Below are 144,179 nucleotides of genomic sequence, written 5' to 3'. Positions count from 1 at the left end.
AGCAGAGTGTTATAGAGTGGCGCATTGTAGAGTGTAGTGGGGTTGGCTGTAGGTAAGTACAGTTTAATAGCATACTGTGGAGTGGTGTAGAGTGGATTGTTCTAAAGTGGAGTGGTGTACATTAGACTAGCATACAGTATAACGGCACAGAGAGGAGTGGCAGATAGTGGATTATTGTACATTGAAGTGGTGTAGAGTGGAACAATGTTGGGCTTACTGGCATAAAGTGTAGTACTGAGTGGAGAAGAGTTGAGTGGTGTATAGTGGAGCGGTGTGGAGTAAAGTGACTTACAGTGAAATAGTGTACAGTGCAGTGGAGTGGTGTAGAGAGTAATATCATTCAGTGGAGTCTTCTAGAATGTAGTAGCGTAGAGTGGAGTGGTTTGCAGTAGAAAAGCATACAGTGGAGTGGCGTATCATTGAGTGTGGCAGAGTGTAATTGTGTTCAGTGGGGTAGCGTAGAGTGCAGTGGCATAGAGTGGAACAGGTTACAGCAGAGTGAGGTGCAGTGTATTGGCATACAATATAATAGCATTGAGTGGAGTGGAGTAGAGTGTAATAGTGTACAGTGAAGCATTGTAGAGTGGACTGTCATACAGTGAAGTGGCATACAGTGCAGTAGCATACAGTGGAGTGGTCTATAGTGTGGTGTCATACAGTGGAGTGTGGTAGAGTGTACTGACATACAGTGGAATAGTGTAGAGCAGAGTGGCATAGAGTGGAGTGGTGATGAGGAGAATAACGTAGAATGGTGTCGCCTGCAGTGGTGTAGAATACAGTGGAGTAAAGTGGAGTGAGGTACAGGGTAGTGACAGTCAGTCAGTCAAAATACTCTTTATTCGATTTTTGTTAAAATCATAAAAGGACAATATACAAATACAATTTAAAACATCAATTGATCTGATTACTAAATTTCAACATGTTAATTTCATTTCACCAAAAAAAGTTACAAAAGTTAAAAATTATTACAATTGTTAAAAATTCTCTGTTTAAAACCAAGTTTGGATTAAAATAAGGCTTTCTTAGGTAATCTTTTCTTCCTTGATCTGAATGCAGCTGTTAAATAACATGCAACACTGAACATAGTGTGGGTATCTGCCATCATTTGAAGGAAAATTAAAGCTGGCCTTATTTGAGTAAAACCAACGGCCTTTTAAGACAGGAAGTAGATATTTTACCCTCTCCCTACTGTAGAATCCACAGAAAAATATGAAGTGGAGGGAGTCTTGTACTGAGAATTGATCACAGCCACAGGGTGGTCCATCTTCGCGTTTTGACCACACAGGGAAATTTCCTAATGAATAATGAATTAAGTTCATCCTGAATTTTGTAAGTAGGAGTCTATGGAGTGGATTAGTCACTATTTTTAAATACGGTTCCAAGGAGGGAGTGGTTGTTAAAACTATGTGCGCCCTTACCATAGGTTTCCTCAGTTCCGACTCTTCTCTTTCCATGCATGCCCTCTCCAGGAATGCCTGCTTGACCCATCCAATATCCTCCCTTCTGATGTTAATTGGGTCATTAAAGAGTTCCGGTCTCCCCAGCATATAAAAAGTAGATTTAATATATTTCAGCCAGGGGATTCTCATGGCATTTTCCCTTGAGATAACATCTTTAAGAATGGCATGATTTAGCATTAGCTCGGGGTTCAGCCAAGTTTTAGTCCAGAAAAGAAGCGGGCTAGTTTTAATTTATCAACAATGTGAGGCAGGCCCATTTCTTCATGGATCGAGAAGGTGGGTGTGGAGTTTGGAACGGATAGAATATTCCTAATGATACCATTTTCCACCCTCTGTATTTTTACCAAGTCTGCATATCCCCATATAGCGGACCCGTACATAGCAATTGGGACGCACTTGCTGTTATATATTTTAATCACTGCCTCCATTGGTTTAGCTCCTAGTCTTTTTGTGAAGGCCAATAGAGCTGAGGATGAGCGTGCTAGGCTAAGACTCTTTGCTTTAATTTGGGGAACCCAGGACCCTCTTTGGTCAAAGAGGACCCCCAAATATGGAAAAACTGGTACCCTAGAGAGGATCTCACCTTTACAGATAAAGGATTTTTTATGCAACATGTTTAGTTTACGTCCTATGATCATGGTATGGGACTTAGAGACATTAATTTTCAAATCTAAGTTCTCCATGAAGGAGCCAAAACGGTCCAGAAGGGCCTGTAGGCCGATACCGGTTCGTGCAATTAGAACGGCGTTGTCCGCGTATAGGAGGGCTGCTATCTGTTCTCCTCCTACACGCGGTACGTCAGCCATTCCTGCTTCAAGGTATTTCCCCAGCCCATTTATATAGATGGTAAAGAGAAGGGGGGCCAGGATGCAACCCTGGCGCACCCCCTTCTCAGATTTAAAGCTGTCCGTACACCTTCCATCCCTAGTGGCTCTTATTTTGGCGTTGAGGTCCTGATGTAACTTAGCAATAAAAGCCACCAGGCATTCTTCTATACCTATCTCAAGAAGGAGAGTCCATAGCTTACTCCTGTTCACCAGGTCGAAGGCCGAGGAGAGGTCCATAAAAGCCAAATATACTGACCCCTCCCCGGCCACCGTATACCTGGAAACCAGGAGGTGAAGATTGGAACATTGTTCCAGCGTCCCTCTGTTTTCACGAAAACCATATTGAATATTTGAGAGCCCCCCATGCTGTTCTAAATTTTCCCTTAGTTTAACCAATAAAACTCTACCTAAGATTTTAAAGGTAGAGTCAATAAGAGAAATCGGGCGGTAATACCCTGGGTCCTCCCGGGGTCCCTTCTTGAAAATGGGTACAATAATAGATGTTGCCCATGTTTCAGGATGAGTTCCTTTATTTGTTACTCTGAACACTCTGGCCAGTACTTTGCTCCAAAGTGTTGGGCAATATTTAAAAAAGTCCGCCGGCACTCCATCAGGGCCAGGTGCCTTGTTTTTTGTGGATTCCATTATGGCTTTATAAACCTCCTCTTCCGTAAACTCTACTGTGGCTAACCGGTGGTCCACCTCAGTAATACCTGTCGTTTCAGATCGGTTGCCTCCATATATATTACTAAAATGCTGTACCCATTTCTCGTCAGGAAGTACACAATCTGTAACCAGATTGTTGTCCCCCGAAAAGAAAGAGTGATTAATGATGTCCCAAAATTGTTTGCTGTTCTTAAGGACGTCTACATTAAGAAGATCATTCCAAGCATTATTTTTAATCTCGTTTTTCCTTGCCTTTACGTTTGCCTTGTAGGCCCGCCTCAAGTTTGAAATTAGTTCTTTATCTCTGTCCTTAGCCTTAAGGGCCAGTTTCAGATCTCTATGAGACCTTGAACATTTGTTATCAAACCATTTATGAGGCTTTGTAGGGTACTGTGGTAAAGGTTTTGTGAGATCCCTGGAGGTTTGTGCACAGATGAAGTTAAAAGCTGTAATAATTTGGTGATTCGAAGTAGTTTGATCCAAACAAATTTCTAGTGGTCCCTCAATTTTGGGGAGTAAAGTGTCCATAAACTTTTCCTCCACAACCATGCCCCATTTGAGCCGTCTGCCCTGGTCACTGGGCACCGCCATGGTACAAACCCGGGATTGGCCCACTTGTTTGCGCCATAAGTCACTCCAGTGTATCTCAATTGACAGAGGGTTATGATCGCTATGGGGTGAGACAGTTACTTTATAGTCTCTCACCTTTAGGGTAAGGCCTAGGGAAATGAATATATAGTCAATTATCGACCCATTAATTGAGCCTTTGAAAGTCAGTACCATCTCGTTTGTTACAGATTTATATGGTTCATACATATTGAAACTAGCAAGCAATAAATCAAGTGCCTCCCCTGTTTTGGTATGTTCAAAATGAGGGATGTCAGCTCCATTTGGGGCCTCTGCATCACCTGAGTGACACAGTAATTTACATTTATGGCTATTGAAGTCGCCCATTAAAAAAATTTCAAAAGGAATATGTGTATTTTGACTGTAGTTATTTATAAAATTCTCCAAATAATTCACATGGTCAGTTTCAGTTTGTCCTCCCCAGGCATTATAGAAATTAATTACAAGTATAATGCAACCTGGTGAAACTGTCCATTCTATAACCAAGATATTTGGGGAACCTGAGTTCAGCTGATTAAAAGTCCCTATTAAATCTAGAGAAAAAAGTATAATAAGCCCCCCTTTCGCTCTCCCCGCATTACTAGAGCTTGCTGGTGTTATGAAGCTTAAGAAACCATCTAAAAAGAAGGTTGGTGAGGTGTCCCAAGTTTCTTGAAGAGCTATCACCTTGTGTTTAGAGATATATTTTACCCATGTTGGGTCTGTTATTTTAGCTCTCACTCCTGCAACATTCCAGGTCAGGAATGTACATGGGGGTGGAGCCACCATCTCAGAGTTTACTTTTATTGGTGTCGCTAAAGGGGCTGATAGTCATTTGTATTCAGGTCAGTTAAGGGATTGAAGCGGTTTACCAGGTCCATAGTTGGGCCTGTGTTATAATGTGTAGGTGTGTTTAGTCTCGCTTTCCTGGTTACTGTTTGCCACCCCTTTCCCCTCTGGCTCTATGTTGGTGGGGGCATTCATATATGAGTTGAAACGGGTCTGGGGGGGATAGAAGAATCCTAAGGGAACCGCCCTAAGACTATCATTCTCCCCTATATCCGAACCATCCCAAAACAAACTAGTCGGGCAATGAGCATTATTAAAATTTATCACCACACAATCGCCTTTCACATTTTTGGCTCGCTTTCCCACCCACCCCACCCTTCTCGCCACAATAATACTGGAAGATGTATTAGAATCACCGCTACTAGATTCATCACACCATTTTTTTGCTTTTCCTATGAGTGTGGCAGTGGATTCCACCACGCCTTTCCTTAACGGGGGCACCCCTATAAATACGGCTACAAAAGGTACTACCGCTGGGGGCAAATTTAGATGGATCTTACTTTCTAAATAGATAGGCTCCCGTGGTAATGGGGGGACCTCCTGTGGGGTGGTGGATATAAGTGGCTGGGGTTCTTGTGGCCCTGCACTGTCTAATGCCGTGGACTCATTAGTAGGCACTAATAATGGTGACGGTGTCTGCTGTATACTTTGGCATTCTGGGCCCATTTTATTACCCTTAGACATACTATCAAATTTTCTCACTAAATCGTCTATCAGGACACATTTTTTTAGCAAACCTTCGAGGCATGTGTTCATAGTGTCAACTATGTCCTTCGCAATACCCACTAAAAAGGGTTCAATTCATTCCTCAAAGAGAGCCTCAAGAAGGTCCTTCAAAGTCTCCTCCATCCCATTTCTGGGTTGTGGGTATCCCTCGCCCTTCTTTCTCTTTTTCGATGATGGTTTTGAATTACCAGGTGAGTCCAAAGGCACTATGGGTAGCAAAGTTTGGGATGCGCAGGCTTGGGGTAAGGTAGAAACAGTAGCAGTAGTGGGTTTCATAATAATGACATCAGGCTCTAGGGGGATAACTTGCACTGGGGTTAGTGCCGTTGTGGAGGGAGACTTAGCTAATAAGCCCAGTTCTTGCTGTGCTGTGGCAATTTCTTTATTTAAAGCCCCAACCGCGGAGGTAAGATAGGACATGATGGAGTCAGATTGTTTGGCAACTTTTGCCTTCTTCCCCCCATCATCTGTGGTGGCTCCATTTTTGCGCTTACCCATTTTTGCAGGAAATGTACGGTGGGTGGCCCAGCCCTGCCTGGTCCTGCCGTGGACTGCCGTAGACTGTCCCGCCCTTGTCCCGGGCTTCTCCCGGCACCGCCCGCGCGCGTCCCGCGTGGCGGGATAAGCACTGTTGTTTTGTAGCGCCTCCGGGCGCTGTTGTGCGTGTCACAAGTGCGCCGCCGGGGCACCTGGGGATTGTGGTCCGCTAGCCGTTGCCCTCACGGCGCGGTGGCGGCCCCTCCTGGAAAATGGCCTGGCGATGGTCCCTGCAGCGCTGGCGATGGTCCCTGCAGCACTGGAAGCCGTTTCCCTCACGGCACAGTACAGGGTAGTGGCTTACAGTGAGATATCATAGACTGGAGTGGCATAGAGGGAAGTGGTTATCCACTTATTTTTATTTAGGTATAACGCCATCTGTCATCATGGCTGAATAGATGCAGGACTTTCCGTTTGTCATATTAGAACTTCTATCTAGTCTAAAGAAGAAAGATTTAAATCTATGCTTCCCTCTGATCCTGGGGACACACACTTCATGTTGCATTCTAACTAATATGATTGTTACACCTTGTCTGGATAAGTTCAAGAGGATTACCCTTGATTGGAAACACTAATTGGAATCCCCAATACACCCCAGGTGGGAATACATAGTTCCATCTGTTAGGGACATTCTTCCACTAAAGTGTAAAGTTGCACATTCCTATAACATTACTTTTTTGGCTATAGGCTCCCTATATGTTTTTCCGTTGCTTGCATGGCCTTTGCCACCACCCATATAGTATGTTCAGTGCCCTGATGATGGTGACATGACAAATCCTGATGATTTGATTGAATGAAACGTGGGTTGGAGCAACTGTCTGGCTGTATTTTTTATTTAAACTTTTTTTATAGATCTATATTGATGATATGTACTAAATATTACAAATACAAACATATACTGTATCTATTTTGTTGAATGTTAATCACCATCTGGAATATATATAAATGTTGAATGTATGACGTTACAACGCATACATTTACAATGCATGCCTTTACAACGCAGTTTTTACTTCGCAACATTCTTTATAACACATTCTTTTACTTAGCATGTTTACATCGCATTTTCAGAAACTACCTTTACAACGCATTCCATTACATCGCATTATACCTTTACAACGCATACCATTACAATGCATACCATTACATTGCATTTAAGTGAAGTATTGGATAGTATAGGGGTAATAATTACTATTCTAACTCCAGTGAGTGCAACAGTAGGGTAAGTGTTGGATAGTGTAGGGGTAAAAATTACTATTCTAACTCCAGTGAGTGCAACAGTAGGGTAAGTGTTGGATAGTGTAAGGGTACTAGGAGTTGTAATGGTATGTGTTGTAATGACTAGCGATGTAATCCCTGCATTGTAGTGACACGCATTGTAATGACATGCGTTGTAGTGACATGCAATGTAATGGCTGTGTTGTAATGACATGCGATGTAAAGGATGTTGCGATGTCGGATAGATAACATATTTTTGAATATGTCTGATTCATGATAGTGATTATTCTAGAATTATTCCTATATATATGTAAGTAGAGGAGCACTGTTTCTTACGCTTTTTTAATTGTCTTTTCCCCCTGGTGTTGTTTTCTCCAAATAATAGTCTACAGGAGCCCTCTTTTGTCTAGTATAGAGTGGAGTGGTGTACAGTGGAGTTGTGTTTAGTGGGAGTGTTGTAGAGTGGAATACTGTAGAATGGAGTGTTATAGACTGGACTGGGGTAGAGTGTAGTGGGGAAGACTGTTGTGATGTACAGTGTTGTAGCATACTATGGAATGGAGTAGAGTCAAGTGTTGTAGAGTCGAGTGCAGTGCAGTGGAAAAGCATACCCTGTAGGGTCATTGAGAGGAGTGTCATAGAGTAAAGTGGAGTACAGTGGATTGATGTAGAGTGGAGTGGTGTACAGTAAAAAAAGCATATAGTGCCATGGTATACATTAAAGTGGCGTACAGTGGAGTAGGGTAGAGTGGAAGGGCTTTTAGTGGGGTGGCGTAGACTGGAGTGTAATAGAATGCAGTGTTGCAGAAGGTAATAGTGTACAGTGGAGTGGTGTGCAGTGGAATGGTGTACAGTGAAATGGTAGAGAGAATAGTGTAGTAGAGTGGAGTGGCATACAGTGGATTAGAGTAGAGTGGAGTGGCTAGAGTGCAATAGAGTAGAGTGCAGTGGTGTAAGGTTGAGTGTGGTATTGAAACAGACATAGTGGTAGAGTGTGTGAACAGATGTAGATGTAATATAGCAGAAATAAACATTATGAGATGTAAATGGTAATTGTTGGTAGTATGTGTGGATAGTGTAAGTAGCGTTACAGTTATATGTTTTAAAATACTTTGTTATATATTGTGCTGCAGTATACCGCAGTACGTTTGCTGTATACCATGAAATATGCATTTGAGAAGGCAGTATGTGATTTGCTATAGGCTGTGTTTACCAAAGGTAAAGTCAGCCATTACGTTTTTAGCCAGTTTGGCTATGTTCTGCGTTTTGTTGCATTCTGGGTTAGGGTCTTAGATTTTGGTAAGTAGTAGGTTTTGTTGTTGTTCCATGCCTATTGCCACTTTCATAAAATGGTAATAGGTAGAGATATGTATAAATAATCTACTATATATTTTCGCAGCAGTTAAGGGATGACTGTTCATTCTTTTTACAATTATTTTAATTAGTGTGGTAGTTTGTAGGTAGACATTTTTGTGCATAAATGAATCTTAAAAATAAAAAAGACACTTTAGTCCAGTGTATATGTAAAATGTGTTTTATTTACATAGACTTTTTTTATTTTGTAGCACTTATAAATATAAAAAATTGTTTTAAGTATTGTGGTGCTCTCTAAGCAGTATCATGGTACTCTCTACATTTTAAACATTTTTTTTAGAAACCTATAAATATTTTGCCTTACCTATTACCACTTTAGTAACGTGGTAATAGATAGGGGAAAAATATAAAACTTAATACCTATATCTGAAGGTGTAACGCAGAACACACCTAAAGTGTACCTCATACAACATGGCTGCCTTTGAGTTTTGGAAAGGCAGTCATTAGCCAATCACATAATGACTTGTCAAAGCTATGCACTGCAATACTTCCAAGAAATGCTATTAAATTTCACGAAAGTACAGAGACCACAGATATCACTAAGTTAAAATGCCTTATAACTTACAAAAATACTTACTCTACTTACCTGTATTATCCAAAAGGTCCATATGCGCACCATAATGTGTAATCCTGCCAAATTTCATGGAAATCTGTCCAGCCGTTTTTGCACTACGTGAGATACAAATGTCTATGAAAAATGCATTTGTGGAAAAATATGTTTTACGACCCCCCCCCCCATTAATTTTTGCACCTCTTCAACCATTCAGAAAATGCTAAAGGTCTGAAATGTTTTGTGGTGATTCGTCAAATGGGAGTAAAGCTATTAATGATGGAAAGCCTGAGGAATTCCTGTCTTTGGTAGCCCTAACTACAGAGTGGCAGTCTCTACTCTGTAATATATAATATATTACAGATTAGCAGTAAGAACTCTGTCGTGGATAATATATATATTTATATATATAATGAGGGATTTTTTTTAGTGTAGGTGCTTCCCACCTAAGGAATTCTCTCCCATTTCAGAAACACATATTTTGTCCTTTAATGTGCTAAAAATCCCAACCTTTATTTTCACCACTTAACCTGGTTTTCAACAAAAAAAGCCACTGAAAAGCTCCAAACACGTCCCTCCAAACAATGTGTGTACTGTGTCTGCCACTGTCCTGAAGGTTATTCCTTCATTCTGTTCTATTTCTATTATTAATAACCCATGTACAGCCCAGTGATACCACCCACATCAATCTCACCGCCCCAGAAATCCCACAAATAAGCCAATGAAGAAGCCCTCCACTGAACCCCTTACCAGAGTAGCCGAAATTAAAATGAGCACCCAGGTGAGGACAAGCGCCTTGGAGAGGTCTTTCATCTTGTTGTTGCTGGTTGTAGAGCTTGCAGGGACAGCAGAGGTGAAAGGTAGGGTTCTTGGGAGGATGTGACAGCAAACGCTCTCACTGCAGTCCAGCTTCCAATATTTATCCCTGCCGCTTTATTGCTTCATTAAGACAAGAGTTCAATGAACATTAGGAACGTCGGTGCGCTTGCCAGAAGTTGTACTGAACAAAGATAGTAGCGATAAGAGAATTCCTCTCATCCCAGCCCCTGCAGCTTGCCAAGTAAACACTCCCAATCAGTCTGCTGTGAAACAATCTGTACGCTCAAATCCATACACAGAACTACTGTAACTCCTTTTTTTCATAATATATTTTTATTGGTATTTTCACAATGCAGAGATATAAAAGGAACACTGTCACACTCAACATACAGACAGTTAAATATGTCACTTCATACCACGCTTAAGCTGTTCCTAAGCACTGTGAATAACACATTTTACTTTAAAAGGTGTGCATTTAAGGGGTGTCTAATCATTATTAGTACTGCAGCCTCCATTGTGTTTTCATTCAGAGTTAAAACCAGGGCCTATCGAAATAAGTGATTCTTCAGCCTTGGTATTTGCCGCACAATAAATACATTTGTATATTGGCCACATAATATACCCTCTGCTGCATAATCTACAGCTTTTAACAAAAACAAAAAAAAATCTAGGTCAAACAAATCAATGTGTTACTAACAACATGTGTTGCTGCACGGTGGAATGCCCTTAGCAGTGTTCGCCTTTCGACTATTTAATGCAGTCTTTGGATGTTAAACTGTTTTCTATCCCAGTTCGACCGGGCCCTACTCTCAGGGTCTTTACTTAAGTCTACCTTCTTGGAATGGTTGGTAGCCGCCCAGTCAATTCCCAAGCTCAAGAGCAAGCACTAATTACTCGGTGCAAAGTGTTATACCTGGGATTCTTCCCCTGTGTGCTGCCCAATTTCTAGAATCACATTAATTTGTCATTATTGGCCCAATTTCTAGAATCACATTAATTTGTCATTATTGGCGTATCTGCACATATGACCTTAACACTGCAGCTGATCAGAAATAGACACCCAGCCCTTCTTTCGCCATCTATGGTCAGTATGTGTGGCCTACCTGACCATGGGACCTAGGAAAGCAGAAGTTATTGAGGTCAGCTTTATCTGCGTTAGTTTTTTTAAATATAGGTTTACACCTGAGCCGCTTTTAGGCAGTCTGGGATCGTTCCTTGTGATAGAGAACGCGCTTTCTTTTGGGGGCACAGCTTACCGCCGTGAGGGAAAGGGCCTGAGCCCTTTGATCTTCCACCCCTCGCCGTGAGGCAAACGGCACGCTACATCATCCTTGCCACAGCCGTGAGGGAAACGGCCATTCGGGGACCAGAACTACATCCCCCAGCATCCCCTGGCAGCGCTGAGAGGTGACGTCAGCGTCTGCGCCGGGGATTCCCTTCATTAGCGCTCCAGCCCCACGCAACGCGGGACACGCTTTCTTTTGGGGGCACCGCTTACCGCCGTGATGGAAACGGCCTGAGCCCTTTGATCTTCCACCCCTCGCCGTGAGGCAAACGGCACGCTACATCATCCTTGCCACAGTCGTGAGGGAAACGGCCATTCGGGGACCAGAACTACATCCCCCAGCATTCCCTGGCAGCGCTGAGAGGTGACGTCAGCGTCTGCACCGGGGATCCCCTTTATTAGCGCTCCAGCCCCACGCAACGCGGGACGCGCGTGGGCATTCGCTGGGCGAAGCCCGGGCAAAGGGCAGGCCGTCTGGGGCCGAAGGAGGACGGGCTGGACCACCCCTCTTGATTTCCACCCCAAGGTACTGTGTTTCCACCTTTTGCTCTTTGACTCGTGCCAAAATTATATACATTTTGGGGAAGAGGAAAATCGCGGAGGTTGCTAACACTATTCCCAGGACTGGAAAAAAATCTAGAAAAATGAAGACAATTCCCCCAAAGATATCAATATCTCATGCAGGGAGAAATTGTGTGATGGACCGGATCGACGACCTGATTGAGAAATGCGAGGAACTTTTGACTGTGAAACCCCCCCTAAGTGGGAAGAACTATGGGGATGGAGGCAAGATCGAAAGTAATTATGGGAAAGGGGCTAGGAGGAGTGTACCTGTAATTCCTTAAATGTTCTTGAGTAAACCCAAATGCGGGCGGTAGTCCTAATTTTCCAGCTATTGAAGGAGGGAACATATGTAAAAACTCGGGTATAGAGCTAGCTCAGAAACCCACCCCCTTGACTACCAGTTTGCCTAAATCACCCGTCTTTCTGTGCAAAAGCAAATTTGCAGTTTTGGCGCAAATAGACAACTGTGAATCTAATTCTGTTCTAGAAGCTCCCCCAGGAGGTATCTCCCGAGGTGTGGATGAATTACAGTTGCAAGCTATCCCAGGCATTCTTGCACAAATAGAGGAAGCTACTGATCCACTATCCCTAGTAGTTAAACAGCTGTGTAAATTAATTGAGGCTATGCAAGTTAAACTAGACAAACTTGTTGATGTAGTAACCCATGGCATGGTAGGCCTGGTTTCGGCCTCCAGCTTGTCTTGTGTAGCCATTACAAAAGGCTGTGGAGGAAATAGAACCCAGGCAAGCAAAATTGTAAACAGTAACACCTATTCCCCTGGTAAGCAAAGCTCTCCAGCTCTCCCAAAAACTACATATAGTAAGGTGAATAAAAAAGCGAAGGGTATATCACAAACACATCATGAATCTGCCCACGGTCCAAGGCAAACATTTCCAATCGTGGGGGGAAATCATCAAAGGAAGAAGGGTGGCGGCTCTATACCAAAGGGTGTTTTTATTAACCAACAGAGTGCCGCTAGCCTCCCCAAGAATGGAGTAGACATGTTGAGACGGGGTACCCTCGATCCTAATCCCAATCTGAACTCAAAAAACACATCTGCGGTCTATTTGATTAATGTCCCCAAATTGAGCCCTGGAAAGGCCCTGGAATCCAATTAATCTTTAACCAATAAAGCAATCCATTGGATAAGACACGTTCGGGGCTGTAGATCTGTAATCAGGGACGATATCCTTTGTTCTAAGCGGCTCTCACCTCCCGGGGACTTAGCCGACTGTGTCGAGCTATCATTTAAGAACACCAAGTTGGCAGAAAATCGAATCCACTTAGAGTTCAGGAGTTGTTCCCCCGATTATTCTAGAATTCAGATGAGATCCTCTCTCCGACAGAAATGGCAAATGCACTTTGAAAATCAACCAAGAGGGAACATAGTGGGAAGTTCCGGGTTGGACTGTAATGACTGACTACTGAACGAAGCAGTCCATCCGGGTGGTCCAGATGGCTTGGCTAGGGAAAAGTCACCTCAGCCTGAAGTAATGATCTTGGGTCCCCCTTTAATACCAACATCTCTGAATACTCCTGTGACACTTGAGACGCCGCCTTACCTGCCGTGAGGGGAACGGCCAACCTGCTTTGCTCTCTGCCCCTGCTCACCGCCAGCTTTTCAGCAGAACCACGCCGTGAGGGAAACGGCCAGCGCTTGCAACCTCCAGCGCCCATACCGCCATCCACCGCCATCCACCCGGTGCAGCAGCAGCTGGGGAACTACATCACCCAGCTGCCCCGGGGGTGGACGCGGCGGGTGTGACGGCGGCCACGCGCCAGGAGGCGCCTTATTAGCAGGGAGCGCCGAAGCGCTCGTGTGACACTTGAGACGCCGCCTTACCTGCCGTGAGGGGAACGGCCAACCTGCTTTGCTCTCTGCCCCTGCTCACCGCCAGCTTTTCAGCAGAACCACGCCGTGAGGGAAACGGCCAGCGCTTGCAACCTCCAGCGCCCATACCGCCATCCACCGCCATCCACCCGGTGCAGCAGCAGCTGGGGAACTACATCACCCAGCTGCCCCGGGGGTGGACGCGGCGGGTGTGACGGCGGCCACGCGCCAGGAGGCGCCTTATTAGCAGGGAGCGCCGAAGCGCTCGTGTGACACTTGAGACGCCGCCTTACCTGCCGTGAGGGGAACGGCCAACCTGCTTTGCTCTCTGCCCCTGCTCACCGCCAGCTTTTCAGCAGAACCACGCCGTGAGGGAAACGGCCAGCGCTTGCAACCTCCAGCGCCCATACCGCCATCCACCGCCATCCACCCGGTGCAGCAGCAGCTGGGGAACTACATCACCCAGCTGCCCCGGGGGTGGACGCGGCGGGTGTGACGGCGGCCACGCGCCAGGAGGCGCCTTATTAGCAGGGAACGCCTCTCGCACCCGCGAGTCGCGCGCGGGAGAAGCCCGGGACAAGGGCCTATTTAGACATAGGCTTAGTGACTTACACCGTGCATCCAGCTCATCGTCTGTCAGGTAACCCGCTTATTTATAGTTACTTTGTGCTTCCAAGTCATCTGCACACATGCCTGGTTTGCCTGGGAAAAAGCTAACGCCTGCTACCAACACCATGGAGAACTATCTAGTACAGGTTGTTGCACAAATAAATAGTAACAGAAGGTCCTCTCTAGGCATGGAGTCTTCCACACAATCTCCACTAGTAGATACAGAAACTGATGATCCTTTTAATTTAACAAACACTAGTCTCTCTGGAGTGGCACAAGCTCCTTCACAGGATACAGTTAATATTCAACCAAGTGGCATAGTGGTCAGCACCGAAGATAACAGTGATAGCAACGTTCTGACACTGAGTCCCATGATTTGTGAGCATATCACCCCTTCCATTGTCCCAATTCCAGCGCCAAGGATTGTAGGGGTAAAAAGAAAAGCCACACAAAAACGCCCGGGGCTGAGGTCAGCTAAAAATAGAATTGCAACCCCCCCAAGGAAAACTTCTTGTGTGGAGGAGGACGATCTCTTGGGGGAAACATATGAAACCTTCTCTACTATTCTACTTAATAAATTTTGCAGTCTGATGGACACAAAAATTAAAGGTATTGTCAAACCACTGTTAAGCAAAATTGATAAGTTATCCGCTGAAGTTACTAAACTGGAAGGTCTCCTTGGTAAAACGTTGGGCGAAGTTGGGAAACTCCCAGAGGTCATTACATCAAATGTACACCCTATGGTTAATGACATCTTGGCAAATAAATTGCCACCAACCTTTATTCCTAACCCCCCACTGGTTTCTTTGACGACTCTTCCGGAAAATAGTTCTGATGTTGCACCCCCCGCCCTCTCTATTGCTGACTCAAACACAGCGAAAAGGTCATTTGAACTGGTGGTGGAAGCCTCGCCATTAGTACTTGTTTTGGCAAACGTACCCCCTCTGGGTGCCGGTGAAGCGGAATCAACAGCATCGCTTATGAATAAATCACTATCTTGGCTTACCAACAACATGGCCATATCTTCGTGGGGGAAACAGCAACTGGCTGAGGAATTGGTAAATGCAAGAAGAGTGGAGTGGATTGGGAATAGAGAAAAAAAGTTTAAGGGCGACTGCGTTGTGCTCAATCTTTCACATCCAGACGCATTACCAAATATTTTGCCTAACATTTTCCCGCCGCAGAGACGCTCCACTTCTATTGTTCCACTGACTCTTGACTTTTTCTACCCTCGAAAAGACAGAGGCCCCAATCCAAGCACCTTAAGAACAAAATGGAACATTGTAACCAAAAGGGCTAGTAAGAATCATGGTCCCGTTGAGTGGGGTCTAGGCTTAGAAAACAGATTCTCTGCTCTTTCCAATCTTGATGCTTGTGATTGACAAATAACCAACTGTATGCCTCAGCTGCAAATATCGCCGATGCTGTGTACAACAGGGGGGCAGAATGAAGCTATTGGCTCCTCAAATGAGCTACGTTTCCCTGATGCTTTAGTAGGATTAACAAATCCAACAGCGGATGCTAATGTCATTTTTGATGCAAGTACGAATAGGCCTGCTCCTAGCCCTGATTTTTGTGGGGTGGGTGCTCTTGGAAATCTATTATCTTGGAATATAGCTGGACTATGCTCTAAGATGGCTTGTGGAGAGTGGTTTGAATTCATTCGCAAGTATGATGTTTGTATTTTCCAAGAAACTTGGGCCTGTGATCCTGTTTATGCATTGGGCTATCTGAACTACTATGTACCGGCCACTAAAGGTCCCAAGGGGAGACCAATGGGTGGTCTCACCATATGGGTCCATCAGTCCCTAAAAATTCTGGTAAAAAACATAGAGCTAAATCATAAAGACATCCAGCTCATTCGACTATTGAGGGATTCTTCCACCCCCATTGACATTTACAACCTATATGTTAGAGGGGGAAATGTTGGTAAATCCACGGTTTTAGCCTCACTGTACAGTTACTTAGATATCTATTCCTCTGGGAACAATATCATACTGGCTGGTGACTTAAACCGCACTTTTGAACCCCTTGATACAGGTGAGGCTTTTTTAGGTGCAGAAGAAGATACTATATGGGAAATCCCTGCACTTGAACTAACCCCTATAACTCGTTGGTCGGAGGATATTTTAAGCTTGAATGCTATGTGCCTTGAACATAGCTTAAGGGCTCTGAATGGTCGTACCAAGGCAGACAGAGTAGCAGCCATGACCTTTGACAATGGAAGATCTAAGAGTCGTATTGACTATGTGATATGTTGTATGGCCCTATGGTCATCTATTGTTGATATGGAGGTCAAGGAAAGGCTCGAGAGTGACCACAATCCTCTTTGCGTCCTCCACAAGTGGTGGCAGTCTGATGCGCTTGTCCCTAGTATTGCTATCGATCCTTTGCCCCCGTCGTTGGTACCTTCTAATGATCTCCGCAGGCTCAAGTGGACTAGTGTCAAAACAGATGCGCTGGTTATGGAAAAAATAAACATGGCAACTGACAAGGCTATCTTGGCCCTCGAGGGTGAAACTGGGCATCTTTCCAGTGTAAACCATGCCACTAAGGTACATGAAGCTCTTTTCACAGAAATTAGAGGCCATTTCTTGAAACCTGCAAACAAAAAGAAGCACGCCCACAGACCTGCACGTTGGTACAATCATGAATGTAGGCTGGCAAGAACCTCTTTGGGTGATGCAATTAAGAATAAGAACCTAGAGGTAATTAGATCAGCCAGGAAACATTATAAACAATGTATAATAAAAGCAAAAAAAGATTGGGATGAGGCTCACTGGAACAATCTAAAAAATGCTAGTGATCGTAAAGACTCCAGGTTATTCTGGCATATAGTTAAATGGGGACATGATAGGATAGATGAAGCATGCACTAATAACGTCCCCCAGGACGCCTGGGTAAAGTTCTTTAGCGAGCAGTATGCCTCTAGAGATCAAGCAATGGATAGAAGGTGTACGTATGGCCTAAACAGTGGGGATGACGTTTTCACTAAGAATGAAATACTCACTGCCTTAAAAACTGTCCATGGTGGGCGGGCCCCTGGTATTGACGGGGTGCCGGCAGATGTCTTCCTGAGTGATACTGATAAATGGTGCAGATACATACTCTTGTTGATGAATCTGATAATAAGAGGGGTGGATATCCCAGTGAGTTGGAGGGGTGCTGAAATTATTCCTATATATAAAAAAGGAGACCGGGCACAGCCGGGAAACTATCGCCCCATTAGTTTAATAGACACCATCCAGAAAATAGTGGGACGAGTAGTTGTCAACAGGTTGCTGGATTGGGTTGATGATCATAATATCTTATCCCCCTTTCAGGCTGGATTCCGTAGAGCAACCAGCACTGTAGATCAAGTCTTCCGCTTTCGCCTAATACAGTGGAAGACCGTGGTGCTAGGGAGAGGCAGCCTGTACGCAGCTTTTGTTGATTTGCGGGCTGCCTTCGACCTGGTACCGAGGGCGAAGCTGTGGGAAGTGCTTGAGACTTTAGGGGTTCCGGGAGATCTGTTGATTTTAATTATGCGATTGCACGAGGGCAACTACGCCAAAATTAGATGGGGAGGATACGGGAACAACACTGCCGAATTTCCTGTTGAGCGTGGGGTTCGGCAGGGATGTTCAATGGCCCCAACCCTGTTTACCCTCTTTATCAATGGTATTGTTTCCCGCATGCAATCTCAGTCTGTGGACGCACCTTCTCTCGCTGGGGAGAAGGTCCCCATTTTAATGTTTGCCGACGATACTTTAATTTTATCGAAAACGCCCAGAGGTTTACAAAAAGCATTGGCAATATTTGATGGGTTTTGCGCTGACCATGGTCTTGAGGTAAATGCAAATAAGACAAAACTCATGGCTTTTAACCCTCACAGAAATTTTAAATCGAATATTACCATGAGTGGTCGTACCTTAGAAGTTGTAAATTCCTTCACTTACTTGGGGATCATGATCTCCAACGACAATAAGTGGCAGCAACACCTTAACATTGCCACATTAAGGCACAAGCAGCTATCTGGGGCAATAATCAAGGAGCAAAAGAAGTCATTGTTTAAACCAATCAAATCACCATTGATAATCTACGAGGCAAAAGCTATTGCCTCTGCCCTGTATGGTGCGGAGCTATGGGGGTACGAAAACCTCCATGATCTCCAACTATCTGAAAATAAATTTCTGAGGTCACTGACGGGTACCCCACAGAGCAGCCCACTATTACCCCTACGTTATGAGTTAGGTAGAAGAGAGCTCATGGAAAAGGCCAAACTGCGCCCGATATTATACTGGCGTAGACTTTGGACCACACCAGAACTCTCGCATTATGCGCAGGGGTTTTCTGATGTTATTAAGGCTGATCTCTATAACAAAATCAGGTGGTTTAAAACATTAAAGACTGAATTACTCAATCTAGGACTTCAGGCCTTATGGACAGATCCTGCAGGGGCTCTATTTCCCTCCAAAAAAGTGTTAAAGGACATTTATTGGGAACATGTAGCTAATAGTAGCTTACTTAATAACAACAGTGGGACTATGACCTCTGGATACTTAGAGACTAAAACGTTCCCCACTTATGAAATGTACTGGGACTACATAACGAACCCCTTGGACAGGAAATTGCTATTTCAAATGAGGGTAGGCTCGCTCCCACTCTGTAACTTAACAGCCAAATGGAAATCAGGGGGAGCTGTAGTATGCCCTGTCTGCGGGGTTGGTAAAGAAACACTAGGTCATTTCCTGTTCTGTTGCCCAGTATATGCTGCGCCAAGGCAAGCTTGGTTGGCTCCCATGTGCAGGAATTTAGGCACAAAAAGTAGCATGGTGGCATTGCGTATAGTAAAATCTACCACTGAAGAATGGATCAATATTGCAATTGCAAAGTACCTGGGATGGGCGTGGGTTTTAAGGATGAGACTGCTGGCATGTTAAATATTGCCAGTAGTCACTCAGAGACTGCTAGACATTTGTCTATTCTCTGTAATTATTTACGAGTCAGAGACTGCTAAACTAATGTTTATTCTCTGTAAATTTTATCTGACCAAAGTTTGCTAGACATTTCGTCTATTCTTTGTTTATGAAATTTGTCGTCGGCTTAAAACTGATTTTTTAATGTAATGAATTGCTTTTTTTTTAACGTATAATTTTCTGGGATGATTAACATTGTTATTATGACCACTCTCCCCTGGTCTATATTTATCGACGGATATGTTTCTCTGCACCTGTATATACGATGTTCCACTGCTTTTAATCTTGTATAAATATGTATGTGCTTGTTCGATTGTTCATGTAAATTTAATGGTTTTTTAATTGTATGTATGTTTGTCTGCTTTTATGAGTAAAAACTCGAATAAAGCATTTTGAAACGAAACGAAACGAATACTCCTGTAGATTCGATTAATTCTACCTTAGATATGAATATTAGTCTAAATCCAAGTACTAGTCTTCCATCTGGGCCTGGGAAATCCTGTTCAATCTTATCCTGGAATGTGGCCGGCCTGAAACCTAAAGTAGAATCTCCAGAATGGGCCTCATTTATCAATCAACATGAAATATGTTTATTTCAAGAAACCTGGTTGTTAGAACCACTCCATTTCCCAGGGTAGCTGAATTATAGCGTTCATGCAGAAAAGGGGGGAAGAGGACGTCCATCAGGTGGCCTAGCGATATGGGTTAGCCAGGATCTTGATGCTATTATTAAGCCCCTTCCCTCCAACCATAGGGACATCCAGATTCTCACTCTCAAGTTTAGAATGGAAAATCAGTTCATATCTATGACTTGTATGCACGAAGTACGGGGGTAGGAATTCAGAAGTTTTAGTCCGCCTGGATGAATGTTTGGAATGTTATTCTCAGCATTCAAACATTATCCTAGGTGGTGATTTTAATACGACTTTTGAGCCCTTGTTGGGTGTGGACTGGAATGTCATGGACGAGGAAGATAGGGAGTGAGGTGTTCCGAAGCTTGATTTAGACCCATTTAAAAGGTGGACTGAATTCTCAATCCAGTTAAATTCATTCTGTTTGAACAGAGGGTTGAGAGCAACCAATGGCAGGGCCCAGCATGACAAGCTAGGGGCCACTACCTTCAGGAGTGGCCCTCGTGTAAGCAGAATCAACTATATCCTGATTAGTTTGGGACTATGGAAACATCTGGTGGGTATGTCGATAGTGGAAAGGGTTGAGAGTGATCACAACCCACTATGTATGTCCTTGACCTATTGGGAGCTACCTATCGATGCTAGGGCCGAGGGACAAGACTCACCTATTGATATAGATATTTCCAATGACATGTGCCATGTCCGATGGGCCAAAGTCGTCGAGTGCCAAGAGCACACAGATTTTATATCAAACAAGATATTACAAGCTACGTATGATTTGGGAAAGCAAGCCAGTGAAGGGAATTCAGTTCTAGCTTTAGAGAGGAGTACAAAGATTCATGAATCCTTTTTATAGACTTAAGAAGCCTTTTTGTAAAGCCATGCAAGTCAGACAATACTCGTGCCAGTCACACTCCACGCTGGTATAACGGAGAGTGTCGGCAGGCTAGACAGGACTTAGGCAGAGCAATAAAAAGTGAATCAAGTAGAAATGTACGGCTTGCCAGGGTGGCATATAAGATTGTAGTTTTTAAACCAAGCGTGCATGGGACGAACAAAGGTGGCAAGATCTGAAAGAAGCAGGTGCCCAAAAAGACCCAAGATGATTTTGGAATGTTCTCAACTGGGGTAGTGAGGGTAATCCTGATAAACCACAAAATTGGGTTGCACAAGATGAATGGGTGGCTTATTTTAAATCCCAAAATGCCAAGGGTGAGGATCAAAGTGCAGTCACTGAGGTTCTGCATCTATCTTTTACGGAAGATGCATTTAACCTAGATGACGTGCTTACTGCCCTAAACCTAGTTGTCCCAGGTAGAGCTCCAGGTATAGATGGAGTTCCTGTTGACATATTTTTGCACAACAAGGATCTTTGGGGCAGGTACATACTCCTGCTAGCAAATGCAATAGCTAGATGAGCCCCTATACCCCATTCTTGGAATGGGGCTGAGATCATACCCGTATTCAAAAAGGGGGATAAATCTCTACCCGGTAACTACCGTCCAATCAGCTTGATTGACACTATGCAAAAAGTCTTAGGTAGGCTAATTTTAAACAAGATTTTAGAGTGGGAACAGGATCAGAACATCCTATGCCATCTCCAGGCAGGATTTAGAGCCTCGATCAGCACAGTCAACCAAGTGCTTCATTTCGCTATGCTGTACTGGAAGACTGTGCTAATAGGTAGGGCTAGTCTATATGCTGCCTTTATTGATCTTAGGGCAGCATTTGATCTTGTCCCTCGCCCTACCTTGTGGCGCGTCCTTAAAGACATGGGAATGCCAAGCCCCCTACTTGCCCTAATTATTAGGTTACAGAAGCAGAATTTTGCTCAGATTAGATGGGGGCGCCCAGGTAATGTTACCTCCCAGTTTCCTGTCGAAAGAGGGGTTAGGCAAGGCTGTGTCCTTGCCCCAACCCTATTTTCCATGTATATGAATGACGTGGCAAAAATGTTGATAGAATCGAATATCGATGCCCCTATCGATGCCCCTTCCCTTGCAAGTGCAAAAATTCCCATTTTAATGTTTGCCGACGATTGCCTGATTGTTGCAAAAACCCCGAGTGGATTGCAAAAGGCGTTAGGAATCTTTGAAAACTTTTGTTCCTCAGAGGGTTGGAAGTGAATGTTTTAAAGTCAAAATGTATGTGTTTTAACGAACCAAAATCTTGCAAGGGGACTGTAATTATGAATAAATTGCCACTCCAGAAGGTCCAAGCCTTTGAATATCTGGATGTTTGCATCCAACATGACCTTTCCTGGAAGCAACAGCCTGAGCTGGTGTTCTGACCGACTTTTCCGGCCCTCCTTTGAGGGAGAATGATTGAAGGTGACTCCAGCCTATTACCCTTCTAGTGCAGGGATTAGAACTATAAACAGGGCCTATTCATAAGGCACAGTAATGCACCTTCGTACCCTTTTCCTTAGATCAGGGCTTATAAACTTAAGCTAGGGGATAGATTCATTAGTATTAGTGATAATCCATCCTTTTGCAAGAGTGTTAGTATACCTTCTATGGAGTTATGCTTATTACGGGCCTTGTAGGCCTCAAACGGGAGAGACTCCATCTTGCTTTCTGCCCCGGCAGCTTGAGATGCTTCTAGGTCAAGTGTAATGTTTTAGTTTCGAAGTGTTGTTCGCTTGGAGAGAACCGGCTCAGGCTGGCCCTTATCGAAAGACTGTATTTTTCTCCATTCCGAAGACACAACATCAGGCTGGCCAGCTGGGAACGTGTCTTTGGTACGGGGAGGTACAAGAATCTGGTGGGCGGCAGGTTACTGGCCGTAACTTTCCATGAAAGGACAAGCTTCCATATTAGCGAAAGTGTTAGGCTGTGAGTCAGTCAGTCTGTAGGCGGCAGCTAGCCGTTAGCATCAATGCCATTAATTATTTCCAGGCAGACGGTCGCCATTTTGAAGTCCGAGAAAGATCATGAAGCTGATACTCTCTGAGAAAGATTGAATGAGAAGGAGAAGTAGCGCAGAGCGAGTGGAGACAAGGAGAGACAGCAGCTAATAAAGAGGAAGGTTCCAGTGACTTGGAGGAAAGTAGAGACGACAGAGCATAGCAGTGCAGACGTGTACTCGTGACTGCTGAGGTGTGATTCCGAGACGAGCCAAGGCACAGACGAGAAGGGAACCTAGATGACTGTTGAATCCCGACTTCGTGCTCACAAGGTGACCTCTGTCCTATAATGTGCACATTCTAACCTTTCACTTTTCTTTGCAGGATATATGTTATAGTATAGTGCTGTGTTTATAATTATTGTAGTAAAATACCCCAGTTCTTAGTGAACCAATATGTGCCTTGTATTCTTGTTCAATCAGGGTAACCTGGTCTTCTAGTCAGACATCGTTTTCATGAACGGATGTAAACCCCGGTCAGGTAAGAGGTGACTGAATAATGAGGGAGAGAGGGACCATTTGATGCTGAGAGCAGAAGGTACATGATTCAATTCGGCAAGCTGTGCTGATTCCTGTTATTGTAGTATCATCCCGAGTAGCCAATGAGAGATTCCTTCCAAAGGTATTCATAGGAGAGTGATCGTCGTTGGTAAGCAGCGTTAATGAGAGCACCAGGTGGGAGACTGGTGTGTAGATCCGCCGGATTGCGGATCGGGTTGTAAGTAAGCAAGCACTGGGAGGGATACCAGTGTCTAGGTCCGCCGGATTGTGGACCGGATAAAAAGAGAGCACTGGGGCTGCAGCTCAGTGTGTATGGCACGCCGGATTGCGTGTTGAGTGAGCACTGATGGTGATCAGTGTGTAATGGTACATAATCAGAACTGCCCCAGGGTAGATTAGTCTGGGCTTAGGTGGCCGTGAGACTAGCTGGTATGAATGGGATATTGTAGAAAACCTATGCATGTGTATTGCTATTTTCCCCATCCTTAGGTACGAGATGTACATACATATACATATACCTATTGTAAATACGTTCCAAGGAGGGAGGTGATTACGTTCCGACTGGGTTGGAGGGGCTCTCAGGAGCTGATCCCATCTGGTTCGAGAATCCGGTCGTTACAGCTGGCAACTCTTAAACACCGCCAGCTTGCTGGAGCTTTGAGCCGGGAACACTCCAGATCCCTTACTAAGTCAATAGCTCCGGCCTTAACAGTGTATAATGGCAAAGTTGTCAGTTCCACATTATATGGGGTGGAGATCTGGGGGTTTGAGAACCTAATGAAGTTGTCATACTCTGAAAACCGGTTCTTAAGAAATCTTACTAAGTTACCCCAGAGCACGCCAATGTGTCCTTTGTTTTACGACCTGGGCTAAGCCAAATTGGATTAATTGCTTCTTTGCGCCCAGTTTTATACTGGCGGCGGTTATGGTTAACACCCGAATTGAAAGTATTTTCTAGTGGGCTTATGGATGTAATCAAGAGCAACACTTTTCACAAGATCAAGTGGTTATGTAAGATTGGCGAGGTATTAATGAACTTGGGCCTGAATGAAATGTGGGAAGACACTGTAAATGCAAGGTTTCCTCCTAAAAAAGTTTTTAAAAGACTGTACTCGGAGGCAGTTGCTTCGAAAGTCTATAGGAATTCTGCTCCAATTTCATTGACTGGTACCTTCCTGACTCTTAAAGACGAGGTCGGTCTTGAAGATTTCTGGGATGTTATTACAAAACCTCTAGACCGAAAGCTTTATTTCCAACTCGGAATCGAAAGTCTAACAGTTAGAGTGTTTACTAATCGCTGGTCTAGTGGGGGCAAGGTCGCCTGTCCCGGTTGCCTGGCCCCTAGGGAAACTGTTGACCATCTACTATTTGTTTGCCCTGTGTATGCAGCACCCCGTAGGACATGGTTAACTCCCATGAGTAAATTACTGGGTACTAGAAGTGGGATGGTGGCTGCCAGAATAATTTGTACATGTACTAACCAAATTGTGTTTATAGCTGTGGCAAAGTTTCTAGGGTGGGATTGGGCTATAAGAAGTAAACTGTTAAAGGGGCAACCCCTCCCCACAGGCCAATCAATACATTTACGTACCCCATGTATGCACTTTAGTACCCTGAGGTTACATGTATTTATATTGAGAGTATTTTTTTGTGATATTGTAATTTTACCTTATTTATTGTTTTATTCCTCAATGTATTGTATTGTACTAGATTGTTTTATGACAACCGTCGAATAAAGCTTGTTTGACTGGCTGACTGACTGGCATTTACAATCCTTGTCCAGGGGGGGATTAGTAAATTCTTGATTTCTTTAAAAATGGCCGTGAGCAACGGGTCACTGAATTGGTAGATGGGTTGATATGCTGAAGAATCTTGTTGATGTCTTATTCCCTGAATGGGGTAAAGGTGCCCCATGACGCATTGTTCTTAGTGTTCAGGTTGATAGGTTTGCACTTTTCTAAGAGGTCAAGGGGTGGTGCGGACCCGGAGGATGGCAGGAGAGCCTTCTTACAGGTGAGATCGATGGTGATGAGTTTTGATTTCTCAATGAAGAAAGCAGCAAGTTTGTCGCATGAGGGTGAGCTACCTCCAGAGTCAGAGAGGTTTGGACATACCACTGATTGCTGTTTGACCAATTTGAAAAGTTTCTCTGGGCGGTTAGTAGCTTGGTTTTCCAAATTGCAACAGGGAAGCTACTAGTTTCCACGCCACCAGTTATCATTTAGGCTGTCTGCAAACTTACAACTCAGTACTTAAAATATATATAGAAATCATTTGAAAATTTTTTTTTTTCAATCTTTCGAACTATTGAAATGTGGTACCTCTAACCCAATTAATGTATCAACAAAAGGCAAGTAAATGGAGGTTTTTATTTTAGATATTTTACTTTATTAGCTCTTTCTGTTGTGGAATGAAAATCAGAAAATGTGAGTTCTTATCCCTAACTGGAAATGATGCTTGTAACTTGGGCTAGTAGATTGTTGTTAAAAAATTAGAGATATGCATTGTATAAAAATGCTAATTTTCTATGCAAAAAAGAAACCAGATTTCAGATTCAATGACATTTGGGATTGGAAGAAAAGTTTTTACATATAACCATGCTGTACATCCACGGATGAGCAAGGCAAGGGGGCATGATCGGTTTGTTCTGGGACAACCTGGCAGACAGAAGAGTTTGAGTTAGTGGTTCTATGGCATTTGTGGCCTCAAATTAAACAGTTGATTAGTATGTTACATCATGTGTAGCATGTACACAAGCTAAAGCATACATAGACATTTTGAATTGTCTACGGCTAGCTCCATCTTCCCAACTGAATCAAAGCATACAATATATATAGGTTTCTCTGCTTCGTTCTAGTAAACAAGAATGCTGGTGGTATTTAACGTGTTTTTCAATTTTGTTACATTGTGGATCTTGAACATATTTCCTCATGCCCTCAAATTCCCCACTAATTTATGTATCCCTTCTGTAGCCCTAACTGTCATTTGATTTCTGAACTTTCAATCTCACCATCCCCCTCCATCCATCAGCCTAAACCAGGCTCCCTTTCTATGCCCTACCTAAATGCCAGGTCACATTACAGGTTGAGAGGGTCTACCTCAGACTCCAATATCCCTCTAATTGCCAAGAAGGTGCTAATTATATATTTGATGGTGTCTTGTGCCTTTGTGCTGGGCGTATCCCTCAAACCATAGCAAGATATCAACACCCCTTGTGAATTATATTGCATTTGATTTGAAAATCAATACAGTCACAAATAAGTTTGGATTTTTTCCAGGTGTGAGGCTGATAATGGATGGTGAGAATTTAACTTTGAGGTACTTCAACCGAAGAGATTAAACTTGTTTCACATTAATTTACGACTAATTCTCCTTCAATTTTGTCTCAGTGGATTAGGGAAATTATTTTATATTTGTCCTGGATGAATGTTTCAATTTAAGGGTTGACTGCATCACCAAGCCAGGTTTAAAACATGTTTAAGATATAAATTCCAGTGTCCAATCAAAAGTCATGAATAAGGAAAGACATTCCTCCAGACTGACCTGGCATTTAACAAGAACAATAATTGGAGCCCAGAGACCACCGACATGATGAGGCTCCCTGCTACCGGAGGAGCATGGCTAACCCAAGTGCACATCCACTTTCGGTGATCCCAGCTGTCCTGCACCTAAGGAAGAAGAAGAGAAGCAGAAAAGATAACTTTACCAATATTAACTGTCATCCTATTTTGTAGAAATAAACAGACTCTGTATCTTCAGTCTGGTGTCTCACGTGTCCTATATCCCGCTCTTACAACAGATGGCAGGTAGAGAGATCCAAGCTTAGAACTGATGCGTTTCTCGGTCCAGCCATCACCAAGACCTTAGTTTAGAGCACCATACTGTTCTTTTTAAGGCTCCAAGTACAGGACGCTAGCTAATTGAGAGCGGTGATCTGCTCCCATATTGGCTTCCCCTGCCAGATTTGAAATGTTAGTATTATCTTCGAGTGCTCCCAGTAGAAGACTCATGATTTGTTGGCAGAACTAGTCAATAGACATAGAGTACCGACACACATCCTAAAAAGTCCGGGACTATCACTTGGTCCCAGAAAATTATCAAATGTTGTTGATTCCCAGTAATGTAAACACAGTCTCACCTTCTACGGATGTAACACTTCACATCTGCAAACATTTGGGTCAGTGGTAGTCTTTGATGGCTTCTGGGCATGATGGCATGATGGCCTCTCACCATTTATCTTAGTCGGAAATATTTTATTGTCACAGGACACAGAGGTACCCAAAGGGAAGAACACGTAGGTGCCATGCTGAAGGATCTGTGGCATGTTAGAAAAAAGGATATTGACTGATTTAGCATAAGCACTTACTTTGTGTTGCAGCTTTTTTTAAGCCATTTATTGTCTAATATATTCCACAAAAATGGTAATTTGTGAAATTAATCTCATTATCTGAGAATGTCTTTCTTCATTCCTCTCTCTATAAGTGTTAGAGTGTAACACATAAGGCGATTGAAATGTCACAAATACGTATACTGGAAACATGGAAATGTCACACATACGCAAACTGAAAACTTGACAGCTATGACGGTGGCTTAACCATGGGCAGGCCTTGGCCTCAGTGAAAGCACTGTGTCCTTTGAAAAGCCAACAAAAAATCACACGCAGTCAAGTTAGTCAAGACAGGGCTATATTTCTATTTTCCTTTTCGAAAGTGTCTCTCTATTTTTTAAAGTTTGAGGCAGATGCATGATGCTACAAGCATGCTTTCAACTGGTTCCAACTGTTTAAAAAAAATCAAAAACAAGATTTAAACTGTACTAGTCTGTAGAAAGAGGGTTTTTGTGTGGAAATGATGGTCCTTGAACGAAGGTTTGGTTTGAAGACCTTTATTAGGTTTTAAGCATGGAGTAGGAAAAACCCACAACCGCTCATTCTGGTGTTCTGCTGCAACTGTCAAACTCACAGACGCACCAGAGCTCCAGAACGATCGGCATACACAAATGACAACAGCGCCTGGGAACAGGCGCGCGACAGACAACTTGTCCTTAAAGGAATAAGGGCAATTTGTCACCACAACATAGTCTTATAACATTGAATACAGCTCTCAAGCCCTCTTTAAAAAGACCCCTCGAATATTTCTTACGTGACCAATCAAGAAGTCAGAATTTGCTTAAAAATACAAGTGTTAACCCTCCCTCGCAGGCAGCGTGGGGCAGACCCCTGAGCCTTTTCATTTAGAATTGCTTATGAAAATTATATATATATCATTTTGAATACCTTTCTCCAGTCGACCATGACCATATTTCCCTGGGACGCGCTCCGTGTACGTGCCTTTTGATATTACATTCCGGCATACCTACGGAAAAGCACTCGTCTGTCAAGGATTTTATCTGGACTTCATCTACGTACTCATGTGTCGCCTGGGCAGTGTTACATATAGTGCACCCCAAATGCGAAGTCATTTAAAACATCAATGAGATAAAACAATAATATAGAGGACGATGAAATCACTAGGCTGCCCTTTTGGCTTTAGTTGACATTTTTGATGACTCATCATGGACGAGGATCATATTTTAAAATTCATCATTTCTTACACCTGCTGAAAAACATGGCTTCTAGCCCTACATTTTTAGTGAGACTTCTGCTGCGCAGCCATTGCCTGAACGATGTGTCGGTGGTACTATTGTGACATCAGCAGTTTACACAGGCAAATCTTGCAAATTTATTTGAGTGAAATATCTTCAGTTCACGTTCTTGCTTTCAGCATGCGCTGGAAGCGAGGGGGGCAAAGGAATGTGTAGGAAGCAGGAAGACATGTAGAAGTGGCTGCAGACCGGAACGCGATGGAGAACCCAAGTGGAAGTTTGGAAGGTAGATAAAGAGCTCAGTGGTAACATTGCTTGTCAGTGTTGTAACAAAAGTGATACCCCGCCCCTCCTCCACCTTTCTCGCAGATTGTAATGAGGGGTCGGAGTCTCCAGTATTTCACACAGTTTCATGGACTTTGGAATGTGGGCCCCCGGAAGTGCCCATACCCTCTCAACCCCCCCCCCCCCCCCCCCCCCCCTTGGGGCCCACTCTGCGCTGCAGTGACCTGTGTTACGCCCCGACTGCTCGGGGAAAACACCGGTCTCTGCTCGTAAACCTTCACTACAAACAAAATACCGAACAACTTGCACAATCTAAGGTTTCTGCTGCGCAACAAATGACCCAAAACATAACCGCCAGGTGAACCCTGGGCACCCATGTTTGCAATCAGGCTAACCTGCCTATGGAGTGCAGTCTGCAATAGTCCAGTCCGCACACATGCCTCCTGCCCAGACCTCTGTCTGATAAGAAGGGACACACACACCTGTACAAGATATATGTTCACTCACTATCTACCTATCTACTCCACAAGTGCACAATATCCTGCTGAACACTCGTTTTTATAATTAGTCATACACACCTTCGCATTTATGTTAACTGGCACCTGTAAAGCATGCATTAGCCACGTAAAATGGAAGCCGACCATGCATTTGTTTGTAGAGTGAGTTTTGCCGTGCAGTAAACTTGTATGGGATGTGTGAGGTTCTGATACACACAGTGGCAGCATAAGGAACCAAGGAGAGAGGGGGGCACGGGCATGCACACGGAGAATGGATGGGGGAGAGGAGGTGGCTAAGGGCAGTAATCAGTGGGGGAATTAGAAGTGCCGGTACTCACTAATTAAACTGGGTAGGTATTTAGGAGCGTGTCTAGGGGCGTGTCTGGGGGTGTGTCTGCGAGTAAGGAATTCAATAATAGCCATATATGTAAGCTTTAATGCGAATGCTCTGTTTGTCATGTAAAGCGCTTAAATGCCCATGGGCCAAATTCGCGCAAAATCAAACTGCCTCCTTACATAAGAGGTACAAAAGGGGGTGGTGATGGACGGAGCATCTGAATCAATTAAACACTCAAACCCAGTCAAAAGATCTGGGTTAAATCCATCACTGTTCATTAGCCCACTCTGCCACCCCAGTTCAGACATGGCTATATGCAAATCAGTCTGACCCTGTGCCTCATGGGAACAGTCCAGCCCGAACTGCCAAGCCATGTCTTCCCTGGACCGGAAACAAGCTTCTGAGGACCGGTTTCTGGCAACCCAGCTGTCTTCATCCCGGCTTGCTGGAATCCAGTGGCAAAGTGAGCAAGGGACTCACGTCTGAGCATACCCTGCCACACTGATGGCGGCCAAAAGCGGTACAAAAGGGGGTGGTGATGGACGGAGCATCTGAATCAATCAAACACTCAAACCCAGTCAAAAGATCTGGGTTAAACCCATCACCGTTCTTTAGCCCACTATGCCACCCCAGTTCAGACATGGCTATATGCAAATCAGTCTGACCCTGTGCCTCATGGAAACAGTCCAGCCCGAACTGCCAAGCCATGTCTTCCCTGGACCGGAAACAAGCTTCCGATGACCGGTTTCTGGCATTCCAGCCGTCTTCAGCCCGGCTTGCTTGAATCCAGTGGCAAGGTGAGCAAGGGACTCACGTCTGAGCATACCCTGCCACACTAATGGCGGCCAAAAGCGGTAAAAAAGGGGGTGGTGATGGACGGAGCATCTGAATCAATCAAACACTCAAACCCAGTCAAAAGATCTGGGTTAAATCCATCACCGTTCTTTAGCCCACTCTGCCACCCCAGTTCAGACATGGCTATATGCAAATCAGTCTGACCCTGTGCCTCATGGGTACAGTCCAGCCCGAAACTTACAAGCCATGTCTTCCCTGGACCGGAAACAAGCTTCCGAGGGGTTAAGGGAACAGGAACCAGGGACAACTCCCTGGTTAAGGGAGTTGTCCAGAACCACAGGATGATAAGCGGACGTCGGGATTCGACCCTGGTTCTTCAGTTCTCCTCTCGGCACCTCTGACCATATCATCATTTTTGGTGCGATGCCAATGAGAACCAGAGGCGCAACTAGAGTTAAATTTCAGGGGCAAATTCTTCCAGCAATAGGCAGCAGTGGAGATGCAGGGGCTCTAAGAAGGGGTGAGAAACAACAAAGACTCATTATAAAGCAATTGGTCTATTAAAGACCTGTGAAGTACTTGGGTGCGGCTGTGTGCAGCCCAGGAAGCTGTCTCATCCTGGGCTGCCACACACCAGGGGGTGGTTCTGAAGCCCTTTGATCCCAATGGGCTTGGGTGCCTGATGAGAACCTAACACTGCAGGAGCACCCCAGCACAGAAATACACAGGCTGTTGCCAACCAGAGCAGCACATCAACACGCACCACCTGTTGCACGTACCCGTACTTCAGGGCCTGAGCCCTACTGCTTCATGGAGTACTGGTACTCTCCTTGCCCGATAATAAGTTCCGGTACTCAGGGGGAGAAAACTGAGAAGTGCTGGAACTCAGTACCGGTGGGTATCGGTCCATTTAAAGCACTGGCCGTCATACTGGGCAGTAGCAGTACTGGGGCAGAAGAAATACAATGGACCAGGAAGGGGGGAGGGAGGGAGCAGGGCACACACACACAGAATGGACGGCCAGTGGGGAAGGGGGAGGGGCATAGGCAAAGGCAGCAACAGAGGGCAACTGTAGCTCAGGGGTAGTGGTAGTACAACATACCAGCGAGGGGAGCATGCAGACAGAGAACAGGGTCCCAGGGGGAAGTGTGAGGGGCAGCAATGGAAGGTGTCGCGCCTTCCCCCAATTACCACAGGAGCCTGGAGTAGGGTACAACACGTCTTTATTATTACGTGCCTACTCGCAACTAACTTCTTTCCTGCCACTTCCTTTTCCTCTCCACGCCCCTTCCTGTCTTGCCTGTCCTGTCGCAGACAGGGGTTAGGCAATGACGATATGACACCTCCCCCTTTTGTACAAAGTCTTACTGCTTCTTAGATATCTTCAATGAGGCGCACTGGCCGTCTGGTCTGTCACCTGGGGCGGGCAAGCTGTTCTGGTGTCATGGCTCGGCGGCGCATGACGTTATCTTGTCTTGCTGGACTGGGATGGTTTTGGTCACTGCTTCCACTTCGGCTTTCTGAGTCAGTGGTGGACTCCCAATGCTGACTTTCATTTCGCCTGTGAAAGTTACATTTCTTGAAGTGTGAAATATTTTGAGTTATCCGTTTGTGGTCAGCCTCTGCCGTGATCATAGTTCCTTTCCGGCTGCTAACCTTCAGAGGGTGAGCGAGGTAGCGGCTGTCCGCTTTTGTTCTTCGGTCGCGTCGAACCATCACCCAGTCTCCCTCTTAGATGTCAGCGTGTCTCGCGCGTCTGCGCTGATCAGCATATGTCTTCATTTGTAGCTTTCTGTCATAGTCTATTTTGACCAATGTCTCATGATCGATGTTTGTAGCTTGAGGTTGAAGTGCACTGTCCAGAGTGGGCAGTCGAGTGCGAGGGACTCTTCCCAGCATCAGAGTAGCCGGGCATTGATTAGTAGTGTTGTGGGGCGTGGTGCGGTATGCCCTCAGCACTTCATTCAGAGCTTGCTGGATGTCTTGATGAGCCAGTTCCACTTGTTGCACTGCTTTCTTCAAAGTCCCCATAAAGCGTTCCACCATGCCGTTGGCTTGGGGCCATAGGGGTGTGATCTTTTGATGTTTAAAGTTAAGGTGTTTTGCGAATTCTGCGAATTTGTGGCCATTGAACGGTGGTCCATTGTCCGACTTGACTCGCAATGGAATGCCCCATGCTGCAAAAGTTTCATCGAGGACTGGAATCACTGCAGTTGCTTTGGTGGATGATATCAGGTGTGCGAACGGAAACCGGGAGTACTCGTCCATAATGACGACAATGTATTGGCTTGATTTCAGAGGGCCGAAGAAATCAACAGCAACCTGCTGCCATACTCCTGGTAATTCTGACATTTGTAAAGGAGCCGGTGGTTCGCCGCAGCTTACCAACTGACATGAGACACAGTCTTTGAGTGTGGCCTCTACCATCTGATCAAGTGTCGGAGACCAGACACGTTCTCGTAGGGCCTTTTTCGTGGCACTTATCCCTCTGTGACCTTCATGAGCGAGGTTAATCACTCCTTGCCTTAGTCTTTGAGGAATGACAATCCTCCCCCCTCTCAGGATCAAACCGTCTTCACTGATAGACAGTTCTTCATGGATGTGTTTGAACACAGTTAGTTCCTGAGACCTCTGGCCAGAGTCCTGAGACATATCTTTCACGTGTCGCCATGAGTTGTTGCGTATGCGATCCGTGACGTCTTGAATGACTGGATCCTGGGCAGATGCTTCTTGGATCGCCGCTAGGGGAACTGTGGGCGGACACGCCGTGTCGATGACAAAGTGGATATATTCTTCAGCCAATGAGCACTCCTCACTGGTAGTTGTCTGAGGGTGTTGGGACATGTAGTCTGCCAGATTTTCCGACTTCCCTGGCTTGTGGACAATAGTATATATGTAATCCTGGAGTCATAGTGCCCATCATTCAATGAGCGGAGGCATCTTGGCTTTGGGATTACCAAAGATGGTGACAAGTGCTTAGTGGTCTGTGATGATGGTAAAGTGTTTGCCATATACGAAGAGGTGGAAATGTTCGCAGGCCCACACCACCGCAAGACTCTCCTTCTCCATTTGCGAGTATCGTTTCTCAGTGCTGGTAAGACTGCGACTGGCATAAGCGATGATGTGGCGTTGTTCTGAGTCTTCCTGGTACTGCGCCAGGTTGGCGCCGAGGCCCACCGGGCTGGCGTCATCGTTAATTTCAGTTCGTTTCTTTGCATCAAAATAAGCCAGGTTGATGGCAGAGCTAACAGCGTGTTTGATTTTGCGGAATGAGTAGTCACAGGCATCTGTCCATGCAAAAGGTTGACCCTGACGAGTGAGCTCTCTGAGAGGGTGGCTGATGGTGGCCAAATCCTGGATATATCGTGCACAATAGCTTGCCATTCCGAGGAAGGAACCGAGGTCGCTGACGTCTCGCGGTGTTGGTGTGTCCGCGAGGGCAGATACTTTGTCTGGATCCGGTTTCATGCCGTCTTTGGAAAAGATGTGGCCATAAAATTTCAGGGTCAACCTGTGAAACTCACATTTTTCTGCGTTCAAAGTTAAATTTGCATTCAGTAGTGCGTGGCATACTCTGTCTAAAGCCGTGTCGTGTTCGGTCTGATCTTTTCCGAATACTAACAGATCATCGCTGTAGTTGAATGCGTTGGGGATCCTTTGGATCACTCATCTGATAGCTTCTTGAAAGATTTCGGCAGCTGATGAAATGCCAAAGTTCAAGCGCTTGTAACGGAAAAGTCCTTGATAGGTTGTAAAGGTAGTGATGTAGCGTGACTTGTCATGGAGCTCTAGCTGATGGTACCCCTTATTGAGGTCGAGTGTCGAGAATACCGTGGCTCCGTTAAGGCAAGCGATCATATCACTAATGTGTGGTCCAGGGTGGCGCTCTCTCTCAATAGCCACATTAGGTGCACGCATGTCCACACACAGGCGCACTTTGTTGTCTTGTCCCTTTTTTGGTACGACCACTACGAGCGACACCCATGGAGTTGGTCCTGAAGTGCGCTCAATGATGTCAGTCTTTAGCAGATCTTGGAGTTCGTCATCGGCAGCTTGCTGTAAGTGGAACGGTACCTTTCTGTGCTGTTGCGCCACTGGAGTCACACGCTCATCAATATGTAGTTTCACCTTGAATTGGTTTAACTTCCCTAGCCCCTTGAAGAGGTTTGTAAACTTTGCGACAATGTCCGGGGCATCTTCAGTCATGTAGAGGAGTTCCACGAGCTTCAGCCTTTCAGCTGTCGGCAGGCTGAGCAGACAGTCGGCCACGTCTGAGCCTTCGACAACGTGGATATAGGCTGGGATTTGTCGGTCTTTGTATGACAAGGTCGTGCTGAAACGGCTTAGGCATGGCAGTGGCTTCCTTCCACGTGAATATTCGGACAGCTGCAGGTTCTTGTTTAGGTCGGGGTTTCATGCTCTGGTATTCCAGTGCGCAGATGTAGTTTAGGGAGGCTCCCGAGTCTAGGAAAAACTTCGCCGGGTGTTCTCCTATCCGGATGTCTAGCTTCGGATATCTCTTCAGTCGGTCCGGGTCTGATACCATACAGATGTATTCGTTACTGTCTTGTGACACAGGCGTGCGTGACGACGACTCGCTGGATGTTGACTTCTGTGATCGTTATGTGCTCACAGACCGGACACTCGACCGGGAAGAACTAGAGGAGCGTTCTTCTCTCCCCTTCACTACACGGGCGTGATGCTGTGTGGTGGTTCGAGTTTTGGATGACCTTCGCCCCGAGCGTTGAGTCTGACAGACGACTTCGAAGTGATTTTCCCTGCCGCAGCGGTGGCATCTCTGACCAATAGGCTGGCCATTGTCCTGAATGGGGGTAGTCCTGGCCCTCATCTGTAACACGCGGGTGCGGTTTTGCTGAACTTGGTGTTTCGCGATTCATGCCGTGACGACAGCCTCCGGGAAGACGTAAAATATGTTGGCTTACTCGTTTTGTGGTGATCGGTCCAGTGTTTCTTTTCCTTGTGCACTTGCATTCTGAATGCTTGCTCCTTCCTTTCAGTCTTATTGGTCTCCATCTTCTTTGCGTGATCTTCCGCCTGGTTGTTAATTTGTGTAATTTCCTCAATTTCTTCAAGGGTATAGTGCTTCTTCAGCAGTCGCCGACGTAGTGACTCGGAATGGCAGCCTTCAATTATGCGGAGCCGCAACGCATCCTCAGTGTTGAAGTTGTCGGATGCGCAATGGCGAGCTAGCCGTCTGATGCGCACGATGAAATCGCACATGCGCTCATCTCTCTCTTGAGTGGCTAGGTTGAATGTTGACCGTTCGTAGTCCAAGTTGCGTTTGTGTAGAAATCTTCGGGCGAGGGCTCCCTTGACATCATCGTATGGGGCGGTGGCCGCATTAGGCAGTTCCTTAATGATCTGTGCGATGTCTTTCCCCACCATGTTCCGCAGGGCTATTAACTTCTGCTTGGGGTCTTGTACCAGAGACCCAGTCATGTAGTCTTCAAAGTTCCCGGCCCAGCTCTTCGACTTAGGTCCCATGCTGTTGCTGGACGTCAGCTCCAGGGGGTCCGGTGGCCACAGGTACGGTACTCCCATGAGTGCCTGAGGGGCTGGTGCTAGCAGTGGTGAGTTGCCTGGGGCTGCCGGTGCTTCTCCTGAGGCACCCTGTCAAGCTGGTAACCAACATTTCTGCTTGTTGGTTCACTCGGCTGGCTGCTGCTGTTTAAATCAGTGATTTCGGTTTCTCCAGTGTCCACTGAGCAGTTTCTGTATGTTATTTTAGTGACGCCTGACTTTAAAATGACAGACACCAAAATTCCAATGGGTGTCTATGGGCAGCGCCTGACCTTAAGATGGCCGCCGCTCGGGACACGTGACTTCATGTAAGTCTGCCCTTGCAATCTTAAATGTCTCTTGTTTAGTCTTTGTGATCGCCAAACTCACCTGCCAAGTCTTTGCATTAAGCCTTCAGGCCTTTGGGACTCACCCTTGTACAGCCGATCGTGGCAGTCTGTCCCCAGGCGCTCTCTGGCTTCTGTGCAGCTTTCGCGCTGTTTTCTTTATTTCCAGCCATTTCATCCTAATTAGGGACGCTCCGGGTTGCCCTCCAACCGTGCAGGCAGATTTGCGGTCACTGGTCGTTGTGTTCTGGGGCAGCATTCAGGCGCGGCGTGTGGAGCATTCCGTTTTCGCGCTCTTCACACGCTGCTCCGACACAGGCTGCAGGCTCTCTGTTCTTTGGCCGTTCACGGACGGCGGGGTCTTAGGCAATGCGGGCTTCAGTACTTATCCCACCCTCGTCGCCAGTGTCGCGCCTTACCCCAATTACCACAGGAGCCTGGAGTAGGGCACAACACGTCTTTAATATTACGTGCCTACTTGCAACTAACTTCTTTCCTGCCACTTCCTTTTCCTCCCCACGCCCCTTCCTGTCTTGCCTGTCCTGTCGCAGACAGGGGTCAGGCAATGAGGATATGACAGAAGGCAGCAGCAGGACAACAAACCAGGGAATGAGAACCAGGGGACAAAGGGAAGCGGGAGGGGCAACAATGGCTCAGGGCAGTGGCAATACAACAGACAAGGGATGGAGGAAGTAGGAGCACTGACAAGGAGACGAGGGGGATGGAGCAGCAGTGATGGGCAGTGGCAGCAAAACAGAGCAGGGCAGGAGGGGCCGGGACACAAACATGGAGAAAGGGGGGCAGTGAGGAAAGGAGGGGCAGAAAGAGCAACAGAGAACAGTGGCAAGCAGTTGGGTCAGTCGCAGCATAAAGGACCAGGAAGGGAAGGGGCAGGAGCGCACACACAGAGAACATGAGGGGGCGGGGTGAGGACAGAGGCCTTGGCAATGGAAGCACAATGAACCAGGGAGAAAGAGGACAGGGGCACACACACACCAAGAACAAGGAGGCAGGGTAGAGGGGTGCAAGGACAGCAGCGCAGGGCAGTGGCAGCAAAACAATCATGAAGGGACAGGGCAGGGGCGCACACTTGGAGGATAGGGAAAAGAGGAGAGGTGCAGCAACAGAAGGAAGTGGCAGCAAAGGGTCTGTGCCAGCACAACAGACAAGGAGAGAGGGGGCAGGGGCATTCACACAGAAAACAGAGGCTAGGGGGCAGCAGGGGCAGGGCAATAACTGGGCAGTGGCAGAAAAGTGGCAGAATAACAGAACAGAGAGAGAGACAATCAGGGAACACACATAAAGAATGGTGGACAGAAGGTAAGGTGGCAGGGGTAGAAAGCTGAACATGATGGGCAGGGTGGGGTGGGTTACACACCGGCAGGGCCATGACTAGGCCAACCTCCCGATGCACATGGCTGAAGGCAGTGCACAATGGGGACATTGGCTAAATTTGATTTTAAAAAGCCCAGACATTCACTGGAAAAAAGCAATGTTAAAGAGACGTTATAGTTAAGTATGGTAATATCATCCTTTCTTACTTTACAACAGTCCCCAGAAATTCAATGAAAAAAAGGTTAAAGTGATTTTATAATTAAGTGTTAAAGTGAGTTTCAAACCAAATAACACTGAAATTACTAACTCTAACTTGCACCATTGCCATGCACTGCTTAGGGCGCTCATATTACATCACTCATGACTTGTTAAATGACATAATAGATGACATCCCTGATGACGTCTCAAATGACATCCTGACATCACTGATTTTTGGATGGTGTTTAGTATGTATTATAAATGTATTTGGAAATCCATGTTTGTGAGCAACTTGAAAACTTAATAAAGTCTGTCTAAAAAATGAAAATATCATGACATCACTGATGACATCATCCAAGCTACTACTCCTCAAATTAGTCCATAAACCACAGGATTGTTTTAGAAAACAGAGTAGGCTGTAAACTGCCCACAACACAGCATAGATTGATTTCATGTACATGTATATGAATGCATGTACGAAATGGAAATAATGTGGTACTGGAAACATCTCTGATTCAGTATGGTTAAACGTAGATGGTTCACAGTTTAACTACCTGTAACATTTTAAGTGCAAACACTACTTCATTTAAACAAGGCAGAGACTGAGCGGTACAGTGTAAGTTGCCGGCCTATGTTCAAATAGGATGCAACTTAAATCAAAGTCCTGTTGACAAAAGATGTGATAAAAACTGAAGCCACTTGTTACAATATAATATTTATGCGTGGATTTTGGTGCATGTGCTGCCATTAAAAAGTTCTCATGTAGTGCTATTGACAATATCAACAAAGACTGATCATTTATAAGGTGGTAATATTTATTTCCAGCAGTACAGTGAATATTTGAAAACATTATACATTGTTGAAGAATATATAATGTATGGGTGAATCTATCACAAATGGTTCAAGTTGCAGTATGTTTGTATGGTTTAGTCTAGTGGTGTATGCCATTCAGCCCATTCAGAAATATGTGTATTTTTAGAACCTTTAGAAGGTTGTGCATGTCACCAGACAATCTACTTTAAATATGTGAGCCAAATAAAGATAAGGTAGGTGTGGATTTTCTTGAAAATATTGGGGCATATTACCAACAACTAGCGATAATTTTTGTCTCTAACTTGTTTAGAGACAAAAATTATCGCCGCACATCGGCGATTTTTATCGCAGATAAACCTTGCTATTAGCAAGGTTTATCGCAAATGCGATAAAAAACGGCCGAAATGCATGAATATCGCTGAAAAGTCAGCGATATTCATGCATTATCGAGCAAATGCTCTTAGCCATGTTATCCACCTCCCATTGGATAACATGGCTAAGAACTGCTCAGGGCAGGTGTTAGCTTTTGGAGATATTCGCGCTTAGCGCGAATATCTCCAAAAGTTGGTAATAGGAGATAGCGATGTTAGGGACTGTTTCCAGTCGCTAACATCTTGGCACGCCCACTTTGCATCTCATTAGTGATAAATATCACTGACATGCAAAGCGGGGCCCAAGTTGGTCGCTATCTCCTATTAGCTGTCACTAACTGGTGTTAGGGACAGCTTGGTAATAGGGAGATAATTTTATCTCCGCTTTCTTGGCTTTTAAAGCCAAAAAAGCGGAGATAAACCCCCTTGATAATATGCCCCATTGTTATTACTTATTACGCTTTAGCCTTTATTGAGCTAAGTGGTAGAGAGATTCTGATGTAGTTGATTTCTTATGTTGGTGCTGAAGACATAACTTATTGGGGCATATTCTCAAGGATTTATCGCCGAGTTAACAGCACTTTATCACAGCCAAAGTGGTGATAAAACTATCACCCCATTCACAAGCTGGTGATAACAGGCCATATCACCAGTTTACCTGCTATAGCAGCCGCAAAAAACATCGCCAAAGATGAGCCCGGCAACTATCGCTAATGAGATACAGAATAGGTGTTCCCGTGCCAAAAAGCTGCAACAACACCACTCCGCAACATTCTCAAGGACCAGCCAGATCGGCGATAAGATCATAAAACAGGCGATAAGGCGCGTTGGCAGCAGGAAATTAACACCTGCTCTGACCTGGTGTAAAGTCAGATGACAGGCTGCACCAGAAAATGGGGCCCAGCCCAGAGCCACAGCTGAAGACAAACAGAAGCCATGGAGCTACTGATTATGCAGCTCGGAGCCCTAACTTGGCCACAACACCCACCGCCACCACCCCCAGGCCCGCCACCACCCCTGCCCCCCCCCCAGACCACCACAGAGGCTGGGCAGACACAGAAAGCGGATCTTCAGACAACACACCAGCCTCACAGACTTAACCCCAGAGTATGTCATTGCCCACTACAGGCTCAAAAGGACAACCATCCTCCGCATCCTGAAAATCATTGCCCACAGGCTGACGGTACCAACACAGCAGACAACCAACATCCCACCTCAGACAAAGCTGCTGGGTGTGCTGCACCTGTTGGCCTCTGGTACCTTCCAACCAACAACTGCCAGAGTCGGAGGAGTCTCACAGCCAGCCCATCAAAGTTCCTCAAACCTGTCCTGGATGCCATCATCAGCTTGGTAGCCCAGTACCTATACTTCCCCCACACTGCGCAGGAAAAGCTGGAACAGCTGGAGACCAAGCAAGGCTTCTATGTCATAGCTGGCTTCCCGCACATGTTGGAGCAGGTGACTGCACACATGTCCTACTTGTGCCCGCTGCTGACACCGCACACAATTAGCACACGCATTCCATCAATGTGCAGGTAATGGTGGACCACCAGGGACTCTTCACCAATATCGCCGCCAACTACCCAGGCAGTTTGCATGATTCATACTCGGACAGTCCATCATCAACCAGCGCTTCCAGGCTGGCACCTACGGAAATGCACTGCTCGTTGGTAAGTACCAAATGAACACACCACACACCTCAAATACACAATCATGCAATTTACAACTCTGGGAATGCACACATCCCAAAGTTACAAATGACATGCCAAACAACAAGCACACTCACCAGACATGACAGCACACCTTACTGTGGGATTCTGGCCCATCCATGTACACAAGCCATCAACGGCATGGCACCTCAGCCACACATTATTAGAATGTGGGGAGAGGTGGGAACCAGGCATGTGCGAAGGAGGCAAGTGACCCATGAATGAGAATGTACACAATGCCAAGTGTGGCGTGGATGTGCTGGACATACTGCAGTATGCAGACCACACACATATCCAAGTCGACATACACCGCTCGTGTATGGAGTGTAGTGGACAGTGGACACAACCATGTCACCCTAGCTAGTGGGGGAGATAACGGAAATATAACTTGTTATGTTCCCCCTGTAAGCGTGTGCGAAGTGGGCTGGCCCGGCGAACGCCAGGGTAGCGTAGGGCTGTGAATAAAAAGCACATAGCCCTGGGCGTGGTCCTCTTCTGGAATGATCACCATCCCTGCCAAGGCTGACGCAATGAGCGGTGGTGCCTGCAATCCTGTTCGCCTCCTGCACCCAGGGCCGCTGGTACCTGAAGCCGTCATGCCCTCCCCTGTGCATCCAGGCGTCACTGCTCACCTGCCGACACCAGGAAGTGAGATATCCCGGCGTCGCGTACTACGGACGCGCGACACCTCCACATTGAGACCCCCAAGTGCTGCCCTCGTCAAGGGAAGCTCAGTTCCCGGAGGACTATGGCTCCGCCACTCTAACCTGAACAAAGCAAGCTACAACTAAGAAAACGATCTGCTCCCTTGCGAACACATTGAAAAAATAGGGCAGCCTCCAATTCACTTGTGCCAAAATTCCGGCAGTCACTGTAAATTATTCATGAAGAACAGTACGTAATATGATTAAAACTCTGATTTCAGGAAGCTCCTTTTCCGTCCTGATGATGATCTAGATTCATATAGATCGAAACGTCGTCGACTCATACAAGAAAATTCCCCTGTTTTATTGTATATATTTATGTGGATTTACCTTGTTGTTTTGTGATGTCTGGTTTCACTTTGTTCACTTATGTTACACCCTGCACATTGTCACTTATGTGAGTACCTGGAACTTTTTTACGAAGTACTTAAATTATAAATAAATGAATACTGTATAAATTCCCTATGTATTCTGCTCCTTAGCGTGAATTTACTAAACGCTTTCCCCATTTTGATGTGATCCTGTTGGACAGCTGTCGAACCATTGTCTGTTTATACACATTTGTTTACCCCAGGTTCAATTAATGGGGTACCCTTGTTCTTAGAACTGCACCTGCCGACACCAGCATGTGTCAAAGAGGGCCCACCACATGCCACTGCAAGCTCCAAGCCCAAGGCCGCCGACCTTGGCAGCCTCCTCAGACCATCACGGCCTCCGCAACACAGGCCCGCAGTGCTCCTTTCTCATTGACGTACTCCATTGGCTGACACAGCCGACTAGTAGGTCAAACATTTGGAACTGAGTCTTGATTACACTATGGCAGAGTACTAATTGTATGGCAGAGTTCATATCACTATACTCCCTTCAATGTGGTGCCACCAACTCCGTGTATAGCATTCCAACCACACATATCTGTGGGCCCTGGCTGACTTCGGCCTTCAGCCTACATTGTGGTCCTGCAGGTCTCACACCAATACAATGCAGTCTGTATTGGGCAGGAAAAGGCATTGTCGCAGGCTGCATACCCACTCAGCTCTGGTGCCACTACTTCAGTTAGCTACAAATCTTCTCCACATGCCATTCCAACGTCGTGTGTTAGAGATCCAGGAGGAGATGGCTGGACATCAGTTAACCCACACTGACCACTGCCTCTGGCCTACACTGCGGTCAACTTGGTCACATATTTGGAACTGAGTCTTGATTTCTTCATGGCAGTGTTCATGTCACAGTACGCAAGGAGAGGAATAAGAGGAAGAAGCGTTTCTGTCCGGTGGAGAAAAGGCTTTCCATTACGGAGGTGATGGGACACTACCAACAACTGCACTGGTGCCACTAACTCTGTGCATCGCAGGCCTATGACACGTGGCTGTGGGCCACTGCTGACCACTGCCTCCGGCACACACTGCGGTGAAGTAGGTCACACAATTTGAACTTAGTCTTGCTCTCTTCTTGGCACACTTCATGTCATTGTACAGGCCTCCTCGCAGACTGCATCCCCTTTCAGCTCTGGTGCCACTGCGTATGTGCCCCGAAATTCATGGGCACTCTCTGATTGAACTTTGGTGGCATCTGAGTCCATGGGCTGGGGGTTGTCTCCATCATCATGTAGCTGATACTGACATGGTGGTAAAGAGGAGTCTGTAGCATTCAACTCCGCCATTTGCCTCTTTCTGCTTGGGAAGGACCCATTCCACTGTCCCCCACAACCCTCTGCGACATTCACTGAGGACATCGACGAGGATCTGCTCAGCTCGCGTGGCCCTACCTCAGTGCACCGCAAGTCACCGCCTGTGGTGCTGTGCCGGAGTGGGCCGCAGTGCATCCGGGGCCACTAACTCTGTGCTGCTCAAGTCAGGGACCCTTGCTGTTTGAACCTTGTACTGCTGATTGTCTGATCACTGTTGTGGTTGTTGCCAGCACCAACCCTTACACTACCCAACACCCATCCAGCACAGGCGTCACTGGACATATGACCCTGGCAATAAAATGGGCCGGGTGCACGTGCCAGTAACCAGTTCCACAAACTCACTCAGTGTGTCCATGTGGTCGTTATGTATGCATGAGGCCCCCAGGCCCTACCACATTACATTGTGCTGTGTACAGTGGGAGCAACCATGTCACTGCAGGCAGTGGAGTAGACCAGGAACATGTAGCTGTGTCGTACCTCTCTGTGAGCGTAAGCGGAGTGGACAGGCGTACAAAAGTACAGCATAGGGGTGTGGCTCCTCCACACATGGATCTGGGTGTGGTTAGGTTCAGGCCTTGCCAAGGAAGTAACTAATGTGTGTGTCTCTGTTGTAGTGTCTGCGCCACACGTCCCACAATGGACAATGTTGCTATGTGGCATGCCCCCGGAGTGCGGGCTCAGCTGAAGGAGTACATGGGGGAGGGCATGCCCGCTCGGGGTCAGGGATCCCACATGCCAACTGTTGTGTGTGTCGCTATTAGTGCAGCATAAACCAAAGATCTACCCTCAACCGCATGACGGGTTCAGCCAGGCAGGTGCTCTACATCTGTCAGCCCTGTCCTTACAATGGGCCTGCACACACGTGGCCGGCCACCTTCAGCACACATCATCACTGTGTCGTAGTCAGGCTTGTGGACATGCGCAGACAGGCATGTCAATGGTGTGCCGTAGGTGTGCAGGAGATGCAACCACGCTAGTGGCTATGCTCTGGGGAGGGAGGAGCAGCAGTGAGGCTACGTAATACACATTGTGCCGCTCATTTACAACAAGCAGTTCATGTCAACAGGAACAACTAAGTCACACATATCACACACCAATGAACCAGTGCACCTGGATGATGATACCCCTCTGAGCCCCAAACACACAGACACAGGGACAGTACAATTTGTCCCACAAACGCACCAGGGGCATCGTGGAGTGCACATTTGGCATGTTGAAGTCATGTTTCAGGTGCCTTGGCGTCACAGGTGGAAGGCTCCTGTACAGCCCAGACATTGTGTGCAAGATGGTCGCTGCATGTTGTGTGTTGCACAACATATGTGAACACAGCAATGCCCCAAGGATACGAATGCCAGATGCACTGGACAATGATGATGTAGATGAGGCAGGTGGACCACACCCCACTGCAGCCACAGCAGTAATAGCCGGTAGGAACACAATCATTGACAATTTCTTCTCATGTTGACGTCACGTTGTGACGCTCCTTAGCAATCTCGGGACAGTACGATGAATGACCACAGGCACTGCATGTGCAAATAAATGCATTCCAAGACACATTCTTGCGTGCATGTCACTCGTCTGTAGAGGCACTTCACTCAGACAAGTGTGGGTGCAACATGTAGTGCTAGCAATTTTAGAATTTGCTAATGAATGGTGGGTGTGTCACCTCTGGGCAATGAGGCGGTTTAGGGTGTCATGTATTCAGACTGCCAGTTCTGTGTGTCACAGTTGGTACGGCATCCAACTCTTCGGCGTTTCACATGTGTCTCAATTCGTTCCATTTTGGTTGTCATTTGCGGCCTACAATTGACAACAGGGCTTCTTTTGGGCTCTAATATGTGCCGCCATGATGCAAGAATGTACCCTGTGACTCAAGTCCCACGACATGGGCAACATGTACTTAAGGGGGAGTCACTGCCCCTACATTAGTCCATGCTTTCATTATTATTTGATCAAGGACATGGTACGTCTGTGTGCAGGGTTTGTTGATTGTCCCTCTGCAATGTGAAGAGGAGTTGCGGTTTCACAGTGTGTTCCATGTATGTTTCAGCATTGGTGCAGGTTACATACAGAATGCATGTCAATGTACATTGTGGCTGTTTGTGAGGAGATGCCTATCTGATGCGGGACAATGGTCATTTGTTCTACGTCACGGCTGTGGGGTGGTCCTCGTATGTTGTCATCTCACCGTTTTTTTACTCTGCTTTTATGGAGCATTTTCTCGCATGACGCGTGGGAATCGCAGGCCTGTCGCTGGTTATCGCTGATGTTTGTATCGCGATTGGCCTCATCGATACTATTTTCGCGTTGGTGTTCATGTTTTTTTCGGCATTGCGTTGGTTTTAACACGGACATTTGACGCGCTATCGTGTGCCTATCGCATGGTACCGCCGTGTTGTGAATATGCCGTTAACACGGCGTTGTTTTCCCGCGATAGACTACGATGTGCAAATTTGTGTTATGCTTATTTTGTGCTGATTATCACACGTTCTTGAGAATATCCCCCGAGGATGCTTAACAGTATATACCAACACATCTATTTAGTGTGATTGGATTTGGTATTGTATTGCCTTTTCAATGAGAAATACTTTTCAGGTGCAGCAAAACGCCAATAGCAAAAAGATATCTTAACTATGGTTTTCGTAGCGTAATATTTACATATCAAACAAAAGAGCATGACCCTGATTACATCAGACATTAGGCCTGGTTTAGAGTTTGGGGGACGGGTTACTCCGTCACAGATGTGATCAAAAGCCTGTCTGCCTTATTACAAGTGCATTATAACCAATTGCACTTGTAATAAGGTGGATGAGATATCTGTTACATTCAGGACCGGACTTGGAACAGCATCCAGCCCTAGAGGATTGCTGCTCAACAGGGCCTGGGAGCTTGGGAGTAGGGGGGTGTTGTGCGGGTGCTAGTAAGAAGCACTGTTCCCGCTTTTGTTACAGGGGACAGATATTGCAGCACTGCTGCTAAACCGGCCTCCAGTGACAAAACCAGCCACCTCGGCTACAAAACCGCACCCCACCTCTCCGGCCCACCAGGGAAACAACTGTTGCCTGTAACGGCCATTCCGGCCCTGGTTACTTTTGTATGACAGAAGCCGCCCACCAAACTCTAAATCAGGCCCATAGTGGCGTGCCATGCTAAAACACCTTAGGAGTAAATGCTTAGTAAGAGATACATTTTTAAGAGGCCAAAAAGGCTCTGAGATTGAATATTCTAAGTATACAAAGTATCAATGTGCTCTTTTAAGATCAGTGACAGAGACCTAAACAAACTTTTTTTAAAGTCTATATGTAGCAATGATATTCTTACAGACTTATGATTTCTCTTAGCAAGGATACAGCACCTGTTTTAATATAAGGAAAAAAATGTGAGAATCATTGTCTAACACCTGCGGGGTCCTGTTAATCTGGATCTCCCGATTTTGTCCATTATTACTCTTAAGTCACAGAAAAATTTAATTTTTAGGAAGATGTAATAAGAGCACTTGTTCTATGATCCACATGTCTAGGAGGAAGCCAGCTTGACAATTACTGATAGCATGCTTAGATTCAAAATAATTCGATAGATAGACACATAATAGCTTACCTAACAATTTACCCACCTCATTCTAGCATGCACATAGGTTCAGAATTCTTTAGGAACATTGTGTCATCTTTTTAATAAATAGGCAAATTAATACTTTGAGAGGTTCCTCGGTACATGAGTGAATAACAATCCATAACAAAGTTTCAACCTTAAAGAAATCAATTTGAACAGTATCTGGACCTTGTGTGTCACCTTTGTTTGAGTTCCACTGCCTTTAACACTTCATCCTCAGTCTTGAGTCTGGTATTGATTGTACCAGGGCCATATTACTGATGTATAGAATCAGAAAAGATGGTTCCTTGGTGACTGACAGAACATACTTTACTATTGTTTGAAATTTATACGTCTTTATCTTGTGTTATAAAGTTTATTAGTTTTTGTGGCTACAAGTCCCTTTGAAGGTAAAATATTTTCTTAGGTATAGCGAAGGAAAGCCTGAATTCTACTAAAAACATTGGAGAATGCATATGCTTTAACACCACCTTTACTTTGGACATCCACAGCAATAATATCAATTTTTAATCAGCAGACCATGTTTTCCAGACGTCCAAAGGAGTTCGAGTAAACTTAACTTTACTTTTCAGGATATATGCTTCTTAATTATTCAGTAGGTGGGTTAATGCTTGCCTGCGTATCATTAATAAAAGCAAGACTTTCAAGCACAATAATTAAGAGTATCTACAGGCAAGCATTACATTTTTTCAAAGTTGCCATGTGGCCAGTGATTCTAAAAATATCTGTGCTTTTTTAAATATTCTCAAGGCTAGACTGAGTTTGGAATGTTGTGGATATCAGAACCTCTCTAGCTGAAGGTGCCCCAAATGCTGGCCTCCTCACTCAGCTACCCAATGTTGATGTCGACACTGGAGCAAATGTTTTGGTAATGGGTGTTAAAACATTATCTGTCAAGTCTTTCTTAAAGTCTTTTATATCCCTCTCATTTGTTGCCACATAGATCTAAGGATCTGTAAAACATCAAAATGCACAGCCTTCATAACTAACACCCCATGTATCAGACAAACTCCCCATCGCTGGTGGCTCTTGCCACAAAAGCAACCAGGACTCCACTCAGACTGGAGACAAGCACAAAAAAGGCAACTAACCGTATTCTTGTATCCACCCAGTGAATGGAACGACATTCCGTATTCATCCGGATTGCCTCAACCCTGCCCCAATTTAAGAAAGAGTTGAAACACAAATCTTTGAAGATCACTGTAACATGATGCAATAACATTTCACTTTTACTCTTAGAAATCAGCTACCCCTGAAATCACTCATTGGCTGTATCTTAGCCTTTCCCTCTGTACAGACCTCTGACACACATACACACATACATACATAAATACATACATACATACATACATAGATGGTCAGAAGCTGTTTACTGACCTTCATTTTCCAATTGTGATAAATAATAAAAACCTCCTCTACATCAGTAGCATCTTGACTTTTTACATGCACCAGCTAGCCTGCCAACTTGATGGGTATCTCCTCCTTGTGCTTAGAGCCCTAGACTCATGCAGCAAAAAAGAAGCATTTTCTGATAGACCCCAGATAGATAATCTCACAGGGGAATCCTGCAAGCAATGAATCTTAACAGGCCATACACTACCAGGAATGGGTGTACCAAGGAGGATTCTGGAAAATTCCAGGGTTTTCAGGAAGAAAGATTGGAGAATACAAGGCAGGTTCTAGCAGAGTTGTTAGACTAAGCAATACTTCTTTCCCACTGATACCTTCATGGTGGTAACAATATGCCCCTACCTCAGAGATCCTCTTATAGGATGTGAGTGAACAAGTACAAAAAAGAAAAGGGGTGAGTTCATCCTCGTTGTGTTAAGTATAGCTAGTGAACTACTGGTGTTACTTCGCACGCAAGCTGTATGGGAATGTGTCCATATAGTACATTGACCCACAGGCTTCTCAATAAGTTCATAATCAGTGGAGACACTTTCACTTACCTGTTGCAAATACTCGTGAGCTGCAAGTTTCACTTGTCTGTGAAGAGAGAGACCATAAGCTCAGGTGTTTGGATAAAGTACAGAGTTTTTGATATTGTGTAAGAAAAATCTTTAGTGTCCAAATATTGTCATTAAATATCGGTGTTAAGAATATTTTTGTTTTGGTATACAGTATCATTTTAAATAATATTGTTTTTCTTTAATATAGTTTACTTAAATATAGTATTAAAAATGAACTTTTTTGTGCAATTTAATATATATATTAGTTTTATGAATCTTAGGTGTTATCATTGTTAGTAAAATTGTTATTATTGCATTATATAGTTTGTAGTTATAAATGTTTACTTTATTATGTTTTTAATTGAGTTACTAATTTATAATGTAGTGGGGGTTGTTGAGTTTGTAGGGCAATAGGGTGGGAAGTACTTTCAATTATAATTAATGGAATGTTTTTGTTTATTAATTATTGTACTGTAAATTGAATATATATTGATTTACAATTATTTAAATTGTTTATTCGATTTACAATTATTTAAATTGTTTATTTGTTTAATTGTTACTTTATGTATTTAAACTTAATTTGTTATTTTAACATATATTTGCTTTTTTTAAATTTTGAATAGTTATTTTTTTATTACTTTTATTGTAATAGATGGTTGTTTGTCTTTGTTGAGAAATAGTCTGGGAGGTTTTTTGAAATTACTAATAATTTTATATTAATGCTAAATCATTTGTTACTGTTTATAAACTATGTAATTGATTATTAATTATTTAAATTGTTACATTTTTACTGTTGAAATCTTTTTTTAAATAAATTACAATATATCTCAATATTTAGAATTTTGTTTGTAATTCATATTTTAGTAGTGAGTTGTTGGTTTTGTAGGGGAACAGCGTTGAGTAAAGTATATATATTTTTATTTTAGTGCTGATATTTTTTAATTGTTAATTGATGATGTAATTGATGTTTAACAATGAAGATTGCTTTATTTTGTAATTGTTATATTAAATTATTGTTTTTTACATTTTACAGTATGATTAAATGTTTACATTTTCTTTATCATTTATATTTTCGTGGAGGGTTGCTGGTTTTCGGGGGAATAGAGTGGCATTGGAAGTATAGTATACTAATAATTGATTAATTGATAATTATTTATGTTTTTATTTTTGGAAATGTTATGTACATTACTTGTTTTATTTAATGTTAGACCTGACATCCTTGGTGTGGTATAACCCCAGACTTTTGGCCTTCATTTGCCTGTATTGCTGAAATCATAATTGTTAGCATTAGGACTCTTTGCACTTTACCCTTGCTAACCAGTGATGAAGTACTTGTGCTCTCTCCCTCACACGTGGAAAAACTGCCTTACACATAATGGCTGCATTTAATGTACTTATAGGTTCCTAGTAAATGGTACTACCTGTACCCACAGGCTGTAAATTAAATGTTCCTAGTGGGCTGCACCTATTGTGCCACCCACTAATGTCGCCTTTTAGAACACATCCCAGGCCTGTCACTGCAGCTTGTAGTGCAATTTTAACTTGCCATTTTGACCTGGCAAATAAACCTTTTTTCTGCCCTAAACCTTCCTTCTAAATACATTTAAGTCACCCTTCGGGTAGACCCTAAAAGTTTTAAGGGCAGAGTGCATGGCATTTAAAAAGTAGGATGTGTAGTTTAGTTTTACATGTCCCGACAGTGAAAAAATTCCTACATTTATTTTTCACTGTTGTAAGTCTATCTTTCCCATACTCAAATACGGGGGTACCTTATTACATTTAATAAATTATAACTTCAGTTTTGGGTCAGACAGAGAAATGCTTCATTCTAGGTAAATGAATTGTATTTTAAAATCCTCTTTAATGGTAAAGGAAGATTTTAAGTTACTGTTCTGAAAATGCCACTGTTAGAATGTTTGCAAAACAAAATAACAGCTAGTATGCACTCAAGAAAACAAATGAAAATGCAAATTCATCAATAAAAACAAAGTCAAACAGTACAGTGTGCACCCTCAGAGGAGGCTCGGCCCAACCCCCTGATTCAAAGTGAAAAGGGAGACTAGAACAAATATCCTAGACTTCAGGTGCACTACCAATATACACTCAAAAGAGTGTTAACCATTTACTTTCAAAAGTATTCAGATATCTCTAGTAAGTGTTCCAAGTGAAAATCAAAAGCAACATTCAAACATACAAAAAGTCCATCATGAAGTAATCGCTGGAACGCTGACTGTGACTCATTCAAAATTGATTGAGCAAGCTTGTACACATCACAGGCAAAACTTGATTCACATGCCTTAGATGATAGTTACATGAATCCCATGGCTGTTAGCAATTCCCAATGTATTTTGGGCATTAACAGTTGTCCGACGTTAGGGGAATCTACAAACAAATGAATTAATGTCAAAGTACATTCTATTTAAACATTTTCATGCAAAAATAATCTCACAATCGGCCATGAGGAGAACATTTGAGGAGTCTCCGTAACCTAACAATGTTCCTAAATAGCTAAGCCCAAAGAGAAGAAAATGACAAGAAACCTTCATCAGACGCAAACCCACTGTGGTAAAAAAGACAGACCTTAATGCAAAGAAACACATGCAGGTCCTCCTATGGTAATAAATAAAGAAACCTGAATAGACATACGGGATGGTATGATATGCCAAAGTTGTACATACATATTCAGACAACACTACTCCAAAAAAAACGCATGCAGCTAAAAAAGGAGTGACGTGCAAATGAGGAAATTTTGAAAACGACTGAAAAACAAAGAAGTGGTAACGAAAAGCAAACAGTTACCTAAAACCTACAATTTGAGCACCCCGAGGAGACATCTGGAAATAGTCGAAATTATTCAAAACAAATTCACTGCACTGCACAGAAAGAAACGCATCATCTTAAAACACAATTAACACGATAAAAGATGACAGAAAGTCTTCAAAGAATGAAGCGTTAACTATAGCTTACAGTGCAGAAATCAAACACTTTTTCCATCCACTGCCAAAAAGCGCGCTTGTGGTGTCCAAAGTACAACTTAAATGATGGTGGATTTCACAGAGTGCTGCAAAACCATGGCAGATGCGGTCAGTGGTCCGATGCATGTCTGAACGGGTGAACGTGTGTGCATGCAACCCAGAAGTTAAAGCCAGGAGCAAGGAAACACCCCCTTCCAATTTTAGTAAGTCAAAGACACGACATAAACAGAGTGCCAAAAAGTGAACAAAAAAGAGAGAGGGGGAAAAAGGAAAACATGAAACAGAAAAAAGACGAGGGAGGATTGTCAAAAGTAACAGTTGAATGAATAACTGAATGAATTAATTTTATTTATATTGCACAGCTACTTAAAACCATTTGCAATACAACTTACATGCAATTAAAAACAAAGTTAGAACAACCATTGTTTAAAAAAGTATTCATAAAAAAAGCATTTACATACAGCACTATCAAAACATAGTAAAAGGATGAATATATGCATTAGTAAAACGACAAGAGATCGCCAGATCAAAATTTTTGCAAAATTTCATACGAGTTCTAAGATTTAATAGTTAAAATGACGTCTTCACTGGCTGGTTACTGGAGACAAATTATTTAATAAACCAGATTGACTTTCGTATTGCCTGGGCCCTCTTCTTCCATAAGCCTAAGCCGGAGCTCGGCCATGTATCTCCCAAACCTGGCCAAGTCTGGCCAAGTCTGGCGGTAGAGTGCAGGCAAAGAGTACCGAGATAGCTTCTTTTACTGTCAGGATCCTGTTGCGCAGCCATATTTGTTTAAAAAGGTTCTGACGGGGCTGAAGCATACCGGGACAGCATCATTTCAAGTGTAGCAGAGATTCATATTTGAAGTTACAGATTCTACATCTGATTTTGTGTTAAAGGGACTTCCACCCAGGGTTTAATTCTTTAATTGGGAGGGGCACTAATCTGGCCCATATAATGTTTTTGAGTGCTTTCCTTCTGAGGTAATTGAAATTTTTATGGTCAAATGTGTCCCCAACGTGTACCCCAACGGCTCCATGTACGAGTTTCAAGTACATGTAATTTTCCTCCACAACCGAATCTGAAGACGCAAATACATTTGCGTCCAACGTTAACATGTCCTCTATCAGATCCACCATGAATGGATCGATAATTCAGTTCCTAAGTATGCCGTGCCACCGTCTTTACATGGTGCACTTTCACGTTTCTCCTGGCTCTGCTGAGCTAGGCCCTGATTCCTGTCTTCAAGCCACTTCTGTTTCTGCCTCTGAAAACTGCAACATGGAGATGCATCCCTGACCTCTGCCTTACTTCCTGCCATGCGAGCGGTGCCCGGCTCGGCCTGGTCTGCCTGCCAAAAACAGTATTTTACCTTCAAGTTATCAGCGTAGCCAGCTCAGCTCCTCGAAAACACATTCCTGTCTAGTGATTTAGGTAAACATATCCCCGGCTGCAGAGATAGGAGCAAGTCTCCCTGTCTCCGTGCAAGTAATTTACAGTTCCCGTTACCAGAGTAGGCTCAGGGCCCCGCACGTAGACACGCAGGCACCTATACACGCACTAACATTCAGTATAGAGTAGCCTCTGCCCAAGTGACCTTTTACTCTAGATTAAACATCCTCCAAATATTAGATATCAGATATGTTATAGGGACAGGTCGATCTGACATGCCAGACTTCTGTCTCTTCTACTAGTGCTAAATGTCAGACCCTTAGCTTCCTCCAGTTGCACGTCAATCACACGTCATATTAGCTGCGCGCGCATTCAGGCCACAGGTTTCAGCTGACTCTGCAAGAATTCTCTAAGCATCCACCCACTTGTGACACTTTTCTGTGACGTTTCTAGTGTACGCCTCTGTGCACACCCCTGTTCACGCCCTTTTGCTACGCACATGTGTTCTTATCATATACATTTCACTTGTCACGCCTACTGTATTCAATGCTATTGTGTCATTTTACTATATATGTCATGTACTGTGAATAAATCGTTGACATCTTTCCTGCCATCATTGCATACCCGAACCCTTGTATTGATGGAATAGATTTCCATGGCTCGAGTCATCATTTATGATTAAAGCCCTTATGACTCAGACACCACGGACTCTATTTCTTTACTTGTCCGAAATTATCTGGCAAACTCGTATACGGTAAAATATTTACCACATAATTTGGCGCCCGAATAGGGACCCTCCCCCACCCCACGCGCCGGTGATGCGGTTGCAGGCTTTGCCCCCGACTACAGCTGTGACGGACCCCATGCGCATCTGCAGGTTTTCCTGTATCTCCCTCAGGCCTACGGAGGTGACAGAGACTGCGGTCGACATCCAGGCGAGGCGGTGAGGAGTGCGGAGGATCCCGACCAGAGCCCAGCCGAGAGAGCAGTGTCCGAGGTATCGAGAGGCCCACCAGTAGTGTCGAGGCGCATGCGTAGTGCGCAGCAGCAGCAGTGACGTCGTAGCGGTCCAGTCCAGTCGAGTTTCCGAGGCCTTCCGTTCCGTGCTTCCCGGTGAGTACCGTTGCTGGGGACGCATCAAGACGGGTGCATTAATTTGTGTCCGGTCAAGACGGGTTTGGGTACACAGATCCGGTCTGCACTGTTTCAGCAGTGTATCTGTACTGTTTAGCAGTGCATCCAGTATTCAGTCATCCAGTTATTACTGTTCATTTCGAAATGTTTCAATGTGTTTTTAATGTCGTGGTATGAGTGATTGTTTGCATTTTCTTACTGTGTTTATTGTGTCGAGACCGAGGTAGCTATGCCTTTATTTTCGAAGTTGCGACAGATAGGAACTAGGAAAGGGATACTCGAAGAAGCAGTTCCCATCCCACCCAGGGACACTCCTGGACATTTTATGTACCACAAGCACGGCTTAGATGCCATATTATATCTAGACTTATGGGTGGATTATACGAAAGACTTAGCAGAGAATCAGAGATGGCCCGTTACAGGGACATGGGATGCCGAGTGCATCATGAGAGTGGAGGAAGCGTTATGGAAAAAGAAAGCCAGACAGTCACAGAAAGATGCCATTGAATTATGGCGTAAAGAATCACATAGACGGACAGAGAAAGCACTCAGAAAAGTAGAGAAAAGTAGAGAGGATTCTGAAAAAGCCAAAGAAAAAGAACTACTAGAAGAAGGACAGCGAGTCAGAATAGAACAACACGAAAGACAGAGTAATGCCATTATGACAGGACTGTATCCAGTCCTGGCCGAGGGCCTGCCCAAGGCGACCCCGGAAATACCGAAAGACCTGCCCCCTCCATTGGTTCTGACTAAATTACGTCACAAAACCGCAGCAGATATTTTCCTCTCTTCCTATTTAGACGACGTAGCTCCCGCATATACCAATGTAACCGTACCACCTGTACCTGTACCCCCTGTTGATCATCTGCCCCCAGGTCCGCAACAGCAGATCCCTCCCGCACCACTTCCCGCACCTGTTGTCACTTCCCCTATTGTTCTCCCTGGTATTCATCCGCTTAATCCCTTTGGAGTTGGCGCTGCTCAGGTTCCAACTCCGTTACAGATACCGACCCTACAGCCAGGTTATACTCAAGCCTCCGCCTCGGGAGGTGCTACAGGAGGTTATCGCACCCCGCCACAGTTACAACGTATGACAATGAGAGAATTAGCAATGCAGCGTACGCCCAAAGCAGCCCCAGCCGAAAAGCTTAAAGAACAGCTTACAGATTGCAGATATGACACAGTACCTGGTAAAACAGGACCCATGTGGTTAGCATCCCTACGTTTAAGACGTGTTACAGATTACTTGGTGTTATTACCAGAAATGCCAGACCATCTAGACAATATATATCATTTTATTAGAACAGGAGAAAGACCCGAGTGTGTTGGTGAAGCCATGTCACATCAGAAAGTCGAGACACAGGGTTTAATAATGCGATTTTTGGTTAATTGTCTGATAAGAGAACAAGATCAGCCTAGCTTTCCACCAGAAGAGATGGGGCGATTGTCAAGATGGAGTCAGAATATTGCCAAGGGCAAACATGATAGAGAGAGAAGTATACATGCTATGGTTAGAAAGATCCGTAAAGAAATAATAGCAATACATGCCCGTCGAGAATCTGAAAGGCGTTCTGAGTCAGACGATAAAGAAACCTCAGAGGAGGAAGAACCGGAGAATCCGGCAGCGACTCAAGATACAATAGCGTATGTAGGTAGAACGAAACCTCCTAAACAATACCCATTAGGTAATCCTTTTGACAGACCCATTCGTTTAGAAAATAAGAAACGTTACCTTTGTCCGATACCAGAGCGATGTTCCCTTGAGCATATATTCCAAATTACTCATAAAGTACTGAAAGAAAGAGTAGGTTATCACGAGCTCAATACCCTACGTGATCAGGAACTAGCTCGGTCCGCAGTACAGTGGGCCGGAGATGACAGCATATATAAAGATGATTCAGTAGTGCAAACATTTTTAAGTCTCACTCCAGAAGAACAGCGACTAGCTGGTATATACATGACCCAACACCTTATTATACAGTATGAAAACCAAGCATCTGACCCAGGTCCATTATATAATTTATTGCAAGACTTACTCCTGAGAAGATGGAGAGGCCTAGGTACCGATCTAATAGAAATAATCTTAGAACAACGTCATAAATATAGAACTTTCTTGACTCCACATCTTGTCTCCGTTCCACCCCCAGTCAGGCAACCATACCACCTAGACAAACAGAATCCTTTACGAGAAGTACATCCAGTCAGGAAAGCTGACGATACCCTTGAACGCGTGTTTGTATACACGCCTATAACTAAAATGGAATTATTAGAAATGAAGAAGATAGTGCCCAGTCATGATAAAGACCCTGCAGGTTTTCACCGTGAAATAAAAGACATGTTACTAATGGGAGATTATACCTATCCAGACATTATGAAGATACTGAAAGTGTTATTGCCTGCCGGTATTTACGAGAAACTCAAAGAAAAAGAATGGGAGGTGGGAGACAAAAAGATTAATTGGGCTGAATTAGAAACCGAAGAAACTGGTCCAACCCCAGGTTTAGGTCTTGGGGAGAAAACTAAAGCATTACCAGGATTGTTAGCACAGGTTCTGCCAAGGTTGTTGGCAACTAAAAAGGAGGATTGGGATGCAATCTCAGCCTGCAAACAGAAACACGACGAAGACACTAGTGATTTTTATTCCAGATTCGAGAAATGTTTTATTATTAATAGTGGCCTGAAGACAAGTAGCGAGTCATACCCACACCTTTTTGTATCAAAATTAGTCGAGAATTCCCTGCCCCAGGTTAAGAACCATGTACTGAAAGTTGAGAGCACATGGCAAGCTAATACGCCTTCCCAAATGTTACAAATGTTGCAGTACCACCAGAACAGAATCAGGGAAGAACATGATCACGAACAGAGACGTATGAAAGACACGAAAATGAAAGTACTAGTTGCTCAGTCAGTTCCAGCTGATGGTCATAAAAGGGGTACGACACCATCCAATAATTCAAATTCAGCAGCTCCTGTTAAAGGGATATGCAACTATTGTAAACAGCCAGGTCACTATGTAAATGATTGTGCAGTTTTGAAACACAACATAGCCACAGGTAAAACTAAAGAGAGACCGCGTCCTCCTAGACAGGACCAGGTCCAACAACACGTTCCACAGAATGTCCAGCCTATGCAGGTTCCACAACAGACCGTAGCAGTACCACAGCCTCAACCCATTGCCGCAACACAACATGTTACACAGCAGATGTACCAGTATGCACAATCTGACTATCCCGATTATCAGCAATACACATGAAACAGCCTAGAGAGGGAGGTTGGCTTGCCCCTTATTGAGGTTCCTGTAGATCAAGAAGGTCCTTATGTACACAGTCAGGTATTAGGGAAGGATAGAACATTTTTGATTGACACAGGGGCAAGCAGAACGACCATCAGTCATGACGAGGTTCCAGGGGCACCCCTCTCAGGCTCACAGAATGTTTCCCTTGGATTTTCAGGAAAGCCTATAGTCAATGAAGTATCGAAACCTGTTCCCCTAGCAGTTGGTCCATTATCTCGTACTACAGACTTATTGCTCACGAAATCATGTCCAGAAAACTTGCTTGGTATAAAGACCCTGAAAGCTCTAGGAGCTGTAATTTGTTGTTCTCCGGAAGGAGTAAGGTTGTTTCTTCGTGATTTCAAAGGACATTATGTATTGAGAGATTTTGACCCCAGGTTACAGAATGTTCCTGCACATTTATTGGCACAAGGCCCCACTGATGTAGGTTGTATGCACATTACTCCATATCGTGTTACACTCAAGCCAGGAGTAGTACTGCCACGTATTCGACAATACAAGTTACCCCCAGATGCTGTAGTGGCTTTACTGAAAATCATTGACGAACTCATTGCACAAGGAGTGGTTGTAGAAACCGACTCAAATGTTTGTAATTCCCCTATCATTCCAATTCTTAAACGTACAGATCCAAATGCTCCTCCTGTTTATCGATTAGTCATCGATTTACGAGAATTGAATAAATGCATTGTACCACAGTATCCTGTGGTCCCAGACATTTCATCCCTATTGACTGCTATTGATTCCGAGGCGGCGTTCTTTACTGTAATAGACCTCAAGAACGCTTTCTTTAGTGTCCCCATTGATCCGGAAAGCCAATATCTTTTCGGATTCTGTTTAAATGGCCGAAGCTTCAAATTTGCACGCGCACCTCAAGGATTCACAGAAAGCCCCAGCATCTACAGCCAAGCATTAAAACGACAACTTGACAGTATTCACATGCCTGCCAACACTGCCCTACTTCAATACGTCGATGATCTATTGATCACCGCCCGTAGTGAACCAGAATGTGAACAAGCATCACTGACAGTTTTGAATTTCTTGGCGGACAAGGGACACAAGGTGTCTCCTTCGAAGCTACAATTCTGTGCCCAGCAAGTGGTGTACCTTGGGCACTTGCTGTCCAAGTGGGGTAGGCAGCTGACACCTGAGCGAATTCAGTTAATTGCACATCTTCCGCAACCCAAGACGCAGAAAGAAGTACGAGCCTTTATTGGACTCACTTCCTATTGCAGACAATGGATTCCACAATATGCATTTCTAGCTAAACCACTCATACAGTTGACAACACAGGAGGCAGCGTCTTCGACTGTCCTCCCTTGGACCCAGGAACATACACAAGCTTTTGACGAATTAAAGAAAGCCTTATGTCAAGCACCAGTTTTAGCAACACCGTGTTACAGCAAACCTTTTACACTTTTTGTCACAGAACGCAATGGCACAGCGCTGTCGGTTCTCACTCAGGTACAAGCAGACAAACACAAACCGTGTGCTTATTTTTCGAGTACATTGGATCCAGTAGCCCAGGCCTTGCCTGCGTGCTTAAAGTCAGTTGCAGCGACAGCTCTAGCAATCCGACAAAGTGATTCCATTGTATTAGGACATCAATTGACAGTACAAGTTCCACATTCTGTAGAGGTTCTCCTAAACAGAAAACAGACTCAACACTTGACTGTAGCACGACTGACGGGTTATGAGTTGACATTATTCCAACCACACATAGAAATCAGACGTTGTAATACACTGAATCCTGCTACACTTTTACCATCGAACACAACAGACCCCACTCCACATGATTGCGTGGAGGTAGTTGACACAGTTACGAAACCCAGACAAGACTTGACAGATGTTGCATTATCCGATCCAGACCTGACACTTTATGTGGATGGTTCATGTTTAAGAACAAGTACAGGAGAGTTAGTGGCCGCATATGCAGTAACCACTGAAACTGAAGTCATAGAAACACATCGTATTGACACCCTGTCAGCCCAAGCAGCAGAGCTCATCGCTCTGACCCAAGCTTGTATACGAGCCAAGGACTTGAAAGTAAATATATACACAGATTCCCGTTATGCATTCGGAGTCGTTCACGACTTTGGTGTCCTCTGGCAAGAAAGAGGTTTCTTGACCTCTCACGGAGCCAAGATACAGCATGGCCCCCTCATTCAAGCTCTGTTAGAAGCAATACATTTTCCTACAGCTATAGCTATCATGAAGTGCAAGGCACATACGAAAGTCACCGACAAGATTTCTCAGGGCAATGATTTTGCAGATCGAACAGCGAAACATACAGCACTGACACATACTCAAACGACTGACATGACAAAGACTGATGTAACCTCACTGACACATTTTATGACAGTCAGGGACCCCACACAAGATGTCATCGACATACAGGCACATGCTACTCCAGATGAAATAAAGAAATGGGCTGAACAAGGAGGGGTCCAGACAGATCAAGGATGGATGACGAAGGGAAAGACCACATGGTTTCTCCCCGACGCTATGGTTCAAGTTATCATCAACACAGCACATAGTCCAGCACATTTAGGAGAAAAAGCCATGTTAGACAGTTTACAGAATCTCTGGTTCAACAAGCATTTACGAGCAGCAGCAAAACAGAAAGTGCGTACCTGCATGATCTGTTGTCAGTTCAACCCAGGAAAAGGTGTTCCCGTAGAGCAAGGTGGATTTCATCCTCCCGACCATCCTTTTGAAGTCCTCCAGATGGATTATATCCAGATGGAAAGATGCCGAGGATTCAAGTATGTCCTCGTAGTTGTATGTGCCCTATCCCGATGGACAGAAGCATATCCCGTCCCAGATTACACTGCCCCGACCACTGCCAAGCAGTTGGTTCGTGAGTTCTTCCCTCGATACGGTTTGCCCCGTGTCGTGTATTCAGATAACGGTCAGCCATTCTCATCCGAACTTATGAAGCAGGTCTCGCTTCTATTGGGGTACCAGTGGAAGTTTCACTGTGTCCGGAATCCTGAGGCAGCAGGTCTCGTGGAGCGGCACAATCAGACTCTGAAAACTCGCCTTGCCAAAGTGTGTAAAGAGAAGGGAGTAGATTGGATAGTAGCTTTGCCAGTTGCTCTTTTTTATATGAGAATGGTAGCCCACTCTAGGACAGGGCTATCCCCGTATGAGGTGGTCTTCGGTAGACCTCCTAATATGTGGGGGACGCCTCTGCCGTGAAAAATCACTGATGTTGATAGTACTATGCTGACAGATTACCTTGCTTCCTTGATGTCTGCACTACAATCATGTCGTTCACAGGTCGCGGCAGCCTTCCCAGACAACACCGAGGTGAAGCCACATGAACTGGTCCCGGGTGATGTTGTAGTCGTCCGGAATTTCGACAGATCGAGCCCTTTGGAGCCCCGCTGGAAGGAGCCGAAGATCGTTTTGTTAACAACCAGGACTGCCGTGAAACTGGAGGGGCGCAAGGGTTGGGTGCACTCCAGTCACGTTAAAAGATTTCATGGACTTCCGCCAAAATCTGAATCTCCGAACTCCCACGTACCAGTGACTGATACCAAACTCCCCCTTCTGGAGGAAACTTCCCAAGAGGAGTATCGACAGAAATTGAGGTCTAGTAAGTCAGACAGTTTAATTGTTTAAGTCCCCCTCGGGTGAAGCGGTTAGGCAGTTTCTGACAATGTACAAGTTAGACCCAAATAGAGAGAGAGATAGACAGGAGACCAAGAAACGAAAATATTGTAGAAGTCTCCGGAGCAGATGCGTCTGCACACTACTTATTATGTTTTTTCTGAGTCTTACGATTATTGCAATAAGTTGGATGTTATACATGTATTTTCCTCTTGCACATTCTTTTCCTAATGACACTATCGAGCACACGTTTAGTGCTCTTCCTCCACATGAATTGTCTTATCGACTTGCGCTGCGCAACAATACATTTATTCGTATGTTACACCATTCTCACCAGATCAACAATGCCACTAATTGTTGGATATGTGGCCGACTCCCTCCCTATCAGAACTACAAGGGAGCTCTGCCTCTCTTTCCTTACCCGTTTACACATAATGGTTCCTGTGGTGCATGGTTTAGTTTAATATCCTCTATAGACACCGAATCTAGAGTATCCCAAAGCAATTGGATATGGGGAAATCTGAACACAGTCATGAACAAAGCATGTTTCCCAGACAAGGAGGGTCTTCCACAAAGGACAGGGACAGATCTAGAAAATGAAGTGTATGGATTAGGCAATTTTACACTCAACCTCATGATTCTAAATGTTCAGTCAGAAACCAGTCCAGACTTGCCATCCATATCAGTTCTACCAGCGAAAGGTGTATTGTGTGTCAGAAAGAAAGGTTCAGTACATCTAGGTCACAGTGACTGTACTACTGTGGTCGAATTCAGTGATAAAGGCAAGTCTACATTTAAAGCTTCCCGACATTCCTATTTCATTTGTGGTCAGACAGCCTATGTCCGTTTACCTCCAGACTGGGATGGTACCTGTTTCATTGCATTCCTATTGCCACCAGTATTCCTAGCCCCATCTGACTATCACAGGAATTCCCGCCTTAATATTGTCAGGCACAAGAGAGACCTCCCAATAGTTGATCAGACTGAAACTACATGGGAACAATATACAGATTTCAATAAAGGATTCTTTCCTTATCTAGGCACTGTCTCTAATAGTAAACTGATACGCAAATTAACCAGAATACTTGAAGCCGTAGTGAATGAGACTACTTCTGCCTTGGGCAACTTAACAGAGGAGCAGTCTGCCATGAGATTTGTCGTTCTTCAGAACCGCCTTGTCCTTGACGTCATCCTGGCCGATAGGGGCGGAGCTTGTAGAATCATCGGATCCAGTTGCTGCGTGTTTATTCCAAATAACGCGCCATCAGTCTATAAGGCCATTACCAGACTTCATGAAATTGCCCATCTGATACACCAGAATCCAGGCTCCTGGACTTGGTCCGGTTGGCTCTGGAGTGTAATCACAGCTTGGGGATGCAAGCTACTGTCATTTCTAGGAATCATATTGGCCATAGTGTTCAGTTGTTGTCTATGTCTGCAATGTGGGCCAGCGATTTGCGGCTTGTGCGCCACAGCTTGTGTTCCCCATTCAAGTTCACGTTCCCATTCCCGAAGAAAGAAAGAAGAGCAGATGTTGTTATATGAACAGATTGATGGTCTCATGAACATCGACATATCATGAAGGGTTCGTAGGGGACAAGGAGGGAATGAGGTAATTGAAATTTTTATGGTCAAATGTGTCCCCAACGTGTACCCCAACGGCTCCATGTACGAGTTTCAAGTACATGTAATTTTCCTCCACCACCGAATCTGAAGACGCAAATACATTTGCGTCCAACGTTAACATGTCCTCTATCAGATCCACCATGAATGGATCGATAATTCAGTTCCTAAGTATGCCGTGCCACCTTCTTTACATGGTGCACTTTCACGTTTTTCCTGGCTCTGCTGAGCTAGGCCCTGATTCCTGTCTTCAAGCCACTTCTGTTTCTGCCTCTGAAAACTGCAACATGGAGATGCATCCCTGACCTCTGCCTTACTTCCTGCCATGCGAGCGGTGCCCGGCTCGGCCTGGTCTGCCTGCCAAAAACAGTATTTTACCTTCAAGTTATCAGCGTAGCCAGCTCAGCTCCTCGAAAACACATTCCTGTCTAGTGATTTAGGTAAACATATCCCCGGCTGCAGAGATAAGAGCAAGTCTCCCTGTCTCCGTGCAAGTAATTTACAGTTCCCGTTACTAGAGTAGGCTCATGGCCCCGCACGTAGACATGCAGGCACCTATACACGCACTAACATTCAGTATAGAGTAGCCTCTGCCCAAGTGACCTTTTACTCTAGATTAAACATCCTCCAAATATTAGATATCAGATATGTTATAGGGACAGGTCGATCTGACATGCTAGACTTCTGTCTCTTCTACTAGTGCTAAATGTCAGACCCTTAGCTTCCTCCAGTTGCACGTCAATCACACGTCATATTAGCTGCGCGCGCATTCAGGCCACAGGTTTCAGCTGACTCTGCAAGAATTCTCTAAGCATCCACCCACTTGTGACACTTTTCTGTGACGTTTCTAGTGTACGCCTCTGTGCACGCCCCTGTTCACGCCCTTTTGCTACGCACATGTGTTCTTATCATATACATTTCACTTGTCATGCCTACTGTATTCAATGCTATTGTGTCATTTTACTATATATGTCATGTACTGTGAATAAATCGTTGACATCTTTCCTGCCATCATTGCATACCCGAACCCTTGTATTGATGGAATAGATTTCCATGGCTCGAGTCATCATTTATGATTAAAGCCCTTATGACTCAGACACCACGGACTCTGTCTCTCATTTGATTGAGCTATTTCTTTACTTGTCCGAAATTATCTGGCAAACTCGTATACGGTAAAATATTTACCACACTTCCCAGAGCTTGATTAAGGTAGGGCTGGATTTTGTGCCCTGCATATGATGTTAACACCCCTGGTGGACCTCTTCCTGTTACATATTCTGCTCGGTCATTTGTGTGCGGCAGTTGAAAGCATTGTTTATTAATTGAGTTTTTAATAGCCAGATAGTTTATCGACCCTTAGTGCCAATTTCCAATCGCCAAACTCAACATTATCACTGCTTTTTCCATGTAACATTGCCATGGGTTGATTGACCTTCCATAGATTGGCTTCAGCATGCTCTTTAAACTTCCGGCTGGGGCTGGTAATACTTGATAGTAGTATTTTGCGTGCATTCCCAAGCATTCTTTACTTTGTTGCTTCAGTCCAAATTCCAAACGAATTTGGCTGTTGCGAGTGTATTTAGGGAGTTTGAGAATGTGTTTGTAGGCCAGGCATTGTGCTTTGTCCAACATTGCTTCCATTTTGCCTGGAAATGCCTGCTGTGCATAACCTGCAGTTGCCCTCATTTTAGCTTGTATTACTTTTCTGATGGGGCCTGTTGTTCGACTATGCATTAACTCATTTAGTTTGCATAGGGCAAAAGTTGATGACTGTGCTCTGGCCTTCATTTTGTGCAGATGTAATGTTGCTTTACCCGTTTCACTTAGCTAGCACCTGAGATAGTTGTACGATCTTGTGGAAGTGATGATTTATTTGCCCACATGCCATTTCAGTAAAGCTTTTTTGGGAAAATGACCGAAAAGGACTACTTTAGTTATTGAGCATTTAATATTAGCTCGTTTCATTATACTTATTGAGGGTGTCTAGGCTCCTTTGTAGCCCGAGTTTTGTGTGGTCCATTACCACTAAGTCGTCTGCATATTGTAATATTTGCAGTTTGCTGGTCCCAATTTTCGAGGTTACAAGACTGGCTTTATGAAGCTTCTTCGCCAGGTCAGCATTGTATAGATTAAACAATGTGGGGGCAAGTACACATCCCTGTTTTAGTCCGCGATTTGTCAAGCCCTTCTTCGTTCTGTTGTTATCTTCTAACTTCACTTTGAACCAGGTGTTGCTGTATAATGAAAGAATGAACACAGCAAAAATTGCCCCACCACCTACATTTACATCCACATTTATGGAAAGTTGAACACGCTGACTGTCGTTATCAACTAGGTATTTTTATTTATACCAAAAAAAAATTCATAGATTAAATTCAGTTTGTCAGAAACAAGACATTATAAACAGACAAGGACATATATATATTATGAATTTCAACCAAGGTCTATACACTTTTCTGTACACAAGAGTGTCAAAAACTAAATGTCATCATAAATCGCAAAGTCAAAAACAATCTAACACAGACAGTAACATTGAGCATGTATAACATTAAATGGTACACTCAATTCAAATAAATGGAAAAAATGAATGAAGCACAAAAAGGTAGAGAAATGAAGGGAAAATTAGAAAAGGGGCAAACAATGAATTTGAGATTCTTTAACAACCAGCTAGTACTGGTGTATGAATATTCCTCTCTAATTGGCCGACGCGTTTCGAATCCAGGTAATTGTTTTCCGGATTCTCATCAGGGCACAATTATTCTGTCTGTAGGGAATAAAGGGAGGGAAACTACTTTAAATTTTTGGATGGCACAAGACAGTCCTCCCTACATTGTGGCACTCACCAAAAGGACCTACCATTACACAATGGAAACGAATTCAAAGGAGGTTTGTCGGTGCAGACTCGAAATGCTCATGGAGTAGTCCAGAGACAGGGGCCACCTAAAAAACGACGAGTTTACATTAGCACAGTTCCATCATATAACTGCGCTAGTGTGCGGTCATGGCAAAATGAATAAAAACATACTGTCAGCTGATTCTTTACATGAAGCTGGCGACTGCCTTTTATGTAGAAAAGAACTTCTTCTGCGGGCTTTCAATGAAATTATGGCCGGTGGCGCTGTGTGCGGGATAATAAGTATTTACCTGAGGGAACTGGGTCTATTAATGGCCATTGTGAGCTTGAAACATGTGGCAGGGAAACGTACCTTCGTTTAACCAGAGTCAGTGCGTGGGAGTCTCATGTTTTCCGTTTTGTTGTTGATGTCGGCGTGTGAATCTAAGCCGTGCTCCGCTACCGCTGTTGGCAAGCGGAAGAGATTGATTAGTTGAAAGCGTTAACCGCGAGTAAGACAAAGGCCGACAACGAAAGAGACACGGGTGCAACGCTTACCTCCGTGTAGCCCGGTCGGAGCCTACAGCGTTCTGCTTGATTCCAAAGATGGACGCTGCGTGTGTTGCCATAGGGATAAGCCCTCAGCTATGTGCTGTGCCTTATGGGAGATGTAGTTTTCACTGATTCATGATGATGCGCTTTGGTGGCAAAAACTTATGCTATATGGGTGAAAGGGTGGCTCCCTACATTTATTATATGAGGAGAAATTGAGACGTAACCAGGGCAATCGTGTGGCGCCAAAACAATATTAGATCAAAGTCTCACGACTTCAGACAAACTGTTGAGGCCCTTCTGCACACTATTAAATTTAAGGATAAGATATGCTTCCTTTTTGAGGAGCATTCTGTCCAAGTCTGCATTGCTGTGTGATGGACGTAATGTATGTAATACCGTCCATCTGAGGTCGTTGACATCATGATTGGCATTCAAAAAATGTTCAACCATGGGGGCAGTCAAAATTTTGTTTTTAATCCGGGACCGGTGTTGGCAAATGCGTGTATTAACTTGTTGCCTTGTTTTGCCAATGTAGATTTGGTCGCAGGGGCATTGAACCAGGTAGACCACATTCTTGGTCTTACAGTTCGAAAATTCCGTGTGTTTCCATCTGGTGGCCCCATGATGGAACTCATCGCCCTCGATTGTGTTAGGGCACACGACACAAGTACCACACTTGTGATGACCTGTGATCGGTTTGAGATTCCACTGGGTCAGTAGGTCACTTTTCTTTTTCGGTAATGACACGTCTGCCCTCATGATTTGCTGTCCTATGCTTTGGTTTTTCTTATAAGCAAACAATGGGCGTGGAAGTGAGCATTCCAGATTTGCTAGCAAATGCCAATTGTTCAGCACAGTTTTCCTCAATTTGTGCGTGTCTGGTCCAAAAGTGGTGACACAGGCTAACCTGTTAAGTGCAGGTTTGGACCGTACTTGTAAGAGGGTTTCACGAGGGGTGAAGCGTGCTCTTTTGAAAGAGTGCTTCAGCAGTTTCTTTGGGTACCCCCTTTCTTTCATTTCCTGGCAAAACGTCTCTGCATGGGACGTGAAGCCTTCCAAGTGAGAGCAGTTTCTCCTAATGTGCAAAAGTTGCCCATATGGGAGATTAGATTTCAAATTTCTTGGGTGGGCACTCTTGTGGTGCAAAATGGTGTTTCTATCAGTGTCCTTTTTGAAAAGGGAAGATTTGAGTACCCCGTTGATGTTTACTATTTCAACATCAAGGAAGGTCATCCTTTCATTGCTCTGTGCAATCGAGAATTTGATGTCAACGTGCCTGTTATTGAGCCAATCGTGAAACGCTGCCAGGTGAGTCTGGCTCCCCTGCCACAGGAGCCAGACATCATCTATATAGCGGAACCACTGCAGGACATGCTGTTTGAAAGGGTTGTTGTTGTCAACAAATTTTCGTTCATACTGTGCCATATACAATACGGCCAATACGGTGCCCTTAACCTGCATGAAAAATTCTCCATTGAATGAGAAATAGTTTTTTTTAAGGCGATTTCAGCCAGCCTCAAGATGAAGGCAGTGGGTACTTTGTGTGGCCTTTCTCTCAGATTCAGGTAAATTTCCATCACCTCTAACGCTTCTTCCTGGGGGATTTGCGTGTAGAGGGAGGTGACATCCATTGTTACCATCAATTGGGTCTCTGGATCGAATTGAGTGTCTTCTACCTTGAGTAGCAGGTCCGTGGTGTCACGCAAGTAAGATTTGACCGAGGTTAGAAATGGTTTCAAAAAGAAATCCACGTACTGAGAAAGGGGTTTGAGGCAGGAATCACATCCAGAGACGATTGGACGTCAATAGCCAAGTTGTTTAGGACATCAAAGTTAATCTTGTTAAGTTCAGTTATCTATTGAGGGCAAGCCACGGAATAGAATCATTAAGGCCCAGGATGTCAGTTTTGAGTCTAAGCACCCAACGTTGTTCTTTCTCGAACAAGATTTTGGAGGCATTTCTATCTACAGTTTCTAGGGTCTCTAAGATGACCCACTGTAGGTCATTGACCGTGTGTCCCAATTCTTTGAAATGTGTTGACATCTTTGTTGTTGTTCTTTTGCAGTTAACATTCTTTCTCCAACGTCATGAAACTTCGATGGGCAGTACATTTGCCCCCAGCGTGGCTGGATTGTATGTGAGCAATTTTGAGAACAAGTTCATCCAAAATGAAATCAACCCTTTTCTTGACAATATTATCTTTTGGAAAAGATATATAGACGATATCATATTGATTTGGAAAGGAGACAACGAGACCCTTAGCTACTTTCATCGGTGGCTAAATGACCAAGACGACTGTCTGAAATTCACATATACTGCCAACAAAGGGACACTGGATTTTCTAGATATAACCATCTTTGCGAGGAATAACTCCCTACACACGAAAACATTTTCCAAACCCACAGCCAAAAATAGCTTACTGTCCTTCAAAAGCTTCCACCCTCGGCCCTTACGGGAGAACCTTCCTTATAGCCAATTTTTCCGTCTCAGGAGAAACTGCAGTATGACAAGTGACTACAAGGACCAGGCAAATGACCTCTGTGACAAACTCACAGCTCGAGAATATCCCAAGAAAGTAATTCTCTCTTGCAAAAAACGTGCGCGAAATCAGCCTAGAGAAGCACTGTTGGAGACACACCCTAAGACACAGGATAACAGAACAACATGTGTCACCACTTATAGCCCAATCACGAACAAGGTCAAGAAGATAATCAACAAAAACTGGAAAATAATTACATCGAACAACCTTGATTGGCCAAAACCCCGTTTTGCCAACAAAAGAAGCAGGAACTTAAAAGATCTGCTAGTACACACTAGACCGCCGCCTAAAAAGAGAAAAGAACAACAGGGTCTATGGAACACTGCCCCAATAACAGGACATTACCCTTGTGGAACTTGTTCAGCGTGTGGGACTACAAAACCTACCAAAGAATTACAATTACTCCCTGATCTGACTTGGAAATTAAAGAGACACACCAACTGCAACACCAGTCATGTAATATACATGATAACATGTCCATGTCAGATGAGGTATATCGGCATGACCTGCCGCAAGGCCAAACAACGAATGTATGAACATCGTAGCAATGTTAACTGCAAAAGAACAACAACAAAGATGTCAACACATTTCAAAGAATTGGGACACACGGTCAATGCCCTACAGTGGGTCATCTTAGAGACCCTAGAAACTGTAGATAGAAATGCCTCCAAAATCTTGTTCGAGAAAGAACAACGTTGGGTGCATAGACTCAAAACTGACATCCTGGGCCTTAATGATTCTATCCCGTGGCTTGCCCTCAATAGATAACTGAACTTAACAAGATTAACTTTGATGTCCTAAACAACTTGGCTATTCTCCCATCTTAACTCCCAGGTATAATAACCATCTCTCTGCAACACATACAATTTACCAACAATTTGTCAATCAATTTGCTGATTTTTGTAAGACATACAATCTCCGTTCCCGAAGGTTTAATAAACCTCACGACATTTCCTAAATACGGAATAACACACCTTTTCTCCTAAAATACTGAAGAATTTATGAACCTTAATTCTCACAAAAACAGTGTGAAAAGCTATAGCAGTTCCAATAACAATCGACATGTAAAGATTTCTTCTATCTCTACACCACACCGTTAAAAACATCCGCTCCAACAGCCATCATCATTTCCGGGTGGACGGAGGTAGAGACAGCACATGCTGCAGACGAGGACGCTAAGGCGAAAGGTAGAAGACGAAGGCTTCGCGCAACTGACAGACGGAAAGCGCAAGTACAACCTGCCCACACTAACTAATATTTTACTTCCTCTAGCGCTACCTTCCTCTCCAAATACCCCTCCCCAGATGAAGCTACTAGCTACAAAAAAGGAGGTAGGCACAATCCTAAAGACCCGATATAGGCCCACGCCCAATCCGATATCGGTCACGGTTTCATAACCGCCATTTTCAAAATAGAATTTCGGTGGGAAGTTTAAGGGGTCCCTGCTTTCTGAAGTACTTAAAAACACGAGAAAATTAGATGCGTTAAATTTATAATTAGTGCAAATGACGAGAAAACCAATATTACCACCTCTATTTTCACTTTATGAGCACACCGTGCCTACAAAAAAGCATGTCACATCACCATGCAAGAGAGATGTGAAGACACCAATTATCGGTAACAACTAAGAGCACTATACAACAGTATAGCACAATCACCTCACGCTGATAAGGCATGAGAATGGATGAGTTGACGCCTGAAATGAGAGTGATTCTGCGCTAACTATTGCCATTTTACAGTTTCTTTATTCGAAATCAAGTGATTTTGAATGTGTACATATTTGTACTTTATCTTGTTTTCCCTCTTCCCCCGATCTCCCTTTTGGTTGTTGTTGTGTGCTTTCTGTTTACAGGTACAATGAGACCTCTCAACACTTGGAGAATCAGGTTATAAATTTACCTATTCTTTCACCTTTTTCACTACTCTCACCCCCTGGTCCTGAAGAAAGCTGCCTGACAAATTGTCAACTAGAGCTGAAACATGTCGACCATTTTAATAGACCATTAAAGTGTGCTAGAATCCATAACAGATTCCACAGCAGCACGAACTCCTTTTTTAAGAATAGCCCGAATCCAGATTTAATAAAATTTCAAGTACTGGCTGTCCGGACTATTTTTTAAATCACTCACCACTTTCCCGATCACTTTTTCCACGATCACTACTGCCTCAAACTTACGGTATAACCTCCTGGTGGAGGGTGCACACAAATGAATTGACCCAGTGATTACGCACGCACGTGTGATATAAGCGGGGACACATCATATACCGCTAACGAAAACAAGTAAGAACGAAAACACACGTGTATGAGGGTCATTTTATTGGGAGACACCCAGTTACCAACCTGCAGACCTGAGTTTTTGCAGGACAAGTGATCCTTTCCCCATTTGATGAGATGCAATTAAACAGGAGACTGAAAGGATCGAATCTCTTTCTCCCCCCCTAAATTGATTATCTATACTTAATAAGGTAACATTCCCCTGAACGAACCGGAAAAAACCCACCCTCCACCGACATGAACCCCCCCCCCCTCCCGACACTCGTAGTACATGCATGTGTAAGCCAGATCGTACTTGGTTGCACCCGTGAGTCCATTTCACCCAGTAGTACTGATTAATACAGATAGTCATGAGCAACAGCATGAACAGTATGGGGTATCCCGTGCCATTGTCTAGTGCACCACAGTCAGATGCGTCACATGGGTTTCTAAGTTCGTAGGACACAGTTCAGCGCTAAGGCATCGAATCAACAGATTCCCCATCTCCCTCCGATTCGAACATCCCCAATAAGGCAAACCAGTCCAGTGAGATCTGCGTTTTTCTAAGGCCCCTGCGTTCTTCGCGTTGCAGCGCTTCACCTTCCGCCTTGCCCCACCTTGTCACTTCCGTTTTCCATAGCTCGGGATCAGGTGGTTTGGGTGACTTCCACCTCATCCTAATTGCCCGCTTCGCCAGGAGTATGGCCAAGTCAGCAAAGCGTGTTGCTACACTTCTCGTGCGCGCTGCGGGACCCAACCCCAGTAATGTGTATTCCAGTGTGGGTGTGTGTGACAGGGAGCCGGCACTGGTGAGTGATCCGGCGACCGTGGACCAGTAGTAGCCCAGCTTGGGGCAGTCCCACAGCATGTTGCGTCATCTGCGGAGCATCAGGGGCAAGTGTCGGCTGCAGTAGGGAACATGGCGTGTATGCGGTGAGGTGTTAAGTAAGCCCTATGGAGGAGCATGAGCTGAATGAACTTGAATTTGGGGGTTTTGGCCACCTTCTTGGGGAACTGGAGGATACGCTCCCATTCCTTGTCCCTTAGCGGTCTTCCCACATCACCCTCCTATTTCGCCCTGAGAAGCGACAGTGGGGTTGCCCTCCCTGTCCTGATGCTAGCGGTTAACCATTTAGTTAGGTGGCTTCCCGTCCCCATAAGATAAAGCATCGTTGGTAAGGGGTTTGTGGGAGGTTCTATTCCCTCGTGCGCCCACCTATTAGCCACGTAATGGCGGAGGCCGGCAAGCAGGAGGAACGATCCCCCGGGGACACCATGCGCAGCCCTAAAGTCTTCGAAGGACAGTATTCGCCCCTCGGCAAAGAGGTCCCCTATAGTCGCCACTCCAGTGTCATGCCAAGGCGTGAGTATGTGTGCTGTAAGAGGGCCCGCCTCCAGCGGGATACCCAGTAGTGGGATTGTGGGGGCATAGGATGTCGCCGGGGTGGTGTATTTCAGGGCCTTCCGCCAGTATTGGATAGCAAGCCGGAGCAGTGGCGGGGCATTTCCTGGTAGGTCTGAGCGGGGCAATAGCAAGACATGGATCTTCCCCTTAGAGTGGTCCTCCTCCGTTATATCAACCTCATGCAGGTTCCGACCCGCTAGCCAGTAGGCTAGCCATTGCAGCTGGCATGCAAAGTTGTAGGCCCGGAAGTCTGGTACTCCCATACCCCCGGCTCCAGTAGGGAGCTGCAGTTTGGCAAGGCCTATGCGTCTCCGCCCCGGGCCCAATATGAGTTCCGTGAGGAGGGTATCCAGTGATTTAAATGTCGAGGCGGGAATCAGAAATGGCAAGTTGGTAAAATAGTAAAAGAGGCGGGGAAGCATCACCATCTTAGAGATGGCCATCCTTCCGGCTACCGATAAGGGTAATGACAACCAAAATTGTATTTGTGATTTGAGCGCTCTCATAGCCCGGCCGAGGTAGCCACCGATCATCATATCTGCCTCCCTGTAGATTTGTACCCCGAGATAGCGGAAGTTGGTGTCCGCCATTTGAAATGTGTGTGGCGCGAAGGGTAAGGGTGTGGGCTGGCCAGGGGCCGCAAACATGAACCCGTAGGACTTGGACTCGCTTATGGAGAGGCCAGATAATAATCTGAAGTCCTCGAATATTTTAGACATAGAAGCAAGGTCTCCCCTCAAATCATGGAGGTATAGGATAATGTCATCTGCGTATGCGGAGACCACATGGGTGGCCGTGCCCCTCCGAATGCCATAGTGGGGAGTCGCCGTTCTGAGTTTACAGAGCAGTGGTTCAAGGGCCAGGATGAACAGGAGTGGTGAGAGCGGGCAGCCCTGTCTGGTGCCCCTTGCTATGTCCACGGGACCAGAGATGTATTTGGACGTGCGCACTCGGGCCGTAGGGCGGGTGTAGAGCAGTTTGACCCATGCAATATACTCGGGTGGAATCCCAAATTTCGCGAGCGCAGTAAACATGAAATCCCATCTAAGGGAATCAAAGGCCTGTTTCAGGTCCAACGAAATGCAGCCTTCAGAGCCCAAGTCCGCCGGGTCCCGCAGCATCAGCTGGGCAAGCCTTCTAAGGTTCATGGCCGTGCTCCTTCCCGGCACAAACCCGCATTGGTCGGGGTGTATCAGGTGCGGGATGTATTGCGCCAAGCGCTTCGCTAATATCTTGCTCAATATCTTGTAGTCGGTGTTAAGGAGGGATAAGGGCCTGTAATTAGCTAGGTGCATGCCATCTTTACCCGGCTTTAAGAGGGAGGTTATTAAAGCTTGGAGGGAGGACTAGGGCAATGAGGCAGTGCGCAGCGCTTCCAGATAAACAGTGTGGAGGCGCGGGGCTAGGAGGTCTATGTACGTAGCGTAGAACTCAGCCGGTAGGCCATCCGCTCCAGGGGTTTTGCTCCTCGGGAGAGTGTGTATTGCCTGTCTAATTTCCGCAACAGTAATAGCACATTTCAGGTCTTCGGCTTGCCTGGCTGTGAGTCGGGGTAATTCCAAGTCCCTCACGAAGTCCTCTAATGCGGCCTCGGAGAGGCATTGGTGAGGACCATAAAGTGTGGCATAATAGTCCCGGAATGCGGTGTTGATGCCCACTTGGGACGAGGCCAGTAAACCGTCCTGGTCCAATATTTCCAAGATCGGATGGTTCACCGGAGAGTCTCGTATAATACGGGCCAGTAGTGGGCCTGATCTATCCACCTGTGTATGTTGTCTGATAGTGTATTCTTTGTAATCCAGGAGCCTCAAGTCTTCCAGTAGTTCGGCGTGTTTAATGTGCACCTCTTGCAGTGGAGTGAAGTGTGTGTTTGTGCCCGCAGCTTCGCTCTCCAGCATTGCCAGTGTACCTTCCACCTCTTTTAGGGCACCTATCACCTCCCTCCTCCTGCCCACTCGGGAGGCCATCACCTCTCCCCTGATGAAGACCTTGAAGGCGTCCCACTCTACTTGTCTGGAGCTGGCAGTGTTTGCGTTGGTGGCAAAGTAGGTCTCAACAGCGTCCGCCATGGACGACCTGAAGACCGAGTCTTCAAGCAGTTCTGAGGGTAACTTCCATGTCGGGATGGGGGCCAGCATCTGGCCCCATTGCCAGGTGAGCTCCACAGGATTATGATCCGAGAGGTGATTCCCCATATGCTGGGCTTGGACGACCAACCCCAGTAGGGAGCGGGAACAGAATATATGGTCTATCCTGGTATGTAGCTGGTGAGGGGGGAGAAAAAGGTGTATTCCCTGTTCAGGGGGTGCGCACTGCGCCATGCATCTGCCAATTCCCATCCCACCGCCCATTGTGCCAGCGCATCTGCCTGCCTCCTGCTTTCTGTGGTGTGTAGTGGGGGGTGAGACCTATCTAGTGTAACATCTAAGACACCATTAAAATCTCCTCCAATCACACACTGGTGATCTACCCAATCCGCAAGGATCCTATTGACATTTACCAGAAAATCTGATTGGCCAGAGTTCAGCGAATACACACAGCCAAACACAATCGTGTCCCCCATCCAACAAGCCCTTCACAAACACATATCTGCCCTCCTTATCAATTCGCTGTTCAATCGGCTTAAAAGGAACAGAGTTGCGGAGCCAAATAGCAGCCCCCCTAGAGAACGCTGAGTAGGATGTGGCAAAGAGTTGACCCCTCCACTTCTTTCTGAGTTTCAAGCCTTCAGCGCAGTTCAGCGCAGTTCAAGTGTGTCTCCTGCAGGCAAGCTATCATGATCCCCCGGCGGTTTAGCTGGGCCAGTATCCTGTGTCTCTTGTGGATCGAGCCCATGCCCCGCACATTCCAGGTGCACAAGTTATAAACATTAAGCGGCCCCATGACGAAACCTGCAATGCGGCCACGGTGGGACCGTGGGTGACCATGCCAAGTACTTCATGTCGTAGGATAAGAGTGTCGAGTAAACAGTTAGCCCCTTAACATTAAGGTCCCCGGGCCAACGGGCCCGCGATCCAAACCAGGGTGCCCAACATGGGCAGGAAGTAAACAGTTCCAAATGCATACGGTGGGGGAGAGTGGACCTCTCGTGCCTAACGTGTACTGGCCTGCGGTGGTGCGGCAGCCCTCCGTGAAAAACAAACCTGCTAGTTACCCCCCATCAGGTAAGGAGATACACTGTTCATACATTACCACCCGGACTTCGTTCAGGGTGCAAGCCGCCGGCGTTAGAATTCCTCCGCTGTCTGCGCCGTGATCTTGGGAAATAATTGTAGGCTGTCCGCCGACACTTCAGTGTGCGTGCCAGGGATGCAGGCCTGACCTCTGATAGTGTCCGCATCGTGAGCGGCGAGGGCCTCCTCCGTTAGTTGCACCACCGATGATCTGCCTGTCAGGCGGTCCGCTGCGGACCGTCCCCTTGAGGACGATTTTTGCGAGGGGGCTCGTCCCTTATTGGAAGCAGGGCGAATCCGGCCCGATGGATTCCGGTGCCTTTCATTCCCAGAGTCCGCAAATGGGTCCTGTGAGGTCGGCGGCGTCAGCGTAACCTCCATCCACTCCTCCGCCTCCTCCGGCGAGTCAAAGAAGTGGGATTTGTTCTCATAAATTATCTTGAGGCGAGCGGGGAACAGGAGGGCATATTTCAAGTCTCTTTCCCGCAGTTTGCGCTTCACCCCCACGAAGGTGGACCTAGCTCGCTGTACTGTGGGCGTGAAGTCAGGATATATGGAGATGTTCTTGTCTTCATAGCGGATCGGCGCGTTCTCCCGGGCCACTCTCAGCACAGTGTCGCGGTCCTTGTAGTGAAGGAGTCGCGCGATCAAGGGGCGTGGGGGTGCCCCTGGTTGCGGAGGTCTTGACGGCATTCTATGCGCTCCCTCTACGCTGTATAGCGCCGTGAGATCTTCCATGCCCACCATCTTCCTGGTCCAGTCCTCCACGAATTGGGTGGGGTTCCTCCCCTCGCTGCGCTCCGGAATGCCTAAGATGCGGACGTTGTTGCGGCGGGCCCTCCCTTCCGCATCATCCACCTTGTCCCACAGCTGCTTGAGTTGTTTCTCCATACCCTCCAGCTTCGCTGAGTGTTCCGTCTGCTGAGGTATGAGATCATTCAGAGCAAGTTTCTGTTCCGACACTTTCTCCGCAAGCTTGTTATGGTCGGCTCGGAGTAATGAGAGGCCCGTCGCCATGCTGTCTATGCGTGATTCTAGCACTTCCCGTGTGGCTCGTATTTCATTTAGTAAGAGATCCAGCTTGGCGTCCTGCGAACCTTTTCCAGTCGGAGGGATAATGTCCGCGTTAGATGAAGCTGCTAGAGGGTCCTCTGAGCCGGTGGACTGCGTGTCCGCTGATGTGCCGTGGTCCTGGGTCCTGCCCCTGTGTTTCCCCATCGATCTGGTATGCAGGGTGACGGAGTAGTAGGCACACTCTCAGTCTCCGGCTTGCACTGCCTGATGGCACTCCGGGCAATGTGCAGAGGCGTCTGTGCAGTCACCAGTGATGCCACGAGGATATGAATAAAGGGTCACACCCTAGAGCGATGCCAAGCCTTCAGCACAGAATCCTCGTCAGCGTCCACAGTGGGTGTAGTGGCGCTCAGTGGAGGGTCCTCCTCCCAGCCGCGGTTCCAGTCACCACGGGGCGACGTGTAGGGGTGCTGGGCCACTTTTGGGGGATCCGTCGGAGGTCAGAAGGAAAGAGAGCGTGTTATTGCAGTCCAGCCGAAGGTGCCTTGCAGCCAGGAGCCCTCCGTGGAAGCCTCGGGTAGCTGGGCCCCGCGGCAGTGCTCAGGTACCCCCTCCTCACTGTGCGTGCAGGGGGCCGTGCCAGTGGTATGAGGCGTTGTCAGGGCCGCGACAAGCTCGCCGCTGCAATGCGCCTTGGGCAATGCTGGGCTCCGCGCCAGATGCTGGGAGGACCCGGGGTTCAGGGTGGAGGCAAAATGGCAGTGGCGGGAGGCCGTCGCGAGTGGTCTCCGTGTGCACCAAGCTGTCGTCCTACCCCACTAGGGGTGCTGATGCCGGGGACGAAGTTGCCCGATTCGCTGTGTTAGGACAGTAACCAGTAGGACCCGAGCCATGAAATTCCCCCTTGATTACTCAGAACGGGGGCCGAATTATTATGTGCACACCACAACGGACCCTAATAGAATACCGATCTCTCTCCCCCCCGCACGATACAACGCATATCAAGAGAGGCGTTGACATGCTGCTACTCCGCCCTCATTGTTAGTTTTCAATAAATGAATGCAAACCTCCTCGTTTGTTCGATAAGGAATATTTTCACACAAGAGCAATGTTTGTCTACCTGAATAAATAGTGGTGAGATTGATACAACAGGAACTGCCCACACCTCCCCTTTGCACTGTCCTGAGGAAGACCCGTCGCGTAGGGGCCAGCATCCCTACCATGAGGGTCGAAACGTCGACTACCATCTGCTGCTCATAATCAGCGTGTTAATATGTACACCTGTTATTTATGATGTCATATTGAATGATAATGATAATTGATGATTAATTCTATTCAGGCTCCACCGGGAAGCCATTATCAATTGTTAAAGGAGATATACAATTGAATTGTCACCTCACCTACCCACACTTTTCCTGAGCACCACACTCCTTTTCCCTTCCCTGTACAGTGGGCACTGTTAAAAATGTTCAGTATATGTTTGCAAATGAAATATACAGTTTTTCTATGTACCAACACTATTTGAATAAACAATAGTGTTTTAACAAGTGATTGGGTAATGAATATTTTCTTAAAGTTTACTAAGTCACTCCTAATTGGTCAGGGACCATTTGTTCTATAGCACTTAAGTACCCAGGTCCCTATGACTACCGGGTAGACACCCTTCCTTGTGTCCTACCCCACTAGGCAATAGTGTCCTCTGTGCGTCAATCCCAGGCCCCTACTCCTCACCGGTGTCCGGACGAGCGCGGGCATCTCCTCTGCACTCGGGTGGGCGCCGGGTCGGCTCCGGTGTCTCAGTGCCGCGATCCGGGCAGACCGGCCAGGAATGGTCCCTCAGGCTCGTTGGTGGGGAGGTAGACAATGCGGCGGCAGAAGGGGCCGCGTCCACTGCCGGTCTGGGGAGCGCGCTCAGGCTCCGTGGACTCGCCCCCCTCCGGGGTTCGCCAGCAGCCCGTCGGAGCCGCGCTGCAGCCCGTTCCCCAGGCTAATCGAGTCCGTGGCTTACCACAAGGAAACAGGCCCCCGGGATCGCCGCAGGTCACCGAAGTTTCGGCGGCGTCCAAGAGGGGTGGTGCACTGCAAGTGTACGCCGCTCACTCCCGGAAACTTCGAGCGAGAAGACGGGGTGGGTAACGGTGCAGGATGACAGGATAATCCGCTTGTGTTCAGGGCTCAGGACGGAGCTCCTCAGCTACACGTCCGCCATAGCCGGCTCTCGGCCACGCTCAAAACATACAATTAGATATATTCACGGTTTTCTTTTTTTTAATAAAATGCTTATTAACATTGCTGGAACAATCTCTTCAACTGAAACAATAGGTAAACATTTAGGGCACCGTTATTGTTAAATTTATTAAACATGTGGTATGTTGGGTTTAAGTATGAGAAACAAGAGGGGAATTTACTCTAACTAAGGATTCACTCTTTTGACTATTTCTACACACTCCACTGGGGAAAAAAAAACTTAATTTCGCATACCTTTCAATGTAAAGGTACAGAAGCCTCAGTGTTCAATTTGAGGTATCTTTCCGAATCTTTAAGGTCACCTTCTTATCAATGGGTGCAAGTCCACTGGATAGTTTGGCACTTATAAATACTACACCGTCCTATATTGGGGGATGTATAAAATTAGCGATTAATATATTGGCTACGCTAATTTTCTGATTTCCAATGTCTTATCAGAGGCTGTACTTACCTTGGCTAGTTACGCTATTTGTAGTCTGTCTTTAGGCTCCATGGTTCACTCGTACACCACGTGACCACGTCACCATGGTTATTTCACTAACTAGGAAACTGAGCTCGCATCGCCTGCCCCCGCACGGAGCTCTCTGATTAAATCTAACTTAGTGAGTATTACTCCCCTCCTGTTCAGCCACCATTCCTCAACCATTTAATGTCAGAATCTTTATTCATGGTCCAACTTTTTTGACCCACTAGACAAACCTTGGATTAACTTCCCACGATGCCTCAAATATGTCTAGCACCGCGCGAGTGCTCTCTGTAGCGATCGGTAAGCATTATTGTTTTGGATTCAAACGGACATTACCGTATTGATCATCGACAGCCCTCCTCTGTATAGACCTTTAATTAGTGCACGATTATTACTTTTTAGGTGCAGCCCGACTATTGACATTGCGTTAATTAATCATTGACTACATGAAGGACTTCTAACCCAGTGGTATGTTTCCCTCCCAATTTTTAATTTACTGTGATGACAAAAACCATTGGAATAGCATGTGATAGTCTTATTCACTATATTTCAGGTTCTCCTAGGACATTTGGGACCGAATTCTAGCTTATGTTCAATCTACCTCAGGTAATTCTATTACAACACGCCTTACTTGTGAGTGGATCTGCCGCCAACTCACGTGCCAGTTCTCTGATCCGGACGCTCGGGTCCTCCCTTCTAATAATTTTTATACCCTGTAGTGCTTTTCATGTTATAGACGTAGATTATACTACGGGACTTTTAATTTAGAATTTATATTGCCTTATACTCCCATGTTCAAATTATCAAATTATCACCTCTAACTAGTATGTTCATTAATGCCTAAACTACCGATGTGATAAACTTAGGAGGCCGGAATAGTACCCCTCTAACTCTAGTTTATTATACTCATTTCCAATAGGTTACCTGCCCCAATCCCCTGGTCCTGATGAAGACCCCGCAGCAAGGATAACATTTCCTGCATTGATAAGAGGGTCGAAACGTCGACTGTTGTTCTATTTGTGGCAACCTCACGCCAATATTGTGTAGATAAATTGTACCTTGTGAAGTATGCCTTTCTAAATAATGGTCGCCATTTTTATTATGGCCGTTGCTGCTATATAAATTACAGCAAAAGGTGTTTTCAAATGTTTTGATTTTACCGTCACATAATCCTACCACTCCCTTATCCTCACATTTATCACTTCCTCCCTCCCTCCCGGGGCACTGTATGACCTTGAATACAGCTGACTGTTTGCTATGTGTATTCATTACACTTGATCCCTCAGTGAATAAAACTCTGTGGATCTAAAGATTGTTTTCTGATTAATTCATTGAATTGTGTAAATTGTTCCTTGTCCACACTGGGACCCCTTCCTCCTAGTACTGTGAGCAGGATAGCTCAGAGGTATATCACGTACCTCCCCAGTTAACCAACCGTATATTGTAATTATCAAAAAGCAGGGAGGTCTCCTTATAAATCCAATTCGGGACAAGGAGCAATAAATGGAAATGAAAAAAGGTCTCTATCCTGCCTAGGCTTGGAAAAAGTATGCACAATATGAATTCATAAACCCATTAAAATCATAACCATATATCTAATAAATCACAGCAATAAGCAAAAACATCAAAACGATTTGAAATGGTATTTGGACAATTGTACAATTTATTCAATATAAAATGATACATTCATAGTGCCAATAGAAATAGTTAAAAATTGTGTCAATTCACATAAAAATATTTAAAAATACAAAGTTGTCGACGCAGCGTTTCGGTTTTGTGATAGCACCTTCGTCAGGACAAAGTTCTAGTTGAAAAGAAACATACAATTAGATATATTCACGGTTTTCTTTTTTTTAACAAAATGCTTATTAACATTGCTGTAATAATCTCTTCAACTGAAACAATAGCTAAACATTTAGAGCACCGTTATGGTTACATTTATTAAACATGTGGTATGTTGGGTTTAAGTATGAGAAATAAGAGGGGAATTTACTCTGACTAAGGATTCACTCTTTCGATTATTTCTACACAATACACTGGAGAAAAAAAACCCTAATTTTCGCATACCTTTCAATGGAAAGGTATAGAAGCCTCAGTGTCAATTTGAGGTATCTTTCTGAATCTTTAAGGTCACCTTCCTATCAATGGGTGCATGTCCACTGGATAGTTGGGCACGTATAAATACTACACCGTCCTATATTGGGGGATGGATAATATTAGAAATTAATATATTGGCTACGCTAATTTTCTGATTTCCAATGTCTTATCAGAGGCTGTATTTACCTTGGAGCATGTGTATATTTTCTTGAGGTCAAGGGAGCCACCGATTTGTGGTAGATATTATACAGGCGCCCTAGTCAGAGCAAGAAACAAGAAGAAAGGCTACTCATTTATTTATTAAAAAACTCATATCACGGGGTGACTGTAAGGGAAGGGAGGTGACCCACTTACCCAATCGATTGGGACTAGCCCAGGAACACAGCGCGTGGCTGGATGCTTTGATACTTTCACCGTCGGTAAAGGTGCTTTATTTAAAAGGCGCGGTAACCTTCGAACTCCTATTTCCGAGACCCGATTTAATCAATTGTCAGGCTCTGGGGAGGAAAAATTAATGTTTAAGCATTAATGCTAACTGATTGTGAAGCAGCAGGTAGATTTAAATGTCTGTCTTGATATTATTTTATGAATTAGTTCTATCTTGCTTGGCATGTTTATTTACTCGTAAATTATTAGAACAATGCCCCGTCTTTTTAAATTGTTAATGGGGTCTTGGCTACCTTTCTGGATGTATAGTTCCCTACATTAGATACTGCAGTCATATTAGTGTATTTATCACTATTCAGCCCTATTAGTGCATTTATCACTTTCAGCTGTATATACTACTTCTGATTTCTTAAAGAGTCGAATAATACATTGGGCAGTCAGCGTCTGTATGCCTATTTTTGCGATAAGGTGTTCGGTATTAGTCTAACCCCTTAATGTTTATCTTATCCTTATGGTTGTTACTACGGCGTTCTAATACCTTAAATTTAATGGTCCATACACCGCTAGACCATCTGTCATGTCTCATCTCTCACTAGAAAAACTTCGAATTGCTAATGTTTACATCCGAAACTACTCTTCCCTTGCTGTACTGCCGTTCCTCTCTCGTGTCGTTATGCTTGGTTGTATCACCTAATAACGAGGAATCGGACCTTCGTTTATCCCTCATCTATACTAACTACTTTTCTACCTTATAGACGTTCGTTTTACTAACCACCTTAGTATCGTTAACCGTATAACCCCGCTTACCTTCTTTTAGTGTAGCGGCCTCCCTGCTCCTCTTGTACCTCTGCGTTTCGGCATAGAATAAAGTCTGGTTTGGTTGGTGTTTTTATACTTACAATAATGTTTGGAATCGGTTGATTCCCGCTTGTTGGCGCATCATTTCCTGTGCACCAGTTGGTAATTAGGAACTACCCAAGTAGTTCCATTCTTTACCATTACTTAATTATATTGGAGACTCTCGTTATGTTTTATTTGTAAAGCCATTGCCCTACTTGATTCTTTCATTGTTAATGGTAGTGGTCCTTCTCAAAGAATGGGAGGATAATGAATCTTCAAAGAATACTTACTCCAGTTACCACTCAGATCGCAATTAGAGTCACGTGATTTAAATCCGATATCGGACTACTGTAGTAGTTTTATATCGTGTTCTCGCGGGAGTTCGAGCTAGATGTTACTGCCGCTTTGTTGTAAACTTATTATCACTAATCACTCTAACTTAAATACGAAATTACCCATATGTGATTAAAGATAAATATAAATTATTAAAATCTTAAATTGTTAAAATTTTAAACTCGATCTACCCGTGTGTTTCAAAAATAGATTCGGCAGGACTGTCCATATTGGCTGCCTATCTATATTCTATTTATAAAATGAGTTCCCAGGCTTCCTTAGTGTTTAATTCCTTCTTTACTGTGTTGAAACGTGACATAAAGAATTGCTCACTTTTTTTTTACGTTTGAGATCCATATCTCCTCCTCTGGCATTCATCTGTATCATCTCTAGCCCACACCATGTTAGATCATTAATTGAATGTTGTGCCTCCTGCCAGTGTTCGGTTAGTGGTGCACCTTTCTTCTTGGTGCGAATAGCTGATTTGTGTTTGTTTATTCGCAAGCAAATTTCACGAGAGGTTTCACCCGCATACGCCATGTTACATGGACATTTGATAAAATATATTACATTTTTGGACCTACAGTTGATAAAAGACTTTACTTTGTGTTGAGTGTTGTTATGATCAACATGATCACCTTTAATGACCTGCGAACAGTTAGAGCAGTTACCACATGGGAACGTGCCCGTGGGTAATGGGGCATTGTCAATACTTGTTTGTGACTTGGGCTCAACCTCTTTATAGGTGTGCACCAGACAGTTTCTTATTGTCTGGTTGCGTCTGAAAGCGAATATTGGTTTGGGTAACTTTTCTTTCTTTTTGTTGGTAACTAAAGACCAGTTTCTGTTAACTATGTTTTTGATCTTGGTACTAATTGAACTATAATTTGTTACAAAGATGAGTGGTTTCTCTTTTTGAGTTTCCTTCTGTTTTTTCTGAAATAGGTTTTCCCTATTGAAATATTTAGCTCTTTTGTAAGCATGTTTGACCATGCGTTTTGGGTAACCTCTGTTAATACATTTCTCAGTGAGTATCTTCGCATGTTTCTCAAAATCTTTCATCTCTGTGCAATTACGTTTCAGTCTTAAAAACTGGCCAAAAGGGATATTATCCCTCTGACATGGTGGATCGTAGCTCTTGTAGTGCAACATTGTATTGCGATCTGTTTTCTTTGTGAATAACTCTACCTGCAGTTTCCGTTCCTCGTGTTTAATTATTATGTCAAGGAACTCGCACTGGTTTCTGTCATAGTTTGAAGTAAATTTGAGGTTGGCATTTCCCAGGTTTAGCCATAATATAAATTCATTCAGTACCTCTAAAGGTCCGGTCCAGATGAAAAAAACATCATCAATATATCGTGCCCATTTCGATATATTTTTGAAGAATGGGGCCATGGGGTTAAAAATGTGGGTGTCTTCAAATTGAGCTACGTATAAACAGGCTAGACTGGGAGCACAGGTTGCTCCCATGCTCGTGCCTTTCACTTGTTTAAAATAATCTTTATTAAACATAAATATGTTATTTTTTAAAACTAAAGTGACAAAGTCTATAATAAAAATTTCATGTGAGTTAAAATCTCTATCATTCTTATGTAGAAGGGATTCTATCATTTTTATTGTGCTGTCCTGTGGTATATTAGTATAAAGCGCCTCGATATCGAGGGTCACTAGAAATTGAGTCTCACAGTTAAAAGGTAGGCCTTCCACTTTTTGGATGATATCAGCAGTGTCTTTAACATAGGCCCTCTGGGTTGCAACATGTGGTTGTAAAAAGATATTGGAATATTTGCTTAAGGGTTCTGTAAGAGAACCGATACTAGAAACTATAGACCTCATAGGAGGATTGGAAAGATTTTTATGCACTTTCGGTAATCCGTACAGTGCAGGTACTGTAGGATTATTGTTGTAGAGGAATTTATATTCATCATTTCATAGAACTTCATCTTCTTTGGCTAGGTCTAGCATTCTTTTAACTGTGTCTTTCAAATGTAGCCAGTCTTCTCTTTTGACTTTTTGGTAATGGTCCTCATTTGCTAATAGTAAATTCATTTTTTCATTGTATTGTTCTCTGAACATAATAACTATACTGCCGCCCTTATCTGCAGGCTTAATAGTCAATGTGTGGCAATTTTGTAATTTCTTAAGGGCCTCTTTTTCTTCTAGTTTCAAATTGAAGTCAATCCAATTTTTCTGGTCTAAGAGATCAGCGATCCCTTTTTCGACCACTCTTTCGAAAGCTTCAATATCTTTATTTATCTGACCAATTTGGGGGGTCCATGTAGATTTGGGTTTTAAACCTGATTTATTTATGGACGGTATTCTATCTTTCTCTCCAAAAAAGGTTTGCAATCTCACTTTTCTAAAAAAAGCTTGGAGATCTCTTTCTAGATTAAATCTATCTATTGGATATGCAATAGCAAAACCTAGGCCTTTTTCCAATAGTCTAATTTCAATTTCAGTGAGAAGTATATCAGATAAATTGATCACTGGGGCCTTATCTACATATCCCAGGTTTTCTGGCTCCTGGTGTAGGGCCTGTGATTTAATTGAGGTTGAGGGATATAATTGCCTCTCCTCCTTGCTCCTCCCCCGCGGCTGTCCAGATTTTTGTCGCTGTTCTAAAAAAGAGAGTGAGTCCCTGTTTGGACCCGCCGTAGCCTCTTTCTCTTTCGGATTCTGGTTGCGGCCTTCCCCTGTTGTTTCTGCTTCTGAGTCAGAGCTGGTATAAGAGGTGTCGAAGAATCTGACTTTCTTTTTTTGAAATAAAAAATCCTGAGTTTTGTTGCCATGGTCTGCGATTTTGATATTTCTCCCTAGGACGTTCATAATAGACCTTTTGGAGGTAAGGTTAGACGTGCTCTGGGTTGCATTTCGCAATGTCTTTCCTCATTTTATTACTTTTTTTTTATTTATGAGGTAGTCTCTATATCCATTGACATCATTTTGAATATCCTCAAGTTTTTTTCTAGCATCGTCAAGTGCCATCCTCTCTTCTAGTTTCTTTTCTAGGTCTTTTATTTCCTGTCTCTCTATGATTAAGATGTCAGTGGCAGTTTCAATTATCAAGAGCATCCAGTCACAGCTACAACGGTTGGCAACAAGGGTCCAATTTTCTATGAACTTTTGATTGTTGATAAAAATTCCTGGTTCATTGGTCACTTGAAGATCCCTAGGGATTATTCCCTTTTTACAGTAATCTATCAAAAAGTCTGAATGCAACTCTGTTCTTACTACCTTTTTTTTTGTTATTCCAAAGATTTCGCCATTCTTCCTCATTACTATTATTGATGTGGATTGCTGTGATATTTTTTGTAGTACCATTGATGATCTTATTAAATTGATCCTCACTGTAACTGTGTGTTTTGAGGCCTTCCATAGTGGCCTGTGAGCAGGATAGCTCAGAGGTATATCACGTACCTCCCCGGTTAACCAACCTTATATTGTAATTATCAAAAAGCAGGGAGGTCTCCTTATAAATCCAATTCGGGACAAGGACCAATAAATGGAAATGAAAAAAAGGTCCCTATCCTGCCTAGGCTTGGAAAAAGTATACACAGTATGAATTCATAACCCCATTAAAATCATAACCACATATCTAATAAATCACAGCAATAAGCAAAAACATCAAAACAATTTGAAATGGTATTTGGACAATTGTACAATTTATTCAATATAAAATGATACATTCATAGTGGCAATAGAAACAGTTAAAAATTGTGTCAATTCACATAAAAAGTATTTAAAAATACAAAGTTGTCGACGCAGCATTTCGGTTTTGTTATAGCACCTTCATCAGGACAGAGTTCTAGTTGAAAAGAAACATACAATTAGATATATTCACGGTTTTCTTTTTTTTTAACAAAATGCTTAATAACATTGCTGGAATAGTCTTTTCAACTGAAACAATAGCTAAACATTTAGGGCACTGTTATTGTTAAATTTATTAAACATGTGGTATGTTGGGTTTAAGTATGAGAAACAAGAGGGGAATTTACTCTAACTAAGGATTCACTCTTTCGATTATTTCTACACACTCCACTGGAGAAAAAAAAAACTTAATTTTGCATACTTTTCAATGGAAAGGTATAGAAGCCTCAGTGTTCAATTTGAGGTATCTTACCGAATCTTTAAGGTCACCTTCTTATCAATGGGTAAAAGTCCACTGGATAGTTGGGCACGTATAAATACTACACCGTCCTATATTGGGGGATGTATAATATTAGCGATTAATATATTGGCTACGCTAATTTTCTGATTTCCAATGTCTCATCAGAGGCTGTATTTACCTTGGAGTATGTGTATATTTTCTTGAGGTCAAGGGAGCCACCGATTTGTGGTAGATATTAAACAGGCGCCCTAGTCAGAGCAAGAAACAAGAAGAAAGGCTACTCATTTATTTAATAAAAAACTCATATCACGGGGTGACTGTAGGGGAAGGGAGGTCACCCACTTACCCAATGGATTGGGACTAGCCCAGGAACACAGCGCATGGCTGGATGCTTTGATACTTTCACCGTCGGTATAGATGCTTTATTTAAAAGGCACAGTAACCTTTGAACTCCTATTTCCGAGACCCGATTTAATCGATTGTCAGGCTCTGGGGAGGAAAATTTAATGTTTAAGCATTAATGCTAACTGATTGTGAAGCAGCAGGTAGATTTAAATGTCTGTCTCGATATTGTTTTATGAATTTGTTCTATCTATACCATGCAATCTTGCTTGGCATGTTTATTTACTCGTAAATTATTAGAACAATGCCCCGTCTTTTTAAATTGTTAATGGGGTCTTGGCTACCTTTCTGGATGTATAGTTCCCTACATTAGATACTGCAGTCATATTAGTGTATTTATCACTATTCAGCCCTATTAGTGTATTTATCACTTTTAGCGGTATAGACTACTTCTGATCTCTTAAAGAGTCGAATAGGGGGCATGGCCAAGATGGCGGTGTGAGTGGTGGCACTCTTCGCGAGCTCTCCCGATCTTGAGCCCCTACGCTGCTATATAGTACGGATCTCCCCCCGATCTGCTGCTTAAATCGCAGCGGGAACAAAGGAGCGCCCTCGACTTGCTTGAGGACCCAGCCGAACGCCGGAACTGAGGCAGAGAGGCACCGGTGGTCGAGCACGGAGCGAGGCTACGCAGTGGCGGGGCCTACGGCGAACACCTCCGGGCGACGAACAAGGCCTTGAATCACTGACCGCAGCAGGTCGGACTGGAGCGCTGGTGCCGGCAAACCAAGTGAGACACTGGTGGAGCCTTGGCTAAGCCCCTGGGCCGGGAGCACGGCCGGAAGAGACTAGCAGCGGCATCGGAACGCCACGACCGGCATAGGCTGCTACGCGAGGCCGGGGACGTGGCCTGTGGCCGGAGCGAACTGAGCCCCGGTGGCGGTTTAGACACAGGTGATCCCCACCGACGGGAGAGGGCAGGTGAAGGGCCGCCTACAACTGAGGGAGCGGCAGGGGAAGAACGCCCTGGACCACAGACTCGCTGCGCACATGTGGAGGCGCGACCGCGTATGCGGCCTGCCAGCGCCGCCGCTTTGAGGGAGAGTCAGCGTGCAACCGCGGATTTGACAGGGCCTCTGGTAGCTGTGGGACGACACTGGGACTCAGACCATATTGTGAGCGGGGGCCCCGATAGGGTGTGGCTGGCGCTTCCACCCTCCATCCCCCAGACGCAGAACTGGGAGAGGGCAGACCAGGTGCCCGGTGGATACCAGCTGGACCACGGGAGAGATGGCTTGGCCCCGAGCTTGGAGGACGGCACTCTCGAGTCTCACGGGGGAGTACCACGGGCCTACACAGGTACGAGGTTCAGCAAAGCGGAGGGACGCAGCGATCAGCAGAGGCCTAGCGAAGGGAGTCGCCGCCAACGTACGGCAAAGGCAGTGGTGGCGCGAGACGCTAGCGATCTGGGCTGGTGGCTCGACGCACCCCCAGGGTCTCCAGGACGATAGAGATGCAGCGGGCTTGCTGAAGTGGCCTGTAGCCGGAGAGAATCCGGAACGCTTGAGGCGGGGAAGAAGCTGCGCGATCTCAGGAGGGGATTGAGCAGAGACTGAGCACACGAGGTCCCCCACTGCAGCGTGGACGACTGACAGAGGCTCCGAGTCAGGTCGGTGCCTCGCGGGGAACTTGGGCAGAGACTTACCAAACAGCAGCAGGAGTCAGGTGACCTGGGAGCCGTAGCAGTGGCATCGACGACCTAGGCCCGCAGGAACCACGAGATCGAACCGCTCCAGACTTGCTGACCCACCACGTGGCTGGCCTGTGCATGAAGGTGCCCACCACTCTGTGAGTGCATCTGGGACGTACACCGGAGAGCAGTGATTGGAGCTGGTATTCCGCTGCGCATGCTGGAGCGGACGGACTACATGACAGAGTTGGAGAAGGTGGCCTTTTCCCGGTGGGCAGCGCCCCAGATCGTCTTTGACTATCGCCTGGATCTAGAGAACAGGCAAGGCTCGCATGAGTAGTGCCCACCTCCGCAATGGCTAACAACAGAGGGAACAAGAAAGGGGACCGGACACTTCCAGAGATGATGAGCAGGGGTGCGATGAAGCAGGTCAAGGGGCAACACTCCACAGGCCCTTCAAGAAACTTGGTAGGAGCAGGAGACGGAGAACCACCGGTCACCAGGTCCTTTCTGGAATCTCTCTTCAGCTCCCTAAGGGATGATTTTCAGGCACTGAAACAGGAATTAGCCGGGGAAGTCCGGGAGGTGCGGCGAGAGGTCGATAGCCTGGGTGAAAGAGTGGCTTCGGTGGAAGGATCCGGGCACGCCAGAGATGAAGAGATCACACACTTGCAGCAGGAGGTGCTGCACCTACGGGACCAACAGTTAGACCTCCAGGCACACAATGAGGACCTTGAAAACCGGTCCCGCCGGACCAACATCCGAGTCCGGGGGGTGCCGTTGAGGAAAGAAGGGGAGGACGTGGCCAGATATTTACAGGGTATGTTCCGGGAAATGCTGGGTGAACCAGAGGACTTCCCTATAAGAATCGACAGAGCACACAGACTGGGAATGGCGCGCCGGACCTCGGCGCCTGATATATTGGCCTTCCTACCGGACTTTCCACTTAAAGAGCGAATCCTCCGTGAAGCACGAAAACAGCAATCGCTGCAGTTCCGGGGACACCCAGTTGCACTCTACCAGGACTTATCAACGATTACGCTTCAGAAACGAAGAACATTCAAATCATCTTTCGGTGGAACGGTATCCTGCATCAACTTCGGTCCCTCCAGGACACTTGTGAAGTGCTGGGGATCACCGCGACAGACGACGAAGCTCACACACCTCGACGTAGGCGAACCACCAGAGAGGGCTGCAGAGAATCCCTGACCGGCGATCCTCGACCGCCTCTGCTAGACCAGATTCGCCCACTATCCGTGCTGGAATGGAAGGTGCACTGCGGGAGGCGGCTGGTGACACTGCCCTGAATGACGTCGCACTGACGGCCTGAGATGTCTCCGGGCATGGTGCGAGAGAGGGCCAGAAGCCCGATACATGGAGACACTACATTGAAGGCCAGAAAGAACTCCGGGGGGAGATCGACACAGACTTCACAGAAATGTAGGTTTGGGGGTTCGGGGGAGGGGGGCAGCGGGTGGGGGTGTAATGGCTGGACGTCCACTTAAGTAAACTTTCCACAGACTTGTCCACTGAGGACTGGATTGGGACAATGGGGTTTCTGAAACAGTTGGCAGGGGGGGGTGGAGGGGAGGGGTGTTGCTGGGGTAGTTGCGGGTTGGGTATGGGGAGAGACAGTTGGAGGGGGGGTCGAGGAGTTTTGGGCGGGAGTTGGGGAGCTGGAAGGGAAGGGGGGGTCGTCCAGTGCACTATGCAGGTTCTAGTAGATTCAATGGCGCTCATGCACCTTGCCTCGCCCGAGCGGGGACATAACGCTTTCACTTACACCTTCTCCTATGCCTCCTGACACTTTTAAGGTAGTGACCCTGAATGTCAGGGGTTTGAACAAGCTGGTCAAGCGGCGGGCAGTACTGTATCTCCTGGAGAGCACACATGCAGACGTATGTCTCCTTCAAGAGACGCACCTGCTGCCACAAGACACACATAGGCTGCGCTCACATAAATTCCCGACACAGTTTTTCTCTTCCTGTTCCACTAAGACGGCGGGGTGGCGATTCTGGTAGCCAGACACTTTAAAGGGGATATCCTTCACAAACTCACAGAGCACAAAGGTCGACTGTTAGCATACCGGTTTAGGATTGGAGGTATTACTTTCACGGTCGGGTCCCTGTATAGCCCTAAGGAACAGCAGGAACGATTCCTGCAATCGGCACTTGTAGATGTTACCGCTTCGCAAGATAGACACGTTATCCTCGGAGGAGACTAACATGGTTTTTGACTCGGCAATGGACAGATCCGTGCAACGTTACCCGCAGGTCGGGGAGTTCTCCGCCGGATGTAAGGCACAGCTGTCGGAGGTAGACTTACTTGACCTCTGGTGACACATGCATCCCACAGACAGGGGATATTCGTATTATTCCCACGCACACAAAATGTATGCGAGGCTAGACCACCTCCTGGTCACGTCTCCGGTGCGTTTATTGGTCTTGGGGTCGGACATGGGAGTGCTATCCTTATCGGACCATGCCCCAGTCTCCTCCACTCTGTGTCTGCCGCTGGCGGCTAGTCCTCCCAGAACATGGCGCCTCCGCAACACCCTGCTACACAGGAAGGTAGTGGTGGACCGCGTCGTGGGTGCGATCCGGGAGTATCTGACCCACAACGATAACTCTGACACCACCCAGGCAACACAGTGGGTGGCCTTGAAAGCAGTCCTTCGGGAAAATTTTTGGCAATCTCCTCTGCTGAAAATAAGGAGCGACAGGCCAAGAGGGAAGAACTCACCCAGCGGGTCCGTGAGCTTGAACAGATGCACCGCAGGACAGGGGCCCCCAGAATATGGCGGCAGCTTAGGGAGGCGAGAAAACTCCTAGCGGCCCTGGATTTGGACCGCGTGGAATATGCTGCATTCCGATTGCGCCATACCTATTATACAGGTGGGGACCGTTGTGGCAGACTGCTGGCCAATAGGCTCCGAGCAGCGCACCAGAGTCAACTGGTGAAAGAGATCTCTGACCCCACAGGTGTGGTGGTGACGGAAGACGCCCACATAGCGGAAGCGTTCCGCAGGTTCTACGCGGATCTCTATGTAGGTGACCCACTGGATGAGACAGCAACGTCCATATACCTGGACTCGGTCACCCAGCCCTCCCTGGATCCCTCGCAGGCGGAGCACTTAGATTGGGATATCCGAATAGAGGAGGTGATTTCCGCCATCGCCAGGCTTAAGCATGGCAAAGCGCCAGGCCCGGATGGATATACCTCGCTTTTTTACAAAACGTTCTGCACAACACTAGCCCCAATTCTCACTTGCCTTTTTAACTCGTTCGCTGACCCAGGGGCCATTCCACCTGACCTCCTGCGGGCCTCCCTCACGGTTATCCCCAAACCTGGGAAGGACCGGAAGCACTGCGGATCTTACAGACCGATATCCCTTTTGAATGTGGATTTAAAACTATACACGGGGATCCTAGCGGCCCGCCTAGCCCCCCACCTACCCGGTCCTATAGACCCAGATCAGTTTTGTCCCAGGGAGGCAGACGGTAGACAACACCAAGAGGATCGTCCACCTTTTGGAGAAAGCCTCCCGGATCCCGGGAGAGAGAATGATGCTGGCGGTAGACGCTGAGAAGGTGTTCGACCGGTTGCACTGGCCTTATCTTGAACGGGTCCTGATGAAGGCGGGCATAGGAGACAAGTTCCGATCCATGATCCTTAATTGCTACAGGCTACCGACTGCAGTGGTTCACGTGAACGGTTATAGTTCGAGGAGCTTCAACATTGAGAGAGGTACCAGGCAGGGATGCCCGCTCTCGCCCCTGCTCTTCGCCCATTATATGGAGCCATACGCCCAACGGGTGCGTGACAATCCGGCAGTGACGGGGGTGCGGTTTGGAGGCTTCACGCACGCCATAAGCCTATACGCGGATTATGTCATTTTATCGCTTGACGAACCCCTGACGGCCCTGCCAGCCTGCATCGAGGAGCTGGTCTCCTTTGGTGCGGTCGCGGGTTTTAAAATGAATATGGGGAAATCGGTGGCTCTGGACATCTCCCTTACGCCGACCACCAGGGCTTACTTACAAGACCAATTCCCCATGCTTTGGTCATCGGAGGTGGTGCCCTACCTGGGATCCAGCTGGCCCCCAAATTACCGGCCATGGTGTCGGCTAACTACACTGCAATGGGGAAAAAGATCCGGGAGGAATTGGGGCGATGGAATCGCGGCACTCTCTCCTGGTTAGGCAGGATAGCTGCTGTCAAAATGACGGTCCTGCCCCAGGTGCTTTACTTGTTCCGGGCCTTGCCTCTCCAGCCACCAGTCAGGTGGATCCCGCAACTACAGGCGGACCTCTCGCGCTTTATCTGGCAAGGCAAAAAGCCCAGAATGCGCAGGGCTCTTTCTATGTTGGCCCCAGAGGCGGGAGGACTGGGAATACCGGATCTCCGTAAGTACTTCCAAGCAGCACAGTTGCGCTACCTGGTAGAATGGAGTAGGTGGGGAGTCAGATAAGCACTGGCTCTTCCAGGATCAGGCGGTGGCAGGCCGGCCCCTACAAGAAATCCCATTTCTGCGTTGGCCTCACCGGCCCAAGAATCTGTATGCCTCCTTTGTCACAAGAGTACCCCTGCGGGTCTGGGACGCCACCAACCTCGCATATAATCTCACCTTGTTCCCATCACCACTTACACCGTTAGTGGACAACCCAGACTTTACTCCGGGGATGGAAAAAGGGGCCTTCACACACTGGAGAACGGCGGGGTGTCGAGCCCTGTGTCACATGTATGGCCCAGAAGGGGTCATCCCCTTCCCGCACTTTCGACAGGAATTTTCACTCCCTGAAGCTGAGAGACACCGCTATATGCAGGCTCGCCACTGGGCACTTCAACCACAGGTACGGGAGACGGCCGATAGACAACTCCTCCCGTACTAGAAATGGCTTCTGACACGCACATCAGACTCGAAGTTGATCACAGATCTCTATAGGCTACTACAACCACCTTCTTCACACCTCTATAACCCGGGAAGAGAACGCTGGGAACGGGAGTTGGGTAGGACACTGAGCCATAAAGAGTGGGAGCAGATATCCTATAGGGCAAGGCACTCAGCGTACCACATGGGCCTCACTGACACGCTGACTAAGGTCTCTACCTATTGGTACTATACACCGGAGCAAGTTCAGGAACTGGACCGTAGCAAGGAGGATACCTGTTGGAGAGGGTGCGGGCTCCGGGGCACACTGACAGACATTCTATGGGACTGTCTGCTTCTAGAATCCTACTAGAAGGAAGTGCTAGACGAAATTGACTCCCACTGTAGCATAGAATTGCCACGCTTTCCCGCGTACACCCTGTTAGGGCTCCCGAATGGACTTATGTACCCACTCAGATCACGCAAGGGTAGACAAATAGCCATTGCACTAGGATCAACGGTTCAGAACATCTTGATACACTTGGGCACTGCCACAATACCCTCCATCACGGGCTGGCTCCATAGATTATGGCAAGTGCTGGGCATGGAGAAACTGTCACTCACAGTAGCGGGGGATATAGAGCAATTTAATGATCTTTGGCAACCATTCCACTCCTTGCTGCTCACAGAATTTAAAGAACTCACATTTCCCAAATACCTCCGTCTTTTGTGGCTCACGAGCCCAGCTGCGCCAACCTCTTGAATGGATTGGGGATTCACTTCTCCCGCAAAAGGCGACTTGGGTAGATGACTCGGAAAGGACCTGTGCACTGGACGAAGGGAGGGGCGGGGGAGACGGGGACTTGGGGGTTGGGAAGTTGGATTTTTGGGGGGGAGTTTGAAATGGGAATGCCATTTAATACTACAACAATGCATATCACTCAATGCCGTAGCGGACTGGCCCACGAACGAACTGCACCTGATAGATCTACGGCGTGGGCGCGGCCTTGTCCGCACTGATATGATGCCTCATACTTTTGTATGTTTGTCCATGTATGTTGTGCTGAATAAAATACTTTAAACCTTAAAGAGTCGAATAATGTATTGGGCAGTCAGCGTCTGTATACCTATTTTTGTGATAGGGTGTTCGGTATTAGTCTAACCCCTTAAAGTTTATCTTATCCTTATGGTTGTACAATTGTCCAAATACCATTTCAAGAAGAAAGGTGCACCACTAACCGAACACTCGCAGGAGGCACAACATTCAATTAATGATCTAACATGGTGTGGGCTAGAGATGATACAGATGAATGCCAGAGGAGGAGATATGGATCTCATACATAAAAAACGTGAGCAATTCTTGTCACGTTTCAACACAGTAAAGAAGGGATTAAACACTAAGGAAGACTGGGAACTCATTTTATAAATAGAATATAGATAGGCAGCCAATATGGATAGTCCTGTCGAATCTATTTTTGAAACACACTGGTAGATCGAGTTTAAAAGTTTAACAATTTAAGATTTAAGTAATTTATATTTATCTTTAATCACATATGGGTTATTTCGTATTTAAGTTAGCGTGATTAGTGATAATAAGTTTACAACAAAGCGGCAGTAACATCTAGCTCGAACTCCCGCGAGAACACGATATAAAACTACTACAGTAGTCCGATATCGGATTTAAATCACGTGACTCTAATTGCGATCTGGGTGGTAACTGGAGTAAATATTCTTTGAAGATTCATTATCCTCCCGTTCTTTGAGAAGGACATCTACCATTAACAATAAAAGAATCAAGTAGGGCAATGGCTTTACAAATAAAACATAACGAGAATCTCCAATATAATTAAGTAAAGGTAAAGAATGGAACTACTCGGGTAGTTCCTAATTACCAACTGGCGCACAGGAAATGATGCGCCAACAAGCGGGAATCAACCAATTCCAAACATCATTGTAAGTATAAAAACACCAACCAAACCAGACTTTAATCTATGCCGAAACACAGAGGTACAAGAGGAGCAGGGAGGCCGCTACACTAAAAGAAGGTAAGCGGGGTTATACGGTTAACGATACTAAGGCGGTTAGTCAAACGAACGCCTATAAGGTAGAACAGTAGTTAGTGTAGATGAGGTATAAACGAAGGTCCGATTCCTCGTTATTAGGTGATACAACCAAGCATAACGACACAAGAGAGGAACAGCAGTACAGCAAAGGAAGAGTAGATTTGGATGTAAACATTAGCAATCCGAAGTTTTTCTACTGAGAGATGAGACATGACATATGGTCTAGCGGTGTATGGACCATTAAATTTAAGGTATTAGAACGCTGTAGTAACAACCATAAGGATAAGATAAACATTAAGGAGTTAGACTAATACCGAAAACCCTATCGCAAAAATAGGTATACAGACGCTGACTGCCCAATGTATTATTCGACTCTTTAAGATATCAGAAGTAGTATATACCGCTGAAAGTGATAAATACACTAATAGGCTGAATAGTGATAAATACACTAATATGACTGCAGTATCTAATGTAGGGAACTATACATCTAGAAAGGTAGCCAAGACCCCAGAAACAATTTAAAAAGACCGGACATTGTTCTAATAATTTACGAGTAAATAAACATGCCAAGCAAGATCACATGATATAGATAGAACAAATTCATAAAATAATATCGAGACAGACATTTAAATCTACCTGCTGCTTCACAATCAGTTAGCATTAATGCTTAAACATTAAAGTTTCCTCCCCAGAGCATGACAATTGATTAAATCGGGTCTCGGAAATAGGAGTTCGAAGGTTACCGCGCCTTTTAAATAAAGCATCTATACCGACGGTGAAAGTATCAAAGCATCCAGCCACGCGCTGTGTTCCTGGGCTAGTCCCAATCCATTGGGTAATTGGGTCTCCTCCCTTCCCTTACATTCACCCCGTGATATGAGTTTTTTATTAAATAAATGAGTAGCCTGTTTAATATCTACCACAAATCGGTGGCTCCCTTGACCTCAAGAAAATATTCACATACTCCAAGGTAAGTACAGCCTCTGATAAGACATTGGAAATCAGAAAATTAGCGTAGCCAATATATTAATCGCTAATTTTATACATCCCCCAATATAGGACGGTGTAGTATTTATACGTGCCCAACTATCCAGTGGACATGCACCCATTGATAAAAAGGTGACCTTAAAGATTCAGAAAGATACCTCAAATTGACACTGAGGCTTCTATACCTTTCCATTGAAAGGTATGCGAAAATTAGGGTTTTTTTTTCTCCAGTGTAGTGTGTAGAAATAATCGAAAGAGTGAATCCTTAGTCAGAGTAAATTCCCCTCTTATTTCTCATACTTAAACCCAACATACCACATGCTTAATAAATGTAACCATAGCGGTGCTCTAAATGTTTAGCTATTGTTTCAGTTGAAGAGATTATTACAGCAATGTTAATAAGCATTTTGTTAAAAAAAAGAAAACCGTGAATATATCTAATTGTATGTTTCTTTTCAACTAGAACTTTGTCCTGACGAAGGTGCTATCACAAAACCGAAACGCTGCGTCGACAACTTTGTATTTTTAAATATTTTTATGTGAATTGACACAATTTTTAACTATTTCTATTGGCACTATGAATGTATCATTTTATATTGAATAAATTGTACAATTGTCCAAATACCATTTCAAATCGTTTTGATGTTTTTGCTTATTGCTGTGATTTATTAGATATATGGTTATGATTTTAATGGGTTTATGAATTCATATTGTGCATACTTTTTCCAAGCCTAGGCAGGATAGAGACCTTTTTTCATTTCCATTTATTGCTCCTTGTCCCGAATTGGATTTATAAGGAGACCTCCCTGCTTTTTGATAATTACAATATACGGTTGGTTAACTGGGGAGGTACGTGATATACCTCTGAGCTATCCTGCTCACAGTACTAGGAGGAAGGGGTCCCAGTGTGGACAAGGAACAATTTACACAATTCAATGAATTAATCAGAAAACAATCATTAGATCCACAGAGTTTTATTCACTGAGGGATCAAGTGTAATGAATACACATAGCAAACAGTCAGCTGTATTCAAGGTCATACAGTGCCCCGGGAGGGAGGGAGGAAGTGATAAATGTGAGGATAAGGGAGTGGTAGGATTATGTGACAGTAAAATCAAAACATTTGAAAACACCTTTTGCTGTAATTTATATAGCAGCAACGGCCATAATAAAAATGGCGACCATTATTTAGAAAGGCATACTTCACAAGGTACAATTTATCTACACAATATTGGCGTGAGGTTGCCACAAATAGAACAACAGTCGACTTTTCGACCCTCTTATCAATGCAGGAAATGTTATCCTTGCTGCGGGGTCTTCATCAGGACCAGGGGATTGGGGCAGGTAACCTATTGGAAATGAGTATAATAAACTAGAGTTAGAGGGGTACTATTCCGGCCTCCTAAGTTTATCACATCGGTAGTTTAGGCATTAATGAACATACTAGTTAGAGTTGATAATTTGAACATGGGAGTATAAGGCAATGTAAATTCTAAATTAAAAGTCCCGTAGTATAATCTACGTCTATAACATGAAAAGCACTACAGGGTATAAAAATTATTAGAAGGGAGGACCCGAGCGTCCGGATCAGAGAACTGGCACGTGAGTTGGCGGCAGATCCACTCACAAGTAAGGCGTGTTGTAATAGAATTACCTGAGGTAGATTGAACATAAGCTAGAATTCGGTCCCAAATGTCCTAGGAGAACCTGAAATATAGTGAATAAGACTATCACATGCTATTCCAATGGTTTTTGTCATCACAGTAAATTAAAAATTGGGAGGGAAACGTACCACTGGGTTAGAAGTCCTTCATGTGGTCAATGATTAATTAAGGCAACGTCAATAGTCGGGCTGCACCTAAAAAGTAATAATCGTGCACTAATTAAAGGTCTATACAGAGGAGGGCTGTCGATGATCAATACGGTAATGTCCGTTTGAATCCAAAACAATAATGCTTACCGATCGCTACAGAGAGCACTCGCGCGGTGCTAGACATATTTGAGGCATCGTGGGAAGTTAATCCAAGGTTCTTCTAGTGGGTCAAAAAAGTTGGACCATGAATAAAGATTCTGACATTAAATGGTTGAGGAATGGTGGCGGAACAGGAGGGGAGTAATACTCACTAAGTTAGATTTAATCAGAGAGCTCCGTGCGGGGGCAGGCGATGCGAGCTCAGTTTCCTAGTTAGTGAAATAACCATGGTGACGTGGTCACGTGGTGTACGAGTGAACCATGGAGCCTAAAGACAGACTACAAATAGCGTAACTAGCCAAAGCGCTTCGGTAGTATTAGTATTAAGGATACTGGAAAGGCAAGGCGGTCGGGGGATAATTGCACCCATATTGAAATACAAATCATTGTTATTAACATGTCATAAATCAAAAAAGGTAAATTAACATAAGGAAAATAAATGGTCAAAGATTGTCAATATCGGGAATGCATTGGGGTCACCGAATCTGAGGAACAATGTAATCTCAGACAGCTAAAGGATATCTGCATGGCGTACCTCTTTAACATGAGGGTAAAGCACATAGCGCAGCCAATCAAAACATTTAGTTACAGGCAACATGTCATTTACTGCTGCAATTGTAGCGTACCTCTCAAACATGAGGGTAAAGCCATCTTGCTGATGTTCAAAAATATTCAGTAAAATACACATGGATTTAATTGGGAAACAGAACATGTTAAGAATAAGACCAAACCCCGGGGGGTCAAAAAGGTTCATGTATGCTACCAACTATTGAGATCTGATCCCACCAAATCCATCGCATTGGAGATTTTAGAAGTAACCCAGGCTGGTCTCGATCTAGGCTTTCTGTCCGAAAATGAATTTCTGTTTCTTAACAATAAACATCCTCGCTTGGCAACATTGTATACCCTGCCCAAGATTCATAAAAACATGACAAACCCTCCAGGCCGCCCAATTGTCTCCGGATGCGGCTCCATTCTGGAACCACTTGGGAAATATATAGACTTTTTCCTCAAACCATTGGCTGAGTCCACTCCATCGTACCTACGCGACACAATGCACACCATTAACATTGTGGAAAGCTTATCCTATGATCCACTGATCCAGAGACTAGCTACATGTGATGTAGTCTCCCTATACACCTGCATCCCACAACAAGAAGCACTTACTGTGATTGCTAGATGTCTTCAAAAACGCCCTGCTCCTGTACAAGTCCCTTCTGAATTTATTGTAGCTTTGCTCAAAATTGCGATGACTAGAAACTTTTTCTTATTTGACAACAATTTCTACCTCCAGACATCCGGGGTAGCGATGGGGGCTCCCTTCGCTCCTGATGTAGCCATTTTTTATATGGCAGCCTTTGAGGATGATTCAGTCCTCAATCAATTGAACCCATTCAGAGACCAGATAGGTCTCTGGATGAGGTATATTGATGACATTCTACTAATATGGAACGGCAACCAGGATGAATTAAGTTGCTTCTTTACCTGGCTGAATCAACAATCCCAATTTGTCAAGTTTACTATCCAGTCTCACAGTGAAACCATTGACTTTCTGGATGTCACTATTTACCATCAATCTGGATCACTCTGTACCAAACTCTATCGCAAACCAGCCGAAAGAAATTCTTTATTGGCGTATAACAGTCATCATCCGCGAGCTCTCCGCGATAATCTGCCCTTTGGGCAGTTTCTGAGAATACGTAGAAATTGTTCCAGCAAAGACCATTATTTCTCAGAGTCAGAGGATCTCTCAAATTGCCTGTTAAGCCAGTGATACCCAAGACGTCTGATAAAGAAAGCCCGCAAACGTGCATGGTTCTATCCTCGCAAAGAATTACTATCACCCCAAGACAGAACCAACCAGCAAGAAAATCGTATTGTCTGTGTTACCACCTTCAATACAAAAAGCAACAGGATCAAACGGATTATCAACCAGCATTGGCATTTGGTATCTGAGGATATCCAACAACCTGAGACACCACTACATACGTTCAAGAAGGCTAAGAGCATTAAGGACTATGTGGTATGCTCTTTCCTATCCTCAGACAGCCAACCCACTATTACCTCCTTGTGAATTTACCACCAGTCATTGGCCATTTCAAATGCGGCCACTGCAAAGCCTGCGACTCTGTAATTCAGACTAAGGAATTCCAACATCTCCATCTTACAGTTAAGCTCAAATCTTTTAGCAACTGTAATTCGAATAACATCATCTATGCCATCGTTTGCCCATGTCAAAAAATCTACATCGGCCAAACTCAACAAAAAGTAAAAGCACAGATTTTACAACATATGAGCCGGATCCGTTGTGATGTCCCTGGGGCACCACTGGTGGACCACTTTAAGTTGAATTCCCATCCCCCTGAAAGTCTACGATGGCTTGTCATCGAAAAGGCAACACTGGGCCCACAAGGTGGAAATATTTCTGATATTCTCAACACCCTTGAACTTAAATGGATCTACTTCTTTAACTCAATTGAGACTGGCCTTAATGAACATGATAGTTCATTTTCTCAATTAGCAACACTTCCATGAAGGGGTATATCTCCATTACATTATGCTCAATTCCCCAATCTTTAGCATACATGAACCTTTTTGACCCCCCGGGGTTTGGTCTTATTCTTAACATGTTCTGTTTCCCAATTAAATCCATGTGTATTTTACAGAATATTTTTGAACATCAGCAAGATGGCTTTACCCTCATGTTTGAGAGGTACGCTACAATTGCAGCAGTAAATGACATGTTGCCTGTAACTAAATGTTTTGATTGGCTGCGCTATGTGCTTTACCCTCATGTTAGAGAGGTACACCATGCAGATATCCTTTAGCTGTCTGAGATTACATTGTTCCTCAGATTCTGTGACCCCAATGCATACCCGATATTGACAATCTTTGACCATTTATTTTCCTTATGTTAATTTACCTTTTTTGATTTATGACATGTTAATAACAATGATTTGTATTTCAATATGGGTGCAATTATCCCCGACCGCCTTGCCTTTCCAGTATCCTTAATACTAATACTACCGAAGCGCTTTGGCTAGTTACGCTATTTGTAGTCTGTCTTTAGGCCCCATGGTTCACTCGAACACCACGTGACCACGTCACCATGGTTATTTCACTAACCAGGAAACTGAGCTCGCATCGCCTGCCCCGCACGGAGCTCTCTGATTAAATCTAACTTAGTGAGTATTACTCCCCTCCTGTTCCGCCACCATTCCTCAACCATTTAATGACAGAATCTTTATTCATGGTCCAACTTTTTTGACCCACTAGACGAACCTTGGATTAACTTCCCACGATGCCTCAAATATGTCTAGCACCGCGCGAGTGCTCTCTGTAGCGATCAGTAAGCATTATTGTTTTGGATTCAAACGGACATTACCGTATTGATCATCGACAGCCCTCCTCTGTATAGACCTTTAATTAGTGCACGATTATTACTTTTTAGGTGCAGCCCGACTATTGACGTTGCCTTAATTAATCATTGACCACATGGAGGACTTCTAACCCAGTGGTATGTTTCCCTCCCAATTTTTAATTTACTGTGATGACAAAAACCATTGGAATAGCATGTGATAGTCTTATTCACTATATTTCAGGTTCTCCTAAGACATTTGGGACCGAATTCTAGCTTATGTTCAATCTACCTCAGGTAATTCTATTACAACACGCCTTACTTGTGAGTGGATCTGCCGCCAACTCACGTGCCAGTTCTCTGATCCGGACGCTCGGGTCCTCCCTTCTAATAATTTTTATACCCTGTAGTGCTTTTCATGTTATAGACGTAGTTTATACTACGGGACTTTTAATTTAGAATTTACATTGCCTTATACTCCCATGTTCAAATTATCCAATTATCACCTCTAACTAGTATGTTCATTAATGATTAAACTACCGATGTGATAAACTTAGGAGGCCGGAATAGTACCCCTCTAACTCTAGTTTATTATACTCATTTCCAATAGGTTACCTGCCCCAATCCCCTGGTCCTGATGAAGACCCCGCAGCAAGGATAACATTTCCTGCATTGATAAGAGGGTCGAAACGTCGACTGTTGTTCTATTTGTGGCAACCTCACGCCAATATTGTGTAGATAAATTGTACCTTGTGAAGTATGCCTTTCTAAATAATGGTCGCCATTTTTATTATGGCCGTTGCTGCTATATAAATTACAGCAAAAGGTGTTTTCAAATGTTTTGATTTTACTGTCACATAATCCTACCACTCCCTTATCCTCACTTTTATCACTTCCTCCCTCCCTCCCGGGGCACTGTATGACCTTGAATACAGCTGACTGTTTGCTATGTGTATTCATTACACTTGATCCCTCAGTGAATAAAACTCTGTGGATCTAATGATTGTTTTCTGATTAATTCATTGAATTGTGTAAATTGTTCCTTGTCCACACTGGGACCCCTTCCTCCTAGTACTTACTGAACCCAGGTCCCAGTGACTATTTTGGGTAATCCACACATATATAAACCTATCCTGCTCACAGGCCACTATGGAAGGCCTCAAAACACACAGTTACAGTGAGGATCAATTTAATAAGATCATCAATGGTACTACAAAAAATAGCACAACAGTCCACATCAATAATAGTGATGAGGAAGAATGGCGAAATCTGTGGAATAACAAAAAAAAGGTAGTAAGAACAGAGTTGCATTCAGACTTTTTGATAGATTACCTTAAAAAGGGAATAATCCATAGGGGTCTTCAAGTGACCAATGAACCAGGAATTTTTATCAACAATCAAATGTTCATAGAAAATTGGACCCTTGTTGCCAACCGTTGCAGCTGTGACTGGTTGCTCTTGATAATTGAAACTGCCACTGACATCTTAATCATAGAGAGACAGGAAATAAAAGACCTAGAAAAGAACCTATAAGAGAGCACGGCACTTGACGATGCTAGAAAAAAACTTGAGGATATTCAAAATAATGTCAATGGATATAGAGACTACCTCATAAATAAAAAAAGTAATAAATTGAGGAAAGACATTGCGAAATACAACCCAGAGCACGTCTATCCTTGCCTCCAGAAGGACTATTATGAACGTCCTAGGGAGAATTATCAAAATCGCAGACCATGGCAACAAAACTCAGGGAAAAATTTTCAAAAAAAGAAAGTCAGATTCTTCGACACCTCTTATATCAGCTCTGACTCAGAAGCAGAAACAACAGGGGAAGGCCGCAACCAGAATCAGAAAGAGAAAGAGGCTACGGCGGGTCCAAACAGGAACACACTCTCTTTTTTAGAACAGCGACAAAATGACAGCCGCGGGGGAGGAGCAGGGGGAGAGGCAATTATATCCCTCAACCACAATTCAATCACAGGCCCTACACCAGGAGCCAGAAAACCTTGGATATGTAGATAAGGCCCCAGTGATCAATTTATCTGAAATAATTCTCACTGAAATTGAAATTAGACTATTGGAAAAGGGCCTAGGTTTTGCTATTGCATCTCCAATAGATAGATTTAATCTAGAAAGAGATCTCCAAGCTTTTTTAGAAAAGTGAGATTGCAAACCTTTTTTGAAGAGAAAGATAGAATACCGTCCATAAATAAATCAGGTTTAAAACCCAAATCTACATGGACCCCCAAATTGGTCAGATAAATAAAGATATTGAAGCTTTTGAAAGAGTGGTCGAAAAAGGGGATGCAAGATTTTGAGAAACATGGGAAGATACTCACTGAGAAATTAATTAACAGAGGTTACCCAAAACGCATGGTCAAACATGCTTACAAAAGAGCTAAATATTTCAATAGGGAAAACCTATTTCAGAAAAAACAGAAGGAAACTCAAAAAGAGAAACCACTCATCTTTGTAACAAATTATAGTTCAATTAGTACCAAGATCAAAAACATAGTTAACAGAAACTGGTCTTTAGTTACCAAAAAAAAGAAAGAAAAGTTACCCAAACCAATATTCGCTTTCAGACACAATCAGACAATAAGAAACTGTCTGGTGCACACCTATAAAGAGGTTGAGCCCAAGTCACAAACACGTATTGACAATGCCTCATTACCCTCGGGCACGTTCCCATGTGGTAACTGCTCTAACTGTTCGCAGGTCATTAAAGGTGATCATGTTGATCATAACAACACCCAACACAAAGTAAAGTCTTTTATCAACTGTAGGTCCAAAAATATAATATATTTTATCAAATGTCCATGTAACATGGCATATGTGGGTGAAACCTCTCGTGAAATTCGCTTGCGAATAAACGAACACAAGTCAGCTATTCGCACCAAGAAGAAAGGTGCACCACTAACCGAACACTGGCAGGAGGCACAACATTCAATTAATGATCTAACATGGTGTGGGCTAGAGATGATACAGATGAATGCCAGAGGAGGAGATATGGATCTCAAATGTAAAAAACGTGAGCAATTCTTTATGTCACATTTCAACACAGTAAAGAAGGGATTAAACACTAAGGAAGACTGGGAACTCATTTTATAAATAGAATATAGATAGGCAGCCAATATGGATAGTCCTGTCGAATCTATTTTTGAAACACACGGGTAGATCGAGTTTACAATTTTAACAATTTAAGATTTTAATAATTTATATTTATCTTTAATCACATATGGGTAATTTCGTATTTAAGTTAGAGTGATTAGTGATAATAAGTTTACAACAAAGCGGCAGTAACATCTAGCTCGAGCTCCCGCAAGAACACAATATAAAACTACTACAGTAGTCCGATATCTAATTTAAATCACGTGACTCTAATTGCGATCTGGGTGGTAACTGAAGTAAGTATTCTTTGAAGATTCATTATCCTCCCGTTCTTTGAGAATAACAACTACCATTAACAATAAAAGAATCAAGTAGGGCAATGGCTTTACAAATAAAACATAACGAGAATCTCCAATATAATGAAGTAATGGTAAAGAATGGAACTACTCGGGTAGTTCCTAATTACCAACTGGCGTACAGGAAATGACGCGCCAACAAGCGGGAATCAACCAATTCCAAACATCATTGTAAGTATAAAAACACCAATCAAACCAGACTTTAATCTATGCCCACAACGCAGAGGTACAGGAGGAGCAGGGAGGCCGCTACACTAAAAGAAGGTAAGCGGGGTTATACGGTTAACGATACTAAGGCGGTTAGTAAAACGAACGCCTATAAGGTAGAAAAGTAGTTATTGTAGATGAGGGATAAACGAAGGTCGGATTCCTCGTTATTAGGTGATACAACCAAGCATAACGACACAAGAGAGGAACAGCAGTACAGCAAGGGAAGAGTAGTTTCGGATGTAAACATTAGCAATTCGAAGTTTTTCTAGTGAGAGATGAGACATGACAGATGGTCTAGCGGTGTATGCACCATTAAATTCAAGGTATTAGAACGCCGTAGTAACAACCATAAGGATAAGATAAACATTAAGGGGTTAGACTAATACCGAACACCCTATCGCAAAAATAGGTATACAAACGCTGACTGCCCAATGTATTATTCGACTCTTTAAGAGATCTGAAGTAGTATATACCACTGAAAGTGATAAATACACTAATAGGGCTGAATAGTGATAAATATACTAATGTGACTGCAGTATCTAATGTAGGGAACTATACATCCAGAAAGGTAGCCAGGACCCCATTAGCAATTTAAAAAGACGGGGCATTGTTCTAATAATTTACGAGTAAATAAACATGCCAAGCAAGATCGCATGATATAGATAGAACAAATTCATAAAATAATATTGAGACAGACATCTAAATCTACCTGCTGCTTCACAATCAGTTAGCATTAATGCTTAAACATTAAATTTTCCTCCCCTGAGCCTGACAATTGATTAAATCGGGTCTCGGAAATAGGAGTTCGAAGGTTACCGGGCCTTTTAAATAAAGCATCTATACCGACTGTGAATGTATCAGAGCATCAGCCACGCGCTGTGTTCCAGGGCTAGTCCCAATCCATTGGGTAAGTGGGTCACCTCCCTTCCCCTACAGTCACCCCATGATATGAGTTTTTTATTAAATAAATGAGTAGCCTTTTTTCTTGTTTCTTGCTCTGTCTAGGGCGCCTGTTTAATATCTACCACAAATCGGTGGCTCCCTTGACCTCAAGAAAATATACACATACTCCAAGGTAAATACAGCCTCTGACAAGACATTGGAAATCAGAAATTTAGCAAAGCCAATATATTAATCGCTAATATTATACATCCCCCAATATAGGAAGGTTTAGTATTTATACGTACCCAACTATCCAGTGGACTTGCACCCATTGATAAGAAGGTGACCGTAAAGATTTGGAAAGATACCTCAAATTGAACACTAAGGCTTCTATACCTTTCCATTGAAAGGTATGCGAAAATTAAGTTTTTTTTTTCTCCAGTGGAGTGTATAGAAATAATCAACAGAGTGAATCCTTAGTTAGAGTAAATTCCCCTCTTGTTTCTCATACTTAAACCCAACATACCACATGTTTAATACATTTAACAACGGTGCCCTGTTTAGCTATTGTTTCAGTTGAAGAGATTATTCCAGCAATGTTAATAAGCATTTTGTGAAAAAAAAGAAAACCGTGAATATATCTAATTGTATGTTTCTTTTTAACCAGAACTTTGTCCTGATGAAGGTGCTATCACAAAACCGAAACGCTCCGTCGACAACTTTGTATGTTTAAATAATTTTTATGTGAATTGACACAATTTTAACTGTTTCTATTGGCACTCTGAATGTATCATTTTATATTGAATAAATTGTACAATTGTCCAAATACCATTTCAAATTGTTTTGATGTTTTTGCTTATTGCTGTGATTTATTAGATATGTGGTTATGATTTTAATGGGTTTATGAATTCATACTGTGTATACTTTATCCAAGCCTAGGCATGATAGGGACCTTTTTTCATTTCCATTTATTGCTCCTTGTCCCGAATTGCATTTATAAGGAGACCGCCCTGCTTTTTGATAATTAAATACGACATGGCCACAATGTTATCAGTTGTGGAGCAGCCTTTACGAAATCCGGTCTGATAGTGGGGGAGGATTTCGTTCTCTTTAATCCATCTATGTAATTCCTTCAGTAAGGTGCTGGCGTAGGCTTTTCCTTCAATGTCCAAGAGGGCGATTAATCTATAATTTTTTGGTTCTGTGCTGTCTCCTCTTTTGAAAATTGGATGTAAAAATGACCCTCGCCATGAGTCGGTTACTTTTGCTTTCAGTCTACATTCGATGAACAGTTCGATTACATTTTTCCCCAATATGCTGGATCTTCTCTAAAGATAGCTCCTGGAAGACCATTCAGCCTGGGTGCCCCATCTTTTCTTATCCTTTTTATTACTTGTTTAACTGCGGTACAATCTTGATCTTTACCCAAAAATTCCAGTGGGGCCTCCTTGTCTGTATCTGCACTGTACGAGGGACAAACCTCAGAGCTTTCAGGGTCTATGGAGATTTCTTGTTCAATATAGATCGTAGCGATGTGTCTCAGCCAGGCATCTGCGTGTACAAAGTTACGCCTATCTACTTTACCTTTCTCCAGGTTTGCTTTGAATTGCCAAAGCTGGCGTTGTTTATGTGGTTTTGAGAGCTTGTGTATTGTTACCCAATCTTTCTCTATTTTATCTTGTTTAAGTGACCTTAGCAGATGTCTGCGCGTTTTAGATAATTCTTTACACCTCTCTCTTGTTTCTTGGGTTCCTGCAATCTTTTGTGCTTTTTTTGCCCTCTTTAGCGTACATATTATTGTGGTTAGTTATATGTTGTTATGTCTAAGTTATGAGGTGTACATTGTAGTTCCATGTAGGCTGACTTTATGGTTTTTGACATGTATAGCTTTTAGATCTCCAATCCACCTTGTCCAATTTTCCACGTTAGGCTGATTTCCAGGATGTTTATCTTTGCACTCTTCTTTTTCTTTCCATGTGTTAAACAGCCTTGCCTGATGCTTGTTCCATTTTAGCCTTCTAACTAGTGTGTGTCTTTCAATCCCTGTTGAGTGGGATACTACAGCTGCCTGTGTAATGCCAGAATTTAGTTCCACCTGTAAAAAATTGTTATCACTAGTTTTATGTGTTTTAACTTCAAAGTTTAATAAACAATAACAGGCCTGTCCCACTGGACTCTCTTGTTTGTATTTTAATATTTCAAGGGTTATGGTGATATAACATTTTTTTACCACCAGACGAGTATCTTCTGGCTATTCACCCCCATACGAGTGTCAGAAACTAACACGGTATACACACAGTACATATACAATCTGCTGTGATACCATAACCCACCAAACAATTTTTGTGGAAAAAGTGTGGAAAAGAGAGCGAGCCCCTCACGGAAGAACCGCCAATCGGGTTATCTGACTAGCAATCGCCAGTGTACCCAATTATCATCATTGGTGACTCACTCTCATAACAGTGGAAAATGAAGACAAACACCAGAAAAAGACCGACAACATGTAACAGTGCTTCTTCTCAACATCAGCCCGACAATCTGCTGACTGTTCATATCATAGCAAGTCGACATACAACCTTGCTATTCTTATGTGCACATATAACACAAAGAAACCCCCTAGTGAGAGAAAAAAACGTGAATCTCACACAGTTAAAATAGAAGAGTTCACTGGCCACTCTGAATTTATTCTGGGCTGTGAATCCTTCCAACTTAAAAAATGACTCACACCATGCAACGTCTCAGGTGGGTCATAGTCTCCAACATGTTTCGTTGCACTTATTTTCCGCAACTTCTTCAGGGCAAATGGGGGTTACCCACTTCAATTGCCACTTTCTTTCAAAACACACCTGGGGTTAGCGTCTCTCACGCATACCTGCTACCCCTCTTGGTCGGTATGGCCATGTCCTCAAGGATCACGTGTTACTTCCGAAAACCCGCTACCGTCGGGTGTTCCACGCTGGATCACCGGCACTTCTTACTCTCAACCGCTCGCTGGCGCTTCCAGTGTAAGTTGAGATGTTTTAAAAAAAATATCCCATATTGTTCCTGCTTCTGGGTGTGTGATATCAGTATTTTGGCCTTGGTTGACCCGTGCCGGAGTGTTATTAGGAAAAGCTTCACTTTCGACTGTTGGATGAGTTGGGTGAGTTAGTGTGTTGTCTTTACTATTTGGAAACGTATTTTCCGATGTTTGAACCAGCCTACTGTGGGCTTCTGCTCCCTCTCCACCTTGATTTTTCCCACCTGGTCCCTCATCTGTTATGATGTTTTGTCTGCTGGGTGACTGTACTGTATAAGTCGATGTTTGTGTTTTGGTATCCATTCCACTTATATCCACATGTTGATCCACGTGGTGTGTGAGGTTTGAGGAGGGCTTATTGATTTTTACCTCTACCTCAATTGGTTGTTGGGCCCTGGTGATATGAAATTTCTCTTGAGATTTTTGTAGCATTTGTTTAGCAGGAGTTTCAGTAGAATGTTTGTCACGTTGTAATGAGAGGTCTCCGTTCATCAAGAGTTCCTGGTCCTTGATAGACCCCCATGAATGGTCCATTTGTTCTTTATATTCTTGGACCTGCTGGGGCCCAATTAAAGTTGTGGGCTTTATAATTATTTGATCATTTTTTAAATTTAGAATAGATGGTGGGATTGGTGCTCTTAACCAGTGATCCCATCCTTCCTGCTCAACGTGATGGGATAACATTGCATCCGCTGGATCTTTAAAAAAGTTACACTTTTTTGGTAATTGATCGATTTTGCAAACATTCTGTACACTGGTGCGATTAAAGGCTGCGCTGCACCCTCTGATTTTGCTTTGTTGTTTTTTGCGGTTGAACCTTGGGATATTTTTTTCCTTTTTGTTAATGGAAGTGTTGCTCTCTCTCGTCCTGACCTCATAATATGTATAGAGTGCGCCTTTTTGCTCTTGAATGTGCCTTACAGTCAGTGTAATACTGCACCACAGCACAGTCCGGGTATTAATCTGCCGCGGTGATTGAAGTAAAAGTACTTCCTCCAGCCCCTGGATTTGTTTTAAAATTTGTCCTTGATTTTATTTTTGAGGATTTTTGTTCTTTTTGGTCTTTTCCTTTGCTCCTTTTGCAGTGTCTCTGAAGTGTTTGGGTCTGCAGGGCGTGTATGGCCAAAGTAGTTGTACTGCCCTTCTTTTTTGCCAGATCTCTGTGTTCAATGTGCTGTGTGCCACTGGGCCGTGCACACTCCACACTCCTTGGGCAGTGGGCCCCTATACCGCTCTGTGACCAAGGCTGTTGCTACCACCAATATTACCACCAATACTGCGTCATATAAGCTGTGGACTATGAGCTATATGATATACGCTGTGGTCTATGGACTATGTCATTAGGGTTGTCAGCGCAACATCAACTCCAAGGGGGGGTGAGGGGTAACAAACTGATGCCAAAGTCCACCACTCACCGATCAGACACTGGTATCTGGACCTCTGGACCTCTGTTTTTTGACAGGGCCCTCCAACAACTGGATGCACTCTGCTGCTGCTGTTGCGGCTCATTGCTCTCCTTCTGATCTCTGCTTGATCTCTGCTCTCTGACCCCACCTTCCTGGGTGCAGTGTGGAGGTCCAGTGTGGAGGTGCTGTCCTCATCCATCCTCAGTCTGGCCTCAGTCCTGCAGTGCAGTTAGAAGGTGGTCAGGGGGCCAAGGGGGCCAAGGGGGCCAAGGGACAAAGAAAAGTCTGACCTGCCATGCCCCTGCCCCACAAGTAATGGCCGCAACTAGCCTCAATCCATCCACCGCTGCACGTAAGCCACCACAGTCACTGCCGGTCTCTTCGCCGAACGTTCATGAAAGCAGGGGCCAAAGCAAAGCCAAACCGGGACAATGCCAATGCTGATGGGGGAGTGGGAGCGGGAGTCGGAGCAGGAGTCACGGACCGCGAGGCCTTTCTTTTCGTCCTCGATCACGGACGAAAGTAACAGTTACGTTGATCTAAAAGCACAAATGCCAACAACTGTGAAAACCTCGTAAATACTAACTAAACTAGCTATTAAATAATGTAGCTAACAGTCCTATTATGTGAAATAAACAAATGAATAAAGATATAAGTGACAGTGAATTGCAAACAGAACAACTGAATCAATAAAGAATGTCAGGGTGCTAGAACACCCGAAAATTAACATAGTGGTAGCTAAAAGATGCAAAGTTGTACAACATCAAAGACAGTGCAAGACAAAGTGTATTTGCAAAAATCAACTACAAACTGAGCAACTCTCACAGTTGGAAGTGCATAACCAAATAGAGACAATATCATTGACTTACAAGCGCTGATCCCAACAAATATGAAACCATGTATGTTTCAACTAAAATCAGCTACGTGATCGCATAGCTAACAGTGTCATTGTGTGAAATTAAGAAACAATGACAAGCATACACTGAAGTCAGTCGCAAGCACAGAAGTTGATGAAATGAATAGTGACAGGGTGTAAGAACACCCAAAATTAACAATATCATAGCTTAAAGATAAGAAATGATACAATATCATAAGCAATACAAGACATAATGTATTGGCAAACATCAATGTGAGCAGAACAACTATCTCAGTTGGAAATTGCAATCCCGAATACACATAATACGTAACTTAACATAGTTATCATGGAAACGGATGGTGGCTCACATGAAAAAATTAAACATACCAGAAAATGAAAATAACTATGTGATAACAACAATGATAGCGTGAACTGTACATGAAACCAAAAATGGTACACTTTTAACAGCAAACCAAATTATCATGAAGTGACGTGTCTGCAACAAAAGGAACAAGATACTGGCTAGGAATATCAGAATATTATAGAAAACAGGAGAATTCAAGTTTATCATTGAGGCCTTTCAGCGTAAGGGTGTCCAAAAAGCATATCCAATGTGTTTCACGTTGAGACAACAGTTTGGGCATATCCCTGTCAACCTGAGTCTTCACCACCTCATTTGAGCTATTGTGTGGTGATGTTTATGCCAGTGAACTGCAAGGTGTGAGCTGGTGGGTTTAGTTCTAATACAGCTTTTATGTTCAGTGATGCGTGTGCGTAAAGATCTCTCAGTTTTGCCTGCGTAATATAAGCTGCACAGTTATCTGATTGCGTAGATGACGTAGTGACTATTACAATCTGCTGTGAAATTCAATTTGATGTTTTTTCCAGACCAAGGATGAGATATGCTGTAACTAACCAACACATTGCTGCAATGGGAAGAATTTAAACATTTTCTCATGCCTTTGTGTTCCACTGCTGCATCTATATCAGGCTTAGAGAGAAGTTCTCTCAAATTATGTGACCTCTGATAAGCAAAAATAGGAGGATCCGAGAAAATGCCAGGAAAATCAGGTTCGGATTGCAATAATTCTCAGTGTTTCAAAATCACATGTTTAATAGCTCGCAATAGAGTGGAGTAGGTGAACACAAAGGCATCTTTATTAGATGGCTCCTTGTTCTGTTTCTTCAACAAATTTTCTGTTTGTAGACCTTGAACCCGTCTCTCAGCTTCCTTAACTACTCCAACAGGATTTCCTCGATCCAGAAATGTTCGTCTTGAATCACTCATAGTAACTGCAAATTGTGACAGATCCAAAGTAATTTGTTTGACCTGAAGAAATTGTGAGCAGGGAAGATGCTGTTGAAGGGATGAAGGCTGAAAGCTAGAATACAACAAGGAGTTGTTACGATCAGTGGATTTCGTCAACATTGAGGTCTTGAGATAGTACCCTCAACATCAATATTGACATTCAAATAAGATATTCGCTGTCGTTCCAGGCTGAATGTGAACTGAATTCTTGGGTGCCTAGTGTTTAATAGCTTCAAATTTTCTTCAAGGTCATTCCCTGTACCATGCCAAATGATAAGTATATTATATATAGAGTTGTTTCTGAATAATTTGCTTGTACCAATAATCCCTTGGCTCCTCTTTTTACCTATAACCACTGTTACATTTTTTTCAACTGCATCTTTTATGCGTCACGGGTTTTGGTTATGGTTACTTCACTGGGGTCACAATTCACTTTCAAAATGCAAATGTATATAATGAAAATACACAGACGGGATCAAACTTTTGTATGATTTCCTTTGTATTAAATAATTATTATGCAAGAATAAATATCTTACTTCGGCTGAAGTTAGTACGGAAAACATCTCTTTTGCCTAGTTGGCTAAAAAACGTTTCAAACTGTTTCAATATGTTGATGCTTTATTAAGCTAAAGCTCTATTCTACATTTGATTGTTTTGCTTCAGTCTAGGAGGCGACATTATTTGCATCTGAAATCAATCAATTGATTTAAAAATGAGTTCCTTGTGACCATTGTCTGTGCTTAATTAGCATTACCCAGTTCGCAAGGACATATGGGTCGCTCTTGTTTGTTGTAAGAATAGCCAAGTAGAAAGCATCACATGTCCAGAGACCTTCTGGACTACTTGGGTCACCAGCGGTTTGTGGAGAGTCTCAGCCTCAGGAGAAAACCCTGTGTACAAGAAAGGAGACACATTAAGGTATGTGCTCACACACACACCCTATATCTGTTACACCCCTTGGTTCTGGTACTCACATTCCAGCACATGCAGCACACCATAACTGGATAAACAGGCACCCTACTGAGCCTCACGTTCTCGTTGTCCGCATAACCATGTGATGAGGCATACCTCAAGAATATACCACTCAAGTCCAAATATCACTACTCTCCTCCAGGCGAGTTCACAGCACATGTATGATTAAGGGATCCCTAGTGTCAAAGATCAAACTTTCCAAAGGATAACATGTTGCGGGGTGCAGAAAGTACAAGACTGAGTATTGTCTTTTGCTTTTATTGCATGATTTTATTGTTAGTTATCAAACAGAAAACGTAAGTGTCCTTCCTCTGTTCTTCAGGTAATATTTGCTCTTCCTGGTACTTTCTCCCAGCCAGACGTACAGGGCATAAAACAAAAAAAGAAAAGAGACAGGGGTATCAGAGCCTAGACTACGCCTGTCTATATAGGGAAGGGAGTGTGGCAAGCGCACCCGACATGCAGGTAATCAGAATGGCGGTATAGAAGAAAACATCACCCGGTGTGGATAAATCAAATAGTTGACAGCCCTTAACAGTGCACAGATGAGAACGTTAGTGAGGTCCTCCTTTGAAAGACCGGGTCTGTTCCTCTACCAGCCTCGCACTCCAGAGGAATCAGGCACGCACCTGTGCAAGCCAAGCTCCTCCTGGAACGTGGCTGGGCAGCTCGTAGGATTGTTGTTCTCCTGGCACCTGTGTCAGCGTCTCAGGGCTGGATCTAGCTCCCACGGAGCGCATTCGGTGTTCCTTCCTACTTGGTGCTGCTCCACACCACTTTCTCCACTCCGGTCACAGCAAACTGTATTCCTCTCCGACGTGAGGCTCCTCGTCTTTCCACTGTGGCCGCCGCCTTCCGCTTCCTGATCTGCTCTTGAATGCCCCAAGGGGGCGTGGCTCCTCCACACTTCACCGTCAGGCAGCTGAGACTTAAAGGGCCCATAGCATGTGAAAACAGGGTTGTCTTCTCTTGTGTAAAAGACTTCTTCGGTCGGGCAGTAGGGCTAGAAACAAAGCTGAGGTTCAGGCATATAAGGTATTGTCCACTCTTCCTCCTTCTCGTCAGGGGTAGTGGGGTGCAGAGCCTGACACAAAAACAGAAGAAACTAAAAAAGGACTTCCCCACTTATCTGGGTTTCAATAGCTCCTTCTTCCTTCACAGGAGCCACTGATACAGGTCGATGACCGGAAGGTGACCAGCAGCACGGGAATCCTTTCTCCATACTTCCCACGACCTCCTACGGGCAGAATGGGACGAGCTGCAGAGCAGCAGGAGCCGAAAAGCAAGTGCAGCCTCACTCAAGGACCGGAAGCGGGCCTCCCAACACAGCTGCGGGAAAGAGTAGCGCAACTCCACAGCCGCAGCAAGAAAGATTCGCCCAGGAAAACAGAGCGCACTCACACGCTCTCGTCAGGTGCCGGCAAGATTCAAGTCTGTGATCAAATGCGGAGGCAAGACGACAGGGAGAAGCCCTTCCCCAAAGGAGGAGCACAGGAAAGATTGTCAAGCAGCGGGTGAGCGTTAAGGAGGCGCTTATATCCTGCCCTTTGTCAGCAGCTGATTACCAGCACCACTTCCTGAGACCGCTCCAGAGGCTGCTGGGGCATATAGTTCAGCATACTCATTCGTCTGCTAGTCATACCACAGTGTCATAGCAACAAGGGGTTTGGCTCTAGGCGGCTTGACGGGGCCATAGTGAACTAAGAAAAAAGGGGGTTGTCCTAGCCGTAACATTCAAATGCTGCTACACCAATTTAAAAGGCTAAAGGCCATCAATTAAATTGATATGGGCTTGAAGCATTTATTTGCTACTTCAGTCTGTACACTTTACTCAACATTTAATCATGGGTCAGGAAAGTGCAGATACCTTTCAGTCAAGAGTAAATTATACATATTAAGGGAACAAATAAAACAAAGACATACAGACTTTGTGATGAAGTAATGTGATGTAGCAAACAATACATGAAGCGTGATACATAACAATTATCTAAACATTATATCGCCAGTCTTAGTTCACAAACGAAGCAGCTACTAGGATGAAGCACTGGAAACAATGGAATTCTTTTTAGAAGCCAGAATACGACCACACAGAGTCCCCATGAGTGTCAACCTGCAACTAGCTGAAGTGGCACTCAAGAAACATTTCTTCAGGTTTGAGGAGACATTCTACTGGCAAATCAGAGGGACAGCCATGGGTGGCGGTACTCTTCGTGCCTAGGTAGGAGTCCAAATTTGTCTATAATAACAACCCATTCAAGAAGAATCTGTTATTTTGATAATGTTTGGTGTCTCTAGAGTGGGACTGAGCCAGAATGAAACAACTTCCAGGAGTGGCTCAACCATCGGCATCCGGATATCTAATCCACCTTAACGAAGAGTCATCCAACACTAACATTTCTAGATGTAGAGGTCTTTTCTCATCAAAACAAATTTGCTACTAGGCTTCACAAAAAGGTGACAGACAAGAATGCCATCCTGCATTATCGCAGTTTCCACCCTAGGAACCTCAAAGACAACCTTCCTTATGGACCGCTTCTTGGGATCCGAAGGAACTGCTCCCGTAATGATGACTTCAAAATACATGGAGAGGCGTTCTGTGAGCACATGAAGGAAATGGAGTACCCAAAAAAACTTCTGAAACATGCATTCAAACGGGCATGGTGTACACCAAGAGAGTCTTTACTTATCAACATTTATTAACCCAATATGGAGAAGTTGGTGTGTGTCTCAACATATGGCCCACACACAAATGCATTCCAGTGAATTATACAGAAAAATTGGCACCATACACAGAATTCTAAACTTGAGACTGATATCCCTCTCTTCGCTATGAAGAAGAATATGAGCACTGGACTAAGAATTATAAGAGCGGACTTACCCCCTTCCGGTACAAAGAAAGACCTCAGAACAATGTTCAATATGAAGCTGTTAACGGGCCACCATAAATGTGGTACCTGTATGAATTGCAGTAACACAAAAGTGGGTATTGACTTAATACACGATTAAATTAAGTGGACAAGAAGACAATTTTCCAACTGCAAGACAAAAAAAGTAATTTATGCAATTGTTTGTCCCTGCCCAAGAATTCACATTGGCAAAACTAGAGTCGTCAACGCGTAGTGCAGCACCGATCAAAGGATAAAAAATAAAGTTGTATCAGCACCTATGGTGAACCACTTTATTGACTCCAATCGCCACAAAGGTGAGTTTAAATGGACCGTCCTATTAGTCATTAAACCATCACCAAGAGGTGAGGCTGAGGCTTTATTGTTAAGAAAAGAAGCCTACATGATAGCTCGCTTCAATAGCGTCACCAGTGGACTGAATTCAATTTAAGAAATGGGTAAATGCTAAAACAGTTCCAGTCTAGGTTTTGCATTTCCAGTTTGTGCCATGAATTAACCCCTTGCATGCTGATGACGAACCCCAGCCGTCATGCACTACGGTGCTCGTGTGCTGATGACGGCTGGGGTTCGTCATGGCCCGCCCCTGTTCATTTGTTTACAGCACAGGGGCGGAAACGGGCCAGCAGTGAAGGGGTTTTAAATAATCTTTGGAAGCATGTATATTTTTTAATACCAATGTACACACAAACCTCTAAAAAGAAATATATGTTCTATCTTTCCCATAGATTATGATTTACATAGAGCACAGCTCATTTTCAATAGCTTCACAAACTCACTTAACCATAATGCAATGGGATCAGGTCACTCTTTAACTTTCTGTGACCTGGAAGCATTCTCGAGAGAGAAACTGGGAATGAGACATCATTAGATGACCTTCACAGCCGATTGCAAGTAAGACTATGCAAACTTTTACTACACTGGCAGGCTAAATTCTTTTTAATGAATAAGACACACACTGACACGTCTTTTTCTGTTTACACAGAGAGATGCAATGCGGTCCGTTTCTGTGCGAACTTTAAAGAAAGCAACTCTTTTTACCGCTTTGTGGAATTTGCAGCGGAGCGGCGCTATTCAAGCTATATGTTCAGCTACTAAACCTGAAAGGAAGCATCAAAGAAAACATCACCAGCATTGCCGGTAAGTGTTGCCTTTAGCCCACAAAGCTACACTGTATCTATTTAGATACTCTATTTACGTTTCACGCATTTTAGTTCATAGGTCATCAAACCAAAGTACAACTAGGTTTCCATTCACCAACAGCAAGCATTCTTATACCTTTTGTAAAAGCACTGCCTGTCTTGCGCAAGTAAGTGTCTTTTCTTGTTCCTCCAGTTACAAAATATTTACATTTACTAAACCATGTGCATGACTGATGGTGGATACGTTCTCATTTTAGAATGTGCCATCCACATTATAACCTGCCTCTTCTCGCCTGCAACGTGTAAATTTATTTCTCTATTCAATCAGGTACTTTTGAGAAATCCCCACATAACTTGAGTAATTGGGAAGTTTAGAGTCCCTATTCGTGTATAATTCATACCTCCTTTTTGTTTCTTAGATAAACCAGTCCACGCGCTGAAGAGATGGTGGTACAACACGCTGCGGCCCGCTTTGTCCTGAAATTACCACATAGGTTCTCCGCATCGGCAGCACTTAAATCCCTCCATTGGCTTCCACTACATGAGAGAATCCTATTTAAGATGCTCTTAATCACCTTCAGAGCCTCACTAAACTTAGGCCCAAGGTACCTCTCAGCCAGATTCACCCCTTACACCACAGCCAGGACTCTCAGATCCTCATCAGCAAACCTCCTCAAACCCCCCTGATTTAGATACAACACCAAAGGAGGGAAAACGGTAGCCACATTAGGAACTAAAGCCTGGAATCTCATGCCAACACACCTGAGAATGTTGAAAACAGAGACTCAGTTCAGGAAGGCACTGGCAACTTGGATTTTCGGATCCTCAGACAAATTCTGCCTGTCCCTCATATAGGGTCCCTTTGGCTCTCTCTCAACCTTGCTCCGCCTAGCACCAGGATGCTCCTTTCGGAGTGACAGCCCACGCTTTATAAATGCAACAATCAAATCAAATCAAATGCCTTGTAGTTTATCATAAGGTTTCTCAGTGCTGCCCGTTTCACTTAACAGTTACAGTGCATAGGCATTGAATGTGAAGAGAGTGCTAGTGCTCTTGCAGCATTTTTATTCTATCCCTTGAAGGAGGTAAGGTACATTTGTGCCAAGGTGTGAACCTAAATTCTGCTCCTAATGATTAATCATTGGGTTGCCCTGCGCTAACCAGGTTAACTGACTACATGGTGCTTGGACCTTGTTAGTAAAAGTACTAGTGCTCTTTCTGACTGGCCTGTTTTGCCGCCAGGGTAATAAGGGCAGTCCTATCATAGAGCTGTCCATGTCTAATGGTTATTGAGGGCTTTTGTCTTAGCTGATAAAGTGCTGATACTGTAACAACTCAACTGCTCCTCCCCTCAGAAATTAAAATTAAAGTGCAAATTATGTATTGGGGTAGCCTTTTTCTGATCAGACAGATGGATTTTAAGTTTTCCTAAGGTAGACAAAATGACTGGCTGTTGAAAGGTTTTATGCCTTGGCTACTTAAGCCTGTCCTTGGCTAGGACCCTTTTTACAAACCTCTGAAAACATTTCACCATTGCCCAGGTCAATCGGTGATCGGATGGATTGAAGCAAGCTACCACCACCACCACCCTGCATGTTGTTATGCCTTTTTTCATCAACTTTCTGCGCAGGAGTACGCAGTGATCATCCAGAGTAGTTTTGCACAGGCATGTAGAGTGTCTTCAGATCCTTGGCCACAAAGTCTCCAGGTTCCATTATCTTCATTTCCTTTCCATGGAGTGTTGTGCTGTAGAACAGGCAGTACCCACAGTCTGTATTTCAGGAAAGTTTCCTTGGTCTGGTTGCTGTAGAGATGTCCTAAAAAACTTTGAGGTTTTGGCTTGGTGTAACTACTGAGAGTCATCCACAATGACTAAGCCTTTCCAAGCTGACTTTGTCCTTTACAATTGACAATGTTCAAGCATTAGATTTAGCAAATGTTTTTAAGTTTCATACGGCTTGGAGGTAGGGTCCAAAGAGAAAAAAGACCTAGGGTTGTTAGGGCCAAGTGTAAGTAGGCTTTTATAGGAGAGCTTGCCCTGCATTGTATTTCTATCCAAAAGCAATGCCCTAGGGAGCCCTCTGGTGTGAGTTTTAGTCTGTAGCAGCAGTTCATATATGCTGCTTGTTGTGCCAAGACTTGCTTTGCTAGGCTAAGCTCCAGTCTAGTTTGAGCAGGTGATGTATGAATGACATCATCATTTAGCTGTACCTTAAATTCATTGGGGATAAAAACGAGTTTTTGTGCTGTTCAGCAAGTAAAATCTCCTTGATACTCTCTTCTCATTTCTGGCATTTGTCGACCAGTGAAGAGCTGATACAATCAGACATGGTCCCCAATTTGAGGGTCACATTTGAAAAGAAGCTGTCAATGGATTACCTTGTTAATAAAGTTGATGGCACTTGCTTCTCGCTCTTCCGTGGTCTTCGGAAGCTCCTTCCAAATGCTGCCTGCCACTCCTAAAACCCTGATTGTACTCAGCATAATATTAAGTAGGTTGGATTACTGTAATGCCATTCTGTTAAGAGTACAGGAATATCTGATAAATAAGTTATACAAAGCCAAACCTTAGCTACTAAATTGGCACTGAGTAGGCCTAGGAGATCGTCTGCATCGAATGCAATGAAGGAACTCCACTGGCTACAGATGAAACAGAGGATAGCCTTTAAATAATTGTGTATAATCTTGATGCAGCGCGGGGGCAACCCTTTTACCATTGTTATCCAGGGACCTTTTTCACCAACTGAGAGGTATGGGGAGCCAGCATTTAATCAATCAGTTTAATTAACAGTGCAACCCATTTGGCTACACAATAAGGACCAGGAATCAGTGAAGTTAAGAAGGTTTATCAAAAGTTAGAAGTCAAGTTAAGTTAGATAAATCTCAATATCCTGCTGTAAAGCTCCAGATTAACAACTGGGTAACCCAACCTCCTAAAGAAATGAATGCATACTAGAATGAGGCAGACAAGAAGTTCAGTCACAGCAATACTAAAGATCAATAACAGAATTTGATGCTCAGAAAAAGGTTTCTGGTTCTCTGTACATGAATGAGGTCTAAGACCATCTAAATTAAAGTACAAACTAAGGATGATGGTTTAAAACACAAAAAGATATATAAAAAAAAGAATAAGGCAAATGCAGAAAAATAGGAAAATGTGGGGGAATCCGGAAAGGTGCAGGAAGGGGTCAGCATTTCAGAAGCTCGGTCAAAAGTCTTCTTCAGAGAGGAAAATTAGTGTTAGCCTAAGCAACATTCAGCAAGAGTAAAAGGGGATAGGCGTAGAGGTGCAAAGCTCTCAAAGTCTAAAGGAAAGTGGTGTAACATCAGACAGTGTGAACTTCAGTTACTTCTACCAGAATTCCCAAAGTAACACCACTCTGTTTGCAACATCAGGGCCTCCATTGTCCTTTCCATTCTCACATTGTGAACTGAAAAAATTAATGATTTCTCTCAAGCCAGACATGGGAACGGTTTTGTCCTTAGTCACCTGTGAGACTTTCAAACAGTGCTGGAAGTAAACCTCTTGTTAACACTCTGTCTCTCCATGTTCCATTTGAAAGGTCTTTTTCTCAGGCTCTCTCTATCTCTAGTACAGTGTTACATCAATTCTCAAACTAACAAACCATGTGAATGTACCTGCGAGGAAAAGACACCCAAGCAGAAAATGGAAACAGCATCCCATGCAGAGAGAAATACGGGCCTAGTTATGACAAGTCGGACTGCGAGTGGTCGAGGGATCCGTTCGTCTCGAGGAAGGCGGCAAGCTGTCTGTTGACAGTCTTCTCGATGACTTCCTGCCAAAGTCATCGAGAAGACCGTCAACAGACAGCTTGCCGCCTTCCTCAAGACGAACGGATTCCTCGACCACTCACAGTCCGGCTTCCGAGCCAACCTCAGCATCGAGACCACCCTCATCGCAGCCACTGATGACATCCGAGCCCTGCTCGACAACGAGGAAACAGCGGCCCTCATCCTCCTGGACCTCTCTGCAGCCTTCGATACTGTCTGCCACCGCACCCTAGTGCAGTGCCTCAGCAACATCAGAATCCAAGAGAAGGCACTAGAGTGGATCATCTCATTCCTCGCCGGAAGAGCCCAGAGAGTCCGCCTCCCCCCGTTCAGATCCGAGGCCACCGAAGTCATCTGCGGCGTACCACAAGGATCATCACTCAGCCCCACCCTCTTCAATGTCTACATGAGCCCCCTCGCAGCCATTGCACGCCAACACAACCTCAACATCATCTCCTACGCCGACGACACCCAGCTGATCCTCTCCCTCACCAACGACCTAGCCACCGCCAGAACCAACCTACACGAAGGGATGAAAGACATAGCCGAGTAGATGACGAACAGCCGCCTGAAACTGAACTGAATGATCCAAGACCTCTATATTTTATAATAGCTGAATTAATCAGTGACTTTTATGAATCAACAAATTTCAGGAGCATGTCACTCAAGATCAGCTCTATTCAAATAAATGTTTCTCATTCTTCATAACAACAAATTGCGAAAAAGGGCAACAGCAAACCAAATATCCAACCTGGCGAAATATTTAATGTACCAAGGTCAACATGTTAATCATTGCAAACATTGATATGAATTATATAACAAATGTTACCCCAATTGGAGCGTGCAGATAGGAAAGGTATAAGTAGAAAAGTGTGTGCAATTTAAGAAGGAAAGGAATTCACAGAAAAAATATTGTGACATAAAATATTCGTAATAATTCATTAAACAACAGACGATAAATCAATTGACAGTACTGTTCAACCTGGCCAAGGTGAGACACATTTTCTAAAGCTATTATTCAATGTTCATGACTCATCAGTGTCAAAAATGTCTGCACATCAATATACAGAAACAAAACGGGTCCAGGTTTTTAACTAAATACGTCGACGTTTCGGCCTGTCGGTCATTTAAGCCTGAGCCATGCGAGTCGTCTTCAGGACGAAAAAGGGGGGGGGTGTAACCTGGGATCATGGATGACCCTACAAAACAAGAAATAATAATTCTATAGACTGCTGCCGCAAAAACTTTATTTGAAGAAGGTAAGACCCTACCAATTCTAGGTGGCTTACCCTTCCAGACGATGGGGGGTGGTGCTTATTCCCACGTTCCCAAGGCTTATTCTTTAATCCTACAACAATAAATATTAAAATACATGTAGAAAAACTCACTCCCAAAACAGAAAACGTCCATTGATAAAATTGGGGGGCACTCCAAAATCAATATTTACCAATTCATCAGGAGCGAGGGATTACTCCGTAGGGAAATGATTGCAGATGTAGAATACGATAACCGCGATTTCAATAGCGAAAAAAGGAACACTGCAAAGAAAATTATATCTGTCAGTGCCTACAACTGCCAACAGTGCTTGTATTCATATGATGATTATTGAGAAAAAGTTTATTTTTAAATAATTAATATACCTTGATTCAATCAGGATATCCTTAATGCTCAATCCCCAGAGTTTATTCTGTGCATTTGAAGAAATTACTCGAATCACTGAATGGGGGCCACTCTATGTTGCAGAGTCCTACAAAATAATAATACAGAGACAAGGGAGCCTCTATTATACCCACTTTTCTACTTATACCTTTCCTATCTGCACGCTCCAATTGGGGTAACTTTTGTTATATAATTCATATCAATGTTTGCAATGATTAACATGTTGACCTTGGTACATTAAATATTTCGCCAGGTTAGATATTTGGTTTGCTGTTGCCCTTTTTCGCAATTTGTTGTTATTGAAGAATGAGAAACATTTATTTGAATAGAGCTGATCTTGAGTGACATGCTCCTGAAATTTGTTGATTCATAAAAGTCACTGATTAACTCAGCTATTATAAAATATAGAGGTCTTGGACCATTTTTCTTTATCGCAAGAAACCCAGGTCCAGTACCTTTTTGGGTTACCCCATTACTTTAATGAAACTGAACTGAGACAAGACAGAAGTCCTCAACCTTGGAGCATCACCCTCTGCCTGGGACGACTCCTGGTGGCCCCCTGCCCTGTGCAGCGCACCCAAACCAACGGACCACGCACGCAACCTGGGCTTCATCCTGGACTCCTCCCTCTCAATGACCAGACAAGTCAACGTCGTCTCATCATCATGTTTCAACATCCTACGCATGCTCCGAAAGATCTTCCGATTGATCCCCACCAAAACCAGGAAGACGGTCACCCAGGCACTCGTCACCAGCCGGCTGGACAACGGAAACACCCTCTACACCGGAACCACAGCCAAACTACAGAAAAGACTCCAACGCATCCAGAAGGCCTCCGCGCGACTCATCCTGGACATCCCCCGACACAGCCACATCTCCGGACACCTGAGAGACCTGCACTGGCTCCCCGTCAGCAAGAGAATCACGTTCCGACTCCTCACCCACGCACTCAAGGCCCTCCACGACCGGGGCCCCAGGTACCTCAACAGCGGCCTGACCTTCTACACTCCCACCCGCCAGCTACGATCGACCAGCCACGCCCTCGCCGCCGTTCCATGCATTCGAAGAGCCACCATGGGAGGAAGATCCTTCTCCTACCTAGCAGCCAAGACTTGGAACTCCCTCCCCATCCACCTCTGTCTGACCCAAGACCACCTCTCCTTCAGGAGGCAACTCAAGACCTGACTATTCGAGCAGTAGCGGACCCCCCTCCCCAAGCGCCTTGAGACCCTCCGGGTGAGTAGCGCGCTATACAAATTTCTTGATTGATTGATTGATTGATTGAAGTTAAGGTATTAAATCAATGATGCACATTTACCATACATGTGAACTTTCAAACACAAATAAAGCAAAGCAGTCAGTACAGTACATTAGATATGTGTTGAATTTTCATTAAGGTGCAATAACATTGAGTATATGTCTCTAAGTGTGACTAAGAACTACATTTAAATGCCAATTTGAAACATAAGTAAACACATTTCATAAGTCCTTTAGTTTCTAAAGCAAAAACATTTTAATACTGTAAGGATAGTTGTATTCTAGCACCTAAACAATGAATGTCACTTCACACAGTTAAGGCACACAGTGTATCAGTCAGTCTCTACTCCTATAGTGAATGCACTTCAATAGTGATGTCAAGTGCAACATTTTACATTAATACGTTAGGACACACAAGCATGTAGTGCTTACTGCAAGTATATATTGCGTACTTATGATATACAAGAATGGAGCCAATATTAAGCTACTCTAGTCTTTAAAGCACTTCATGGCAAGGACTCAGTGCCCCTGCAAAACAGATTAAAAACATAGACCCCAGGGAGATGTGTCCGCGTAGCAACGGCAAATTTTATCTGCATTTCAAATTCCAGAAGGTAAGACCGGGTGGGCGAGCTTTTATGGTCAGAGGTTCCCACCTCTGGAATAAGCTACAAGCTTCCCTCAGATCATCAGTTGAATTACTTTATTTTATAAAAGCCTTGAAAATGTGACTGTTACCCAAGTAACTCATATTGTACTAAGTTGGTTTGTTAAGCTGCAGTTGTTTTGTGCAGGTAGTGGCCCTCAGAGCCAGGATAACAGAATGGTGATTGTGCGCTTTTTAAATGTTCTAAATAAATAAAAATATTCATAAGGTGATATGTATGGTGGCAGTTGAAAGATGGGCCTATAGGTTTTCTGTATTGTTTTTCCAGTGTGACACTGTCTCCGCCCCTCAGGGCTTCGCTTCCATAGGTAGGGAGGACCTTGGCATGAGCCACTTGTAGTACAGGAGTTTGCGTTGGACCCTTGAACTTCCTGTATAGGGGGCCTAGATGACTGCAAATGCAGTTCCTTTTACTCTCGTGGAGTTGGTCAATTAACTTTCCATTGGCATTGAATATCACACCAAGGTAATTGTAGCCGTTTACAATCCAACATGTCCCTACCCAGAAACCAATCGTGTTTCTTCAATCCTTTACTTTGAATTGTTAGTGTTTTGGTCTTCTTCATATTAATAGTCAAACTGTTGCTCTTTGTGTATGCCATTGTGGCATCTAAGAGTGGTTGTGACCCCACCTTATTCCTGCTGACCTGCACTAAATCATCAGCATAGAGTAAGTTTGAGACCTGTAGACTGACCAATTTCGGTGCATGGCAGTTATATAAAGGCACTGGGAGTTCCGCCAGGAACAAATTAAAAAGGATGAGAGCCTGCACGCAACCCTGATTTAATCCTTGTGTTGTTGGGATAGCCCTAGAGACGAGACAGATGGGAGCCGTCCCTTAGCTTAACAAGGATCCATGTATTGGTTTGCAATAGTTGTATGGTCCTCAGCAAGCCAGACGACATCTTCCATTCTGCTAATTTCCTCCATAGCTTCCTCCGGTCCACACTATCAAAGGCAGATTTATAATCATTGAAACATAGATGCACCGAGTAGCTATTGCTACATCATTCGGCAGGGAAGAAACCATGATGTTAGATGTTGTCCTCATGTGCTCAGTGAAGCATGTTTGGTTTAGTGGTATTATAGTGTTTACCACAGCCCAATGTTGTAATTCTTCTAAATTGGTTTCCTTTATCGCTCTCATTATAGATCAGCGAGATGATTAGGCCATGGAAAGAGATAAGAGCACAATTCCAGCCTATGACAGAGTTAAATAGTGGGAATAGTAGATCTGCCCAGTAAGACGGCTCATCCTTGTAAATCACCAGAGGGATCCTGTTCAGACTTGGGGCTCCTTCTCATCACCCATTGGAAATTTGCATATAAATGGTGCTTGTGCTCTTCAAAGGCTCAAGATCATTAAAGTCAGAGGGGCTGCTAAGTAGTCCTTGGTTGGCGATATTCGGTCAGGCCTAGATGAATTGCCAGGTCTGGCACCTGCACTACTGAACTGACAACATCTACAGCCAGGCTCTGATATTCATCCCTATTAAGTGCACCACAGGTAATTTTAGTGACAGGCTCAATTAGAGGAAGGCCTATTTACATATGCACATTTTATTATACCAACTATTGACTTGCAAATGGGTTTATGACAGATGTATAACTCCCTGCCACACTAGGCCTTCCACTTTTCTGGTGCCTGGAGCAAGCACCTATGATTAGATGTCTGACACCCAGTAACCCCCAGTAACCCCCTTTACATGTGATCCTCATTAGAAACTCCTCCAGTTTATGAAGGAAATGCAAGATCAGACAAAGAGTTCACTAGCTGAATCCTCCATTATCTGAATATATAATAGTGGAAGAAATTCAGGCAGTGTGTGCTCCTTTGGAACAAGCATTTATTTCCAGAATTTGCCAGATTTCCCATTACGGTTGAATTAAATTAGTCAATGGGGTTTCTGATGACATGGAAGGCATTAACTACCTCAACTGCGAGACTGAACATCAGGCTAGAAGTTATGGTTGCGGGCCTCTACTTCTTATATCCAGGCAATTTTCCTTTGTGCCCTCTGGTATTAAATCACCTAAAGATTGTTATTTAAACACCTTCAGAATGTGCCAACTGGAGAAGGCAAAGTATTTCTATTAACACCATCCCCAACCTAGTCAAACCTTAAAAAAAACGCATCCAGATATAGGTGTCCCCTGTGGAAATGGCAAACCGTGCAGAGAACGAACAAGGGGGCAACAGGGTACATTTAGCTCAAAATGAAAAACTTTGGGGCAGATTTACTAATATTTAACATAAAGCCGTGCAGGAAGAATTCAAAGCAGCAAGGCCCCTTGTTGCATTCCTTGAAAGAGAAAGAGAGCAGAAATGTGTCATATATACTGAGATATAATACGCTTCTGCTCTTTCCTAGCGCTTGTGCAATATGTACTGCCTAGTGTCAATGCAGGCACTCTTGTGTCATGCTGGAATGGTGTATGTGTTACAGACAGGGTTGTTTTTGTGTCGGAAGTGATTCCTTGCTGTACAAAAACAACCCTAAGAGTAATTTTTCTGCGTGAGGCAGAAAGAGGAAGTAAGAGTAAAGATATCTCTCCTCATTGCTCCTCTATGTTGTAGGTGCACCATTTTGGCATAATCCCAGGTTTACTTCCACTAGTAAATCTAGAATTGTGTCAAATTCCATGTTTGGATGCACGGAAACGCCCATGCTCTATCAATGGAATGTCTACAACATAAAAATGTAACGCAAAACAGCACAAGCTGTTCCATTGCATTTATTTACAAAGTCATGCAAGGCAGCGTAAATATCACCTTACGTGGCTTAATGAACCCTGTTTGACACCTTGTGTTGTTGCCTTGCAATGACTTGCGTCATGCAAAGACAAGGCAAGTTCTTAGTAAATATCCCCCAGAATGTCTAAGGTACAATAAACCCTCAAAATGGTGACCCATTTGGAGAATGTTTAGTTTATTAAATTAGCACAGTTATTTAAAGCCATTGCAATAAAAAGTCATCATAGCACTGTTACCACGTTAAAAGCAAAAACAAAGAAAATCATCAAATTTAAGTTCATATACAAATTACTGATGAGGCAGTCTTATAGTTACTATTATAATCATGTGACAGGTTTCCAAAGCCAAGGATAAAATAATTTGGGACAGGGATACTAGGACAGGGGGCAAAAAAAGTCTGTAGTAGGTTTTTGGGGGGGAGAAACTGGAAAGGCTGGGGCAGGAGAGGATAAAAACAGATTGGCCAAGAGTCTCACATATTTTCCAGACCTTGCAAGCACTTGAATGTCCAGGGAAGTAAAGCAGAGGGCCGATGCCTTCCAACATGTACAGATGCCCCTTTTTTAATATAAGGGTTTTAAAAGATGTCTTCTGGGAGCGTCAAGAGCGGGACAACAGCAGAAAAGATGCAACCATGATTCATACCTTTAGTTGCACAGTCTGCAGGCCCCCTCCTCACTTGTTGGAGCCCACCTTTTGAAGGCAGTGGAGCAAAAACCTAAAAGACGCATGAACATTATATTCTTCCGGGCCACTGCATTCAGACTTTCCAGGAGGTAAGTTTGAGGTATTCCCGGGAGGTATGAGTTATTCAAGGGAAGCAGGATAGTTGTTTTAGGACATCGATGTCCATCTGGTAGGAAAATTGTCTGACCTGCTTGTTGAAAACCCTTGTCCAGACTCTGAATGGAATAGTGTCTGCGGTTAGTAATGATTCGTTGATGTGTAGCATTCTTATGGCTTTTAAAATGTGATGGTTCCACGGATTCCCAGAGCTGGCAAGAGTATCTTTTAACCGGGCTTTAAGGGTTTTGTCTGCGGCTTTTAATTTCCTTATAATGTATTTCAGGGGAACAGGCCTCACCGAAAAAAGATTGCCTTTCAAGGCCTAGCTCCTGTCATAGTCTTACCCTGTGAATCTAATTCAGGATATGGAAGATTTTTTTATAAATGGAAACCCGGGCGTGGTTGAGACTGTCCGAGCATGCACCAGGAAAGGCCTGATGTCCATAACTTAAGGTGGGGAGAAGAGTGGCTTCAATCACCTTCAGAATGGGTTCGGCAGAAGGACTGCTCAGGGACTGTTTGAGTTGGGTCAGGCAGAAAGTTATCACTCCAGCTCTCTTTTTCAAGGCGGCCAAGTGGACTGATGATCTGGAAGACTCGCTAAACCAGACCCCCCAGGTAATTGTATTCTGATGTTGTTTTGATCTTTGCGGTCCCAATGTTCCACCTTAAACTTTTCTTTTTCTTGCAACAGCCAAAAATCAAGACCTTAGTCTTATCCTGGTTAATTTTTAGAGCGTTAGCAGTATTATATTTGTGGAGCGTGCTCAAGGATCTTTGGAGGCCAGATTTTGCCTGGTCCATTATAATAATATCTTCAGCGTATTGCAGAATGTGCAAGTTCGTTGTTGCGAGGCCCAGTTTTAGCGGAAGGAGTCTGCTTTTTCTCCAGGAATCTCCCCAGATCGGCGGTGTAAAGGTTGAAAAAGAGGGGAGAAAGAACACATCCTTGCTTTAGGCCGTCTGGGGTTGAACTTTTGACAGAGACTGTCGTTGGGCCAGTTCTTACTCTTACCCATGTGTTCTTATGCAAGGAGATAGGGGCTCCTAGCAGACTCTGAGGGATCCCCACTTGTCCAGTTTCCTCCATGAGGTGTTACGAGACACTTTGTCAAAGGCAGCGCTGTAGTCTATAAAGCAGCAATGGAGGGAGAGATTATTTTTTTTGCGCTGCTTGTTGACTCAGGATGGCTAAGGTAGTGATGTTGTCTATTGTGGAGGCCGAGAATCGAAACCCAGTTTGAAAGTATGGTAGAATGTTGTTTTCCGCTACCCATTTTTCTAGCGACCTGAGAAGACACCGGGCATATACCTTACCCTCAAGATGTAATAGGGCAATGAGTTGGTAATTAGCTGGAAGAGAGGGATATCCTGTTTTAAAAATTGGGCATTAGATCGAGCCTTTCAGTGAGTCTGGTAAACGCGTAGTTGTATAGGGGACTAATAGCTTATCCCAATCTTCCAGCGCACATTTGAATACCGCAAATAGAAGGCCACCGGGCCCGGGAGCGCCGTAGTTTTTTTTTAATAATCTTTTTATTAATTTCAACAGCATAAGCACATAAACATTCCATTTAGTATTTCGAATAATCATATAATGCATCATCACAATACCTAATGGGAGAGAAGCTATAATCACAATATTTCAACATCTTGCTTTTCACCACGCTGCATTTCCAGTTCCACCGATGGGGATACACACAGGTTTTCCTGATAGACATTTCACTTGCCCCATTTCCTATCCCATTTCTTCGGACACCCTTGTGTTTTGAATAATTCTGTTTCTGCAATCATGCAGTTGTCTAACTATTTCACCAACATTTGGGGAGAAGGTGCAGCCGCCGCCCCCCAACCCCTCGCTATTTCCCGCTTAACCAGGGTATGCCTAGTGTAGTCAGTTGTTGATCTACCTCCGGGAGGTCAGTCGGTGCCCAAATGTTAAGTAGACCTAGTCTCGGTGTAAGGATCTTTTCTTTTCCCAAGGGCAGTCTGGATATGAGTTGTGGCCCTTTCCCATATTCGCCGTAGCTCAGGTCATTCCCAAATTGTGTGATAGAAGGTAGAGGTTTGTTGTCATCCCCTAAGGCAAAGTACATCAGGTATAGCGCCTATCTTCGCCAAGGTAACCACTGCTAAGTATGATCTATGTAGAATTCTGAGTTGTATCAGTCTAAAGCAGAGGGTGATAGCTGCTTCCTTGGGGGACATTAGTGCCGTTTGCCAGTCTTCATTGTCGATTGGTCCTAGGTCTCCCTGCCACTGCTCTCTAAGTTTGTGGAATGAGTCAGGTAAGTTGTTGCATAGTTTCTTGTAAGTCAGCGATATGGCTTTTGAGTGTAGCGGGTCGTCAAGCAATCGATCTTCCAGCGGGGATGACTCTGGTATGTCTGTGAGATCGGGGAAAGTTTTGGTAAGGGCACGTCTAATTTGCAGGTACCTGAATATTTCCCCTGGGGCCATTTTGTATTTTCCTCTAAGGTCCTCAAACCGAAAGATCAAATGTTTTTTAATCAAATCTCCGACCACGGAAATCCCAATTGTATCCCATTTGTGAAAGCCAGGTTGGTGACAGAGATTACCCAATCTCTGGGTATACCACAGTGGCGCTTCTTTTGTGAGGACATTTGACCAACCCAGATGGGAGTTTGCCTGATGCCAGATCGTTATAGTGTGAGAGGTAGCCCCAAAATATCGCCCCTTGCTAACTTTTGAGTACAATGCCTCCAAGAATCCTGTTTGCCCAGTTTAGTATATGTCCAGTAGGTAGGCAGGATCAATAGGGGAGCGGTATATACAGTGATTTACTTCCATTAACTGTGACGCCTAGTAATAAAGTCTAAGGTCTGGGAGGGTGATACCACCGTCATACCACCCTTTCGTCTGCTTTTTTCATCCTAATACAAGGGGCCCTACCGTCCCATAGTAGCGTTCGGCCTTCACTCTCTACTCCAGAGAAGTAGGCATCTGGGACCCGGTGTGGGCAGTTCTGAAGAATGTAGAGAAAATGTGGGAGGGTCAGTATCTTAAAAGGAGCAGCTCGACCTCCAATGCATCACGTCTGCACACACCCGGGTCAACGGGGAGGGGCTAAATTATGGTTATAAAAAAGGGTGGGGCTCTAAGTTACATATATTCCCAGATAGAGGAAGCCCTCGATGGCCACCTCCACAGTGCAATCCACTGGGAGACGCAGGACCTGGCCCCGGAGCACGAACAACACTGACTTACTCCAGTTTATTGCGTAGCCGGAGTATTTCCCTAAATTTATGAAGATATTTTTACAGCCCATGAATAGATCTATAGGGGGAGGTGAGATATAGTAAGATATCATCGGCGTAGAGAGATATTCGGTCTTCCTGACCCTCTGCCCATTTTAAGCTCCTTACCATGACATCTCGCCGCACCCGGGCAGCCAACGGTTCCAACGTGAGGGAAAAGGTTAGTGGGGACAGAGGACAGCCCTGTCTGGTGCCCCTTCTTAACATGAATGTACGAGATGTGTAGTTGTTTACTTGCACTTGGCCCTGCATATACGTATAGAGCAATTTCACCCATCCCAAAAACTTCGGGCCTCATCCCATCCTTTTCAGGACTTGGAATAAGTAAGGCCACTCTATACAATCAAACGGCAACTAGGGACAGCACAGCTGCATCCTCTTCCATGTATTCCCGAGGAGCTAGCACGTTGTGGAGACAACGGATGTTGAATGCTGTGTTCCTTTCTGGCATGAAGCCAGATTGGTCCGGATGAACTAAGGAGGAGATGACCGCACCCAGCCATGAGGAAAGTACTTTCGCTAGAATCTTAGCTTCTACATTAATCAATTAAATAGGTTTATATGAACCAAAATTATCTACGGGCTTCCCTGGTTTACGAATCACAACTATGGATGCCAGGCGTTGGTAATTCGGCAGAATCCCCTGTTCGTAACTTTCATTGTACATGGTCCGCAGGTATGGGGCTACCTGAGAGAAAGTTCTTTTTAAAAATGTGATAGGAGTCCCATTGGGCTCTATCACCTTCCCATAGTGGATGTGGCTTATGGCCTTCTGGATCTCCTAGTCTGTCAAGTCCTCGTCAAGGGCGTCTTTATCAGTGTCAGAGAATGTTGGTATGTCACTATCAGAAAGGAACTGGGGGGATTCTTCCGCTGTATATGCAGTGGAGGGGGAATAGATTTGCTCTAAGTGATTTGCGAAGGCTTCCGCTATGTCTCTGGGGTGTGTAATTATTGTGCCGTCAGTTAGAGTCAGTCGTGGCACCCATCTTTCGCCTTGATCTCTTTTTTCTAGCCAGGCCAAAGTTTTACCAGCCCTGTCGCCCAGTTCATATATTCTATGCTGAGTTTTGAGTAGTTTGGCCATTGTGTGTTCCCTAGCCCTAATCTTGTATTCCTTTTGTTTAAGTGTGAGGTGGTGGAGAGCGTCATCTGATGGCATATTGGTGCTGTCGATTTCCAATTGGTGGAGCTCGCTTTCTAATTAGACTAGCTGTTGGTATTTATTCCGAATGTAACCCATCTTTAGAGACAATGCCTGTCCCTTCAAGACCACTTTAAAGGCTTCCCATATAGTTAGGGCCGAATCAACGGAACCTACATTTTCTTTAAAATAGTTGAAGGTTTGTTTATATAGTTCCTCTTCAATGTCTGGGATTTTTAACAGCCAGGGGTTTAAGGTGAACGTGGCCCATGGTTGTTGTTCCCAATGTGTAAATTCAACTCAAACTGGAAAGTGATTAGCGATACCTCTTGGTAGGGCGTGAGGATTGCGGAAGTGGCCAATTGAGGCTGTGTGTGTTAAAAAATGGTCAATGCGACATGAGATTTTGTGTGTGTTAGAAAAGTAAGTGTATTGGGTTCCAAACGGTTGTAGTGTACGCCACACATCGGTCAGACCCATAGCTATAGTGAATTCTTCCATTAACACATTTGATCGCGCCCCTGGCTGTTGTGGGTATCTGTCTATTTGATCATTCATGGTCATGTTGTAGTCCCCCCCCAGGATCAGGGTGCCTACGGGAGATCTGGTAATATCTTACCTAGATCCGTTAGTGCCTCCTTGCCCAGTGCTGGCGGTAGGTGCAATGAAATCAAATTGAGCGCCTTCCACTCCCATTGGGCCTCTAGGACTGCAAATCTGCCTCCAGGGTCGGCCCATGTATGTTTTACGATAAGAGCCAGGTTCTTCTTGACTAAAATGGCAGTCCCCCGAGATCCCGTGGTGTAGTCTGCATGCACCAGGAGTTTATAAGCCCACATTGTGAGAGCCTTGCTTTTATTGCCAACCATGTGTGTCTCCTGTAGTAATACCACATCAGGTGCCTGTCATTTTAGATATTGTTGTCCCCATCCCATTCACATTCCAAGTAATTACAGATAGTGACGTTTCCATTTTACCCCATCATCTGGTATTCGCACAATCAGATTATGACATTCCAACATTGCCTTGGGCTCAGTATTCCCGACCAGTATAGCTAGTGTGCTGTGGCCCTGTGGTACGTAATAAGCATTTCTACCCTGCAGCTGATTTCAGCAACGGAACATGTACATGGCAGTATGTGATTATTGACTTGTAGACAGAACAAATCTTGAAAATGGTAAACGCCCGTTCCCCCACCACACCCACCTCCCTGCCCGTGGATTTAAAACTACCCACACCCCAATTAGGCAGAGTGCCTCTTCCTCCCAAAATACTGAAAGATGCGGGCGGCAGTCCTCCCACACTCGCTAACATCCATTATCTTACACTTCCAATCTTTAGGCTTCCAGCCCAGCCTCTAGGGGGGCCCAAGTGCCCCAACCCATAGCTGAACATTGGGGGCAGTGTCAGTCTTGAAATCAAGTCTACATTTGTCCCTCATTCAGGTAACATCTTAAGAACCGTCTCACCTATTGCAGTGGAGCACTTATCTGTGTATATCACCAGGAAGTCCAGACCAAAGATAAAATCCTCTTAGCTATGCGTTGTCTCTCCACCATCTGCCATGGTGGATTTGTCTTCTGGGTGTGTCCCACTATTAGCTCTGTGTGATCGTTGTCCTCCATTTCAATCTCGGCGTTGGTCTCCCACTCTACGCCAGCCCTCCAGCCAGTCCCATGCTTTTTTCTGGTGAAGTAAAGAACCCCGTCTTGCCCTCCGATTCCACTCTAAGTTTCGCTGGAAAGAGCATGGCGTACTTCACCTCGCTGTCTCGGAGCTCATTTTTCACTGTCTGAAAGCTACGCCATTGGGCCTGTACCTTGGCCGTGAAATTTGGGAAGAACGTGATTACATTATTGTCGAGCTTAAGTTGAGGATTGGACCGTGCCGTTTGAAGGGTTGTGTCCCTGTCTCTATAGTGGAAAACGCGGTCAATAAGTGGCCTTGGGGGGCTGGCGGCTTTGGCTGACCTTCTGGCACTCGGTGGGCTCTTTTAATCGAGAAATAACTCAATAGTCTCTTGGGCTGTAGATGTTTCAATATTAAATCTTCCACCTAGAGGTCAGCTGCTGGCTCCTCGGCCCGTTCAGGTACACCTAGTATACGTATATTATTTATTGGAGCTCTCCCTTCATACTCCTCAAGTTGTTGTGCCATCCGTGCTTGTTGGCTTTGAAGTTCGGCGACTTTTGTCTGGAGTTAAGACGTATCCGTTTGTAGTGTGGTCAATACTTTTTTAAGGTCTTTTACTTTTTTGTCCATTTTGCGAACGTCAGCCCATATAAGGGACACCTCTATGTTCCAGGCAAATTTGGGCAGTCTGTTATGGGTATTTACTATGGTTCCCTTGCCCGTTGCCATAACTGGATGCAATGCGCCTGGATTGAGGATTTGTCTGAGATCAGTCCTGGTATTCGCCGCCGCATGCCCAGCGAGTATGTCTGTCTCACTGGTGGCCTGTCGGGTTTCCCTGGGACTGGTTTCCCGTATCGCACTTTGTCCAGGTGGCCTCACCACTCATCAATGGTCGGGGCTCCTGTATGTCCTGCTACGTGCCAGGTGACGTCGTCTTTGCGCTGTCGTTGTGTCGGGCACCTCACACCAATTGGCAATCATTTTCTCAATTTGTATACTGTCCCAATGAGCCCGATGGACTCACGCCTATTGCTCATACTTGGACTTTCTCTACCTCAGGCCTTCGGCCACACCCCAATTGGAGGTATCTCTCCCCTGCTTCAGGTTGTCAGAGAGACCCCGCCGCGTCCTCTGGGGGTCGCAATCACCCACAGGATCTTTTCCGGAATGTCAGGGACTCTCTGGGTCTCAATCCACAGGGGGAGGCGGGAGGGGGGTCAGCCCACTTCTTCAGCTGTTGTCTGCCGTGATTTTAACCTCAGGAGATATTTGCCTTGGTGGGCAGAAGCTGCCAGTGCTAGGGGTTTAATTGCGGGCCGCCGGTGCACCTTTACCCCACTATTGCATCCCCCTACCTTCTGGGGTGTGTGGAGCGCTGTCCTTTGTCTCAGTGAGGCCTGTGCACTGTCTTGTAGGGACTCAGGAGATGACCCAGGTCAAGCTGGGAATGGGGGCCGGATCTTCCATCCACGGCAGGCTGAGTTTCCATGCTGTTCTCACTGCCGGGAAGCCTGCACACTCTTTAGTGGTCATCTTCCGCCCTCAGGATCCGTGTCGATAGTTTAGGGACCCACCAGATCTCAGTCACTGGCAGCAAGGGATGAGGCGATGTGGGGGGGAGGGCCCTCACTTACAGGTCTACTTGATGATCAATGCGGGCCCTTGGAAAGATGCACAGGCCCAGGCCTAGTAGGCCTCCGAAGCCGGGGCCTCGATTTCTGGCCACTGCAGTGTTCCCCCCCTAGTGCCGCCCCCGAATGGTTGCCGGGGCACGGGGAGCACAATCCTGTGCCTCGATTGGGCCCACAAGCGGCCCCACGTTACACTGACCTCTGAGCTACCATCAGAGGTCTCCGCACCGCCATGTTGCTTTCTCCAATGTCAGGCGCCATTTCCACGGGGATTCAGCGTGCAGTCATCTGTGGTAGTAGACTGCTGGGCTGGCAAGCCGTTGTTAAACCGTGTCAGTAGTCGTTATTAATGCAGGATTTTGTAGGATATACAGCGAGGGTACGGGAGCCTCTCTAACTAGCCGCCATTCTCTTAGGCTGCTAGCCACGCCCCCTCCCGTAGTTTTTCAATGAAATCAAATACTTGCAGGCCTCGGCCGGAGTAGTCAGCTCATGGGTTTCTATCTGCGTAGTATCGGCAGGAGCTCTAATTTTGCCCTCCTCAGGATCCAGGGTATCACTGCAGTATTGTAGAAGCACATACTGGGACCAGACTTCTTCACTGACCGCATTCCCCCTGCTCTTATTGGAGGAACAAAGCTTGTTTATGTAGTTCCAAAAGTGGGTCAGGTTTCTTCCCTTTAACAGGGCAAATATTTTTAGCCAGTCATACTGTTCTTTTTGTTTTATGGCTTCCCATGTTGCTTTTTTATATGCTTTGCTCAGTGAGGCCATATTATTAGCAGAAAGCTCTGTGCCTTTCGATTTGTGCAGGTGCACAGCCCTCCTTAGGGCTCTTCTTTGGATGGCTAACACTGGGTCAAAAATCCACAGCAGGCGAGGCCTGAGGAGTCTGTGGTGAGCTTCAGGGCCTGTTAAAAGGTCTTGTAATTTGGCAATGGCGTTGTCCGACCATTGATGCTAGTCTGTGGGAGGATTGTGAGTAACATTTTGAGTTGTTCCCATGAGCCAAGTGCCCACCTTATCTGCACCCAAAGCATTTAATTTGTCTGACTAGAGTGTGGAGTTCAACCAGCGTTGAATGCCCCATTTAAGTTATTTCGGCAGCGACAGGCACTTGCAGGTCCGTTGTTACAGTCAAAGGGTTATAGTCGCTCATGGTACGAGTGGGGATTTCCATCATGATTAATTTGCTTGCCAGAGATGGAGATAAAAAAATTTAGTCAATGGTCGAAATATTCTTAAATGTTGGAGACAGATGGGCACCAGGATCCTGCTCCAATGCGATTTGCTTCGCAGAACGTAAATCGTAATTGGCTAAAAAAGTGGTCATTGATTTCTTGCTCTTTAGTTTTGGTAAATTATGGGCTTTGGATCCAAGGTCTATGATGTTAAAATCACCTAATAACTGTACTTCTGTAGAATTGTATTCCAATAAAAGTTCTTCCAGATGTTTGAACAACAGGACTGTTGCCAGTGATTTTGATGTTTTAGCTATGTTATGGTAACAGTTGATTAAAAGCAAAGCAAAGGCCCTGATTGAAGTTGAAAGACCGGTAATTAGTACAATTTGCCCTGCCGTTAAGTTCTTATAGAGGGGGTGTGAGAAGTTACCCCGGCATATGATGTCCACTATTTTAATGGGCACCTTGCACCAGTGTAATCGACCCTTATTGATGGTGGTTGTAAAGTCAACCTTATAGACAAGCTATCCTAGTGGTAGCATGGACCAGCATCCTTAGGCTAAGACTTCAGAGAGCATGTGAAGCAAGCTGTTTCACCAATTATAATCCCTTGAATACCAAATGAAAGGACACCGCACAAGGTATATATCAAATATATTTGTATTTATTCTAAACACAACCCCTCTGCACTCTTTATGAGGTCAGAGGTAAAAGTACATCCCAAGTTACGATAAGTTGCACAAATACAGTTATGCCCTAAGGGCCTCACAAACCATATACTAAGTAAGTGGTATAAGAACCAGGTGAGAGTTAGACAGCAGGCCTAGGGCCTGTAGAAACGCTGGGACTACACTAAACAACCAAAGGTTAGGAAGTAGGAGGCCCACGGGAGACGCGTGCAGTGTCTAAACACAGTCGCGAGTTACCATTCATTGACTTATAATGGGAAACGAAGAAGTTACAAAGTTACTGTTTAAGGGCACTTCCGGATGGACAACCACAAAACCCCATTAAACTAGGACACTTCGAGAGCACCGGAGTACTCGTGTTACCTCACCCAGGGAAGCCGGGTGCATAGGTGCCTTTTAGTGTTGGGTTTCGTCGCCGTTTTCTATGGTGATCTGCAAAGAAGTGCTGGAGGCGACCACAGGAAAAGTGTCCGGGTGGATCCAAGGGTGGATCTACAATGTGAAGAACCTGAAAGCAGAGGGGACAGAGTCAGTGACCAGGAAGGAACCAGGAAGGAACCAGGCGATTTTGCATGCTTGCAGGTGAAGAAGGTGAGCTTGTTTCTTCAGCCACGAGGTCCAGGAGGCATCGACGATGACCAGGCGCTGGATTCGAGCTGTCCCACAAAGGATTTAGTTGACAGCGGTGTCGGTATCTGGATTGGACCCAACAAGCCTTGGCAACAGCAACCCATACAGGATATCAAGATTGGCTCTGTTGCAGACCAGCAAGGTCTGTGGCACTTTTCCTTTGAAGGGAAGCTGGAGCAAACCTGAAGCAACCAAGAAAGCAGTTTAGTTTAAAAGAAAAGTCTTCAGGGGGCTCACTAGCCAACGGGCAAGGAAGCGGGAAGACGTGTTAAGCTGAAATGCAAAAGCGGGACCCACGCGGCACTCGTGGAGTGTGGAGGGCTGAGCTTCGGTGCAAATGGCACTTGGGTCTGGGGATTCTTGTACCCTAATGCACAACTGCAAGGGTACCTCGGTAGTTGAGCAGTTAGCATAATGCAGGATGTCCAGGGTGTCCAGTCCCACGTCTCTCGTGTCCACCACGGGTCTCAGCTTTGCTGTGGATGTGGGTCGGAGTTAGAGAAGTCTGAGAGCCCAGTTCCTGGGTCACTGAGTCTTCGTGTTCTGGCTGGAGCGTCAACAAAGCAGACCTGCAAGTTACTGGTGGTGCCTGTTTGCACAGGGTGGTCACTCCTTGACCACAAGGGAGATGTCTTCCATCTTCTAGTCAGAATAGAATGTCGAATGTCCAAGAGTTTGGTATCAAAGTTTCTTTCCAGGATAATCTAAAGTCCTGGGGACACAGCGCCTATACTTATACTAAGCTAAGGGGCTGGATTACCTGCCTAGGTCCCTCCTATGGGTGGACCTGGGAAGGGAGTGGTTACACTGCTTTCCCTTTGTCCAGTTTCATGCCAGAGCGGGGCTGGAGTGCCCCAGCAACTGGTTTGAACCGGGCATTGCATGGAGCACCTTGTGTGCCCCAGGCAGTGTCTCAAAAAGCATCTGCTGATGCAGCCCTCCCTGTCCCAATACACAGCAGACTGTCTAGGGAGGTGCTGGCACCTCCCTGGACAGGAAACCTATTGTCCAGGCCTCCCCTGCCGGAGTTTCGTCCAGCAGCAGGAGGTCAGACTTGTGTCTGTGGCAGCAGCATCCATTTTATGATACTGGGGCTCTGTTTAACTTTAACCGGGTAAAGCAGTAACATACATGTCTTTTCCCTCTAGAAGGGTGGAATGCTACCCCGTGCCAGAATTGGTGGGGGGGGGGGGGTAGTATTCCAAAGTGTTTGACACACTACATGACATGGTTTGATATAGCCAAACCAAAGTTAGCATTAACCGTGAGGATTATAATGCACTTAAGAGTATATGGTATGGCTATATCATAGAACAGCTATAAGGAGATGGTTCCGAAAGCTGCAGAGGGGCTCAGCTCATGCTAGAGCACCCTCTCACATAAAACCAAGCACTCTGCCTCTAGGATTGTCGAGGCCTGCCATATGAGTGACTTGTAGGTGCATATGTGTCTATATATAGGGTAGATATAGGTATACTATATCTAAGTAAGTGGTGATTACACCACCTTACGCAAGCTGAGTGATCAGCCTGTGATGTCAGTTTGGAGGGCCAGACAGGGGTGGCATAATACATGCTGCAGCCCCTGGTAGACCTTGGATCACCTATGCCCTGGGTACCTATGGTACACTTATACAGGGTGCCACAGAGGTGACCCAATACCCAATCTGGTATGTACCTAAAGTACATGGTATCAATTTAGAGAGAGAACACCTGGGCTGTGGGTCTGATTAGCAGGCCCACAGCCACACTAAAGTCGAAAAACCAGAGAATCGCAGCAAAAAGTGGGGGTGACCATAGGAAGCAGACCCTACTCTCCTACAGGGGGTAGCTGTGATCTTGCACCTGTGTTTGATGAAAATGGAGAGGCCCCCAGAAGGGCTTCCATAGGAGATAGGCTGGGAGACTTGATTGAAAGAGTTCATAATAACCGTGGAGAGCCGATGGAAATAGAGACCAGGGGGCATATCACCAACGATTAGCGATATTTATCGCTAACTAGGCTTAGCAACTAATTTTTTTTCGCTAAGCATCGCCGGAAATTATCGCTGAGATAACTTGCTATTTGCAAGGTTTATCTCAAAAGCGATAAAAATCAGGCGAAATGCGTTAATATCGCTGAGAATACAGCGATATTCACACATTAGCGATGAAATGCTCTTAGCCATGTTATCCACCTCCCATTGGATAACATGGCTAAGAACTGGCCTGAGCAGGTGTTGGTTTTTGGCGATAGCGGGAATATTTCCATTGCTACGCTTGCCTTGCTAATAGGCGATAGCGACGTTAGCAACTGCTTTCAGTAGCTAACAGGTTGGGTACACCCACTTTGCATGTCATTAGCAATAAATATAGCTGACATGCAAAGGTGGCCCCAAACCACTCGCTATCACCTAAAGCTGTCGCTAACTGCTGTTAGCGACAGCTTGCTAATAGAGCAATAGAATTATTGCCGCTTAGCGGCCCGAAAACGGCCGCTAAACGGTGATAATTGCCTATCGACCTGCTTGGTAATATGCCCCCTGGTCTCTTGAAAACAAATGATGTCACTTTTGCTCATATATTCCACTGCTAATTTGGATGAAAGGGTTGACTTTAACCTAGCCATGTTCCAAGAAGAAATGGTCAGTTTGGAATCTGACCATTTGGCTGAGCCGTTAGGAAGGATTCTGCTGGGAGCATGCGGTTGGAGGCTCTCGATGGGAGAACCCATGGCAGCTGTAAGTATTATGGGAGGCAGAGAGACTAGGTTTACAGCTCACCAAGGGTTGATTGTTATTACATGAAATGTTTATGAGGTTATCCGCTTTTGAAGCATCTGGCAGCCAAACATGGATTGCACACCGAGTTCCCTTCAGTACACTGGTGTACGGCCTCACTGGATCATCCTGAAGAAGAACGTTGGGATATTTCTGTTGTGGGAGACCCAAAGTTCTATACCCCAGTCTTCAAAGAGGCTGGCTTCCCCCTGACCGCGTTGTAACAGTTGCTTCCGAAGCCCCTTTGCCTGGTATTGAGACAAACATGACTGATGTAAGATCAGAAGAAGTAGCCCCAGAAAGCGCCTGGGCATGCTTGAATAGGCGGATGAAGTTGTTTCCATTATGAATGTTGTGAGGGCCCTTGTGTGCAAAGTGAGGAAAAAAACAAGTTCTGCATCTTTTTCTGGATTTTGGTATTCCTGTCTCCCAGCTATTTCAGGGGGAGGTGAAGGGACCTTAAGATGTTGGGGTATAACTTCAGATAGACGATGATTCCCCACCAATTGGATTTGCCCTCCCGAGGCATGTATCAATTGAGACTGAGAAGGCCTCTGCGTTTGTATAGGGTAGTCCCGAAGAGTTTTGGTCGGGTCACCTGACGAGTATCACAGAGAAGGGCCCGTCAGAACACCATCTGTTATAATTCGGCAAATGATGTTGGTTTGTTTTGCATTTTCCGAGCACTTGAAGCCAAAGTTTGAATTAGGTCGATCTGTAGTTCCATTTTCTGGGATTTCCATAACAGAGTGGTTGTAATTGAGTCTTGTTTTACACGATGGGACGTCAACGAGATCGAGAAAGGACTTGTAGGCCCCAAGGGCATGGGCATAGGTGGGTCCTTGTCTTCTTACACAGTACTGAAAAAATTGTAATGACGGCTGAAGCCCGGTGTATGTGCTAGGGAAGCCTCAATTTGGGCTTCTATGGAGGCCAAAAATCGATCGGGTAGGTTTTTAGATGACAAGGGGCTTTCATACATTGGGCTTGATGTGCACCTGGGCTGCAGCACGGAGTGGAGTTAGATGATGACTGAGCTGCTGCCCGGTCTCCGCTGCTTTCTTGAATGTTTTAAAGGGGTGGACAAGGTGCCATCATTGACTTGAGTTTGAACTTGAACTGGTGCAGAAAGGTTTCCAGCGCTGATGGGGTGAACTCTTAGTGGGTCAATAAAAGTGTCCAGGATTGTGATGACATCCTCCTGGAAAGGCCTGTACGGCTAGTGATTCTCAGGTAAAACCTGAGCCTCAGGCGAGCACAAGTGAACACTCTCAGAAAGTGATCTTTTGATATGACCGGGGCTGTGGGAGGAAAGCTGGTCGTGGTCCTGGGCTTCCGCATCGCACTGCGATGTCGTGGTAGGGGCAGAGCCAGTTTGAGAAGCAGCCTTACTGAAAAACTCACTGATCCGTGCTTGTGACAGTTGGCCACCTGGGTATGATACTTTGTCTTGATTGACGGCGACTGTTGTGGAGCCCCCCCCGGGGTAGAAAACCTGAAGGTGGTACCCTTTCTCCGGGGAAGTTTCCTTAGTGGCATTGAGACTTGCTCCTCCATAAAGCACCCAGGAGGTACTGCTTGCAGATTAGAAGCTTGGAGCTTGAGCTTTCCCTGTCAGCAACACCTCTGCACTCTTTCCAATGATTGCCAGTGAAGGTGGCAGACTAGCTGTAGTTGTAAGCAGACCATCAGTATGACGTGGTAGTGGAAGGCACAGGCAGGCGGATCCCCAGGTCAGGGGCTCTCACTTACCGCCACTCGAGGGGCTTGTGGCGATTGTGGCATTTTGCAAGGCCTTCCTTTCCCCTCTTTGCTGATGGGTAAGCAAAGCTGGGTAAGATGGGCCAAGCACCCTCTTGTGTTTGCTGGCCACTCCGGCCTCCTTGCCGTCAAATGGTCTTCACATGGACACAGGCTGGAGCCGATAG

The sequence above is a fragment of the Lissotriton vulgaris genome, chromosome 3_1, assembly GCF_964263255.1.
Source record: "Lissotriton vulgaris chromosome 3_1, aLisVul1.2, whole genome shotgun sequence".
Classification (NCBI taxonomy): Eukaryota; Metazoa; Chordata; class Amphibia; order Caudata; family Salamandridae; genus Lissotriton; species Lissotriton vulgaris.
The sequence above is the reverse complement of the archived record's forward strand: the minus strand, read 5'-3'. Positions refer to the sequence as shown.